This window comes from Carcharhinus amblyrhynchos, chromosome 4 (genome assembly GCF_965287045.1).
Source record: "Carcharhinus amblyrhynchos chromosome 4, sCarAmb.v2.hapA, whole genome shotgun sequence".
Classification (NCBI taxonomy): domain Eukaryota; kingdom Metazoa; phylum Chordata; class Chondrichthyes; order Carcharhiniformes; family Carcharhinidae; genus Carcharhinus; species Carcharhinus amblyrhynchos.
Window position 1 is genome coordinate 60,056,489 of NC_137327.1, and position 144,179 is coordinate 60,200,667.

A 144,179-nucleotide genomic window follows, 5' to 3' on the forward strand; every position below is an offset into this window, starting at 1 on the left:
GCCTACACTGGATCAGTGGAACAGGTTTTCTGGCCCTTCATGCCGACAGGATCTTTTGGTCCTGCCAAAGCTGAAACCCCACGACATGTTCCCCAGCTGCAGGACAGGCAGCCACACAAAATCCTGTAGACATCAGCAGTCCAGAAGATCCTGCTGCTGGCCAGTGGCTTGCCACTTCCGCCGGTAAATACCCTGCAGGGGCAAAGAATCCCACCCATAAAACCATCGGAAAGCTACGGCACAGAAAAAGAACATTCAGCCTTCCGCATCTGCGCCGGCCAAAAACTAAGAAAGTCATTCATTATGGCCAGCCTTGCCGTCAGCAGATTGGTCATTCAGACCTCGTCCCCGTCATTTAAAGTCAAATAAGGATGGATTTGAGGTGTGGTGGGTTCCCATTTAAGACTTTTGGCTTATTAATTTCCCACTCAATCTGCCAGTTTTGGGGGTTGAAATAATCTCTGTTAACAATGTTTCTCTCTCCATAGATGCTGCCATGCATTTTCTATCATAGACCATAGATGTTTACAGCATGGAAACAGGCCCTTTGGCCCAATTTGTCCATGCTGCCCTTTTTTTTAAAATCCCATAAGCTGATCCCAATTGCCCACATTTGGCCCATATCCCTCTATACCCATCTTAACCATGTAACTGTCTAAATGCTTTTTAAAAGACAAAATTGAACTCACCTCTACTACTACCTTTGCCAGCTTGTTCCCGACACTCACCACCCTCTGTGTGAAAAAATTGCTCCCCTGAACACTTCTGTATCTCTCCCCTCTCACCTTAAACCTATGCCCTCTAGTTTTCGACTCCCCTACCTTTGGGAAAAGATTTTGACTATCTAGCTGATCTGCCCCCTCATTATTTTAAAGACTTCTATAAGATCACCCCTCTGCCTTCTTCGTTCCAGCGAAAAAAGTCCCAGTCTATCCATCAAGTAGCATCCTAGTAAATCTTTTCTGCACTCTTTCCAGATCAACAATATCCTTTCTATAATAGGGTGACCAGAACTGTACACAGTATTCCAAGTGTGCCCTTACCAATGTCTTGTACAACATCAATAAGACATCCCAACTCCTGTATTCAATGTTCTGACTCATGAAACCTAGCATGCTGAATGCCTTCTTCACCATTCTGTCCACCTGTAACTCCGCTTTCAAGGAGCTATGAACATGTACTGATAGATCTCTTTGTTCTGTAATTCTCCCCATTGCCCTACCACTAACTGAGTAAGTCCTGCCCTGGTTCAATCTACCAAAATGCATCACTTTGCATTTATCTAAATTAAACTCCATCTGCTATTCATCAGCCCACTGGCCCAATTGATCGAGATCCCATTGCAATCCACTATCCCACCAATCTTGGTGTCATCTGCAACTTACTAACCATCCCCCTATATGTATCATTATAGGAGGGGGAAATGATGGCATAATGGTAATGTCACTGAATTAGAAATCCAGGGATCCAGTTGAATACTTTGGGGACAAGGGTTCAAATCCCACCACAGCTGCTGGTGGAATTAAATTCAATGAATAAATCTGGACTTAAAAACTCATCTCTGTCATGATGACCATGACAACAATTATGGGGAGTCCAGTTAAATGGCAAGACAGGAGTGACCAAGTGGACCAGTTGGTAAGAACTTTTCAAACAGACTACGGGGAAATAATTAACATTTGTCTCACACAAGTGCCAGGCAATGCCCATCTCCAACAACAAGAGAGAATCTAACCATCAGCCCTTGACATACAATGGCATTACCATCATTGAGTCCCCCACGATCAACATCCTGAGGGTTACCATTGATCAGAAGCTGAACTGGACCAGCAATATAAATACAGTGGCTACCAGAGCAGGTCAGAGGCTGGAAATCCTGCAGTGAGTAACTCACCTCCTAACTCCCCAAAACAGTCCAACCAGCTACACGACACAAGTCAGCAGTGTGATGGAAAACTCTCCACTTGCCTGGATGAGCACAGCTCCAACAACACTCATTAAGCTTAACACAATCTGAGAAAGCAGCCTGCTTGATTGGCATCTCATCCACCAGATTAAACCTTCACCCCCTCCACCACCATCATTCATTGGCAGCAGCTTGTATCATCTGCAAGACCTACCACAGTAACTCACCAAGATTCCTCCAACAGCACTTTCCAAATCTACCACCTAGAACAAGGGCAGCAAACAAAGGGAACACCAGAACCTGCAATTCCCCTCCAAGTCACAAATAACCCTGACTCGAAAATATATCGGCCGTTCCTTCACTGTCGCTGAGTCAAAATCCTGAAACTTCCTCCCTAACAGCACTGGAATTGTACCTACAGGGGATGGGACATAGAATCTCAAGATGGAGGTTCACTGCTGCCTTCTCAAGGGCAATTAATTAGATGCTGGCTTAGCCAGCAATACCCACATCTCTAAATGAAAAGAGAAAAATTGTACGATAATGATGCCTGTAGTTACACAGATTTACTTCCATTCCCCAGGAGTAGACAGACAGTACCGTGAGTTGTATCTTCATGGCCTATGTGGTTTTCCACACTGAATAACGCTGCACAGTTCCTCCAGGTATCAAGCTGCAGCACTGTCTGAGCTCCAGAATTAAAGTAAGTTTGCGTAGCCTAGTGCATCTCCATTTTTACAAGCTTGTGTTTTTCACTCATTTAGGTGCGTTCCCTAGGGACTGGAAAACCTGAAGAAACAGGAATAGAGATGGGCCATGTGGGTAAGATAAATGGACTTATAGCACAGCTTGTGGTCAGGAAAGGCACTTCCACAATGATCACCTGGCATTCTGCCCTTCCCAGACCGTGATTCCCACGATCAAGATCCCACAGAACTGACCCTCCACTGTCTACAATCCCCCTGAGCAAATACAATCCTATCCCTGACTGCCATCTCTCCCTCACCAATCACAATCAGCCTCATTCAGACCAACATCTCTCAAGACCCCCTTGCTCTCTCACTCTCCCTCCCTCTTTCTCCCAGTGGCGAAAATATCCTTCCGACTTAGAGTGCAGCTATGGAACCAAGACTGATACTTGAGGAGTTTATTATGATGGAGCAGTAAGGTTCTAGCTTCATCAGAAAGCAAGTGGCTACCAACTAAATCACGGTTGTCACAATATGAGTGATGTGATTTGGCAATCACACCCCTTGGTTAATGACTCCCATATGGAAGTTCCTTTCAGATTATTATTACTGGAAGGCTTTCCTGATACATGATTCCATGTGTTCATTTCTATATTTCACTTTTGATCTGGTCTCATAGGCTTGTGTGCTGTGCTCCCATTAAAGAGGTGCCCTTCTCAGAGGTCAGCACAGGATGTGACAAACACCTTCAAAATCATTTGGTCAGAGCCAGTCCTGCTTCCCCAGTACAGAGGGAGAGAGTGGGAGAGAGAGAGAGGGAGAATGTGGTGAGTGGAACCATTAGGACTTGCACGCGTGGCTTGGAACTACAGATGCCAAACACAAGAGGAAATGATTAACACACAGGAGAGAAGTCCAGGAAGCATTAACTGAGTCAGAGTTCGTGTGTTCAAGATCCACTCAAGAGACAGGAATACAAAACCTTGACTAGCGTATCAGTGAAGGACAGCCGCATTGTCAGAGTGCTGTTTGTCAGATGAGGCCTTAAATTGAGGCCCTGTTGGCCTTCTAAGGTGAATGCAAAGATCCCATGGCGCTATTTCAAAAAGAGAGGGGCCCTAGACAATATTTATCCCTCAACCAATATCACTGAAACATAATGTGATCATGATCCCATTGCTATTTGTTACTGTGCCTAAATTAGCTCAGAAAGAAGTCTCACGACACCAGGTTAAAGTCCAACAGGTTTATTTGGTAGCAAAAGCCACTAGCTTTCAGAGTGCTGCCCCTTCATCAGATAATTAGGAGTTCTGATCATAATCAGGGCACATAAAGACACAAACTCAATTTACAAACTAATGGTTGGAATGCAAGTCTTTACAGGTAATCAAGTCTTAAAGGTACAGACAATGTGATTGGAGAGAGGGTTAATTATCTCCAGGCAGGACAGTTTGTGAGATTTTGCAAGCCCAGACAAGTCGTGGGAGTTACAGATTGTGTGACATGAACCCAAGAGCCCGGTTGAGGCCGTCCTCATACGTGCGGAACTTGGCTATCAGTTTCTGCTTAGCGACTTTGCGCTATCGTGTGTCATAAAGACCGCCTTGGAGAACGCTTACCCGAATATCAGAAGCCGAATGCCCATGACTGCCGAAGTGTTCCCCAACAGGAAGAGAACACTCCTGCTTACTGATTATCAAGTAGTGTCCATTCATCCATTGTCATAGCGTCTGCATGGTGTCCCCAATGTACCATACCTCAGGACACCCTTTCCTGCAGCATATCAGGACCTTAACCTGATGTTATGAGACTTCTCACTGTGTTTACCCCAGTCCAACGCTGGCATCTCCGAATCCTAAATTAGTTGCCATTTGTTCTACATTAGACCAGTGACAGTACTTCAACAGCATTTCATTGGCTGTAAAGTGCTTGGGGACACCCTGAGATTGTGACCAAGACTTGCTCTTTGGTATGGAAAGGGGTTGATCTCTAGTATTTAGACAGCTTGTATAAACTGGTCCCCATTGCTAACACTAAAGGATCACATTGTCTGCTGTGATTTTCCAGATTGACTCAGTCCAGTTGGATGGATTATTACACATTGATATTACTCAATAAACCTGAAGAGAGAAAAACTGAGAGAAACACAGATAAGAGTAATTTCTCAGTGCAGTGGGTCAGGAGATTGTCACATCAGCAGATTCACAGGGTTCATGTAAGTGTTCACGGCCTGTTTGCATCTCCCAGCGCCAGATTTCCAGTAGTGTCTGTTCCATGTCGGAAATTGGCGGAGAAGCGCAAACACCATTTAAGTGGTTATTTGAATATAATTTCAATATGACTAGCAGGTTCAAGACTGAAGTCTCCAAGCCCGTTAGCATCTCCCACCCCGCCAGAGTATTTCACTCCAGCAGGGATTATAGTAGCTCCCCACTTTTCGGGGGCTAGCAGCCCGGGGGTAACCCCTGAGCATTGGCACCTGGCACTGCCAGCCTGTGCCCCATGGCACTGCCCAAGTAGCAAAATGCCAGTGCCCAGAGGGGCACCTGGGCACTGCCCATCACTGCTGTATGGGGCAGAGTCAAGGGGGGGTGGAGCCTAATAGAGGGCATGGCATGACAGGGGCAGGGCCACTAGGGGTGAATTGTGCAGGTGGTGGGGGGGGGGGGGGTCCTGCTGCAACTCTGCATATGGATCAGTGAGGAAAGCAGGGAGGCCAATGATTGGGCAGGCTGGGGATGGGGGAGGAGCTAATAGGAGCCTGCCCCAATCACTGGCCTCCATATGGAAGGGGGGGGGAAACAGCCAGTCTGCTGGAGAGTAGGCACTGCATGGGATTGAGGCTGGGACCATGGGGGGGTTGCTGTCAGGGGGGAATCAGGGGTGGCAGAGAACTTGGTGGGCCATGGGGGGGAGGGGCTGGGGCCCGGGAATGGTCAGGGAAGCCAGCCATCGGGCCATGGGGGAGAGGCGGGGTGAAGAGCCTGCATTGCAAGCGACACAGGGCTGGCCAGTGACTGGGAGACCATCAGTACGGGGTCATAACGCTTGCACCAGTCTCGGCACTGACAGATCAGTGCATGTGCAGTCACCCACTCAGCACACTGATTTCAGCCTCTCCAGCAGGGATAGGCCCAGCCCCCTGAAATTTAATGATATTCATGTTGGTGGTCTCTGCAGTGCACAGAGTGGGAGATTCTTCTCATGAACGCCCAGTGAAAAAAACAATGTGAATTACTCCAGTTCTCTTGTGAATTTGACACTTCAAACTTTTTTGGGAGAATTCCATCCCACATGCCTAATGCATCAATGTGATTTGATTTGATTTATTATTGTCACATATATTAGTATACAGTGAAAAATATTATTTCTTGCACACTATACAGACAAAACACACTGTTCATAAAGAAGGAAGCTAAAGAGTGCAGAATGTAGTGTTACAGTCATAGCTAGGGTGTAGAGAAAGATCAACTTAACGCAAGGTCCATTTAAAAGACTGACAGCAGCAGGGAAGAAGCTGTTCTTGAGTTGCTTGGCATGTGACCTCAGACTTTTGTATCTTTTTCTCGAAGGAAGAAGGTGAAGAGAGAATGTCTGGGGTGTGTAGGGTCCTTAATTATGTTGGTTGCTTTGCTGAGGCAGCGGGATGTGTAGACAGAGTCAATGGATGGGAGGCTGGTTTGCGTGATGGATTGGGCTACATTCACAACCTTTTGTAGTTCCTTGCAGTCTTGGGTAGAGCAGGAGCCATATATTGAAAGGATTTCAATCTATGCTCAATGCTCTAACCCACTGTTCAGGTAGCCACAACCCTATTCTATTTTGCAGTCCTGTCAATTTTCATTTAATAGCAACTTTGATCCAGGCATAGAATTCCAAAATCTTTCCATTCACTGGCATTATTCCAAGCTTACAGTTCAAGCACGGAATGTTTACAGATATGCAGTTAGCATTCCTCTGCTCTTAGCTGCTGTTACTGTAGACAGGACCCCATCACTGAGAACTTTCTCACAGGCGGAAAGGATTTGATGTGTTCAGCATTGGAACCTGGTCCTGATTTCAGATGGTATTTTGGTTTCTGTGACCCATACCACCCAGGATAGTCTCAGCTCTCATCATCAGGCTACACTGACTTAACATAACTACATTCCAGTATGGACAATCCCATCAAGTGACCCCATGTTACTGAGGAAAAGCTGGGCAGATTCCAACACTCCAAAATTATCTAGTGACTCTTGCTGAGTCATTAGATGTCAGATAAAGACAGACTTGTATTTACATATAACACTCTTTATGACCATTAGGCATCTTAAATAGCTTTAGAGCCAATGAAATACTTTTGAAGTGCAATCACTGTTTCTACACAGGAAACGTGGCAGCTAAATTTGTGCACAGCAAGCTCCCATAAACAGCAACGTGAGAATGACGAGGAGAGCTTTTTTTTGTGATGTAAATTAAGATATGGCTGGGCTCAACTGCTTGGTCTTCCCTGATTGGATAGCTGGTTGGCTAACATGCGAACAATGACCACTTAGGCCTATAGAATTGAATTGGGGGTGGGGGTGGGGGTGGAGGGGGGAGGTGGCAGAGTCACCACATGCAGGAGAGGAACAGTAGAAGCAAATTGGCTTGAAAAGTAAGGGCCAATGAGGAATAGTGTAGCATTCTCCATTCCCAGCTCAACCAGCCCTTCAGAGAATGGACACTCATACAGGGAAGGTCAAAGGGTGAATTAACCCTTTCCCTCCGGTCAACATGGTAGCACAATGGTTAGCGCTGTTGCCTCACAGCACCAGGGATCTGGTTTAGGTGACAATGTAGAGTCTGCACATTCTCCCTGTGTCTGCCTGGGTTTCTTCTGGGTGTTCTGGTTTCCTCCCACATTCTGAAAGTTGTGCTAGTTAGGTGCATTGACTATGCTAAATTCTCCCTCAGTGTACCTGAACAGGCACCAGAGTGTGGTGACTAGGGCACTTTCACAATAACTTCATTGTGTTGTTAATGTAAGCCGAATTGTGACATTAATAAATAAATAAACAACCCATAAGGCAATACTGACTGATCCCTGTGGCAGTTTCTCAATTCACTATGGAAGGAAACAACAAAAATAGTGAAGGACATAATTTGAGTTGCTATGACAATGCGACAAATGCTTTGTTTTCATGGGCCGCATGTGCTGTGTTATGAGCCGCACATCCCTTAATCACCTCACACCACACAACCAGCTAAAAGGATTGCCCTCTTTTTCCACTGGGTGGGGAGAGGGGAACAGATGAGAATGATTCCAAGCTTCTACCCAGCCTCCAAAAGCCTTGGCTGTGTGTTAATAGTGAGCTTGCTGTGGCTCCTGAACATCTGATACTCAAAAAATGGATCACACAGTGGCAATAGTTTTAAAACTCCTTCCCTCAGGTTGAAATCAGTCCGTTTCTCCCCATCTCTGTAACCTCATGTAGCCTCCAGGATTCTTCCGACTTATGCACCCCCCATTCTCTTCCCCTTCACCATTGGTAACCTTGTTATCGGTCTCCTAACCTCCCAAGTTCCCTCATTGCGTGGGTTTGAAGGAGGCAAGAAAAACAATCTAAAGCCCCCTTGTCACTTGTTTGATTACAATTTGCAGGATTTGGAAAAAGATACTTTATTGATGTAAGTTGTTGCTGAGTTAACCAGAATCACTGACTTGGAAGCAAATGAGAAAGGGATAGCATGTCCCACTGCCAAAAGGATTGAAGAGCAGGCTTCACTTTGCAGATTGCATGTTCAAGATGATTGCGTTCAGCCTGAAGTAACAACTGAAAGACATTAATCAGCACTGTTGTGTGAATCTACACATCAGGAACTTATCATCAAAAAAGTTAATGCATTTGGCTTCAGTAACTTTACACATTGGAAGATGTTGCAAGGGCAATTAAAGAGTCTTTCCCTCTAGGCCAGTGTTCTTGGCTCTTTGAGATGGCAGAATGCAAGCGAGAGAGAGATGGCCGCAAGTGTGCGCATGGCGACAGCATGCGTGTGTGCATAGTAGTGGCTGCTTGTGCAGCAGCAGTGAGTGTGCGTATGTGTGTGCGCGTGCACACACCGGCGGCGTCAGTATGCATGTGCGTGGCTGCAGCAAGTGTGTGCGCACGTGCACGCAGTGGCTGTGTGCGTGTGTGCACCAGCAACAAGTGTGTATCTGTGCATGCGATGGCAGCAAATGTGTGTCTGTGCGCGCACGGCAACAGCAGTGAGTGTGTGTGGGCATCCACCTGTGTGCATGTGCATGCAATGGCAGTGTGTGTGCGAGCGCCTACGCGGCGACAGTGAGTGTGAATGCGTGCGCATGCGGTGGCCATGAGCGCGTGTGTTCATGTGGCGGCAGTGAGTGTGTGTGTGCACGTGCATGCATGCGCACGCACATACGGTGACACCGAGTGCGAATGCAAACATGGTGGCCGTGCGCGCGCACGTGGACGTGCAGTGAGCGCTTGTGTGCACGGTGGCAGCGAATACATGTGTGTGTGTTGGCAGCAAGTGCATGTGTGCGCAGCAAGTTCTTGCGCACACGGTGGCAGCGAGTGCGTGTGCATGTGCGTGCGTTGGCAGCGAGTGCGTGTGCGCGCGAGTGCGTGCGCGCATGTGCATGCAGTGGCAAGTGCATGTGTGTGTGTGCAAGCATGGTGGGAACTAGTGCGCATGCAGCAGCGTTTACGTGCACACGCGGTGACAGCGAGTGCATGTGTGCATGGCAGCACTGAGTGTACATACAGCCATGATGTGGGTATGCCGGCGTTGGACTGGCGTAAACACAGTAAAAAGTCTGACAACACCAGGTTTTAGTCCAACCTATTTATTTGATAATATTCTCACAAGCTTTCGAGGGACACCCTCTTCGTCCGGTGAATGGAGAGTTCTGGCCTCAGACAGAGCATATAAAGCACAGACAGTTTAGAGATTACTGATTAGAATGCGAATCCTTACACTTAACCTGCTGTTCAAGACCTGAAGTGGCTGATAATGTGAGTGGAAGGAGCACTGATCACAGTTTAAAGAGATGCGTATTGTCTCCAGACAGTACAGTAAGTGAGGTTTTGCAAACTCAGGCAAGTCACGGGGGTTACAGATAGTGCGACATGAACCCAAGATCCCTGTTGAGACCGTCCTCATGTGTGCGGAACTTGGCTATCAGTCTCTGTTCAGCGACTCTGCGCTGTCGTGTGTCATGAAGGCCGCCTTGGAGAATGCTTACCCGAAGGTCAGAGGCTGAATGCCCGTGACCACTGAAGTGTTCGCCAACAGGAAGGGAACAGTCTTGCCTGGTGACTGTCGAGCGATGTTCATTCATCCCTTGTCGTAGCGTCTGCATTGGGGAGACCATGCAGACGCTACGACAACGGATGAATGAACATCGCTCGACAGTCACCAGGCAAGACTGTTCCCTTCCTGTTGGCGAACACTTCAGTGGTCACGGGCATTCAGCCTCTGACCTTCGGGTAAGCATTCTCCAAGGCGGCCTTCATGACACACGACAGCGCAGAGTCGCTGAACAGAGACTGATAGCCAAGTTCCGCACACATGAGGACGGTCTCAACAGGGATCTTGGGTTCATGTCGCACTATCTGTAACCCCCGTGACTTGCCTGAGTTTGCAAAACCTCACTTACTGTACTGTCTGGAGACAATACACATCTCTTTAAACTGTGATCAGTGCTCCTTCCACTCACATTATCAGCCACTTCAGGTCTTGAACAGCAGGTTAGGTGTAAAGATTCGCATTCTAATCAGTAATCTCTAAACTGTCTGTGCTTTATATGCTCTGTCTGAGGCCAGAACTCTCCATTCACCTGACGAAGAGGGTGTCCCTCGAAAGCTTGTGAGTATATTATCAAATAAATAGGTTGGACTAAAACCTGGTGTTGTCAGACTTTTTACTGTGTACATACAGCAGCAGCATGCATGTGTGCATGGCAGCACTGAGTGTGCATACAGCAGCAGCATGCATGTGTGCATGGCAGCACTGAGTGTGAATGCACATGCATGCGATGGCACTTAGTGTGTGCGCGCGTGCACCAATGCGCTCGCGGTGGCAGCGAGTGCGAGCGCGGCGGCAGTGTGCGCGCACACACAGACATGCGTGCGGTGAGCGCTTGCGCGCGCACGGTGGCAGCGAGTGCGTGTGCGCGCGGCAGCTGCATGAATGTGTGCACGGCGAGATGGACAGTGCGGACCTCTTGGTCCCGGAAGCAATACAAGAGCCAACTGTGCTGCCCAGTATCTGCCTCGGCTTCACCTATTACATTTTCCCCTAAAAGGAAGTAATGATCTCTCTATTGCACACACACCTGTGGCAAAACATTCTACAGAGTTTTGAACAATTTGCACAACAGTCAAGTCAGGGATTCTCTGGGTAGTGTAAAACCGGGACTAGATTCACTGTTAAAAGTGAAGCAGAAACTTTGTTCAAAAAAGTCATTTGAAAAACCTGGACTCTATTTCGGAATGCAAGCTGCTAATAGATAGCATTATTGTGAATGAAGTTTAAAGTGTGTGTTTTGGGAGGGAAGTTTGTTGTTATTTGTTGTTAAATCTCATTAGCAATCCTGACTCTGTTCCTCCCCGTTTTAAAGAAAAGGTAAAGTTATGGTCTTTTGAGCCAGGGTTCCTGTCCAATTATATCAACGAGGATCAAAATACAGATATTATTTAAAAAGGCACAAATCAGTAAAATTGAGCTCATGTGTGGACATTAATGGTCAACTGCTGCTTCCCTAATGATATAGTGAGAAAGGTTCACAGTGGGTACCATAGCAACTGGTTGAATTACACTGTAAATTGCAGCTGAGTGTCGGCCTACGTCAGAGGTCAAGAGCCACTGGCCACAGGGCGGGGAGTAGATGTTATCCTCTTCAAGGTCTACGTTATAGGTCAGCTATTGACTGAATGACCCAATGGGCAAGGGACTATCAATTGATGCTTTAGGCAAATACCCATTCAATTATCTTGTGAATAAATGCCCATCAAGTGACCCCAAGGGCCAGTAACAATGCAGGCAAGTCCCCATCCTGTGACCCTACAGACAAGTTTCAGTGGTGGATGCAGTGAGCAAATGTCAATCCAGCAGTTCCACATGTTGAAACAGTAGTCCATCAGAAGGTATCTATCCAAGGACTCTATGGATAAGAGTCTGGATAAGTTGGCACCTAGCCATAATTTCTCCTTGATGTACACTGTACATTGATGCTTTGGTCTATGGTGCACAGGAGCACTGTTCAGCATAGAATAGAACAGACAAAGTATTTCAACATTTATTATTCAAATATCGCCTGATCACCCTCAACAAGCCAGAAGAAGAAATGAATGAACGAACATTTTCAGGACAGTTTAACATGTACACAATATCTCCTGGTCTCTGATACCAAAGACCAATCCATTCCAGTGGAAGTAAAAATGAGGCAGGAGTGATAAACATTTGATACTCTGACACTGAAGAATCAAAGTTTCCATGGAAACCCTAAGTTGAGAATTTTAACTTTTTGATTCAGTGCTGGGGATGAATAAATAAAAAGAACTTCAATGCACTGTCTCAGGTGCTTTTATACCAATTCATTAAGGGGAGTTGCTTCAAAGAGGTTGACCGCTTCCTGATTTCTCTCCCAATACCTGATTGGGCAGACAGGTCTTTTTACTAAGCAGCACAGGTTGTCATGCATTTGGCTGATCCAAGTTTCCAATATTATTCCCTCCTTGGAGACCTCATGTCTCTCTTCCTTACAGTGTGCTCTGCAAAGACTCCAGCAGCTAGAGTCAGTTTTTTCTGATGCAATTTTTTTGGTTGCGGTAGATAAGCATCGATGGGTGTAGGGAGTGAAGGCACGAGTTTTCTGTTTCAGTTTCTGGATGAAAAATCACATGGGCCTTGCCTAGGGTTGAAAACTCGGCAAAAAGAAAGCAACAAAAGGCTGAGGGGTGGTAGCAAGAGCAAATAGGCCTCACTGGAGCCAATCACAACACCCAAAATGATGTTCAGAGAGAAAAGTGAATAAATAGCAAGCCAGTGGCCGTTGTCTGCAGGTTGCTTCAGCAAAGACCATTCTGATGCTTCAGCCAATAGTAAGTCCATTCTGCATCTCTGCACACAAGGAGCCAGGTGAGAGTGGGTGATGCTGTTCCAGATGTTTCCGATTGCAGTGAGGGAGGCACATGGAGAAGCAAGTCTTGTTTTCCCAGCAGCAGCAGCAGCCAGCAATGATCAAAGTCATTTACCTGCTCATGCTGGTGGTCAAGAACTCCAGTTACCTGTAACAAAGACAACCTGATCACTAGCCAACAATAACACTGCCCAAACTATAGACAATATCAAGGTCCCACTGCTCTCAAATAAAAACATCTACTAAACCTTTGACTTCACAGTATAGGCAGAAGGCTGCCTCTCCTCTCTGTTTGCTCAGTGTGAGCCATGGTTCAGTTAGTTGCACTCACCTGAGACAGAAGGTGGTTTGTCTCAGTACCACTCCGGAGGCTTTGAATAATCTAGGCCGACCATCGTACTGAGGGCTTGCTAGAAATTTACTCTTGGTTTGAAAGTGCAATAACATTACACAAAGCATTATGAATGTGCTGGAAATAATCAAGTGGACAGGCAGTGGGAAACGGGATTAACTTTCAGGTCTCTGTTTCAGAAATGGAAATGGTTATCAATTCAACAACTTTTAATAAGTGAGAGGGTTGAAGGGCAGAGGATTGGTGTGTTGAGGCCTGGAGGAAACAATGGTTGCATTGGTTACCAAATTGTTGAGCACTTAAAAACTAAGTTCAGCAAACCTGGTACATGCAAACCGATTGCAATAAAGTACCTGCAGTGAATCACAATTGCTTTAATTTCCTCTGTTTAAAAAAGCATGCCAAGAAGCAGTGGCATAGTGGTATTGTCAATGGACCAGTATTCAGAGACCCAGAGTAATGCTCTGGGGACCTGTGTTCAAATCCCACTATGGCAGATGGTGGAATTGGAGTTCAATAAAAATCTTAAAAGTTTACTGATGACCATGAAACCATTGTTGATTGTTGTAAAAACACATCTGGTTTTCTTATTCAGTCTGGTGTACATGTGACTCCAGATCCACAGCTATGTGGTTGACTCCTAAATGCCCTAAGGGATGGTGGATAAATACTGGCCTAGCCAGGAACACACACATCCCAAGCAAGAATAGGAACAAATGTGATGTGATGACCAGTGGGCTACAGAAGATGAGGCTGTCTGTCCATTCAGGGGATGTAAAAGATTCCATGGGATCTTTTGGAAGAACAGAGGAGTTCTCCCTGGCATCCTGCTCAATAATTATTTCTCAATCAGTAAAATGGATTGTCTGTCCATTCTCATTGTGCTGTTTGTGGGAGATTGCTGTATTAAGGTTACAGTTAACACAACTAGGCTGCCATAATTCCTACATTAAATCAGAGACTTCATGAAAAGACTTCAAAGCACATTGGAACATACTGAGGTAATGAAATTTGCTATATAAATTTTCCTTTTTAATGATGCGCTAAACCTCAGTTCTGATCCCCAGTCACCATCACCTCAGTAGGAAAGACACTGGTCCCAATAGATAGGATTTTCCATTCCCTGCTGGCTGAAACAAGACAATCGACATGCAGCTCACAGGCGGGACATCTGGCTTTTCTCTCCAGATAATCCAGTACTATGAGCAGAAAATATCTGGAGACACGGCCCTTATCTTGTGAGGCAGACCAGAAAAAGCTGACAACCGGAATCCTTTTTTGTTTAAAAAGAGGATGCCCCAATCTGATAAAACTTAGGAATGCCCCCAATGAACATGAGGGACCTCTCCCCCAACAGCATAGTGGTTAACGCTACTCCCTCACAGCACCAGGGGCCCAGGTTCAATTTCAGCCTCCACTGTGTGGAGTTTATCTCTGTGTGGGTTTCTTTCGGGTGCTGTGGTTTCTTCCCATAGTCCAAAGATGTGCCGGTAAGGTGGATTGGCCATGTCAAATTACCCTTTAATGTCCTAGAATGTGTAGGTTTGGAAGATTAGCAGAGTAAATGCGTAGGGTTACGGGGATGGGAGATGGGGTGGTAGGCCTGGGTGAGGTACTCTGTCAGAGAGGTGGTGCAGATTCAATAGGCTGAATGGCCTCTTCTGCAGTGTAGTGATTCTATTCTAGGATTCTAAGTGGAGCTTCCCAGCGGGCTCCCTGGCACGGCCCCCAGCCAGGGAGCAATCCCAATGTACTACCTGGCCATGTCCCTCTCCCGCTAGGGGCTATGCTTTCCTGTCCATCTCTGGTGGGTTCCCTTCACCTGGGTGACATTTTTAAAAATCAGTCACACCAGTGAGGAGAGAATTCCAAAGTTGGGAGATGATATGGTGACTAAGTTAATTATATTAAAATGAAGCTCCCAACTGAGGCGGGGAGGGGAGGGGGGGGTGCGGTGGTGGTGGGAGGGGGAAAGAGGTGGAGAGAACCAGAAAATTACATTTCGCTGGCAAAATTCCTGTTTTGAATGTGGTAAGAATTTTGTACTCATATCTCCATTTGCACTCATGGTGAACACAGGCGCAAAATCATGGCAACTGTCCCAGATTCAGGTGTTGGGGCCACAATAGGAAGGGGGAGCAGGGTAAAAAATTAGCTAACGTTCTCACTGCTGGTTCCTATGGGTGACACCACTGATCATAACTTGTGGACATCAGTTACATAAATAGCATCTCCAGATTATTTGGCAATTTGGACAGTGGATGCATTGGTAGCAATCTTTCCAAGAATCCTTAATTTTTGGAAAGTCCCAGAGGGTTGGGAAACTGCCAATCTAACACCTATAATCAAAAAAGGAATAAGCGAGACAAAAAGCTAGTAACTACAGGCCAGTTAGCTTGACTTCTAACATCTTCACTGGGAAGGTGTTAGAGTCCATCATAAAAGATGTAATTGTACAGCATTTAGAAATGCGAAATATAATCAAGCAGAGTCAACATGGCTTCATGAAGGGGAAATCATGCCTGACAAATGTATTAGAATTCTTTGAGATGGTAATGAACAGGATAGATAAAGGGGAAACCAGTAGATGTAATATATTTTGATTTCCAAAAAGTGTTTCATAATGTTCTATATAAAAAGCTGCTTAAGATACGAGCCCATGGTGCTGGGGGTAGTATATTAGCAGGGTAGAGGATTGGCTAACTGGTAAAAGACAAAGTTGGAACAAGAGGTGCATTTTCAGGGCGGTGACCTATAAATAGTGGAGTTCCACAGGGATCCGTCTTGAAGTCACAATTATTTACAATATATATATTAATGATTTGGATGATGGAAGTGAATGTACTACTGCCAAGTTTGTGAATGACAAAAATAGATGGGAAGACAAGTGGTGAGGATGACACAGACAGGTTAGGTGAATGGGCAAAACTGTATAATGTAGGAAAATATGAAGATAATCACATTGATAGGAAAAATAAAGAAGCTAACATTATTTAAATAGAGAAAGACTGCAGAAAGCTGCAGCACAGAGGGATTTGGGGGTCCTCATGCATGCTAGCTTTTTGCAATTTTAGCAGGAAATAAGGAAATCAAATAGAATGTTGGCCTTTATTTCAAAGGGAATGAAGTATAAAAATAGTGAATTGCTAAAACAATACAAGGCACCTGTTAGACCACAGTTGGAATACTGTGAATAATTTTGGTCCTCTTATCCAAGGAAAGATACACTGACATTGGAGGCAGTCCACCGATGGTTCACTAGATTGATCCAGGGTATGGAGGGATTTTTTGAGGACAGGCTGAGTAGGTTGGGCCTGTGCTCATTAGAGTTTAGAAGAATGAGAGATGACTTATTGTAAATGTAGGATTCTCAGGGGCTTTGAAATGTTGAGAGGTTATTTCCCCTTGTGAGAGTGTCTAGGACCAAAGGGAAGAATCTTAGAGTAAGGGATCATTCATTCAAGAAAGAGATGAGGAGGAATTTCTTCTCAGAGCAGTGAATCTGTGGAACTCTTTGCTGCTGAGGGCTGTAGAGACTGGATCATTATGTTCAAGGCTGAGAATGGACAGATTTTTAAATCAGCAAGGGAATCAAAGGTTATGGGGATAATGCAGGAAAAAGGTTTCTGTATCAGTTGGTTGTGAGGGGGGGGGGGGGGTGTCCCTTATCTTGGGAGAAGGTGGGGTTCATTTTTTGAAGAGAAGATTGGGACACATTTTAAAATTAGCATTCTGATCTCTGTGGAGCCAGTATTGCCAGCCGTATCAAGCCCTGCTCTGCCAGAGCGACAGCATGAGCCTCACCTCCAGATTCCCTGTGCACAGAGCACCAGATTATCTGGAGAGAAAAGTCAGCTGTGCAGCTGAAGAGCTGCACATCGGTTTCTTCACTTCGGCCAGCAATCCAAGTGAAAAATCCTGCCCCGTGTCTTATTTTTCAGCAGTATTTCACAGCTACCATCCCTTAGTTCCATCCTAACTCACAAGAGAGCAAGTTCTTTGATGTTTCTCCTATCAAACCCCTTCATAATTTTAAAGACGTCAATCAGGTCACCCCCAGCTTCCTTCTTTCCGGAGAAAGGAGCACCAGCCTGTTTAATCTTTCCTGGTCAGTCTTATCTCTCAGTTCTGGTATCATCCCAAACTCATTCCCATCAGGAAAAAGATACAGAAGTCGGAGGACATGTGCCAACCAACTCAAGAACAGCTTCTTCCTTGCTGCTGTCAGAGTTTTGAATGGACCTATCTTGCATTAAGTTGATCTTTCTCTACACCCTAGTTATGGCTGTTAACACTATGTTCTACATTCTCATTTCCTTCTCTATGCTTTCTGTATAACGTGCAAGAAACAATACTTTTCACTGTATGCTAATACATGTGATAATAAATCGAATCAAATCATCCTTATGAATCTATTCACTCCTACTCTAGTGCTATTTGCTAATATGGAGACCAGAGCTGTATACAGAACTCCAAATGTAGTCCAATCCAAATTCTGAACAACCTTAACACCATTTTGCTTTCATTCAATTCGGCACACATGACCCTTCTTTTTGGTCCTTTGAAGAACCTGTTTAGTAAACAAATGACAGAATGGACAGATCTGCCACTACACTTACACTGGAAGAGCTGTTTCATGACCTGGTAGCAATTATCAAATAAAGCCTTTGGCCTAATGGACTTCCTCTTGCTTTGTTCATCCATGTCGCTGACACGATATAGGATTTTCTCCACTCGATCATCTTCAATAACATGAACCTAAACATTCAATCGACAAAAGAAAGATTCATTAACAAGAGAATTAATCTGGACACAGTCAAGGCACAGGTTTTGAATTTCTTTCTTGGTAGAAGTACCAGTTAGTTATAGCTAACTGGTGAGATTTCCAACCAAATAGCCTCATCCAAATGTTGCAGTTGGACTTTGCACAGGCACCAGAGATCCCCTAAAATTAGGCCCTGATGTGATCAGGACCAGTGCTGTCCAACAGGCATTGTTAACAACACTCGGTATGTTTATAACCAAATATTTTGGTCCAATGGAAAGAATCTTGGACACAACACAGATACACATACTTCACACGTATATTTACTTAACACACACCAACATTCAACAAGCAAGGATATAAAATACTCAATGTCCCTAAAATACTCACCTGTTCTTACTGCTTTAACAACAAAGTAAACACCATGTGTATTTTAGCATTAAGTTTACGTGCTTAATTTACTTATCAGAAATGCAGTTAATCACAACCAAATTCCCACATGTGGTCTGTGGCCAATGTACTGAATAAAACTAATCTTGAGGCCTCAGCTCTATCACCATCAATGTGTTACACACAATCTACATCCCGGGAATCACCGCTGACCAGAACTGGACTTGTAAATGCCGAAGCTACTAGGGCAGGTCAGAGGCTGGATATTCTTCAGTGAGAGTGTTCACTGCCTCATTCAAGCCCCTGTCCCACAGATAAGCTGTGATGGAATACTCTTCACTTGCTCCCTGCACTCAACAGGCTCGAGACCATGCAGGCCAAAGCAGTCTGCTTGTATTTTTTAAAAAATATATTCTTTCCCAGATATCAGCATCACTAGCTAGGCCAGAATTTATTGCTTATTCTTAATTCCCTCAAGGTGCTGATGCAAGTTGCCTCTTGAACCATTGTAGTCAATGTGGTGCAGGTGCATCCAAAGTGGAGGAGCAGTGGACCAGTGATATTGTCACTTGACTAGTAATCCAGAGACCCAGGATAATGCTCTGGGGACCTTGGTTCAAATCCCACCATTGAATCCAATAAAGAAATACGGAATTATAATAACAATGAAACCACTCAATTGTTGTAAAACCCACCAGGTTCACTATGTCCTTTAGAGAAGGAAATCTGCCGTCCTTACCTGGCCTGACTCACATGTGACTCGAGACCCACAACAATGTGGCTGACTCTTAACTGAAATGGCCCCAGGAAACCTCTGTTGTATCCAAATGCGACAAAACTTACAACAAGGAATGAAACCAGATAGACCACCTAGCATCAACCTTGGCACTGGAAGTGATAAGTGCAAACTCAATCCTATCAGCTCTGCCCCATCGGCAGAAATGACCCAACAGGGAATACCTATGCCTCAGACTGCAGCAGTTCAAGAAAGCAGTTCACCATCACCTTCTCAAGAACAATTAAGGATGGGCAATGAATGCTAGTCTAGCCAATGATGCCCACATCCCTTGAATGAATAAAAAAATTGTTAGGATGGGTGTTCCAGGAGTTTGTTGGTCATGTACCAGTGATAGGCATTATAGATCGAAGTCAAAATGGCATGTGGCTTGGAACTTGCAGTTAATACAGTTCCCTTGCATCTGCTACCCTTGTCCTTCCAAGTGGTAGAGGTCACAGGTTTGAAGGTGCTATCAAAGGAGCTTTGTTGAGTTGCTGCTGTGCGTAGATGATGCTATGCATCAGCGGTGGAGGGAGTGAATGTTGAAGATGGTGGACAGGATGCCAAACAGGCTACTTTGTCCTGGATGGTGACCAGCTTCTCGAGTTGGAGCTGCACCCATCCAGGCTAGTGAAGAGTATTCCATCACACTTCTGATTTGTGCCTTGTAGATGGTGAACAGGCTTTGAGGAGTCAGGGAATGAGTTATACACCACAGGATTTCCAGCCTCTGACCTGAGCTTGTAGCCACAGTATTTATTTGGCTAGTCCAACTCAGTTTCTGGTTAATAGTAACCTACAGTGGGGGGGCTCAGCGATGATATTGCCAAAGGGAGGTTTTGTGGAAAATCTTCCAGCACTACTCATTTAGTTTGGTTGCTCATTTTATCAAAACAATACACTTTCCAACTGAAAATCATCCATTAGTCAGGATTTGTCACCTGGAGGAAGGCCAGAAAAGGTTTGCCCTCAAATCCATGTTATTGTCTGCCCCCTAGTTTACTCCCTCATCTATCAAAAATCTTGCCTAACTTGGCTTTGAATAAATTCACTGACCCAGTCTGCATTGCTCTCTGGGGAAGGGAATTCCACAGACTAACCAGGCTCAGGAGAGAAAAATTCTCCTGATCTTTGTCTTACACTGTGGACCTCTCAATCTTAAACAGTGTCTCATCTCTTCACCACCATCCCCATTGGCAATGGAGAAGACAATGTCCAGTCATTATCAGGATTACCATACCCAGCTAACCTGTTAACATTCACATTCTTTTCCTTTTCAAAAACACGTTTCCACCTGCCCCGGCCAGCATTCTTAAACCTCACCCATGGCTGTGATTTCCTGATCCTGCTGCTGGGAACAGGGACGGCACAATAGTATACTGGTTAGTACTGCTGCCTCAGTGCCAGGGACCAGGATTTGATTCTGGCCTTCAGTGACTGACTGTGTGGAGTTTGCACATTCTCCCCGTGTCTGTGTGGGTTTCCTGTGTTCCAGTTTCCTCCTATAGTCCAAAGACGTGTAGGTTAGGTGGATTGGCCAGGCTAATATGACCCTTTATGTCAAGGGAATTAACAGGGTAAATATGGGGATGGGGCCTAAGTGGGATTGTTGCTGGTGCAGGCTCCATGGGCCAAATGGCCTCCTTCTGCACTGTAAGGATTCTATGATTCTAACAGAAGGTGATCAAGGTGCTTGGGCCACAGAAATATTATCCTCCCCCCCCCCCCGCCACCCCACCATACCCCCACACCCTGTGAGACAGAAACTCCAGGTTCAAATCCCACTTGGACTTGCTGGCCACAGGAGTACACATGGTTTGGTTCAAATGGGTGGATAACCAGTCTAATAATGGTGGAGTGATTAAAATCAGAGATACGAGTGACCAGAACTGATGATCATAGATATTTTGGAGGAGATGACAGAATGGCTGTGGAAAGACTGAAAAAACCAGGAATAAAAATGTGAAATCTGAGGCGTTGCCAGACCAGGAGCAACCAATGTAGGTCAGTGAGTATGAAGGTCAACTGGTGCAAGTTAGGACACCAGCAGCAGAGTTTTGGACAGGTTCAGGTGTAGAGAGGTACAAGATATATCTGTCACTCAAGACCATTTGCTGTTTCTGTTCACAAATCACAGGACACCATTTAATGTTCTGAGCAAAACTTACCATTTCTTCCAGCTTCATCCTCAAATAACTGAAAAGTGTGGAAATATCCTCCACGTAAGTTCTGGACGGGTGTTTTTTCGGGAGCACATCGAGGACTGTCTCCAGGACTTGAGAATTGATATAAACCCATAACACTTTCAGGTTTATTTCACTAAAATTTCTGTTTTGCTATGAAAAATAAAGACAGACATGATATACTGGAGGTAAATTGAGCGATGAACATCCAGACCTGTTGTTAATTCACTCGAATTTCTCAACTACCTCACACATGCACATCTGATTGCTTAGTTCCTAGGGACATTGGGATAGCCCGGGGGAGAAAAGCCCAAAGTTTTCTTGCACAGATAAGTGGGAAGAATGACCTCCTTCAGTCCTGCAATGATTCAATGGGTAGAATCTTCCACTCAGTTCAGTGGCAGATGAGGAAGTGGCAGTGATTCCCATTGGAAGAAGAGCTGACCACTCGAGATCTTATGCTGTGCAGCTCATTAAATGTGCATCAACCTGGAGCTTGCTAATTCTCGCAGCGGGGTCAGGCAGGAAATCGCTGTTCCTGCTGTTACCTCCTGGAGGCTGAAGGTCTGAATGCCCCATTTACAGGGCACCCAGTGGATAGCCTATGCTACCCCTTCCACTTTTGCCCACAAGCCCTTCCTTGGTCATCCTCCACACAATTTGCACTGCCGCTGCCTGCCTTCAATCCTAGACTGGGATTTACAGATACTCGCCAAACAGGATAAAGCAGTGACAACTCACCATTAATCATGGAAGATCTATCTCCCCTGGGTACATTACTTATATACAGTCATAAATGCAAACTCTCTCATTTCTCGCCAGTCAGCTATTTAATTTGGTGAGGGAACGTACTTCCAGTGAGATGACCTTTTAATGAGCCTGCAAGAGATGCTCATGCATTGCTAAAGGGCTCGCCTTGTAGTGATCATGGTGTCTGTCTCTTTAAAGATAGTACAGCAGAGGAGGGTCACCTGGCTTGAGACACCAATAAGAACTGAGAGTGAGTGATCACCCCAGAGAGTGGAGTCCTCTCTTGGGCAGAATACATCTGGAAGCCATGTCGGAAGGATGTAAGGCCTAATACAGTTGGGGAGGCTACTCCAGGGCACGGTGACTAACCCCTGTGTATAGTTTTCTTATTAAATTTAAAGCCTGAAGTGTTTTGACAACGCCTAAAAGGCACTACATAACACCCTGACATTGTTCTTTTCAGGAAGTTCAACCTGCCTTTAAAAGTCCCGAGAATGAAATTCCAACAATTCATCCCAATGTCAGGAAACTGATTTTTGGCTTCAAATCCAATTAGGTTTCCTCCAACCACAGCACTTGCAGAGCTGGAGGATTCCCCCCTATGTTTTTATAGACGTCTAAAGCAGCAAAACTGGCTCTCTTCCTGCCCCGAGGGGTCAAATATCCTCCACATAAAACACATTATGAGGCAGGAAGGAAGGCCCAGATAGACTTGTTTATAATCATGTATTGGAAAATGGAGTCCATTTAGTATTTTGTATCCCAAACACTAAACTGTGGGATTAACACCTTTGCCATCCCTCACCTCTACAATACAAATCCAGGATCAGGAGCAAAGGGGATATGGCGCAATAGCCACTGTCCTCTATCTGATCCAGAAGCTTCAGGTTCAAGTCTCACCTCAGAAAGAGCTCCCAATGTGGTCCAAACAGGTTGATAATCAGTCTGATAGTCCCTCCAAATATTCCCCAAGGAGGGGAGGTGGGGAGAAGTGTTTATGAGGATGACAAGCAGCAAGAGGAGAGGATTCCCCCACTTTAATTTAAGATATAATTCAGCAGAGTGGCCAGTTTAAAGAGATAAATAACAGTGATTTGAGAAGGGATCCGTGGGCTGAGCTCACAGTGAGAGGAAGCTGTTCTTCCTCTCTAGTCAGACTGTGATTCAGGGATGAGACATTTTTCAGGGCCTAACTGGAGGGGTTGCAACAGATTTGACCATGACAGCTTCTCCCTAGAAACACAGCACATTACATGTGTGTTTCCCAAGGATGCAGTGATCCAACAGTCTGCAGAGTGTGTGAATTAATTCCCAATAGGTTATTGCCTTAAACATCGAGACTCTGGCAATGCGAGTTTGACTTCTAATGCTTGTATTTATAATCGCACTGTATTATGTTAAACCCTTCAAGTGCACTCAGGACATTAATTATTGAATTAATTTAGTGAATTCAATTAATTCTAGTGATTATTGCTTTGACAATAACAGTGTGGAAGCCCCCTTCACAAAGATGGTCAATCATTTGTAGAGGAGCACAGGTCACAGGCAATGATTATCCCAGCTAAGGAACACAGGGATAGGGAGATGGCAGCCAGTGGCACAGGTGTGAGCTGGCACTTCACAAACTCTCTCACCATCTTGCCTGCCCTTGGGTGATGAGGGCAGGGATATCGGCTCCACAGTGGGCAACTCCAGGTAGTTCTGCTGTTTGAAGCTGAGGGTGATTAGTCGAAAAGTGTCCTTTGACCCTTCTGTTCTAAAGTCAATTGCTCCCTCTCTCTCACTCTCCCCCAGGTAGCAACAGGAGGCGTATTATTCTGCAGGGTGTGGAGGAGCAGAGACTATAGAGGACAAAGCCCTGATTAAAATTTCAGAAGCAGGGCTAGAAAGGGTTCAAGTTGCTAAAGTAGATCAAATCCTATGGTTGGTTAAGGGCAGATCCATTCATTCTCCCCCACCCCCCTCCACTAGCCAAACATACAGCAACTGCAATGAAATTGGACACCCAAAAGACAACAATTTGAAGTGCGCTTAGAATTTGGGAAGTAGTGGTAATGGACTTGTAATCCAGAGGACAATGCTCTGGAGACATGGATTGATACCCCATTATAGTAGCTCAGACTCCGTAATGGTCACCATGACAACTATCAAAAAATGTTGCAAAACCCCATCTGGTTCACTAATATCCTTTTGGGAAAGAGACCTGCCATCCTTACTTGGTCTGGCCTATATGTGATTCCAGACTCTCAACATTGCAGTGGATTCTAAACTTCCTCTAAAATGGCCTAACAAGTCCCTTAGTTCAAGGGTAATTCAGGGTGAACAGTGAATGCCATGAAAGTTTTTTTTTTAAATTAGATATGTTCATTTTCATATGGGTATCTTTGGCAAGGCCAACATTTATTATCAATCCTCAATTGCCCTTGAATTCAGCAGCATTTCAGATGGCTGTCAAGAGTTAACCATATTGATGCTGGTCTGAGGTCACACATAGGATGGCAGATTTCCTTCCCTGGTAAGCATTAGGGAACCATATGGTTTTTGTTTTAACAACAAACTGTTCATTTCAGACTGGTTATTAATGAGTCTCCCATTTGATTCCAGATGTGATGTGTAACTGATGTTCGATTACGACTCATGAATATGGGCCTCGGGATTACTACCCCAGTAACAATACCATTCATTATGCTACTCATTTACAATGTCACTATATACACGTCAGCAGCTGAATTTGTTCTCCAGACTTTATTTCAAAAAGAAACAGTTCTCTTCTTGAAAAGGAAGAGAAAGTATATAAAAACTAAGTCTGTGATCTAGCTCTGTGCACTTCACTATCTCCAGTATAGAATGTCACTCCATTCCTGCTATTTGAAGTCCTGAGCACCAGCTATATTCTTTTAATTAAAGAATACAAATTCAAAGTCAACTTTCTTCTAAACAAATTCAGTCTTTGATTTTGAGACACTTGCCTATCTTAGCTTGCTGGACACTCACCCAGTTCCCTCAGTGTAAGAAGGTTAGTGTGAAAAGGTTGTCCAAAGCTTTAGTACAAGGTTCTGGAGAGGGTGCTGGATGAGAGAAAATAAAGCTGAGAGGACAAGAGTGAAAGACAGACAAACTGGGAGAAAGCCAGAGGCACAGAGAGAGAGAGAGAGAGAGAGAGAGAGAGGGGGAGAGAGAAACATAGAGAGAGAGAGATAGACATACACACACACACACCAACTGGGAAAGAGAGACAGAAACAAGAACTGGGAGAGAGAGAGACACACAGAAAGAAACTAAGAGAGAGAAATAAATTGGGGAAAGAGAGAGAAACAAACTGAGAAAGACAGACACACAAACTGGGATAGAGGGACAGAAACAACTGGGAGAGAGGGAGAGACAAAGAAACAAGCTGGGAGAAAGATAGACAAACTGGGGAGAGAGAGGCAGAAACAAGCAAACATACATATAGGGAGAGAGAAACAAACTGGGGAAAAGAGAGGAAGACAAACTGGGGGAAGTGTTCATGTTGGCCTCTGTTGAATGCAGTCGTACAATTTGTTTTACTGCAAGATTCAAGAGATTTAGTGTTTCTGTTTGAGGACTGTGTTTCTACAAAGAACAAAGAACAACCCAGCATGGGAAACAGGCCCTTCGGCCCAACGAGCCCGCACCACCGCATCATCCTACACCTATTCTACCCTGCGTGTCTACGAATGGAACCCCTAACTTAGCCAGATTCAGGGGAGAATAGTGTCAATGTGGTGAGAGGGAAGGTGTGAACTAAATTTGCCTTGATTATGGTCTGATTTATTGTTTTATCATTTGCCATGTACTTCAGGTCCTCACTAAGTCACCCTATTTGAAGTTGTTTTGCTTTAACATCGTGTATTTAAAAGGGACTGTTTAGTGTTTTGGATTTGTAGCTACGTTTTTGCAACAGGTGTAACTTGGATCACAAGACCAGTGCCTCTCCTGAGCTCTGAACCTTTGCTGACCAACGCCCCCTCCCAGTCTCCCATATGACCACTTACTGACTCTGCCTGTCCCCAGTTCTCCTACCTACTAACCTTTCTGCCCACCAATCCTCCTGCTCTCCACTCCCATCACCTAAGTCATCACTTACAGTGAAGACTCAGGTGATGAGCAGTTAGATGCAGGAAACAACCTATGGAGTGAGAATTGGGAGGGTTGTGGAGGTAAGGTTTGAGCAGCAAGGGGGCAGGAGGTAGTGAGGGGGTGGGTGGTGAGCCAAGCCAGAGTTAGCATAGTTTTGCTACTTCTTAAATTTATTCTATCATAGATGCCATTTGATTTACTAATCCAGGGATTTAGCAATGTATGGTATTTATGCAGGATACAGTATTTTCTTTCCTGATAGAAAAGTCCTATGCAACCTAACATAAGCATTTCCATTGGCTGTCAAATAGGAAAATCTAATTTGCTTAAAATTGTTTCCCTTGAAGATTTCAGGAACACAACAACTGTATATAACAACAGGAATTACTGTATTGTTAAGAAGTCCAAGTTATACATAGGAACAGGAGTGCCAGATGTTGATCAGGGATAGGTGTGTGAATGCTCTAGAGAATGTCAGTATATCATAGGAGGAAGTGTTGAGCATCCTAAATTGTACTAAGATAGACAAGTCCCCAGGGCCGAATGGGTACTATCCCAGGTTACTGCAGGAGACAAAGGAAGAAATAATTGGGGCCTTAACAGATATCTTCATATCCTCTTTAACCACAGGCGAAGTTCCAGAAAACTGAATAATAGCTAATGTTGTTCCTTTAAGAAAGGAAGCAGGGATAATCCAGGAATTTATATTCTGTGAGCCTGACATCAATGTTAGGGAAGCTTTTGGAGAAGATACTGAGGGACAAGATATATGCACAGTGGAAGAAAATGTTAGTCAGTAACATGCAGCATGGTTTTCTATGGAAAGAAAGTCATGTCTCACCAACTTGATTGAGTTGTTTGAAGAGATGGCAAAGATAAGTGATGAGGGAAGGGCTGTGGATGTAGTTTATATGGGCTTTAAGGCATTTAACAAGATTCCATATGGCAGACTGGTACAAAAACCAAAGTCTATGGGATTCAAGGTGGACTGGCTAGATGGATACAGAACTGGCTTAGTTATAGAAAACAGAGTAGCAATGGAAGGGTGTTTTTCAGAGTGGAGATTTGTAGCTAGTGGTGTTCCACAGGGTTAAGTGCTGGGATCACTGTTGTTCGTAGCGTACATAAATGATCTGGAGGAAAGGCATGAGGTCTGATTAGTGAGTTTGTGGATGACATGAAAATTGGAGGAGTTGCTGATAGTGCCTGGGATTGGGCATGGAAACGGCAGACAAATGCAAAGTGGTGCATTTTGGAGGATCAAATTGAGGTGTGAATTATATTGTAAATGGCGGAACCCTTAGGAGCATTAACAGAGGTACCTGGACGTGCAGCTCCACAGTTCCCTAAAAGTGACAACACAGGTGGCCAAGATGATCAAGAAGGCACATGGCATGCTTGCCTTCATCAGCTGGGGCATTGAGTACAAGAGTTGGCAAATCATGTTGCAGCTATATAAAACATTGGTTAGGCCACATTTGGAGTATTGTGAGCAATTTTGGTCACCACACTATCAGAAGGACTTGAAAGCATTGGAGCAGTTCACCAGGATATTGCATGGTCTTGAGGACGTTAGCTAAGAGAAGAGGTTGAATAAACTAGGGACGAAATGTCAATTACAAATGAGCATAGGTTCAAGGTAAGAGGGGGAAAGTTTGAGGGAGAAAGTTTGAGGGAGATATATGGGAAAAGTTTTTCACGCAGTGATGGATGCCTGGAGCGCACTGCCAGAGGTAGTGGTGGAAGCAGGCACATTAGCAACATTTAAGAGGCATTTGGATGGATAAATGAGTAGGGAGGGAATAGAGGAATATGGACTGAGTAAGGCGCAGAAAATTTTTCATTAGTTTTATTAGGGTATCATGATTGGCACAGGCTCGGAGGGCCGAAGGGCCTGTTCCTGTGCTGTACTTTTCTATGTTCTTTGAGCCTGCTCCATCATTTAATGAGATCACAGCTGATCTGTGGCCTCACTCTGTATACCTGCCTTTGGCCCTTAGTAACTTTGCTTAACAAAAATTTAAACAAAACCTTTGTTCAAAGGTTATTTTGTGGCAATTGTCCCTTTAAGGACCCCAGCCATTGAATTTAAAGAGTACCACAGCAAAGTTAACATTTTGCACAAGAGAAGCCATAAAAATAATGGGCATGACAACAGTAACTGTAAGCTGTGGGCAACAGTTTGCCCACCTCCCAGTAATAATAGTGTCAGGTGAAGGCATTCTGGGTCACAATTAGCTCAAGGAAATCAAATTAAATTGGACCAAGATTTTCCAAGTGTGAGGAGGAGGACTGTTCTAACTGAAGCAATATGACAGCGTCTTCAATGACTAGTCAGGAAAGATGAAAAAACCTGCAGGGGAAGATCTATGTGAATCCAGAGGCAGCCCCTCAATTTCTTTTTAAAGAGTAAGACTTATAAGAAAAGACGGATACTGAATTAAAGAGATTGGAAGAACCGGGCATTAGCCAGCCAATTCAGTTACAGAATGGGCAGCACCGGTAGTCCCTATGTTGAAGCCAGACAAGACCATCTGCATTTGTGGAGACTGCAAGTTAATAGTTAACCAGGTTGCCAATTTGGATAAATATCCAATCTTGAATATTGAAGACCTGTCTGTGAAGCTGGCCGGAAGTCAATCTCATAGAAAAGTGGATACCTTCAGTGACTGATATACAAGGACACACACATCCCACTACACACTCCCATCTCTGAATTTACAGCCATTCAGGTAGTAACCTGCCTTCTTGTTTTTGCTTCCAAAGTGAATAACCTCACATTTATCCAAATTATACTGCATCCACCACTGATTTGCCCACTCATCCAACCTGTCCAGATCGTGCTGAAGGATCTCTGCACCCTTGTCACAGTTCACTCTCCCACCCAACTTGGTAACATCTGCAGACTCAGATGTTACATTTTGTTCCTCATCCAAATCATTGATATATATTGTGAATAGCTGGGGTCCTAGCACCGATCCCTGTGGCACCCCACTAGTTACTGCCTGCCAATTTGAAAAGGACCCATTAATTCCTACACTTTGTTTCCTCTCTGCTAACCAGTTTTCTATCCATTTCAACACACTTCCCCCAATCCCACGCACTTTAATCTTGCATGATGATCTATGACGCGGACTTTGTCAAATGCTTTCTGAAAGTTCAAATATACCATGTCTACTGGTTCCCTCTTGTCAATTCTACCAGTTACATCTTCAAAGAATTCCAACAGATTTGTCAAACATGATTTTCCCTTCATAAATCCTTGCTGACTCTGTCTGATCCTGCCACTGCTTCCTAAATGTTCCACTATAAAGTCCTTGATAATGGATTTGAGAATTTCCCCACAACCGATATTAAGCTTACTGGTCTATAATTCGGTTTTCTCTCTACCTCACTTTTTGAATGTTGGAGTGGCATTTGCTACGATCCAATCTGCAAGGACTGGTCCAGAGTCTATAGAATCCTGGAAGATGACCATCAATGCATCCACTATTTCTAGAGCCAATTCCTTAAGTACTCTGGGATGTAAATTATCAGGCTCTGGGAATTTATCCAACTTCAATCCCATCAACTTTCCCAGCATCATTTCTCTACTAATTTTGATCTTCAGTGCTTCCCTCTCACTAAATCTTGCATTCTCAAGATTTGTGGTATCTGGTGTCTTCTTTTGTGAAGACAGAACCAAAGTATGTATTCAGTTGCTCAGCCATTCTTTATCCTATATTGTACATTCCTTCATTCTGTCTGTAGGGGACCTACATTTGTCTTTACGTATCTATAGTGTCAGTCTTTATGTTCCCAGCAAATTTACTTTTGTACTGCATTTTCCCCTCCTTAATAAATCCCTTGGTCCTTTGTTACTGAATTCTAAACTGCTCCCAATCCTCAGACCTATTATTTTTCTTGGTCAATCTGTATGCTTCTTCCTTGGATCGGATACTCTCTCTAATTTGCTCTGTAAGCCACAGATTGGCCCTCTTATCCATTTTGCTTTTGTGCCAGACAGGAATAAACAGTTATTGCAGTTCCCCCATACATTCTGAATGTTTGCCATTGCCTGTCCAAAGTCATCCTTTTAATAACTTTCTCCAATCTATCAAGGCCAACTCACATCTCAGATGCCCCAGAGAGAAGCTTTTAACAGAGTAAAGTGATTGTTGCATTCTTTAAACTTGTTAGTACATTACTGCCTAAGAAATTCTTGTTAACCTGTGATGCCTCTCCATGTGGCGTTGGTGTAGCATGAAATGGACAATGGATCTGAAAAGCCAACATGATGTGTCTCAAGAATCCTCTCGGAAGCCGAAAAACCTATTCCCAAATTGAGAAAGGTTTATCGATAGGTTTTGATGTAAAGAAATTCCACTAGTATTTGTAGGTTAAGTAGGCACTTTACCATTGTTTCTGATCACTGACTGCTGATCTTGGTGAAACAGTCAGGATCTACTGCTGTCCAAATGAGGCATTGGACAGTAATGGATTAGGCTAGTGAGGCAGCTTCTGAAAAGATGAAACCATGAGTGGAATTTTCTTCTCTTGCCTGCCACAGGAATTGTAGGTGGTCAGACGTGGACCATGCAAAGCTTAGTTGACCTTGGGTGGGATTTTCTCTTCTTGGCGGTGAGAAAATCCCACCCTATATTTTGTACAAAAAGTTGAGTTGAGTTACCAAGATGGCTTCATACTTGAGAGCAAGAATAGTCACCCATGTACCAGAAAGAGTGGCTTCTAACTGAATTACACAGTGCTCATCTGGACATATTGAAGATGAAGATGCTGCCAGGATTTATGTCTGGTGGCCTGGCATTGATAATAACATTGAGTGGCATTATGAACAGTGCCAGTTGCGACAAAGTTTGCCTGCTGCAGCCCCACTGTACGCTTAAAAGTGGCCTGGCCGGCCATGGGTACATGTCCATATTGATTATATCGGTCCATTCATGGGCACAATGTTTTTGCTCCTTATTGATGCACATTAAGGTGGATGGAAGTATGTGAGGTGTCACACACAACAGTTGAAAAATTACACTAATGCTTTTTCCATCTATAGAATATCTGAAGTCACAGGGGGCATTTTTGAGCCTGCACTCTGACTGCATTAATGGCGGCACACAAAATCTGGAAAATGCCATTCGCATCAGTGCCGAGCTCTCTTCATTCCACACATAATCCACAAACTGTCAGCTCCCCATTCTTACAACAATAGCCTTCAGAAGAGGACAGAGAGATCCAATCTTTTCCACTTTCATGAGATGTGGGTATTGATGGCGAGGCCAGAATTGGTTACCCATCCCTAATTGCCCTCGAATTCAGTGGCTTACTCAGCCATTTCAGAGCGTATTTAACAGTTAACCACATTGTTGTGAATCTGGAGTCACACGGAGACCAGACCAGGTAAGGATGGCAGATTTCCTTCCCTAACATTAAACAAACAGATGGTTATTTTGCAACAATGATAGTTGATTACCGAGACTCTTTTTTCATTAATTGAATGTAAATTTCACCAGCAGCCAGAGTGGAATTTGAACGTTTCCCTATAGCCTGGGAATCCAATGATATCACCACTACACCACACATTCTATGCCATAGGATAAGATGTGGTAATTCTTCACAGGAATAACAGGGGTGTTGAGTATATGTGCGTGGAATTTGATGAAGGAAAAAATTGGAATCTCCCCAATTTAACTTATGTATCCTTCAGGAACAGCATAAGGTCTAGGTAGCCTCCTCTTCTCCAGTAAAGGACTCTTGCGCTGAGCTCTCTTCATTCTACACATAATGAGACCCTCGGCTAAGCAGCATATGGGATAGAGAGAAAAAATTAACTTGTTGCATTCAAACTTACCATGCAAGTAACATTTATTGTTCTATAAATATCTTCATAGTGGACCTTCACTGCATAGTTAACTGGAAAGTAATCCTTCTATTCAAAACAAACACAGTGAAAAGCAAAACGCTTAAAAGTTAGTTTATTTACTAGTCACAAGCAGTCTTACATTAACACTGCAATGAAGTTATTGTGAAAATCTCAGCTGCCACCCTCCGGGTCCCTGGTGCTGTAAGGCAACAGTGCCAACCATTGTGCCACCATGAATGAACCATTAAACCTGCATGCAAGCCTCTGGTTTATTTTCCAATTCTTCTCAGGACATTACTGTTGCTATCCCGAGCCAGAGATCTTTTTACCTCAGAGCAACCTCCATCCCGCAGCTAGGAACCTGACTTCCCAGTTGTTTCACATCCATTTCTGCTTAGCTAACACGGAACACATTTGCTCTGGGCACTGTCTCCTTGTCATAGGCCGTTTGTGGGAATGCCACATGATTACCTGGGACCCAATCCACACATTCCATCCCAAAGCTGTGGGATCTCAAAACACCCAGCTTACATCTACATAAAACCTGCCTTCAGCTAAACAGCAAATGAGCTGGATCCCTGAACTTCCTGCCTCACAATGAGGAGCACAATTTTTAGAATTCATTTGTTGGACATGAATGTCACTGGTTGAGCCAGCATTTATTACTCATTCCTAGTGCCCCTTGAACTGAGTGGTTTGCTAGGCCACTTCAAAAGGGTAGTTGAGAGTCAACCACATTTTTATGGCTCTGGAGTCACAAGTAGGCCAGAGCAGGCAAAGATGGCAGATTTCTTTCCCTAAAAGATATTGGTGAGCCAGATGTGTTTTTCCAACAATCAACAATGGTTTCATGGTCACCATTAGATTCTTAATTCCAGATATTTTATTGAGTTCAAATTCCACTGTCTGCCATGGTGGGATTTGATCCCAGGTCCCCGGAATATTAACTGAGTTTCTGGATTAATAGTCTAGCAATAATACCCCCCACCTCCCAAGGTTCAAATGACCTGCCAACATTGAGAGAAAGACAGACTCCAACAGTAGGTAAGGAGAAAAGGAGTTGGAAACCAGAGAACTGCACCCCAGCAAGAGTCAGGGTCATCAGGGGATGAGAGAAAAAGATTAGAAAGGGGTTAATGCAAATGGAATGTATTTCCATGGGAGGCTAATGGGTTTGACTGTCTCCTCAGCTGGAGAATTTGGGGGCTAGAAGGTTTATGGAAGCAGTGTGCATGCAAGGATATGCAAAAAATCATTTACCATATATTTGACCCGCTGTCTGTACTGCAATTTACTATGTAGCTCCTCCAAATGAATACACAGAGAATCCACAATGGCAAGAACTCCAAGAAGGCTGAAACCTGTGGGGAAAGAGACAGGAAACAATGTGAAGTTGCACAAAATCTGTGGAAACCTGGCATCAAACACTGGTAATCAAACTGACAACTGCTCAAACCCAATTAATTGTCATCCAGGACAAAGCAGCCCATTTGATTTCTAGCCCTTCCAAAAACATTCAATTCCTCCACTACCGACAAGCAGTGGCAGCCATGTGCATCATCTAGAAGATGCACTGCAGGAACTCACCAAGATTCCTTCAGGTGCACCCATGACCACTGTCATTTAGAAAGAGAAGGGCAGCAGATACCTGCTAACACCACCAGCTGGAGATTCCTCTCCAAGTCATTGACCAACCTGACTTGGAAACATATGACCTCACTCTCACTGGGTCAAAATTCTGGAATTCCCTCCCTAACCGCAGTGTAGGTATACCCAACACCTAAGGGACTGCAGTGGTTCAGGGAGGCAGCACACCACCACCTTCTGAAGGGCAGCTAAGGATGGGGAATAAATGCTGGTTTAGCTAGTGATGCTAAAATGTATTGTAAAATGTATCTGTAAAATGAATTAAAGAATCATCACATTCTGCTTTAAGTTGACTTAACCCAACTTATTCTTGGACTCTCTCATTGTGATACCCATTTGTAGTTTGAACTACTAGTGTTCGAGTTTGGTTGATTATTCCAGATGTTCATCGCTGGGTGTGGAATGTGATATTCACCGACTTCCATTTATTCTTCTGATCCTGATCAACTTTCAAATAATATTCAGAATTTATTTTGACTAACATAACATTTTAAGTAGTCAGTGAGGTTAACCTCTCAACCTCTGCCTTTCCACAATGTAAATCCAAAGGCTGAAGGCAGCTCTCAAAATCTGTTGAATGACCATAAGACCAGACATAGGAGCAGAATTAGGTCACTTGGCCCACTGAGTCTGCTCCACCATTCAATCATAGTTGATATTTTTCTCATCCCCATAACCTCTGACCCCCTTATTAATCAAGAACCTATCTAACTCTGTCTTAAAGACAGTGACCTGGCCTCCACAGCCTTCTGCAGCAAAGAGTTCCACAGATTCACCACTCTCTGGCTGAAGGGATTCTTCCTCATCTGTGTTTTAAAAGGATTGTCCCTTTTGCCTGAGGTTGTGCCCTCTGATTCTAGTTTCCCCTATTAGTGGAAGCATCCTCTCCATGTCCACTCTTTCCAGGCCTCACAATATCCTGTAAGTTTCAATTAAATCCCCCCTCATCCTTCTAAACTCCAAGTACAGACCCAGATTCCTCAACTGTTCCTCATACAGCAAGCTCTTCATTCCAGGGATCATCCTTGTGAAGCTCTTGGAAAGTTGCCTCATGTTCTCTCCTTTTTCACACTCTCAGCTGAAACCTCAATTTATTTGACTAAGATTGCCAGTTTTCTCCTGCAGACCCACACAAATAATTGAATGTCTACGTTGCAAGTGACAGGAACTGTCCTGGAGGCAGCAAGAATTTAAGCTTCATTTCCTGGACACTGCAGCAAGGAAAAACGTCAAAAGTGTGTTAAAAGAAATGATATATTTTTATCCTCCATTTCTGCAAAATATTTAGTTGCTATAATACTGGAGATATTTGTTTGAACAAGGCAGATCATGCAAAGAAATCTTCAGGAATACATCCAGTTGGCAATCAAGGTAGGGTGGGAGGTCACAACTTCAGGCCAGTCTGACAGTTCCAGACCCAGAAAGTCAGCAGTCCAGATACACAGCATTCCTCAATCACTGTTGTTGCTGCAGCCAACCAGCCTAAGGAAGGCCCCAGCTGTTTCCTATGGAGCTGCTCTGGGGCACAGCAGGGGTCTTTCCCCAAGAGGAGCCTAAGCAGAACAAGACATTCATCACAGCTTTCTGGTGATATTGATGTTTTTCCAGTCTAAATTGAAGTATAACCCACAAGACTTTCCAAACCTCTTGAAGATTCTTTGATATTTCTTGTTCACTTGTTTCCTCTGAAAAGCCTGTGAAGTGGTTTTATTATATAGATAATTAAGTTTCTTGATTTAAATGTGCCCTTTAAGTGTGTTTGAAATGTGGGCACTGTCGCTTTGTGCTGGTTTTAGCCTGATTACTCAGCAAACATTTGAGAGAAACACATTTCGCTAGAAATAATGGTGGAAATGATGGTTGATTTTTTTGACTATTCAAAAATTGGCCATGTGATTGATGGTGGAAGAGGCAAGATAAAGGGCAGGATTTTACAGCTGGTGGGTTTTATGGTCCTGCCAAATTTTGCAAAGCCTGATGCATTTTACAGCCGCATCCCCACCATGGCAGGTTGGCAATTCCACCCATTGACTGATGGCAATGCTTGGTCAAATGGGCAGAATGGTGGCAAATGGAGTTCAATCCAGAGAAGTGGGAGGTAATGCAACTGAGGAAGGCATGCAAGCCAAGGGTATACACAATGAATCCTTGGATTCTGGGAAGAGTAAAAACAGAAGATGGAGTACATATCCCACAGATTTCCAAAGAAATTCTGGTGTTGGGAGACTTCTTACTGCAGTTCCCAGAAAGCCAGCAGTCTGGGATATGCACATCTTCAACAAGCCCAAAGGCTGGTTGGCCATTGTAACAACAATGACTGAGGAATGCAATGTATCCAGACTGCTGGATTTCTGGGAACTGCAGTAAGAAGTCTCACAACATCAGGTTAAAGTCCAACAGGTTATTTGGCAGAACTAGCATTCTGAGTCTTAAGCTCCTTCATCAGGTGAGTTCTTTTCTGGGAAACTGTCAGACTGATCTAAGTTGCGACCTCCCAACTCGATTGTTAACACTGATTGCATCTCCCTAAAACAAAGAGGTAAGCAAGATACTTGTCCTTGTTAGCCAAGTTGCTTGATTGATATCCCTTCCACAAAAAGTATTCAATTCCCCCACCAATGTATAGCAAGATGCGCTGCAGCTACTCACCAAGACTCCTTCTACAGCACCTTCCAAACCCACTACCGTTATCACCTAGAAGGACAAGGGCAGCAGACACGTAGAAACACCACCTGGATCTCCCTCTCTAAGCCACTTACCATCCCAACTTGGAAACATATCACCATTCCTTCTCTGTCACTGGTCAAAATCCTGGAATTTCCTCACTAATAACACTGTGGATGTATCTACACCACATGAACTGCAGCAGTTCAACAGGCAGCTCCCTATCACCTTCTGAAGAACAATTAGGGAAGGGCAATAAATGCTGACCTAACTAGCGATATACATCCCAGGAAAAAACATAATTTGGAACTGTATAAAACATAGCTTTGGCCACAGCCGGAATACTGTGTACAGTTCTCGTTACCACACTACAGGAAACATGTGATCACACTCAGCAGGGTATAGAGGAGACCTACAAGGATGTTGCCAGGACTTGAAAATTTTAAGTATGAGACAAGATCGAAAGGTTAGCGTTATTTTCCTTAGAATAGTGGAGACTGAGCGGAGAATGAATTGAAACGTATAAGATTGAGAGAAAGTTAGAGAGAGTGAAGACTGTATTCCCTTGGGCCATAATCAGTCAGCAGAGATTTACGATAGAGGTTGAAAAGGGATTCAAAGGGAAATATTTTCACCCAGTGAGTGGTGGGGATCCAAAACTGAAAGGGTGGTAGAGGTCAGCACTCTCATCTCATTTAAAAAAGCATTTGGCTCTGCACTTGAAGTTCTGTAACCCACAAAGTGGTGGAGTAGGAGCTGGGAAGTGGGATTATGCTGATGACTATATTTAGGATGAGTTGATCCTCTCACAGTGCTGTATCTTCCTATAATACTATGAAATCTAGGCAGCACATGATGAGATTCAGCTGCACCTAGAAAATATTGCCAGGATTCTCTCATCCCACTGCACTAAAAATTAGTGTAGTGGGCCAGATTCTCATGTCAGCTGATTCATGGGGTTCACAAGAATGTTTGTGCCCCACTTGTGCCTCCCAGCGCTGGATTTCTGGCAGCATTCACTCCATGCCGTAACTCGATGGGGAGGCGCAAAGAGCATTCGGAATAAAGTGGATGAGCTGGTGGCGCAGATCAGCACAAATGGACGTGGCTGCAAGGTGACAGGGACTGGGAGCTGAATGTCCAGGGGTATCAAGTGTTTAGGAAGGATAGGCGGGAGGAAAAAGTAGGGGGGGGGGGGTGTAGCTCTGCTGATTAAGGATAGCATCAGGGTGGTAGCAAGGGAGGATACTGGAGCCAAGGAGCAGAACATGGAATCGTTGTGGGTGGAGATTAGGAACAGCAAAGGGAGGAAGATGCTGGTGGGTGTCATCTATAGGCCCCCGAATAATGATCTGGAGGTGGGGCGGGCTGTTAATGCGCAAATAAATGCGGCGTGCAGGAACGGGACGGCCGTAATCATGGGGGATTTCAATCTACATATTGATTGGTCGACCCATGTTGGACACGGTGGGCTCAAGGAGGAGTTCTTGGAATGCTGCCGGGATAGTTTCCTTGAACAGTGTGTGTTGGAGCCGACGAGGGAGCGAGCTATCTTGGATCTGGTGTTATGTAATGAGGCAGGTAGAATTAGGGACCTTGAGGTGAAGGATCCTCTTGGGGAGAGTGATCATTGTATGGAGGAGTTTCTGGTGCAGATGGAGGAGGAGAAAGTGGGTTCCCGGACACGCGTCCTTTGTTTGAACAGAGGGGAGTACGGTAGGATGAGAGAAGAATTGGCAAATGTTGACTGGGGGAGCACGTTGGAAGGTAGGTCTGCTGAGGAGCAGTGGAGGATCTTTAAGGAGATCTTTCTTGGTGCTCAGCAGAAATTTATTCCGATGGTTAAAAAGGACCGTAGGAGGAGAGGTAATAAGCCGTAGATAATGAAGGAGGTGAAGGAAAGTGTTAAATTAAAAGCGGAGGCGTTTACAGTAGCTAAGAGTAGTGGGCGAGAAGAGGATTGGGAGAGGTTTAAATGTCAACAAAGATTGACAAAGAAGTTGATAAAGAAGGGTAGGAGAAACTATGAAGCTGGGCTAGCACTTAATATAAAAAAGGATAGCAAGAGTTTTTATAAATATATAAAAAGGAAGAGGCTGGCTAGGGTGAACGTTGGTCCTTTAGAGGATGAGAAAGGGGACCTAGTGGTAGGGGATGGGGATATGGCTGAGGTCTCGAATAACTTTGTTTCGGTCTTCACGGAGGAAGACGTGAATAATTTGCCGGGTGTTAGCGATGGAAAGGTGGTAGGACTGGAGGATCTCAATGACATTATTGTTACTAGAGAGGCGGTGCTCGACAGACTGGTGGGACTGATTGTGGACAAGTCCCCAGGACCAGATGGAATGCATCCGAGGGTTCTGAAAGAAATGGCGGAGGTGATAGTGGATGCCTTGGTGGTTATTTTCCAAACGTCGCTGGATTCCGGGGAAGTACTGGAAGATTGGAAAGCGGCTAATGTTACGCCGTTGTTTAAGAAGGGTGCCAGGCAAAAGGCAGGGAATTATTCCAGTTAGTTTAACATCTGTTGTAGGTAAAATGTTAGAATCCATCGTCAAGGAGGAAATAGCGAGGCATCTTGAGGGGAATTGCTTGATAGAGCAGACGCAGCACGGTTTCGTTAAGGGGAAGTCGTGTCTGACAAATTTATTGGAGTTCTATGAGGACGTGTCTAGGGTGGTGGATAGAGGAGAGCCGGTGGATGTGGTCTTTCTTGATTTTCAGAAGGCGTTTGACAAGGTACCTCACAAGAGGTTATTGCAGAAGGTAAGGGGTAGGGTTTTAGCGTGGATAGAGGATTGGTTGTCAAATAGGAGGCAGAGAGTGGGGGTTAATGGGTGCTATTCGGATTGGCGGTTGGTGACTAGTGGAGTTCCCCAGGTGTCGGTGCTGGGGCCTCAGCTATTTACCATTTATATAGATGATCTGGAGGAGGGAACCGAGTGTATGGTGTCGAAATTTGCTGATGACACCAAGATTGGTGGAACAGCAAATTGCACGGAGGGTGTGGAGAGTCTGCAGAAGGATCTAGGTAGGCTGGGCGAATGGGCCAGGAAATGGCAAATGGAATTTAATGTTGGCAAGTGCGAGGTGGTCCACTTTGGTAGGAATAATGGTAGGAAGGACTATTACTTACGGGGCGAAAAACTGCAGCAGGCGATGGTGCAGAGGGACCTCGGGGTCCTTGTGCATGAGTCGCAAAAACCCAGCCTGCAGGTGCAGGTGGTCAGGAAGGCGAATGGGATGCTGGCCTTCATAGCGAGGGGGATTGAATATAAAAGTAGGGAGGTCTTGCTGCGGCTATATAGGGCATTGGTGAGGCCGCAGCTGGAGTACTGTGTGCCGTTTTGGTCGCCGTACTTACGCAAGGATATTTTGGCCTTGGAGAGAGTGCAGAGGAGGTTTACTAGGCTGATACCGGAGTTGAGGGGCTTGAGCTATGAGGAGATGCTGAATAAACTAGGCTTGTACTCGTTAGAGTTTAGAAGAATGAGGGGAGATCTCATTGAGACGTATAAGATGATGAATGGGATGGATAGGATAGAGGTGGAGAGACTCTTCCCGCTCAGAAAGGACAGTAGGACTAGGGGGCACAGCCTCAAGATAAAGGGGGGGGGGCGGTTTAGAACGGAGTTGAGGAGGAACTTCTTCACTCAAAGGGTGGTGAATCCCTGGAATTCTCTGCCTGTTGAAGTGGTGGAGGCTGCCTCGCTAAATATTTTTAAGGCGCGGGTTGATAGGTTTTTGATAGGAGAGGGGATTAAGGGTTATGGGGAGAGGGCGGGAATGTGAAACTGAGCCACGACAGATCAGCCATGATCTTATTGAATGGCGGGGCAGGCTCGAAGGGCTAGATGGCCTACTCCTGCTCCTATTTCTTATGTTCTTATGTTCTTATTTAAATACAATTAAAATAAGATTAGCAGACCTGAGACTGAAATCTCCAGGCCCGCTAGCATTTCCCACCCCAGCAGAGGATTTCACTCCACAAGCCCCTGACCCTGCTGGAGTGAAGTGGGAGCAATCAGGGCCCCCTAGAGGGTCAGGCAGCAGGGAGGGGTGTCCCTTAGGCATTGGCACTGCCAGCCTGTGCCCCTGGTACTGCCCAAGAGGCAAAGTGCCAATGCCCAGGAGGCACCTTGGCACTGCCTATTGGGCATTGGGCAGTGCCAAGCAGATGATCAGTGGGGTTGGGAAGTCCCACTGCCACTCTGCATAGCATTAGCACAGGGCAACTGCACTTGCACCAATCTGGGTACTGACTGATCAGCACATACGTAATATCCCACTGTGCACGCTGATTTTGGTCTCCCGAAAAGAATTTGCTCTGCCCCCAGAATTTAACGGTATTCATGCTGGTGGCCTCTGCAGTGCAGAATTCTTTTTTTAAAAGAAGAGAATTCCACCAATGGGTTTCCACAAATACATTCACAAAGGAACAAAAAAAATGTTATCATGTCGTCTCTATCCTCCTCCCCCCTCCTTTACTTTATTATTTCATGGGATGTGGGCTTCACTGACTGGGCAACAAATGTTGGCCCATTGCTAATTGTTTGAAAGGAATGGTTTCGCTCGGCCATTTCAACAGGCATTGGAGAGTCCTCATTGCTGTGGATTTGGAGTCACATATAGGCCAGGCAAGGATGGTGGAGTAGGAGCTGGGAAGTGGGATTAGGCTGATGACTATGTTTAGGATGGGTTGATCCTCTCTCAGTGCTGTACCTTCCTGTGATACAATGAAATCTAGGCAGCATATGATAGCACATGACTTCCTTCCCTAAAGGAAGGGTGAACCAGATGGGGTTTTTTTTTAAATAATAATCAACAATCGCTTCATGGTCATCATTAGACTTTTAATTCCAGATTTTTAATCAAATTCAAATTTCGTCATCTGTTGCGGTTGGATTCGAACCCAGATCCCCAGAGATTTACCCTGGGTCTCTGGATTATTAGCCCAGTGACAATACCACTGTGCCAGTGTCTCCCCTGCTCCTCCCAAACAATGTACTGAAGTAAATTCAAAATTTGCTGAGTGTTCTCTAAATGCCTTTTCTATTATAAACAGAATCATGTGCTGGCACACATACTCACACATTATACCTGGCCATGAAAAAACTGTTATGATAGCCATTTTTGCATGGCTGCTTGTGGGATCTTGCTGTGTGCAAATTGGCTGCCATGGCCTCTACAATGCAAAAAAGTGACTAGACTTGGAAAAAAGTACTTCAATGGCTGTATAGTTCTGAGACCATGAAGAACAATATAAACGTTTGGTTTTTTTGCCTTTTTTGATGTCAGCTCAATGCACAGACTCTTTTAAACTTTATATCACTGAGGCTTCATGTTGGGCCTGGCGCTTTCCTCATGCAACAGTTGAAATAGCACCAAACCGCTAACCTTCACTAATTTCTGTGAATTATAACATACTTTCCAAATATAGTCACTGTAGCAGAGGAGTCCAACACACAAATCCCAAGACCCCACGGGAGAATTTGGACCCAGCTCCAGGGCTCAGCCAGCAGTACAATAGTGAAGGCCTAAATTATGTATAAGTTGCATTTTTAGTTGCTCGGTTGATTAGACAGTGTTGATATCTTTGCTTCTACACAGCAGTACTTGTCATGGAAATTAGTCAGCTCCCAAACAGTGCCTCGCTAGACAATAAAGATGAAGCAATTGAGATTTACTTGGCTCTGGAAGGCACTGGTGTCCAAATGTAATCAAAACCAATGAGTGCCTCAACACTTTTAGACCCAATGACAGAGTTACAGCAAACAAGGGGAGCCCTTTTTCTGGCACTGTACCCAAATGCATCATTTCAGGTCAAGACACTGCCTTCTGAACGTGGTCAAGTTCTAGTTACATTCAACCATTTTGGCCTCTCACCATTTCCTCTAGAAACAGGGCTGTCTTTGTATAATTTATTGGGGGAGGGTCGCAAGTTATCTTATTGACTTCTGGATTACATCAGAAAAGAAACATTAATAATTTATATCAAAAGCTTAATTTACAAAAGTGAGGAAATTTTTTTTGTTTTTATTCCAATTCAAAGTCCAATTGAGAGTCTCAACAATTTGAGACATTCCCAATCCAAGCTGACAAGACAGGACTCTCACCTCCTGTCTTAGGCTTGATCTACATGATTCAAGCTGATTGGAGTAGGCATAGCACCTCCAAGGCTTAATCTCATTTGCATCTGAGCCAAAAGGCCGAGATGCCGCTTTTAAAAATTGCGGCAAATGAAGCTGAAATGTAACCTAATGACTTCAACCAAGCACAGCATGTCGATACTACACTCGATCTTAGCCAAAAGGCCGAGAAGCGATTTGGACTCCATGGAATTGATGTTTCATTCACTTTGCTTGTATGAACAGAACAAGATGGAAGTACAAAGCTTTCAGAGGCAGGCCTGGTAGACACCATAGGAATGATTGTGATGTGGCCCTGGTGAGATTGGTTCCGCTTTGGGCCGGGGGGCATGTAAAATAGGGCGAGTGCCCATTGCTCTGCCTTCCTGCCCACCCAAGCTCAACCCCATACTAATCAGCAGCCCGTCCACCATATTTAAACAAAATGATTTCATGTCAATTAGGCTCATTATCAAGGCAATGATGGGTTTGAATAGCCCCTTCCTTTCCATCTATCTCATGCACTCGAAATCCCCACTGCTCCTCTCCATAATCTTCCCAATTCCTTCCAGCGCAATACCTTGGACTTACCAGCTCACAGGCCTTGGGATCTTTACCAGCAGTTTGAGCAGTGGCCAGTGATGCCTTCCCAAGGAGGGGCTTTATGGCTGTGGGGTGTTGGTGTAGAGTGTATCACGGGCAGGGGGGGTGGTGGCTGGAGGGAATGCCATCTGCAACCTGTTGTTCAGCCCATGGTAGCTGGCTTTTATCAATGTTCTCATGCTTGCCAAAGATTTTATCATATAGGTATCTCTCTCACTCATGTTTTCCTCTTATCAGCTCATCCCATATCCTGTACCCATTATACTCCTGATGGCCAGTTGAAGGAAGAAACCAGAGGCAGTCTTTACCTGGAACAGATTTATTCATAGTGAAAAGTGTACATCTCTCCTGGCTTCATTCTGCTGCATCAGGAAGCATCTCAATATTTGCTCAAGTAATCATCCAATCAATACCTTCTACCTGTACATACATAACCTCCATTAATACAACAGGATCTGTGGAGCAATGCTCACCTCTGTGATCTTCCTCTACCCAAACCCTGTAACTAATCAGAATCCTACTCCACACTCAAATACTCTCTTCATCATCTCCTCCTGCATCACTTCTCAGTTAATCCAGAATTTTGGAGTCAAGTCCTCTCTTGCACAGAGCCCTAGAGCACTTATCACAGTATCTTTAATCACCTTCTCCAAACCCATCCCAGCTTCTTGACCTCCAAGATCCTCAGATGCCCTCCAGAGTCATGCACTGACTATTGATCAGCTCCATTCACACATCAAACCTTTCAGTCTCCCTCCCAACCACCCCCTTATCGAAAACATGTGGCGCTACAGAACCAAATTTTGTGGTTGTACAATCATAAAATAGCAGAGTATGGAAGGAAGCTATTGAGTCTGCGCTGAAGAGCAATCTAGTTAGTCTCACTGCCCTCTATTTCTTCCCCATATTCCTGTAATGTTTCTTATACAAATCCTTATTGGATTTTACTGTCTTCCCCACCCATCCCAACCTGCCATTTCTACAACTCAACCAATTGCCTTCATCACTTGGCCTGCAGTTTCAATGGAGAGTTTTCTGTACTGTTATAGATGCTGGGAGAGCCTCATATTGCCCCTTTTACTTGCTCTTAGTCTCTAATCACATACCAAATCACTTGCAAACTATATCAAATGTTGCAAAAGGGAGGCACCCAGAGTACGAGGACTAAGAGAGGATCAGCCAAGACTAATTCCAGAGGAAAGCCATCCCTATCTGATATGGAGGATGGTCACTGCATAGAGTTCTCTTGGGACCAGGCCTGCAATAGCAGTCATGCACAGTGACTGGGGAGATTGGGGTAGAGGGGAGGAGGTCAGAGAGCAATGGACTCAGCCTGTGAGTAGGGATCCCAACCCTCCAGGTTTCAATGAGAGTCTATCAAAAGTGAGTGACTCATCTCCTGAGCTCCACTGCTGACAACTCGGAAGAAACGTCTGCTTTGCCCCAGTCAGCATTTTGCATGTCCCCACTTCCTCAGGGGAAGGGAGTCAGTAATTTGAGTGGGAAGAGGGACGGTTGTGAAAATGGCTTCATATAGGGTAAGAAGAAAATTGGGAGGTGGGCGAGGAGGGAGATCAGGCACAGCTAGACATGGAGACAAGGATAGATGTCATGTGGTCAGAACATCATGTGAGCAAAGTTCTAGACATACCATGGAATCCCTACAGTGCAGAAAGAGACTATTCAGTCCATTGAGTTTACACCAACTCAGAATCTTACTCAGGATCTCTCCCTTGCTCAATCTCTGTAACCCCACACATTTACCATGGCTAATCCCCCTAACTTACACATCTTGGGACACTAAGGGGCAATTTAGCATGGCCAATTCACCTAACCTGAATATCGTTGGAGTGTGGGAGGAAACCCACGCAGACGGGGAGAATATGCAAACTTCACACAGACCGTGACCCGAGGCCAGAATTGAACCTGGGTCCCTGGCTGTGAGGCAGCAGTGCTACTGTGCCATCCATCCATGCTGCACCTCCAAGCACTGTTGCAAAGTTTGCATAACAGAGAAGCTACTACTTTCTTCGACCAACCCCTTTCCCTGCAGGCAATGGAGTGGCTTTTATAAATTTGCCCTCCCAGCAGCATTAGACATTGAGACCAGGCCCCTTTAAGACAGGCCTACTGTGATAAGTATCCCATGAGTAACATTTCTATGGCCAAACAAGTGTCCTTTTCAAACTATTTGCTGACATCTGTTTCTTTCCTGGTTCTGTTTTAAAATTACATTGTGGCTGGTTTGCTCATAAATCAAGTTGCATTCTAGAAGAGTTCTGTAATCCAACACTGGGACCTGTGCTCCATCCATAACACTGTATCCTTCGACAACGTGCAGTGAGAGGAAGGAGACAACTCACTGTGTGCCTGTTAGTAGCTGGTTAAGGAATAGCTTGCACTAAAATGTCTGTATGTGCATTGCTCGTAAATACTCCACAATGACTTACATACAGTGAATTATACCAAGTGAATGTGGTTTGTGGGCAAAAGCAGGAGCCATTTGGCATCCACAGTATCTCGCTGAATGATCAGCTAGACACAGCTTTTTGATTCTTAATCTGCCATCACCAGCAGCCCGTAACCACAGTGAGCAGTTCAGGCAGCCACCTCACCATTGCCTTTGCATCAACAAGGGCCTGAGTTTTAAGATAAGACATAGGAGTAGAAGTAGGTCATTTGGCCCATCTATTCTGCTCTATCATTCAACGAGATCATGACTGATCTGATGTGATAACTTTCAACTCCATTTTCCTATCTTATCTTCATAACCCTTGATTCCCTGACTGAAAAAAAATCTCAGCCCTGAACATACTTAACAACCCAGCCTTTACCGCCCTCTGTAAATAATTTCAGATTCACTACCCTCTGAGAAGAAATTCCTCCTCATTTCTGTCTTAACTAGGTGACCTCTTACTCAGATCATGTCCGCTGGTCCTAGACTCTCCCACAAGAAGAAAACACCTCAACATCTACCCCGTCAAGACCCCTAAGATTCCCATGTATTTCAATAGGGTCATCTCTCAAACTTCTAAAAGAATACAGGCCCAAACTACTCAACCTCTCCTCATAAGAAAATCCCTCCATACCCGAGATCAGCCAATGGCAGTCTACCTTTCCTTAGATAAGGGGACCAACGCTGGTCATAGTATTCCAGCTGTGGTCTAACTATTTTATGGCATGCTTCAAGAACCTAACAACTGGGCCAAAAGTAGGCCCCAAGTCTACATTTGCCGGCAACAAGGTGAAGGTGTTATAAGAAATCTGAACAGCAAGCAGGACAGAGAGGGTGGGACTAACCACCAGTAGTCACATGCTACAATGATTGGGCAATGCAATATCAGCGGTGATTGGATAGTATGTACTCACTTGGAGTGTCATAAACAAAATCTGGTCTTAAAGATATAATTGGGCTGAGATAGCACAGTACACCAATTGAAAATTAAAAACGTCACTATCGGAATAAAACTGGCGGTTTCTCAGGGAACCTGTGCTCTATTTTGGATGGATATCAGTTCCCTACACTAGTTCAAACAAAGGAATGCTAAGTCTTATCTGGTCGTACAGAACTGGAGAAGATGTTTATCTCCCCACCACAGTTATAAGAAATAGAAGACGACCACTCAGCTCCTTGAACCTGCTCTGCCATTCAATACAATCACAGCTGACCTCCTTGCTTAACTCCACTTGCCCACCCACTCTTATACTATTTTTAGAAAGCTGGGATCTACTTATGAGAATGTACATCTGGGGTGCCAAGTTTTCCTGCTCCACTGGAATCATGAGCCAAGCAACAATGCTTCCATCTGGCAGTCCCATGGACAGCTGACAGAATACACAAAGAAGCTCCAACATTTAAAATGAGATTATTTCTGTTTATAAGAGCCAGCAGACATAACAACCCTTATTCCTTGGTTTCCCAAGAAGCCAAAAATCTCTGGTGTAGGTTTTCAGTCAGATGGACTCAGGGGCTCGATTCCAGGATTCCCATTCCCGGCATCCTCAATTTTCATCAGCATGGGGTAAGGTTGCAGGTAATGAGCCTGTACCCTGCACTCCTTACCTCACTGGATCTAAAGGTAGGCACCCCCTACATCTGGATTCACGCCCATTTCTCCATGGCTCACGGTCCCTCAGAGGAGCTGTTTACCATAGCCTGGATTCGGAAGCCTTTGAAAGACAAATACAAAAGTTGCCATCTCCAAGCCCATTCACCCTGTAAACACTACGTACAGGACCAACAAACCTGACTGTAACAACAGCATCTGTGAAATGTCTTAGAAACAAAATAACAATGTATAATTAATTTTAGAAATTACTTGTTTCAACAATTCTAAGTGTGCCAATCATGCAAACTATTAAAATATAAACACTGCACACCTATTAATCTTATACAAATGAACATTGAAGCATCAACAAAAGGGATAAACAGAGAAAAAGAAAAATCAAATAATGATGTCAATCAAGCATGCATGCCCAAGAGCCCAAAGTCACAAAAGGATTAAAACTGTGTGATCTTGTTTCCATGATGTGGAGATGCTGGCATTGGACTGGGGCAAACACAGTAAGAAGTCTCAACACCAGGTTAAAGTCTAACAGGTTTATTTGGTAGCAAAAGCCACTAGCTTTCACTGCTCTGAACTTGACAAAGGAGCAGCAAGCACTCCAAAAGCTAGTGGCTTTTGCTACCAAATAAGCCTGTTGGACTTTAATCTTACTGTGATCTTGTTTCCACAGCTGCAGAGAACTGTTGAATTTGCTCTTTTGCCATCACTGATGAAGCTCTCCGCAAACACCCTTCCAATAAAGGGTGGTGGCCGTGCTCCCAATATTGGAGAGCCAATGAGATGCCCTCCAGCAGTCAGTGATCAAAGGCCCTGCTGGTTGAGGGGGGAGCTGCCAAAGTGAACTTGGAGACTGTGAGGGACAGGCAAAGGTGAGTTCATTTTTACTTTTGAAGCTACAATTGCCTGGTCAATAGGGTAAACTCTGAAAGGGCAGCCAGCTGCCAAAACTGTAGCCTTATGTTTTCTGGCTTAGGGTACACAGAGGTCCCTTGTGATACATTGCTGCCCCCCTCCCAATCCTGCCCTCAGCAAAACCATACTGGCATGGAAGTAATCCATACCAACAGTGGGCTGCACACATTAAACGCCTAGTTGGCAGTGCTGGAACTGGGACCTTAATAATTGAAAAGAAATTGCCCTCAGTTGGCTGTCCATTGGCATGCAATAGGCAGCTGAGCTGACCCTGAGCCATCCTATTGAAAATGGCTCACGGTCAGGATTGTAGCAGTAAACTGGCACAACTTTACACCCACCTGTATCCAATCCAGATGTTGATCCTTTTAAAACTCCAAGTCAAGAAAACTGAATATTTCAGAAGGATTAGCAAAATACACCAATCAACCTTTTTAATCTCACCCTTTCAAGATACCAGTCCTGCCAATTTGTTTTGTGTTGGCAACTGGCATCAAACTTTCCAAGCAGCTTGTTCAATCTGCTCATGGCCCTCTGGAGAAACGTTCCAATGGAAACGTTCCAAATGTCCATCCTGCATTCCCCTTTCACAGGCCTCAACCAGGGCCCCTCTTAATCTATTCCAATTTATACTTTATATAACTCTTGATAATGTCTCTCAGACAAAGCTGAAGTGTCCTAGCTCGGTTAATCATCTCATGTTTAGCATGATCACACAAATAGAAATATTCTACTATTGGACAAAGCGAGGAGAAAACTGACGAGTGAATCACTGTGGAAAAATTGTGGAATCAAATGCAGAAGGAGGCCATTCCTCCTGTCTTGTCTTTGAAAGAGCTTTCCAATTGGTTCCATTCCCCTGCTCTTTCCCTGTAGTCCTGCAAACATTTCCCTTTCAAATATTTACAGTGTTCTCTTTTTTAAGTTAATATTAATACACTTAGCTAAAAAAGCTCAGCCATCACTATTTTTGCTGGCAGCTTTTTTTTTATTTGAAAATGAGACCATCTCTCTCTCTCTCTCCCCCCCCCCCCACACACACACACACACACACACACACACACACACACACACACACACACACACACACACACACACACACACACACACACAGGCACAACTGCTTGCCTCCACGTCTGCAGACTGACAATGTGGCATATATTTTCAGTGAGTGCAGCCCAGATTTGGATGTGCTGCTGTTTCCTGGAAACTCTCCAACGACATCAGCCATTTGGTTTTCAAACACAGATTTAAAACTAAAGCCGTGACCTCATGTTTGGTTGCTGCAGTTACCTTTCTTAAGGATTGGACTGAAGATCACCGGGTTCCCTCTGCAATTAAAAGAGACAGTATGATTTTTACCTCAAAGAAGTTCTGCCTCATCGGAATGGAAATTCCGGATAGTTTAGGAGATCCCAGACAGAATCCAAAAACTCTCACTGAATTCCGAATTTACATCTTCAGTCTTGTGCTGGGACTCCCAAAGTTACAGCACAGATCATGTGCTTGTTTCTTTTAAAGCCCCGATTGATGGGCAACATTCATTCTGATGGCAGTCAGGTATTGATCGGATTGAGAAACTTCCAGTTTTCTCCGAGTTACCTCGTTGTAAGCTTCAAAACCATTACCAAATAATTACACAATTGCAGAGGGCTATAAAATTAGTTTGTTCTCGTTTGCAGCAGAGGAGGGGTAACATTTTGTAATAAGCCTACACAGGGAAACTGCAGTGGCTGACTTCTCCTTTGAATGTTTGTAGCATTTCAGCCAAAAGTGACCATCATTACTGGCTGACTACCATCCTCCCAGCAAAGGGCCCAGCAGCGTACATGGATAGCATGTGTTCTGGCTAGTAGCCAGTTGAGGCAAACTGTCCTCTTACAGGGGAGTTACACAGATAGGAAGGAGGCTGCTGCTGATGTTTCCGCAGTTATTGACCACAAGTAGTAGTATCCAAGTGGAGCAGCAGGGAATAGAGGAGGCTCCAAGATTCGCAGATGTGACATTGGTGGCCTTTGGAACAGGGAAATTAAGTAGTGGAATCCATGGATAGGATTGGGACACTGATGCCAGGATCAAATGCAAGTCCTAATCCTGTACTAGGTCAAAAGCAGCTATTGGACACAATTTTCCAATTGAGGGCAGCAGGCAGCCTCCTGACATTGAATAGCCAGAGGTTTCAGGTCCGAAGGAGAATTCCAGTCGACGCAGGAGAGGAATTTTAATATGCCCCTTTGTTGCTTTTAATTGACCATCCATTATGGGCAATAAGCATTGATCCTCTGACCCCAGTCTTCTTGAAAATGGCCCAGCCTGACACTCACCCATCCAAAAATCCATATTTCCACCAGGAGGCCCTCAAGGAATATCCTGAGAAGGAAAATGGGAGAAACTCAAGAGGTCAATTTCCAGATTCTGGCACCAGTGCAAGAAGAAATTCAATCACCTCACATGGGTGTTCGAGGTTAATGAATATATCTTCATAGAACATCTCCCATCCAGCGAATTTCAAACATCTCACCCTACACAATACTCCCGATCACTCAAGCAGTCAGGGCTCAGATTCTTCATTTCATCCTCACATATCTTCCAATGCTGCCAGCCTCAAACCCACCTCTCACTGTCCCCACTTGTTTCCAGTTATCCAGCTGTGACAGACATCACCCAAACAGTGCTATACAACCAGTGAGTGATCTTCTTCCCTCTCTCCAGCAAGATGAACAGAGAACTAGACAGGAACAGGCAGACCCGCATCACCTGAACTCTCTGGATGAGATGGCTCTTCACATCATGGAACCAGCTATAACTGAGACATCACAGACCTTTCTGGTCTCTTCACCATATTTAATACACTTAGCCCACATTAATTGAACATTTCAAGATTTAAGGGAATTTAAGTCCTTTAAAATCTCTTTCAGTCCTGCCCCCTCCACTACCTAACACAATTATACCAAATTGTTGCACCAGTCAATCATGACACAGAACTCAGACTAGGGACCAATTTACATCAATTCACTGCTCTGCCCACTGTTCTCAAGTCTCTCTTTTGGTATCTTGATGATTAGAACTGGATGTCATTCTCAAGATTCAATCAGCCTCAATGATTCGCAATTGGATCCCAACTTCCTCTGTTTTGTCAACATGTGGATCAAAATTCATTCTCCTCTACCATGTAAATTTAAGCAGCAAGGTATGTGACATGTTGCAGATGTTCATTATTTTCAATACATTTCTTCTGCGGATACCAAAGTGTCCGAATCAGAATTCTTGTGTGGCGCTTTTAAAAGACAGGCAACAGGTCTCAAAGGTTCAAACAAATGAATGGCTTTATTGAAAGGATGTTAACATTACAGACTGCTAACATAGATTGTCCATCTGCCTGCACAAATGACCAATGACATTAGTGACTTGTAGTCCTCTCAAATGTGAACACTCTTATCTGGCTTCAACATGGGGACTATGGATGTTGCCCATTCGGTGAACTGAACTAGTTGGATAACACCCAGTTTTTCCAATCTCTTTAATTCAGTATCCACCTTTTCTTATAAAGCATATGGGACAGGTCTTGCTCTAAAAAAAAATTAAGGGATCACCTCTGAATTCACATAGATCTTGACCTGCAGGCCTTTTATCTTGCCTAACTCATCACTGAAGACACTGTCATATTTCTTCTTAGAACAGTCCTCCTTCCCACACTTGGAAAATCTTGGTCCAATGTAATTTGTTTTCCTTAAGCCAATCACAGCCCAGAAGGCCTTTGCTTGATACTATTATTACAGGGAGCTGGGCAGGCTGTTGCCTACAGTTTATAGTTATTGTTGTCATGCTCATTATTTTTATAGCTTCTTCGTGTAGGTTGTTAAGTTTGCTGCAGCACTCTTTAAATTCTCTCAAGTGCTGGAACATATGTTAACAGTTGGCAGATCATAGAAATCATAGAATCCTACAGAGCAGAAAGAGGCCATTCGGCCCATAGGGTCTGCACCAACCACAATCCCACCCAGGCCCAATCCCCATATCCCTACATATTTACCCACTAATCCCTCTAACATATGCATCCTGGGACACTCCGGGGCAATTTAGAATGGCCAATCAACTTAGCCCATACATCTTTGGACTGTGGGATGAAACTGGAGCACATGGAGGAAATGTGCAAACTCCACACAGACAGTGACCCCAAGCCAGGAAATGAACCCAGATCCCTGGAACTGTGAAGCAGCAGTGCTAACCACTGTGCTATCGCGCCACTCAGTGTCTACTTCCATCTTAAGAGGCCTTCCATTTACCAGGAAGGTTACAATAAGGGGCCATCTTGCCCACTTTCATATTAAGCAGGGAGTGAACATCTAAGTAGTTGGTGCTAGTTTCTTCCACATTAGAGACTTATGATTCTCTACTTAATTGCTGCTGTGTGAGCTTGACTGGCTTTTGCATCGATGCCTTAAATGGCTTTCCTGGTGACAGAAAAACAACATTCCTTCACTTTATTCCTGCAGGTTCAGGGGAGTGATTACAACAACAGGAATATTCTGCTTCAACTTTGGCCGATTGATTTCCTCTTCCATCTTCTTGTTTTCTTTGTGGTTAAATTTGCTTCCCATTTTACTATTACATTTTCATTTTTGACACCATTACTGAGTGCAGGTTCCTAACCTAACTGGTGAGTTCTGCATGCTTTGCAACTCATGGACCATTTTCAGTGCTCCCCATTGCCAATGCTCGTTTAAAATTTATATCTGCTTCTGCTGGCAACCTTCATTAAATAGCCTCATTATTTACCCTGCAGATTAATCTGTCCCGCAGCATACCATTCAAAGTAGCTCCAAATTCACAGTACTCCAAGATTTGCTTCAACTTAGTGAATTCCACTTCAGATCAGCCATGATCTTATTGAATGGCGGGGCAGGCTCGAAGGGCTAGATGGCCTACTCCTGCTCCTTGTTCTTATGTTCTTGTGATACAAGTTGTAGCTTCCCCACTGTTCCCTCTCTCGAAATAAGCTTGAATTTCTGCAATATGACTGATGGTTTTGGATGAAAATGTGACTTTACCAGTTCAACAATCTCATTGAATGATTTGGAATCAGGCAATCAGGCATGCTTGAGGTTGAGAGACTGCAAATCAAATTGTAAGCCTGAGTCAAGCCAACGGAATATAGGGGGAGAAAGTGTAATAGCCCAAACACCATGTATTGTGTCCAGTCCTCTCCAGAGGCATCAAAAGGATCTCTGTCCAAATAGGGGCATTTTTATAATTACTCTTTGTCTCAACTTCCATGGAAAGTATATACTCATAGTTTGAGACTCACTTTCACCCTTATTGCCAATTTAGTAATTATTTTTCACCAGTTAAGCGGAAAAGAGCATCACATATTTACAGGTAAAGGCCATACAGAGACTTGCAGCCTGCTCCCAAGGTAGTTCTGGAACAGAAACATCTGCTGACTCTTTTAACCCCCAAGCTGGTCTCTGAACGGTTTCCTGTTCCTGTGACTCTTAAAGGGACAATCACCATAAAATGGATTACAACCTCTTGAATACATTACCATCCCAAAAGGGTCAGTGGGCAGAGTCCATGCTGTTGACAGAAAGGACAATTTCCTGGACTAAAGTAAACATGTCCTTTGCTGGTGTTAAAACTTCAAGTTTTCTAATTTCCAGTTCTCCTACATGCTAATCTCAACTAAATAACATTTTTTTAAAAAATCCAAAACCAAAATGAGCAACAGCCAATGACATCAAGTGAAACCATCTACACGTCCTCCAAGAGTCGGATAATAAAATTGGCCCCATTTCATAGACTGTCAATGTCTCAACATTACCAATGGCAGACTCATTACCATTCATTGCAATATTTAATTTGATGAGGGAAATGAAAAAGACAAACAATAACAAAATGAGAAAAAAAACAGCAATTCTTTAACAGTGTGAGTTTAAAGGCTGTGCTGCCAAGATTGAGTTCTTCAGAGTTAACTTTAATTTTGGCTTGATTCAGATTGATTAACTAGCTGGAAAGTAATTCCTCAGTTTCTCCTAGCAGTAAAGTAGTTACACTATTTGTCTTGAAGGTAAATTTATTCAGAAAAGCCAAACAATCCCATTATTTCCCTATTCTTGGACTAGAATTCTCTGGTCACTTCTCAGTTACAGTCTTAAGTAACTCCTCCCCTCCACCCCCAAACCTCTGATCTGAAACCATAACATCTGAATTTAATCTGACACGTGGCCAAAGCAATGCATGAAATATCTAACCCCAGTGGGATGATTTACATCTGTTATACAATAGAATAGTTAGGGTGATAGAAGTTCCTCCCATAAGAATGTGGGAAGCTGTAATCCTTGAGTATATTTAACTGTCAGTTTCTTTTACTATTATTACTTTGTATGAATCGAGGTAAATTTTGACCCCAGGTACTTCATTTTCAATATTTTTCTTTACTAAGTTATTTTTTAAAAATATAAATCAATAGCATATAATGCTGCACAGTTTTAAAGGAGGAGGTTAGGTACGTGGCTATAAACAAAGACCCGGAGTTTCTGGCTGACTCTCCCTCCAGCAATCTCAAACAGCTTATCCAGTTTATCCTATGCGTATGAAATTTCTTCCATCACCCCAAGCTCCTCTTGGTTAAGAGTATGAAGTGTTGTCACACACAGGCTGCAAGTCACAAATATCCAATGTACCTATGGTAAAATAGTGCATTTCTTCTCTTTGGAAATGAAAGATCCAGTTCTGCTGAAAACTGAAGTCGACATATTGGAAGTTCAATCACAGAAAAGGAGGGGCTTATTTTGTGAGCTGAAATTGACTTAACAGAAGACCATTTTTGCTTTCGGGGTGTCCCAAGTTTAGAAAGGGCATGCAGTGTTTCAGGTTGTGAATGAGTCCTTTCCTTACTGGCATTGGAAGCTGCAGCCGCAGGTTCTGCTCAACCCAGCCTTTGACATACATGCCCACATAGAGCTCAGGAAGCCCATGTCTGGGCAGCTTTAGCTTCAACACACTTATTATCCCAGTATTAGAGCAAGCCGTGAAAAATGAGTGTTACATAAAATCACGGCCGTTGAAATCACGTTTGTTCACTATTTAGTGTGCAGAACTGGGGCCAAGCATCAGCGTTTACTGTTAAATATCGAGGTACGATGGTTATTGTGGGAGAAGGTTCTCTCGCATGTTCAAGAGCTTTGGCAAGAACATGAACTACCCTATAAAGAGTTACTATCTGATAATTACTGATGGGTCAAGCTTGTATATTTTGCAGACATTTTCAGCAGTCTGAATGAGCCGAATACTGAAGTGCCGGGAACAACGAGATGATCCTGATCACCATACATGAACTTCAAGTGTCAGGTCAAAACTGGACCTTTTTTTGGCAGGAGACAGTGCTGGGGGCTCATTACAGGCGTTTCCATGAACGTTGTCAGTGGCAGACACAGCTATCAAGACGCATAGTTTCCCATTCCAACTTCTCAAAACACTACAAGAAAAGTTCAAATGCTTCTTCCCCTTTACAGATATGGAAGGCTACTGACTACATGTGGTTCATCACAAAAGCTGACATTGAAACAAAAAGAGGAATACTCAGAGCTATGGATGAATCACACAGTGTGTGTGTGTGTTTTGGCTAACTGCGACACATGATTGATTATCTGACCATCTCTGACTATGCTTTTGCTGTACTCTTGCCATATACAACACACATCTACAAACTAACATTTTCAACACTAACATACGTAAAGAAATGAGAAGGGAGCATTTCTCAGTGGAGCAAGGATTTGCAGGTGGCCATCTCATGAATTCCTCCCCAAATTAAGGCTCTGTGCATGTCCACAGCAAGAAGTCTCAACGGCAGGTTAAAGTCCAACAGGTTTATTTGTTAACACAAGCTACAAGCTTTCGGAGTGCTGCTCCAACACCCACAGCCCCAAGTTTCCCACGAACATAGTAAACTCAACTTTGCGTTTTGCTCTGATCCACTGTACTTCAACCATATGCTACAAACCTCTGGAGTAAGACCCTAGCCATAGTGAAGGTAAATAAATGTGACATCTATGAGCAATCGATTCAGCTGAAGAAAAGTGAGTGTGCTGTGGGATTGTGTGCCACGTTACTGAAAAGGTTGGGAACCACAGGTTCAAACAATGAACCTTCCTCACTCCAGTGCTGAACATTTCTAGACATCCAGGGTTTTCTGGACTGTGGCTTCTACATTTCACTCTCCATTTTGTTTCTGAACACCCCAGCCCCCAACCCTCCCATCGCTCTGCTGTAAACTTCCCACAAGAAGCTGTTCCCAAGTCCACTTAGCCAGATCCTGTCTTAATAAAATCTACCTTCCCTCAATCCAAAATCAATTTTTGCAGACCGTCTTTTTCCTTTTCCACAACAAACTTAAATTGTACTGTGTTGTGGCCACTATTGCTAAAATGCTCCCTCTCTGCCACCTCAAATGCCTGTCCAGCTTTGTTCCTCAGAATTAGATCGAGCAGTGCACTGTCCCTTGTTGGACCATCTACACACTGACATAAAAAGCTCTCCTGAATACATTTCAAGAAATCCACTCCCTTAAAACCCTTTACAATATTCCAATTAATGTTGGAGGAAATTGAAATCCTCTAGAAAAAAATATCCTATTGTTATTGTTACACACGTCAGTGAATTGTTTTACATATCTTTCTCTCTTGCGTGCAGACTGTTTTGGGCCTAGCAATGTGAATGCCCCTTTTGTTCCTTAGCTCTACAAAAAAGCTTTTACTTTTGCGTCAGTTTTCTCAGGAGACTATGGAAATTTGGCATGTCCACTACAACTCTAACTTCTGCAGATGCACCACAGAAAGCATTTCTTCTACTTGTATCACAACTCTGCCCAAGACTGCAAGAAATTACAGAGGGTCATGAACAAAGCCCTGTCCATCAATCAAACCAGTCTCCCATCCATTGACTCTGTCTACACTTCCTGCTGCCTTGCCAAAGCAGTCAGCATAATTAAGGACCCCACCCACCTCAGACATGCTCTCTTCCACTTTCTTCCATCGGAAAAAAGATACAAAAGTCTGAGATCATGTCCCAACCAATTCAAGAACAGCTTCTTCCCTGCTGCCATTGGGCTTTTGAATGGACCTACCTTGCATTAAGTTGATCGTTTGCTACATCCTAGCTATGACTGTAACATTACATTCTGCACTCTTTTCCATCTCTATGAACAGTATGCTTTTTCTGCATAGCATGCAAGAAACAATACTTTTCACTGTATATTAATATATGTGACAATAATAAATCAAATCAAAGCTTCATCTGGAGATCGTTCCAAGATATCATCCCTCCTTATAGCAGTAACTGACTCCTTTATGACAGCACCTTCTAACACCCTCCCTTCTCTCACCTGAAGATCCTATACTCTGGAATGTTGAGTTGCCAGTCCTTCCCCTCCCTTAACCACGTATCACAATTTCACGTGTCAATCCATACCCTTAACTGATTAGTCCTATCCACAAAGTTCCTACATTAAAGTCAAGGCCATCCAACACCACCTTACTCGCTTGGAACTCAACATTGCTGAACTCCCTCTGTCTTGATTCCATATTATACAGTGCTGAGTCCCTATTGTACTAATGCTCTATGTCCCCTCCCCCTGCTGAACTAGTTTAAACTCCTCCCAACAGACTAGCAGACCAACCCACAAGGGTCTATTGTGGTTTGGATGCAGACTGTCCTGTTTGTACATGTCCCACCATGATGCAGGAATCTAAAACCCCTCCTCCTTCAACATCTCCTGAGCCACACATTCATCTGTAATATTCTCCTATTTCTGTACTTGCTAGCATGTGACACTGGGAGTAATCCAGAGATTACAACCTTTGATGTCCTGCTTTTTAATCTGCTGCCTAACTCCAAATTCTTGATGCAAGACCTCATCTTTTATTCTAGCTAAAGTGTTGGTACCAACATGTACCATGGCCTCTGATTTATTACCCCCCCATCTTTACCCTGCAGCCATGACATCCCTGACTCTAGGCCAGGGAGGCAACACACCATCCTGGAGTCATGTCAGCAGCTGCAAAAACATCTACCTATTCCTACAACTAATGAATCCCCAATCACTCTCAATCCTCTTTCCTTCCTTCCCTCCCTCCTCTACAGTCAGGTGCCTATGGTGCCAGAAGCTTGGCTTTGATTGCACTCCCTTGGAGGAACCAGTGTTCTCACCAGCATCAAAAATGTTAAACCGATTTGGGAGTAGAACTTCAGGACAATCTTGCAATCCCTGGTGCTCACCCTTCTTTCCTCTAGGCTCTTGAGCCACAATGTGACCGAGTCACCAAAGTCCAGAGCTCAAGTTGCTGTAGGTGCTAGCACTTCCTGTATATGCAATCATGTGGGATGCCAGTGGGGTCCATGACTTCCCACATATGACAGATCACACATTCCACTCAGCTGACCTCACCTGCCATGTCTTAAGCTTAAATGTTCTTCGTCTTACATGTTACCTTTTCTAACAACTTAGTCTTAAAAGATACTCCTGTAAGCTTTTCCCGTGTCCTTGAATAAAAGGATCAGCTTCTCTTCACCTGTGGGCATTATGTACAAAACCATTGCCCCCAATCTTAAGGTGATGTATTGAAAGAGTAAATTCAGATCAAAGGGCAGAATTTTACCAGCACATCCACCTGAGGCCAACAAAGAATGCCATTCTCCAAGCCTTACCCGCCCTCAGAATTAGGACAGGCGTGCCAGTAAAATTCAGGGAAATGTTAGGACTTCTGCCTTTAGTAGTACTTTACAAAGGCTTTCTTGCACTGATCCAACCACTTCCATTTCCTGTTTTGTCACGAGAAGTTGTGTAAAGGTTTAAGAATAATAGCTGGATTATAGACAACCTCCTGTAATAATTTAATAAGCCCAAAAAAGATTGAATTTGATTGACATTTATGAGGTGCAGGTGCCTCAGTAATGACTGACTTTCGAAGGCGATTTGTGCAGCTCCTTTGCGTCTGTGCCTTGACCCAGATATTCAATCAAGGATCAGAAAAAGTCACTTTTGTCTTCCCAGATTCTCAATTCATAACCTTCTGGAGTGTGGCATCTGGATTGCAGAGATATTCTTAGATCATAGAATCCCTATAGTACAGAAGGAGGCCATTCAGTCCAGAGTCTGCACTGATCACAATCCCACCCAGGCCCTTCTCCCGTAACCCCATACGTTTACCCTGCTAATCCTCCCGAGAGCAGGGTCAATCAACCTAATCTACACATCTTTGGATTGTGGGAAGAAATTGGAACACCTGGAGGAAACCTATGCAGAAATGGGAATAACGTCAAATATTCATCAGGTATTACTGTAAATCTGGATCCACATTCATTTGAACGTATGCTTGACTGGAGTCAATTTTACTGAAGTGTTGGCCTCCAGCCAACCTAATGAATAAATCAAAGGCAGAAGACAACACAAGATGCGCACACAATACAAGATTAATAGTGACTTTAATATAGCCACAAATGCGGAACAATCATTTTTCTTCATCCAGTCATCTCAACTCAAAAGGTTAACTGTTTTCTCTCCATAGGTGCTGTCAGACCGGCTGAAACTTTCCAACATTTTCTGTTTTTCAATTCATTAATTGATTGATCTCAAATTCCATCATCTATGATGGAATTCAAACCTGTGTCCCCCTTGGCGTTAGCCCAATGACATTAGTACAATGGCACTACCTCCCCACTCATTTCCACTTTCTCCACGCTAATACCATTCCCACCCCTTCCATCCATGCAGTTTCCAAGACTCTTCTGCTCAAGTTACACTGCACAGTGAGTGCGATCTGCAATGTAAATGAGACTGATTCAGGTGCACTGCACATCACACATCTTAAAGGCCGTACTGTAAAAGGATTATCACACTTCCTGCACTTCACATGGCTCCTTGCCAGAGGGGATTGCTGTAAGTAGGCCACTCTCCTCACCTTCTCTGGAAGCTGTGACCCAATGATTATAGTCCACTCCCTTTACAGTCAAGAACCACTTCTGCGATTTGAGCACATAATCTAGGCAGACACAGCAGTGCAGTACTGATGAAGAGTGCTACACTGCCTGAGGTGCCAACTTTCTGGTAAAATGTTAAATCAAGTCCATGTCTGACATGATGGATGTGCAATCATAGTGGAATCTAAGAAGTACTTGGATGTCTTTTGATCACTTTGGAATAGCCTACAGTTGGGAAACAGTGTATATAAATAAATACAATCTCCCCCAAGAGACCCCTATCAGCGCCCACCTCACAATCAACTAAATTCAGATAATCTGATTGCAGAATTCTTACAGCACAGAAAAAGGCAATTCGGCCCATTGTCTCTCCAAATGAGCAATTCCCCTAATGCTATTTTACCTCATTCTCCCCTGATTCCTGCCTTTACAGGTAAAAGTCTAACTCCTGAATGCTGCAGCTCACCCTGCCTCCACCACCAAGCTCACCAGCTGTTCATTCCAGACCTTAACCACTTGCTGCACAAAAACACATTGCTGTTTAGGGAACCTATACTTCAGATTCATAGAATGAATAAGAGGCCACTCAGCCCATTGTGCCTGTGCTAGCTTTTTGGTAGAGCAATCTGATTAGTTGCACTCCCTTGCATTTTCGCCACAGCTCTACGACATCAACACTTCAAGTATTTCTGCAATTCTATTTAGGGTGCTATATTATTGGAGCTACTTCCACTCTACTTTCAGACAGCGCATTACCTGAGCACAACAACTCACTGCTGTCTCAGCTTCTTTTGGTAAATTTATGCCCTTTGATTACCAATTTACTGCCACTGAAAATTCTCTCATTTATCGCAATGAGACAAACACTTGATGACAAATTCTGGTTACGTCAAAGTTGCCAATTATTCCTGCTAGCAGTTCAGCAAACCTTATAGAACAATGGTTTTGATAGACAAGTTTGGGTAGTCCAATCAGTTGAAAATTTTGGCCTAAGTTGAAATGTATTTATTAGTTACAAGTAAACTTACATTAACACTGCAATGAAATTACTGTGAAAATCCCCTGGTTGCCACACTCCAGCGCCTGTTCAGGTACACTGAGGGAGAATTTAGCATGGCCAATGCCAACCAGCATATTTTGCTGACTGTGGGAGAAAACTGGAGCACCCAGAAGAAACCAATATTAACATGGGGAGAAAGTGCAGATTCCATAGACAATGATCCAAGCTGGGAATTGAATCTGAATCCCTGAAGCTGTGAGGTAGCAGTACTGACCACTGTGCAACCATATTGCTCCATTCCTATAGTTTTTCACTATTTTAACAATATTCAGATCCGGTTTCCCACTTACCTGCTTTGAAATTCATCTAACATCACTTAGGCCATTAATTAATTTGTGGATGTGGAAAGCCTTGTGAGAAAGTTGACTGTTGTTGATCAGCAAGAAGGTGAGGTTGATACAGAGTGTGAAAAACCTGGGGTGAAGTGAACATCTCAAGGGAATGGGAGATGTTACTATCAAGATTGTTCGCCATCGTGAAGCACAGGGTAAACATCTTACAACAATTCCACAAGCAGACATTTTCTGCAACACAAGGATGAGAACGTCTGCCTACCCCAATGTTGAAGAAACTCCGCTAACAAGTTTCAAAGCAGCCCAAGCTCTCATTGTTCTCATTCGACATGTGAATCTGTTGCTTTTAACACAGACCATGTTTGTAAGTATTTCAGGTTACATTGCAACGCATTCCTGGAAATGGGGCCTCATCAACTATCACGAAGCTCCGCTTAACTTGAATAAGTGGGTGATCTACTGAGATTTGACTCACTGAAACTTTCCTGAACTCTTACGAAAGATGATTTTGAACCTCTATCAAAGACCGGTATCAAACCAGCATTTCCTGTGTAATGAGAGATTCCTTTTCAAAAAGTCCTTTACTGGTTGCTTTGGGACATGCTGAGATTATGAATGGTGCTATATAAATGCAAGTCTTTCTTTGCTTTCACGTTGCTAGGTTTCACTTGTCCCCCTGCCAGTGAAGCAGTGCCAGATATTGCCAAGTAAGTGGTAGTGTTGGCAGCCACCAAGGAGGACTCAGGATTTTGAACTTCTGCAGGGAAGTGGAACCACTCCACATTGCGTTCGAGCTGGCACTGAGACCAGGACAGACACCATGGAGCCATGTTGTCTTGTCCTTTGCTGGATTTCCCCAACTGAACCCAAGAACCAAATCTCAAAACAGACGTAATATTCTCAAAAGCAGTCACCAACAATCTCTCTCAGCCCCTGGATGCTCTGGAGTGACTGTTCTCTGGTTATGGTCTGTGGGGGAGGTGGTGAGTGAGTGATTACTCCCTTGCATTTTGTAATACAAACTGAAATAGTCAGCAATTTACAGACAGTAAAGAGAACATATTCACACAAACTAATCGTACTCAAAGTCAAAAGCTCTATTTATAGCATGTCTAAAAATAAATGCAAATTAAAGGCAAGACATTCTTGTTCCATAATCAAATTCTAAAAAAAAACACCTTTAGTCTATTCAAAAGATGGGGTGAAAAGGTTGAAATTGAAATTGAAATTTCTATTTGATTCATCATAAAACAGCATCACTGGCTAGGCCAGCATTTATTTCCCATCCCCAACTGCCCTTGAGAAGGTGAAGGTGAGCCAACTTTTTGAACCGCTACATTCTCCATGTAGATAAATCCACAATACTGTTAGGGAGAGAGTACCAGGATTTTCACCCAACAACAGTGAAGGGAGCTGGGGTAACCCTACCAATCACAACCCCATGCCCCACCACTCACCCTGCCGGGGAGAGACAAGCCCCAATCTGCATTCCCAGTGATGCACATCCCTTCAGTGTTCAGCTCCATTGATGAATTCCACCACCAGTGCATGCTTTAAGTGCCAATCTTATTCCCCCATCCAGTGATGTGGTAATGCACAGAATACTGCCTGTTCCCCCTCACCTCTACCAGATTTCCAGTTCTTCCTGCCCCAAACTTGATACATGATTGGGATAAGGTGATCCCTCTCCAGTGAAGGTTGACCAAGCAGCAGGCTTCTGTACAGCAGCTGTGGAGGTCTTCTAATGCAATGGGTAGTGTCATTGCCTAAAAGTCAAAGTCTCTGGGCTCGAGTCCCACTGCAGGACTTGACGTTCAAGGAAAGTATATTCATAACATAACCAGACAGGTTGAGTATCAACCTGCAAAATCCTTCCACCACCCACCAATGGAAAATGGTACAACTGGGAAAGATTCCAGGCCAGGCATCACAACACTCTAAGTCAGGCCTGTCTTTCTGTAGATAACTGACAAAAATGGCATACAAATATATTTGATTTTATTTTGCTGTCCTTGGATACATAGCAAAATAGAACTGTACAATACCAACAACTTGCATTCATACAGCACCTTCAATGCAGCAAAATATAACAAAGTACCTCAAGGACAGTAATCAGACCCAATCAGGCAAAGGGTCAAACGAGAAGACATTAGGTCAGATAACCAAAGGTTTGGGCAGACAGATTCATTTTAAGGAACCGAGAAATAGAGGGTGTAAGGACTGAATTCCAGAGTTTGGGACCCAGAACCTGAAGGCAGGGATAACAGAAATTAAAATGGTGCATACTCAGGAGGCCAGACTCAAGTGCAGGAAATCTCAGAGGATTGCTGGGCTGATGAGGATGACAGCCATGGGCAGAGTGGCACCATGTAGGGATTTGAAAACGCGGATGAAATGTTGATGCTGGTTAAGATTTTGACCCTTCACAAACTACTACCAACACAGACCCAGGCTTCAAACCAAAACCACTTGTCAATGGGAATTAAACCATATCCACTCACAGATGGCTCCGGCGAAGTGCCTCAGCATTTTCGGTGTCATAAGTGCAGCTCCCAGTGGCAGGTTTTGTTACAACATTATCATTTCATTCAATCACTCATGCCAACTTTCTCCATCTGCAGGAAGGCAAAAATAGAACAGTGAGTTTAGATTCATTTAGGCTCATTAACACTGTGGGTTATTCAAGCTGTAGAATAGATAAACTAACCTATTTCTGAATCCCACAGCGTTAGATACGGACTAAAGCTCCCCTTCAAACACTCCCAGGACAAGTACCAAGTAATTGGCAGAAAGAGGTCACAGAACAGAGTCGACCAAAAGTAGAAAGGTTTGCAATTAATGGGAATTCAACGTACAGGGAAAGGGGCCTCCAATATTGACAGTACTTCGTGCTACAGGTCAATTTTTGATTCAAACTACTCTTATTTATTCATTTTTTAACAGGACATGGGTATCACAGGCTGAGCCCAACATTTGTTGCCCATCCTTAATTGCCCTCCATTGCAGAAAGCATTTGAGACTCAACCACATTGCTGTGGGTCTGAAGCCACATGTAGGCTAGGCCAGACCAGGGAAGGACGACACGATTCCTTCCCTAAAGGAAATTTAGATGGCTTTTTACAACAATCGACAATGGTTCCATGGTCGTCACTGGACTTTTAACTCCAGATTTTTACTAAATTCAAATTTCACTATCTGTAGTAGTTGGATTCAAACCCTGGGTTTCTGGATTCTAGTCTCGTGACAATACCACTATGCCCGCCTTCCCCTAAAGCCAGATAAAATAATTAGTTAAAAAGCTAAAAAACCATCAGTTCTGTTGATTAAATACATTAAGTAAACAAACAAACAGTATGTTAGACCCTGTCCTCAGGACTGAACTTATTCAGATTTGGGGATTTTCCGAATCTTGGTTCTTAACTTTGGCAGGAGAGAAGTTTTTAAAATTTATTTATTAGTGTCATAAGTAGGTTTACATTAACCCTGCAATGAAGTTGTGAAAATCCCCTAGTGCCACATTCCAAGCTTATTCGGGTACACGGAAGGAGAATTTAGCATGGCCAATGCATTTAATCCATACATCTTTCGGACTATGGGAGGAAACCAGAGCACCCGGAAGAAACCCACATGGGCACGCGGAGAACTTGCAAATTCCAAGCTGGGAATTGAGGCAGCAATGCTCACTAATATGCCATCATGCCACCGGGAGGGGAATTGAATATCCTATCATTTTTGCAGGAAATGTTGCAGTTTATCAGGATCCACCAGTTTAACAAAGTGTTCTGACGTCAATCTCAGATTCAAAAAGTAATGAGTACGTTCCAGGATGGGATCCAGTTTTTGGGTCAATCAGACATTGGGATACTGGATAAAGGGTCCATCACCTGCAGTGATCACAGCGTAGGTCCCATAACAAGCACAGCACATGCAAGTCTGTGCAGGGCATCTCAATCCTGGGCAGCCACATCTGTAATAAATTTCTGCATCTCAAGGAACCTCAATTGGAGTTATTGAACTCTTGAGTTAAGTGGTGGTACAGATCTGGTTATAATAAATAAAAACAAAGTGCTGGAGCAACTCAGCGAGTCTGGCAGCATCTACGGAGGGGAAAATAGAAATTGATGTTTCAGGTCCGTAGGACTCTTTAGTCATTAACTCTATCTCTCTCTACCGATGCTGCCAGACCCGAGTTGATCCAGCATTTTCTATTTTGGATTTCCAGCATCTGCAGTGTTTTGCCTTTTAGTACTGATCTGGTTGGTAGTCAGGGATGTTAATGTGCAATCCTGTCACAATGAAGTGCAGTGCTCTGGTTGAGAGAGTTGCAGGTTCCCCTCCAAGCTACACATCATCCTGATATGGAAATATATTACTGTCCCTTCACTGTTGCTGCGTCAAAATCCTGGCACTTCCTCATTACCAGCACAGGAACTGCAACAGTTCAAGAGATCAGCAATAAAAATGCTACCCTAGCCAGCGATACCCACATGCCATGAAAAAATTTATAAAAGACATTTGATACCAGGGAGAGGGCCAAGGCAGGAGGACAGGCCAAGAATTGAGCGATGATACCTTTGGAGCAGGAAGCCTTGGAGATTCCTGGAGAACAGGAAAGATAGTTTGTTATAGAGGGCGAGTGTGGACTAGCCAGCCAGCAGAGTTAGAATGCTCTGGGCAGAGTAATTGGAAGTGGTGCCACAGAGTGTTATGTAATAGAGAAGTATTGATAAAACTGAAAGAATCTACAAGACTGACAAGAGAGCAAGGCAGGAATATAGCAAGGTGAGTAATGGAGATGAGACTATCAGAAAAGAGTATAGTAAGGCCTAAGAGCCACACCATTGTGGCAACCCCAAGTAAAATAGGAGAAGCTGAAAGGAGAAGACAAGAAAAGAAAATGGACTGAGTAAACTAAGAAATAGAAAGGGATTGTAGGAGCCTCTACAAGCTTGTGAAAAGAAAGGGTTAACATAGGTGACTGTAGAGTCCATTAGACGAACAAGGAGGAGCAATTATAACAGGGAATTGGGAAATGGCAAGCTGGCTAGCACATGGTTCAGAATAACAGCAAGAGCACAACTGATTCCTGTCCCAACCGAGGTAGACTTCAGAGACAATATGAAAACCATCATTGCCACAAACACAGTTCTGGATGAAACATCAACAAAGGGCCAAGGATCTGCCTTCAGGCAAGGCGCACATAAATGTATTAATGACCCTTACATTTACAGTCATTAATTTTGTGGTCCCTCACAAGTGAATTGAAGGTCTGCATCGTCTGGCCCACGTGTGACTCCAGATCCACAGCAATATGGCTGATTTGTAAAAAAAATGCCCTCTGAAAGGCCAATTGAAAAGAAGGTAGGAATGAGCAATAAATGTGATGCCCACAGTTATATTATTAATGAATAATATAAAAAATCCTCATCATAGTTCCCCATCATCTGCAAATTTTGAAAATTGAGCCACGTGCAGAATTTCAATAACGAAAAGCAGGAACAGTTTTAGTACCAACTCCAGGAACCTTCCCTCAGTCAAAAAAATCCTTATTTCCTGTTATTAGACTAACTCCATATCCATGCTGCCAAGACATTTGCTTCATGGACTTCAACTTTTCTGACAAACCTGTTGTGTGGTCTTTCAAATGGCTTTTGAAAGTCCACGTATACCACAAAGACATTTCCCTCTAACCTTCTCTGTCACTCCATCAAAAAAAACCCACAATTCTCCCTTAATGAAATATGTTACTTTAAGAACATGCCTAACACCTTACATAGTTTCAGAGTGTCTCAGCCAATTTGGCAAAGATGTGCTGCCACTATTTACTGTTAGGAAACATGGCAGCCAATTTGCACACAACAAGGCCCCACAATCAGCAAAGGAATAAACAATCAGATAATCTTTTAATTACGTTGGTTGAAGGATAGTAATCGGAGCATATACCCTGTCTCTGGAAACCCACAACTCTGACCCAACTAGCAAATGCTGACCAAACCACATTAGGAAGAAAAGTCTTCTTAAGACAACATTAACTTTTCAGGGATATGATTACGAGACACAAATTATATTGCCTTATTGCATTAAAAATCAAAAAGGTGTTATATTTCAGAAATCTAGAAAATGCTCAAGTGTGTCTGTTGTGGTCTGACATTACATTAGTTGCAGACTCTATGCACCAAGCACTATCTCAGAATTGTTGCAGCGCAGAAGGAAACCATTTACCCATCGATTCAGTACTTGCTGCCCAAACGGGCATTTCACCTAGTGCCATTTCCTTACCTTCTCCCCAGAACGCTGTGCTTTATTTGAAAAATCATCCAATGCCCTCTTAGAAGACTTGATTGAATCTGCCTCAATCACACTCAGGTGGTGCATTTCGGACTCTAAACACTCACTGCATGAAAAATAGCTTTTCTTCATATTATTTTTCCCTCTCTAACTTTAAATCGGTATCCTCTGGTTCTCGATCCTTCCACCAATGGAAATCTGTCTCTACTCTCCAGTGGGGCACAGTGGTTAACAGTGCTGCTACAGAGACTTGTGTTCGATTTCCAGCTTGGGTCACTATCGGTGCGGAGTCTGCACCAGTTTCCTCCCAGTGTCTGAAAGACGTGCAGGTTAGGTGAATTGGCTATGCTAAGGTCTCCCTCAGTGTACCCAAACAGGTGCCAGAGTGTGGCGAATATAGGTTTTCACAGTAACTTCATTGCAGCGTTAATATAAGCCTACTTGTGAGACTGATAAACTAAAATGAAACAGTGAAGCAAAGCTCTGAACAGTACCCACCCCCCCCTCACCCAGGTTCAGCGGATCCTTTCACCCACCTCCAGTATCCTCCCTCCACCTGGACCCTTCCTGCTCTTGATCTTTTCATAGCAACAATGAAATTTCAATTTCTCTGCTCCTCTCGCCCATTCTAACCCGTCTCCTTCTGAACTTGCTGCACCTTGTTCAGTTCTGATGAAGGATCATCCTGACTCGAAGCGTTGGCTCTACTCTCTCCACAGATGCTATCAGACCTGAGTTTTTCCAGCATTTTCTGTTTTTATTTCAGATCCGCAGTATTTTTCCCTTCATCTCCGAAGAGTCATATTGGCCTTGTTAATTCTCTTACTCACTCTTTCTCCACAGATGTTGCCAGACTTTTCCCAGCACTACACGTTTTTATTTCAATTTATTCTATTGTTCCCAAAATATGGAGGTTAACTCGTCAGATTGATAGGACATCCCGTTATATGCTTCAACTTGGGAAACACAACAAGAGCATTCTGAAAGGTAAGTGATTTTGCCTAGCCTAACACCAACTGGAGAACAGCTTTCTAAATAAACGCCTTTTTGTCTCATTTTACGAATGTGGGTTAAGTGGCTCTACACCCTGGTACTCGGAGTAACGCCACCGCGTAGCAGCAACTTCTAACAGTGTTTGCCTGAAGGCACAACACTGCCACGCCGCGGCAGTTTTAATTCAGGTAAACTTCCTCAATTCTTTCTAAAGCGAGAATAAAGTTATCAGAAACATCATGCAAATTGTACACACACCTCAGAGCAGGTTGGGACTGTGAAACCCAGCGAAAATAACACTGAAGATAAATTGAGCATTCCAACACTGTTTCCTTTCATATTAACATTGCAGCTTTAATTATTTCGCTGCAACCCACTTGATAAAAACAAATTAACAACTCATGTAATTTTTTTTGCAACTTTAAGTAGAAATTTCTGAACTGATAATAAAAGCTAGCAGATCACAGTGACAGTTGGATTGTTAAATTAGAAAGTTACACTCGGGCAGCAGGCAAGAAATTCAACGCTCTTCACTACGCTATGTTCCAAAGACGATTGGGTACCGTCATCTTAAACAGCACACGATGACAGGCAATCCCAGCCCCGCTCCACCCCCCCCCCCCACACAGGCAGACCCCCAGCCTCCCACCCCACCCCCCCCGGCCACACAGGCAGACCCCCCAGCCTCCCAACCCCCCCCCCCACCCCCACACAGGCAGACCCCCCAGCCTCCCAACCCCCCCCCACACAGGCAGACCCCCCAGCCTCCCACCCTCCCCCCCCCCCACACAGGCAGACCCCCCAGCCTCCCACCCTCCCCCCCCCCAACACAGGCAGACCCCCCAGCCTCCCAACCCCCCCCCCCCCACACAGGCAGACCCCCCAGCCTCCCACCCTCCCCCCCCCCACACAGGCAGACCCCCCAGCCTCCCACCCTCCCACCCTCCCCCCCCCCACACAGGCAGACCCCCCAGCCTCCCAACCCCCCCCCCCCCACACAGGCAGACCCCCCCAGCCTCCCAGCCTCCCAACCCCCCCCCCCCCCCCCCCCCCCGCCACACAGGCAGACCACCCAGCCTCCCAACCCCCAGCCACACAGGCAGACCCCCAGCCTCCCACCCCCCACCCCCCCCACCCAGACCCCCAGCCTCCCACCCCCCCACCCCGGCAGACCTCGAGCCTCCCCCCCGCCCCCCCCCCGGCAGACCTCGAGCCTCCCCCCCCCCCCCCCACAGACAGACCCCCAGCTTCTCCCCCTCCCCTCTCCCCACACACATACCCCAGTTCCACACACTCAACAAGCAGTCTGGAGACAGAAGTAAATGAACTTTCAAAAGAAATCCTGAGTAACCCAAATGAAAACTCTCAGTTGGCTGTCTGGTTTGATATTCAGTATTTCTCTGGTGAACAACTTAAAAGTCCCGACTGCTTACATTGTAAAATCAGGCTTTTATCATAATGACACTACAAACGCCAATTCAAGAGGTGCTCCATCCCAAACATGCTGTCACTGCTCTTTTTTCTTTAAAGTGCTATTTGAAAGAAAGAGGAGGTGCATTCATTTGCAATTTTGCAGTTCTTGTGCATAGTGATTGTTTCACTTACTTTGGCTGTTGCTTTAAGCTGCAGATATTGCTGGACAGCGCTCTCTCTCCTGCTGCTCCCCCTCACTGTCCTCTCTGCTCCAGCTGCCAGCTCGCTACACACCTGGTCACGTGCAGCCGGACCACCTCCCCAGCACTGAGCATGCGCCGCCGCACGGCACGCCGGCAACTGTAGTCCTGCGCCTGTGCCGAAGGCTTCCCTCCGGCGCAGTCTCGCCGCACGAGGGGGAAGGAGGTTGTAATTTTGGTCCCGAGTTGTCAGCGCCGCCTAATTCTCAGTTATTTCTCTTTCGTTCCTAAAAAGTAAGCTGGGGTCTCGGGAAAAAGTAAACGTTCATGACCTCAAGACGTTCCAGAGCCAGACGTTTGGCTTTGCCGCCAAATGAAGTGCGTTTGAATCGCAGCCTGTATTGTCATGGACAAATCAATGTTCATACAGCAAGCAGCCACACACGGTGATGAGCACATCAGCTGCTAATTCTCATTTTCGGGGATAATTGTTGATTTATCAAGGAGAAGTCCCTTGCGTTTCTTCAAATTGAGCCAGGGGACCTTTTAACCTCAGGGACCTCAATTTTACGTCTCATCTAAAAAGTTAACGCCTCTGACAGTGTAGCACTTCTTCAGCACTGCACACTGGTCACAGCCCATTATATCCGTCCTGGCTCTCTACAAGAACAATTTAGCTAATTCCATTCTCCAGCTATTGTCCCTTCTGAAATACACAATTGAACTTGCTCCATCTTACTCTCAGACTGTGCATTCAAGATGCTAATCACTCAGTGTTTAATAAAGCTTTCCTAATGTCACCTTTGGCTCTTTTGCCAATCACGTTTTATCGATATTGTCTGATTCTTGATCCTTCCGTCAATGGGAACAGTTTATCTCTATCTGCTGTGTACATACCCACAGGATTTAGAATGTCTCAATCAGATTTCTTCTCAATCTCCCTTTATCTTAAAATAACACTCCCAGCTTCTTCGAGTACATAACTGAGTCAAAACCAAATTACTGCTGGAATCTAAAACTAAAAAAGAAAATGCTGGAAAATCTCAGCAGGTCTGGCAGCATCTGTAAGGAGAAAAAAGAGCCGACGTTTCAAGTCCAGATAACTTTGGACTTGAAATATCAGCACTTTTCCCTCCTTACGTATGATGATAGACCTACTGAGATTTTCCAACATTTTCTCTTTTGGTTACATAACTGAGTCCCTCATTCCTGGAATCATTCTCATAAATGTATTTTGTACCTCACCAGTAGGGTTACTCACTCTCACGGAAAAAAATAAGGGCCAGACTGCCATGCCACTAATGTATTGTCAATGTCTTCACCCAAAACAGGAGACTGATGGTGATAACTACTCTGCTTTCTACAATGACTGATTTGTTGGTTGTAGTGGTCTTTGTTGTCGAACACTTGCTCCTGAAGTTTGGGGAAAGTTGAATCAGTATAGTTGATCCGGTATTTTATCTCATCAATGGTGGCCTTCTGAGAGGTGGCTGCCAAGGTTTAGCACCACTCCTGAGTCTAAAAAGGATTGAAGGATTATGGTCAGTGGCTCTACAATTTCCATCTTTACTTCCTTCAGTATCCTTAGACATACAATTAATCTTGACAATTTGTCAACTTTAAGTACAGAAAACGTATCTAACACCTCTTTATCAATGTTTAACCCATCCAGTAACTCAACTACTTTCTCTTTCACTTTGACTTTGGCAGCATTTTCTTCCTTTGTAAAGACAGATGGCTTAATGAACCCTCAGCCTCCATGCATACACTGCCTCTCATTCCATATTCAGCCCCATTTCCTCCTTTCAATATTCTTTTATATATCTCCAGGAAATGTTTGGATTTCCTTTTACGTTGGCTGTCAGTCTCGTATAGATCCTCTTTGCCTCTCTTATTTGTTTTATCACTTTCTCCATGAACTTCTTATATTCAGCCTATTCCCATTTCTGTTACTGAGCTGACATCTGTCATTAGCTCCCTTTATATGCTTCATCTTTCCAGCTCTTTCACAGCCCAGGAAATTCTAACTTTAAGGGCTTCTTCCCACCTGAGATATTCTTTGTAGTGGGGAAGACCAGCACCAAGTGTCCAGCACACCATCAGTGGCTAGGAAATGGGGAGAATGTCCCTTTTCATGAGCCCATTGGAGCCTGTGTCCGAGATATTCTCCTCTGGCTCCATGCACTTTTATGATTGATGGGTGCCCTTTAATCACATCTATCTATTCAATTGGACAGATATTGTGGGTGCAACCCACTAATTGATTACCTCCTGCAGATGCTGCTGTATTGTGTACGCTGACTTACACCATGGCCAGGATCTGAAAATGGACCCAACATGGGCAAGATTGGGAAAATCCAGCCCTGTTTGTGTCTGTGTGTGCTTGTGCATGTGTGTCTTATGTATGTGGGTATGTATGTGCATTTGCATTTGTGTTTGTGGGTATGTGTGTGCATGTTTGTGTGCATTCGCATTTGTGTTCGTATGTGTAGGTATCCATTTCAGGTGGACACCTTTTCAAAGAGCAGAGAGTTAACACCAATACCCTGGCCAATAATTATCCTTCCATCAATATTACAGGAAACAGATTGGCCAGGATTTTCCTGACCCCACCACCGTATGTCTCCTCCATGGAGACAATGGCAAATTATTTCAATCTCAGTTTGGCGAGACAGTAATATCCAGCAGGGTAGGAGTGGCCATAAAATCCTGGCGAATATTAATTACATTGCTGTATGGGTGCAGGTTAGCTGCTGAATTTCCTATAGTATTACAACGGCTGCAAATGTACTTCATTGGCTGTAAAACACTTTGGGACATCTGATGGTTGTGAAAGGTACCATATAAATGTAAGTTGTTGTTGAGTGTAATCAGAAAACAAATTTTCACACAAAGGATAATGGAAATTTGGATTTCTCTCTCCCAAAGGCAATGAATACTGGGCGTCAGTTGGAACTTTCAGAGCTGAGACCAATAGAGGTTTGTGCAGGAAGGTGTCAGGGATAGAAAGCAAGGGGCACAGCAATAAAGCTGAGATACAGATCAATATCTAGTTGAATGACAGAGCGGACTGAGAGGCTGAATGATTTATTCCTCTAACATTTGCTTTGCTCTGTATTTAGCAGAATTGCACATGGATGGAATACACTCTTAAACTACACTGAAATTACATCTCTGTGTGTGCATGGATATGAGTAAAACAGATTTTCCAGGTAGTGGTTTCCAGGGGGAGTCCCCTGGCACATCTTTGAAACTGCTGAGGAATTCCTCAGTTTAATGAACTTCCAGCAAGTTGGATTGCTTCCATTCATGTCCTTCTGTCCAATTGGTGCAGTGATCCTGATACTCTGAAAACTGAATGTTTTTTCAGACGTCTGTATTCTGGAATTTAGATAAATGGCCTGAATCCAGCCTTATTAGAGACCCGGCTAATTTGGGTCTAGCAATCATGGAAGAAGTATGATTTCAGAGTCTCCTGGGAAAGGAGGTCAGCAGAAAGGAATCCAAACTTATACGGTCCTTCTTGAACCATCAAGCCTCAAACCCTACCTATACATTTTTCAATCATCTGTCACTTTCACAATCATATCCGCAGTCTCCTTTGCAACATGACGTCTCAAATTACTGTTTCTGCATTTGTAAGCTGGTTTCAATCTTTATGTTCCTACCTTTCAGCATCTAAATGTCAGTTTTCCACTTGTTCAAAATAATAGATGGTAAATCTCCCAAAAGCCACTTTGTCCAGCAGCTAAAAGGATTGGACAGCAAGGTCACAGACCTCCATATTTCTCTCCATTTTACCCACCTTCCTGACACATATCACCATTCCTTCCTTGACACTGGGTCAAAATACTGGAAACCCCTATCTAACAGCACCAGGTGAACCCACACCACAGGGATTGCAGTTGTTCAAAGAGGTGGCTCACCACCTTCTCAAAGACAATTAGTGTTGGGTAATAAATGTTGCCTTTATCAGTGACATCCACATCCCATACACTTTCAGGTAGAGATGATGGCTTAGCAGTAATATCCTTGGCTCAGGCAAATTCTGTGGAAATTAAGGTTCAAATCATAGAATCCATGCAGTGCAGAAGGAGGGCATTCAGCCCATTGAGGCTGCACTGACAACAATCCCACCCAGGTCCTATCCCTTGTAACCCCATATATTTATCCTGCTAATCCCCCGATGTTAAGGGACAATTTGACAAGGCCATTCAACCTAACCTGCACGTCTTTGAAGTATGGGAGGAAACCAGAGCACATGGAGGAAACCCATGCAGACAGTGACCCGAGGCCGGAATTGAACCTGGGTCCCTGGTGCTGTAAGGCAACAGCGCTAACCACTGTGCCACTGTGCTACACCCAAAAAATGTCATGCTCCTTCCACCTCCAAAAATCTCCCACTACGCAGCTGGTAAAATTTATCTTTGATTAATAAACCTGGAATATAAAATAGTCACAGTAATGGTGATCATGACAGCCATTGATGTAAAATTGTTGTAAAAATCCATCTGGTTCATTAATGTCCTTCAGCAAAGGAAATCTGTTATCTTTATCTGGACTGGTCTACATGTAACTCCAGAGATACAGCAATATGGTTGATTCTTAATTGCCCTCTGAAATGGTCTACCAAGCCACTCAGTTCAAGGGCAATTTGGAATGGACAACAAATGCTGTCCCACATTTCGTAAAAGAATAAAAAAAGATTCAATGTGTTAGCCGTACTTAAGCACTATAGTGAACTAACTGATTTTACTAGTGTACAGTCTTGAAAAAATGTAAATTCCATTAACAGACAAAACTGACTTCATGAAATTCCGAAAAGTCGGTATGTTTACAAGCTTTCATGTATATATAAACACAATTCTTTAACCTCCAAAATAAGGTTAAAAAGGGATTGGACAGCAAGGTCATAAGAACAAAAGGCGGGGAATTATAGGCCGGTTAGTTTAACGTCTGTGGTAGGTAAAATGTTAGAATCCGTCATTAAGGAGGAAATTGCGAGGCATCTTGAAGGGAATTGCTTGATAGGGCAGACGCAACACGGTTTCATTAAAGGGAAGTCGTGTCTGACAAATTTACTGGAGTTCTATGAGGATGTGTCTAGGGCAGTGGATAGAGGAGAGCCGGTGGATGTGGTCTTTCTGGATTTTCAGAAGGCGTTTGACAAGGTACCTCACAAGAGGTTATTGCAGAAGGTAAGGGGACATGGAGTTGGGGGTTGGGTGTTAGCGTGGATAGAGGATTGGTTGTCAAATAGGAGACAGAGAGTGGGGGTCAATGGGTGCTATTCGGATTGGCGGTTGGTGACTAGTGGGGTGCCCCAGGGGTCGGTGCTGGGGCCTCAGCTATTTACCATTTATATAGATGATCTGGAGGAGGGAACCGAGTGCAGGGTGTCGAAATTTGCTGATGACACCAAGATTGGGGGAAAGGCAAATTGTGCGGAGGGTGTGGAGAGTCTGCAGAAGGATCTAGATAGGCTGGGCGAATGGGCCAGGAAATGGCAAATGGAATTTAATGTTGGCAAGTGTGAGGTGGTCCACTTTGGTAGGAAGAATGGTAGGAAGGACTATTACTTACGTGGCGAAAAACTGCAGCAGGCGACAGTGCAGAGGGACCTCGGGGTCCTTGTGCATGAGTCGCAAAAACCCAGCTTGCAGGTGCAGCAGGTGGTCAGGAAGGCGAATGGGATGCTGGCCTTCATAGCGAGGGGGATTGAATATAAAAGTAGGGAGGTCTTGCTGCAGCTGTATAGGGCATTGGTGAGGCCGCAGCTGGAGTACTGTGTGCAGTTTTGGGCTCCGCACCTGCGCAAGGATATTTTGGCCTTGGAGGGAGTGCAGAGGAGGTTTACTAGGCTGATACCGGAGTTGAGGGGGTTGAGCTATGAGGAGAGGCTGAATAAACTAGGCTTGTACTCGTTAGAGTTTAGAAGAATGAGGGGAGATCTCATTGAGACGTATAAGATGATGAATGGGATGGATAGGATAGAGGTGGAGAGACTCTTCCCGCTCAAAAAAGACAGTAGGACTAGGGGGCACAGCCTCAAGATAAAGGGGAGGCGGTTTAGAACGGAGTTGAGGAGGAATTTCTTCACTCAAAGGGTGGTGAATCTCTGGAATTCTCTGCCCGTTGAAGTGGTGGAGGCTGCCTCGCTAAATATTTTTAACAAGCTGGTTGATGGGTTCTTGATAAGAGAGGGGATTAAGGGTTATGGGGAGAGGGCGGGAAAGTGGAACTGAGCCACAACAGATCAGCCATGATCTTATTGAATGGCGGGGCAGGCTCGAAGGGCTAGATGGCCTACTCCTGCTCCTATTTCTTATGTTCTTATGTTCTAACACTGACCTCCACATTTGTCTCCATTTTCAACAGTGTATACATTTTGTGGGATATAACTAATCTCTGGCATTAACATCATGGGACCTCCAAGAAATCGCAACTTGTGGATGATAGCCCAATGCTTCACGATTTCTCTGGGAGTTTATGACAGTCTCACACGCATGTCACAGCCAGAAATGGATAATCCTTGCAGAATGTTAGGACCAATTTACTGCCCTCAACAGAAGAAAACACAATAACAAGGTGTTGCAGTTGGCAGAGATGCTTGCTTATCTGTGAGGGAAGCACAGTTGTTAAAACATTTATAGAAATGTCATTACTAGTTTGAATTAAAAGCTTTAAGCGTTCAATCTATGGTTAATTTAAAGTTTATTTATTAGTCACAAGTAAGGCTTACGTTAACACTGCAATGAAGTTACTGCAAAATTCCCCTAGTCGCCACACTCCGGCATCTGTTTGCATCAATGCACCTAACCAGTACGTCTTTCAGACTGTAGGTGGAGTCTGGAGGAAACCCATGCAGACACAGGGAGAACATGCAAACTCCAGACAGACAATGACCCAAGCCAGGAATTGATCCCAGGTCCCTGGTGCTGTGAGGCAGCAGTGCTAACCACTGTTTCACTGTGCGGTGCCAACATCTTCTAGACAAAAAAAACTAAAAGAAATGTAAACACTGAAAGATTCCCCTTGGGAGATTCAACTCCCATCAATAATAGGAAATTCTGAAAAAAGCACAGACTCAGGGTGCACAGATGTGAGGTAATAAAAAAGGAAAGCACTTTGATGTATATTGCAATTTTTACAGTCTCAGTCAGAACGTCTGAACTGCTCCACAGTTAATGGACATTTGTTGCAGTGTAATCATGGCTTATAACAGGAAAATGCCTAGTCAGATATTTCAAAGGGACTCAAATCAATATCACTGGGTCAAAATTGTGGAACTCCTTACCTAACAGGTAACTCTTTGGGCAGTACTAAACTTAATCCCCCAAATTAATCCTATAAGTTCCAGACAATTATACTCCGACTACCACATATACTGAGCTGATGCAGCCCAAAGCAGGGTGCACAACATGGACTGTAGAGTTCAAGAAAGCAACTCATCATCACCAACTCGTGCAATAAAATGTTGTCTTGCCAGTGACGCCCACATCCTTGAACAAAAATAATTTATAAAAAATTGGAAGCAAAATCTTTACTGAAAGTATCAAAATACATTGGAATAGACAAATTGCCTCTGAATTGGTATTCCCATGATATCACTCAGCCCTACCAACTGACTTGGCACTATGTGTGCTAAAGTGAAGGCCCATTTGATGTGTTCATTTATAATTCACTAAAGAACTTGCATTAAGCTGCAAATGGAACCCAGCACTGTTGTTATTTTAAAAAAGAGACCAGATTGCTGCTAATTTCCCGATCCTACAATGTGTGGAAATTATGTGTACAATGAAAACCACACAAAACTTATTCAAACATTGCTGATATGATGGTGCCATTAAGTTGACCGCTCAAGTAAGCCCAACACTTCATTATGCACCAGAATGGGTCTTGAAGTTTGTGGCTGTCTGTGTTCTATATTGAAGGTATGGCCATTGAAGCGGAAGAAGAAGGTCTCTGCTCGCACTGGATGAGAGAGAGAGAGGGAGCACATTCTCAGATCTGTTTTCAATAAAACTCTTTCCCCTGATTACCCTGGACTCATCATTCCCCATTTTCACATCCATCTGAGAGGCACCTTCACAGCACCCCCAGGCTACCATCTGACAATAAAACCCACCAGCAAAAGCCTTCTCATCAATATCTTTATTGGACTACACATCCAAACATACAAACAAGTATTAACTATTCAGCCTTGTGCTATCTGTTAATGCCTGCCATGTGCTGACATATGCACAGAGATAGTTTCTAACTTGTACCCCTTACTGTATATTTATAAATAAGCTTGCAAGAGTGAGTTACATTCTTCTAATATTCCAGGCTCAGAAATCCTGAGAAATTTTAAAATCAGTTCAGTCAGAAATACAGCTTGAAAGAAACCCATCATTAAAACCTAATCCATGAGTTGGAGCTTGTCAGAAACAAAAGAAAAGAGAAAGAGTTTGTTTAATATTTTGGACACAGTAAGAAGTCTGACAACACCAGGTTAAAATCTAACAGGTTTATTTGGTAGCACAAGCTTTCGGAGCGCTGCCCCTTCATCAGGTGAGACTCACCTGATGAAGGGACAGCATTCCAAAAGCTCGTGCTACCAAATAGACTCACCTGATGAAGGGGCAGTTCTCCAAAAGCTCATGCTACCAAATAAACCTGTTGGACTTTGACCTGGTATTGTGAGACTTTTTACTGTGCCTACCCCAGTCCAACACCAGCACCTCCACATCATAATATTTTGGGAATGTTGCAGCTGCTCAATTTGGTAAAAGACAAACAGAAGCAAGTCAAAAAAGTGAAATGCTGAACAAGAGAAGTCGGCAGCCAGCTGACCAGCAGTCATTGTTAAAAAAAATTCAAGCAGAGTGTCATCACCATTGTTGCAGGGCCCACCAGAACCAGCAAGTGTGGGAAGTTCCTTCGTCCCTGACCAAACAGGGATACTATCTTGAAATCCATATAGTTCTGAAAGCAGAATATACACTTCTAAAGTTTTGGACATGGATCACAATTTCACACTTCCAAGTGAATTCAAACTAATCCAAAGCCCACACTAACCACAAATTGGGGGAATTAGAGGAAAAGATTCTTAAGATACACTGTCGCTTTAGGCTTAAATAAAAAGGTCAGAAAAAGAGCAGGTGAACACATTACTCTGTAGGCTCAAATGTGGACATCATTATTGCAAGATAAGGAATTAATCTGGAAAAGTTGAGGAGGTAATAAAACTGTTCAACATTTATTTTAATATAAGAAGCAACTTGAAAAAGCTAAATTCAAAAAGTCCAAAAGCCTGGAGAATCTGTTAATCCATTTCTCAATCAACTGAACAGGATGGCAGAGGGTTGTGAATATAGAGATTTAAAATCAGAATTCATCAGAGGTAGAATAGCGGCGAAAGTAGCTTATGGTGCACTCTTTGACCTCCTCCAAGTAAAGGAAGACCTGACTCTGGTAATGGCAATCCAGATAGTTAGATAGTCAAAATTCTGTGAACAGCACAGGACCATTTTAATGGAGGGAAGTAAATTGGGACGCGGTGGCTAACACACAGTCCACCTTATTAAGCAACAAAGACACGCGGCACTCTAAGTCAGGGAAAGCAGTAAACTGGCTAACAGAATGACCATGCCAATGCTGTGGAGCAACACAACCCTACAGACAAGATCAATATCCTGTAATTTTAGCCCAATGCTTTGAATGCAACAGGATTTAACACTACACCAAATTGTATAGGGCAAACACTCTGAAATGTGCATACGCCCGAAGATTATGCACAAGCTTGAGACTTTAAGCCCGGAAGACACACAGCATTCTTCTTGGGTGAAGTCAAAGATCTTGGTTTCTCATTTTGGAATGTGGACTCTTTAGACAATGGCCATTTAACCAATTTTAAAATAAACACTGGAATTGTGTAACAGTCCTGTCAGACAAAAAACCATGACTAAAATACCCCTGGCTTTGAAGAACAGACTCACTACTGTATAGGGCCAGAGGAATCCAGCTTCCAGCCATAGGCATGATTCCAGAACAACAAAGATATGGCAGCAAGTAAATCTTTGAGCTGATATAGATTGAGGCACAGTGGATATACAGACAAAAGGGTACCACTCTGGAAGTCCTCAATATTGATTCTGAACCAATCATGGGTTGAATGGACAGCAATGAGAATTTATTTTTTTCAAGGTTGGTTGAGAGAGAGAAGTTGACCAGGATATCAGGAGAGTTCTGCCCGCTCTTCCTTGAGCAACATTTTGGGATGTTTAACATCCATTCAATCAGGTGGATATCATTCCCATCATCAATCCTTCCTTTCAACGATGATTCTTTCTTGGGTTTAAGTGTGGTGTCAGTGATGGCTGTGGGTCCACTGATGGTTTATGTTCCCTATCTTAACCTTAAGATTGGCTGTCAGCTGGTACAGGTGGTGATAGATTACTGACTCAAGCAGCTGCTTTCTCTTTCCACCTCATTATTATCTCACATTGGCTGCTTTTGTTGATTAGAAAATGTTGATACCATTTTTGATGACATTGATATTTTGTTCACAATTGGCATTTGCTTCCCAAGCAAGGACTCAAGAAATGGAAGCTGGAGTGGCCACCAGGCCCTTCAAGCCTGCCTCACCATTCAGTACGATCATGGCTGATCTATGCCAGCCTCAGCTCCTTTGCTGTGCCATTTTCCCATAACCCTCTATTCCTTGATCTATTAAATATTTATCCACTTTAAATACTCCTAATGATCCAGCCTCCACTACCTTTTGGGGCAGAGAATTCCAAAGATTCACCACCCTCTGCCAGAAGAAATTTCTATGCGCCTCAGTTTAAATGGCCTGCCCTTTATCTTGTAGCTATGTCCCCTTGTTTGAAACTCTCGCACTAATGAAAACATCTCACCATCCACCCTGTCAAGCCCCCGAGGGATCATATATATATTTGAATAAGGTCAACTGTCACTCTACTGAATTCCAAGGAATTTAAACCTAGACTATTTACTCTCTCGATAGGATAACTCTCTCATCTCAAATTAGTCTATTGAACCTCCTTTGGATGATCTCCAATGTTAACACATCATTTTTAAGCTAAGGAGATCAAAACTGTATTCAGTAATTCAGCCCTGTACAATTGCAAAAAGTCTCCCTATTAAATTCCAATCCTTTCACAATAAAGGCCAAACTATTGTTTGCCTTCTTAACTACTTCTTGGACCTGCCTGCTAACTTTTTGTGATTCATGCACTACAATATCTAGGTTCCTCTGTACTTCATTCACTTAAAATCTCACTCCATTGAGATAATATTCTGCCTTTTGACTCCTCCTACCAAAGTGCACAATATCAAAATTTCCCCACATTAAACTCCATTTGCCAAGTTTCCACAGTCACCCAATCTATCTCTATGACTTTAATAGTGCAGACCTTCATAGGAGCTTTGAAAGTGTCTTTGAAATATTTTGTTGGCCCCCATGTGAATGGGCTCCCTGTTGTTTCTCTGAGGAGGACACCTGCTTGGGTTGTCTTACCTTGGACATTCTGATGAAGTGGCCTGTTGATCTCAGCTAGTATGAGAATATGACCTCTGTAGTTGGCTTGAGTGGCTCCAGTGGTGCTGTCAGTATATATGTGTGCTTATACAACAGTGCAGGAGTGGGCAGTGCCAAAATTAAGAAGCTACAGTACTCAATGATGCTGTAGCCCATTTCTCAGGAGTAGTCTGGATGGTGCTCTTTCTGTATAAAGTTTTGAATCTCTTTTATATGCCATTCCTCTGCTTTTCATGAAAAGAGAAAGAACGCTGAGCTTGCATTTGATTGATGGATCAATATTTCTATATCGTTGTGAAACAGGTTGTCCTCCCAGTTATTATTTTTAACAAAGGTTGGAAGTAAAATTCTGCTAATTATGAATCATGCCCAAAGTCTGCAGGGCATCTAGACCCAGTAAAAAGTCTGACAACACCAGGTTTTAGTCCAACCTATTTATTTGATAATATACTCACAAGCTTTCGAGGGGACTGCCTCTCCGTCAGGTGAATGGAGAGAACTCTCCATTCACCTGACGAAGAGGCAGTCCCCTCGAAAGCTTGTGAGTATATTATCAAATAAATAGGTTGGACTAAAACCTGGTGTTGTCAGACTTTTTACTGTGTTTACGCCAGTCCAACGCCGGCATACCCACATCAGGGCATCTAGACCAACAGACAAAGTGCAATCAGTTACAAAGCAAACCACTGAAAGGCACTTAAGGAAAGTAGAGAAAATAAATCTTCCCAGTGAGTTTATAAAAGCCAGGTCATGCCAAGTGTAATAATCTTGTGGAGGAAGTAAAGAAATCAGACTCACCTCCACCCTTTTTAGTACCCTATCCCCTCAAAGAAGGTTTATTTGGTATTCACAAGAAACAAAACCTGATCGAAAGAAAGTTAGAAAAGGTGAATGAAAGCATTTTGAAAAAGAAGGGACCTGAGGAAGTGCAGAGAAAGGCAGAAAAGTTAAGGGATCTAGGAAAAGAGCGCCAGAGGGTGCACTAAAACATCAGGCGAGGTTTGCTCAGATATTGGCAAAGGCCGATTTTAGGCAGGAAAATCAGCATTGAGCCTACTGACAGCATATGGCTATTTTTCATACCATATAGTGTGGCACTTAGTGCCAAAGATTTTAATTCACAGGTTCCACATGGTATTGCTGACAGGGCAGCTTCTAATTTGCGTGCCCCCCCATTATTTCCTCGCTGTAATCATCAGGGTGCCACATGTAAAGGCTGCCTCAGTGTGCAGCACTTTGCAGGTCACCAGGAAGTGCTGGTTGCCAAGAAATCTAACTCCTTGTTTTCAGATGCTTCCCCAGCGAGACTTCATGATGATGTAGATGCCCGTCATGATTTGCTGTACCAATGTTCAGGAAGAAATCCAGCCAGCATGGTAACAAACCCAGCAAGGGATGCAATGGCAGTGGTGTCAGTCCCCATGCCCTGCAGAAGAGGACAACCATCCCATACAGGAAGAAGATGAATGATCTCCATTCTGCTCTTCTCAGCACACTCAACTCACACACTCACAGACCCATTGCACATCTCAAGTGCTGCCAGCTCAACAGGAACCACTATTTGCTCTCCCACACATCTTCATTTCCTCTGGGGATCACGTCCTCCTCACCTCGCTGGTCCTTCTCATCATCTGCATATGGTAGATACCTTTATTATCTGCAGGGTGGCATGGAGGCACAGTGGTTAGCACTGCTGCCTCACAACGTCAAGGAGCTGGGTCACTGCATGGAGTCTGCACATTCTCTCTGTCTCTGCATGGATTTCCTCCGTGTGCTCCGGTTTCCTCCCACAGTCCAGAGATGTGCAGGATAGGTGGACTGACCATGCTAAATTGCTCCTTATTGTCAGTGGGACTAGTAGGGTGAATACATGAGGTTATGGGAATATGGGTTGGGTGGGATTATGGTCATTGACTGCTTCTGTGCTGACGGTGAGGTCAGCAACAGTAAACCATGTGAGGATCCAGCACTGTATCATCCATCAGACAGCAATGGTGGAGATCAAGTCTTCTGTTTCTCAGGCACCTGCTATGCATTAATGAGCTCTATTTTAATTCACAGTTACACTTGTGAGGCAGGAGAGGGAGTCCAATAGCCAGGTCCTCAACTCCAGCCCAGAGAACACTGCAGAGGAGGAATACGCAGAGCTTGATGTGGAAGAACCATCACAGCGCTCACCCAGCACCAGTGCAGAAGCACACACCTCAGTAGGATCTAGTTTTAGAGCAGCGTTGCTGCACGTCATACTTTCAAATCCACAACAAGCAAAGGCCAGTATGTCCCAGGGTGACGGCACTCAAGAGGACTGCCAGGAGTCTGCTGAGTCCCACTCACATGATGAACCTTTGGATTCAGTCATACCTCAGTTACTGGAACTCCAAAGGCAAGGGAGGGAAATCAGGAAGGGATGTCTGGTACTCTCCTCAGATTGAAGGGCTGCATGGAGAAATCCACCCACCTTAGGTTTGAGCTGATTTGCCAACACTCCCATGCAATGAGGTCAAAATAGCTAGAGCAATGGTGACCGGGGAGACCTTTGTGCCAAAGACTTCAGCTCTACACTGCTGCAGGACATGCACTCCATGATGCAGGCACTTGCTCGTAGCCATCAGTTCCAATACCAGAGGATAACGGGACTTATCAACCTCACTCCATTTGTTCCTCTATCCTGAGGTGGAAGCCTGTGGCCCTCAGGTAGCCATAGGAAGGAGAATCAGCTGGGCCCCCCCAGCCAGGTGATTCCAGGAGTGTCCCAGTCATCTGAATTCCATCTTCTTGGTAACATTTCAGGTCCACAGGTCAAGGAATGTGGCATTGCCACATATCAAGACCCCAAAAGTGGGCTGGGATCCTCCAAGTCTTGGCCCTCTAGTGGACACCAGCTACGTTCATCACAGACAACAGGGTGTGGCGGATAGCAGGCTGCCTCCACTTCTGCTGTGGATGATAGGGATGCACCAAGACATAGAGGCAGGGTGAGAAGGTTAAGACGCACTAGTTGCACAGTGTGGGCACAGGCATAAAGACTTCTACATAATATTCACCTCTGTTAATTAACTTCCACTAATTGCAGCCTTTCTTTGTTCTGCTAAGTTGTGATCTAGTAATTCTGAAGTAAAAACCTGATTCCTGCACTAGATAAAGGAAGGGTACACAGCCCAGGCCTTCCTTCATGTGCTTCAAGCAAGATTCCCAGCACATTGGTGGTGTCTCTTCATTCTGACTGAACACATTAGTCATGCCTGTGTCTGGTAGGGAATGAGAATGTCTTCCACAATATTTAGGAATCATAGCATTTATTCCAGTCATTGTCAATGTGTGATCTCTGCACCTTTGAATTGCAGCAGCCCCACCCCTTCCATCCCAACTGCTTTAACCTCCAGTGACACTGTACCTCAAGAGTGCTGCTCACAAGGGATGTCATAGGATCAGGAGAGGTAAAACCTCCCCTGTTGCATCACCTTGCATCACTGGTCATTGAGAGCAAGTGAGCTGTCATCAGCCAGATAGGAATTAGACATTCACAGAAGCTTTACGAGGGGCAATGCACTGTTCCCACTGCAAATCATCACATTCTCCTGGATTATGGAAGGACTATGGGCAGCTGCTGCATTGACAGGAGCCTTACGCAGAGAATGTGTGCTGCCATCAACCAGATGGGAGAGCAATACTCACAGAAACCACGTCGTCACTGGATGTCTTCATCACCCTCCATGCTGCAATGAGCATACCTGGACTTTGCCATTGCCTCATGCTGACATCCTCTTCCTTGAGGACCTCCTCAGTTTCATCCCTTTAACGTCCTCCTCATCAGAGGAGACATGTCGCTCTCCATCTCCTCCTCAGGCAGTTCTTGCCCAAATTGTGAAGGGCACAGCAGATGACCACGATGAGTGGCACCCTCTATGGATTGTATTGCAGGGCTCCAGCGGACCAGTCCAGGCACTAGAACCTCATCTTCAGCATCCCTATGGTCTGCACCATTAAAGTGTGAGCTGCAGCAAGAACCTCTTCGTATCTTATCTCAGCTGAACTCTATAGTCTCTGTGTAGACATCATCAACCACCTCTTCAGTGTAAGCCCTTGTCAACCCTGCAACAACTTGTCAACCCTGAAACATGTCATGGATCTGAGAACAGCTCAGAATGTAGGAATCACACATACCCTCTGGGAATTGTGCACGTTATCTGCATCCCTGTTAATTAACTTCCACTAACTGCAGTCTTTCTGTGGCTCCTTGTTCTGCTAAGTTGTGATCCGGTAATTCTGAAGTAAAAACCTGATTCTTACACTAGATAAAGGAAGGGTACGCAGCCTAAGATTTCCTTCATGTGCTTCAAGCAAGATTCCCAGCACAGTGGTGGTGTCTCTTCATTCTGACTGAACACATCAGTCATGAACATTCAGCGATTGAAAGCCCTTACAATTTACGTAACTCGGAGTTTGATCCCATGGGTCCCTGAGTGCCATGTGAGTGCAGTCCATGTCAGCAGGCACCTGTGGAAAACCAGAGATCTGTGCAAAGCTCATTGCTGTTGCATCCTGGCTCGCCCGATCCCGGTCAAAATGAACAAAATTGTATGCCATCATGAAGGTTGCATCCATCACCTCCTGGATGCACTTCTGTGTGGCGGCTTGCAAAATCCTATAGAGGTCGCCTGTGCAGCCCTGGAAGGAGGCAGTGGTGTAAAAAATTGAGCGCCATAATAACTTCCAGCGACACTGGCAGTGGATGCCCCCCAAGTCCTCGTAGTGCCAAATCCTGCAGGAGGTATCAGATATGACCAACCAGTTCTCTGAACATGCATAGCCTTCAACAACAGCCCAGAGATGTATAGGTTAGGTGGATTAGCCATGTTAAATAACTCCTAGTGTCCAAAGATATATAAATTAGGTTGATTAGCCATGGTAATTCCGCAGAGTTATGGGGATAGGGTGGAGGGGAGGTCATGGGTGAAATGCTCTTTTGGAAATTGGTGCAGACTCAATGGACTGAATGGCCACCTTTGCACTGTAGGAATTCTGTGGTTTTACAACATTGGTTCTTGGATATCTGCAGATTTGTTAAGTGTCATCTGTAGACCCTGGGTCTAGCAAGGTTCTGAGTGATGGCTCTCTGGGTTCATCCTCTGCAATAGGAGCAGGACTTGCCAGCCTCTCCTCTTCATGGTTCTGCTACTGTCTTTAATGTTTCTTATGTTCTTATGAGCCAGGAATCTCTGTCGATGTCATCTTCTTCTCCCCCACTTATAAGCAAGAAGAATGACAGTGAGGTTACCAGGCTCATGGGACCTGGTGACATTCTCCTCACTGCAATATCAAAGAGAGAGACTTGATGGTTAGTATTTGTCTCCTACGGACCACCCTTTGTCCACTAATCACCTGGAGCTGTCTCACATAATCCACTGACTCATGTCCTGGCCACAATATTGATGCCCAGTCCTTACTTCACATTCTGCTCCTTATTTCACACGCCACTGCCCTTGCTTCACAGCACATGACCGACTGGCCACAGCTTTGCCACTCTACTGAATCCTGAGTTCTCGTCCCAGGTCCAGGTATTGTCCAAAGCTTCAGTCCAATGCCTTGCGCTCAACCTGGTGTATGGGGAGCACTTGAGAATTTGCATTTCAGCTCATAGTTTTAGGAGTGCTCTCCTCGGGCAGTGTGCCACTGGCAACTTTCTAACAGGGTAGTTGTTTGCCCAGTCAGCTGGGGTTAATCCACACTAAGGCAGTCATCGATTTTGAAAGTCAATGTGCCAGGGATTAAATCCTGAGCAGCAATCAGTGGCACTCACACACAAACGTGTTGCTTGATTGGCCTTAATTGCATGACTATTTTGACTCTGAGCATGTCAATTGAGTTACACTGAATGATCTCAGCCGCAGTGGGGTACTGATGATTAACATGTTTTTCATTTAGCCTTGCCCTTGTTAACATTCTACCTCCAGAACACCTCCTCCACCCAGATTCAGTGGAACCGTATAACCCAAGGCTTCACTTTCTTTTACAAGGCCCTTCTAAGAAACCATACCCCAGGCTTCCCTTTCTTCTGCAAGACCCTCTATGAATCTATGGCCCCAGAGCAGAAGGCACTCTCAAGAATTGTGCCTTTCACACTTGAGTCAACCCTGGTTCCCTGGAGTCAATCCTTGTTTTCCCTGTGTCAGACACCCCGTAGCCTGGAGTCAAACCCTGGTACTTTAGATCCAACCCTTCAGTCCCTTCCGACTAGGCCCCTGGTGTCCCTTGACCCCAGGTCTCCTTCAACGCAAACCCTGATCTTCCCCACCTTGGACTTCAGACTCCTGGGAGCCTTATCCTAGTACCCTCAAGATTTTACCCCAGTATGCTTGGAGACTTACCCTGGTACCTCTGAGTCAACCCTTGTGCCCCAAGCCAATCCTTGTACCCTCCAAGTCAAGCCTGTTAACCCCTGAGTCAATCCCAGTACCCGCTATCCCTCCTGAAGACATGGAGCTGCTCCGCGATTGCTGACATCTGAGCTCCCATCGGAGGTTTGCTTGCTAAGCGTACACCTTTTGAAGCCAGTCATGCTTTGTGCTGTTCTTACATCACACCACTGTGGGTGAACTTTTTGATGGAGTGGGATATGATTCCAGAACATAGGCCCGAGAATAAGATGCGAATGCATTCCAATGAGCTTCTCGACATTGAATGGTGGGAAATGTGACCCACCAGTGACAGGGGGAAGGGGTGATTGTGTCATGCTTTAAAATCAATGTAAAATGCAACTTTACACTTTCTGCCGCTGTTAATGAGCCCACTCAGTGGGAGCTGAAAAATCCCAGCCATCCTCATTGCTTCTACCAATAATGGAGTGGGAGGGTGGGACAGAAGGAAAGAGTTTATGCAGATTTAAAAGATCTGAAAGATAGTGGATTAGAATATATTGGAAGATGTTACAAAGGCAGAATGAGATTAGACTATGAAGGGACTTATAAATAAGCATGCTCTTGGAACAGGGAAACAGAGCCAATGGTGGTTAACAAGGCCAGAGCATTGGTGAGCGAGGCTAGTGCAATGTGAATGGTGCTGTTTCAACAAGTATTGCCCTGTTATGATAATCCTAACTCCCTCTCTCCAGAAACAAGTCAAATTATCTCTTGAATCCATTTGTACTGTCTAGGTCCAAACACTTCCCCACTAACCTATTCTAAATCTCAGTTGCCTTTTACTTCAATAATTTCTGCATTACTGAAGAATATTTTCCACTTTGGTGGTCCCTGCAGGAACTGTCCGACTGCAGCTGGGAATTGTTGATTCACTATGACTAATGGAGTTTACAGTTTCTCGAGAAGTTCGCACAAAGTGTTTTCCTCATCCTCCTCACTGCCTAGTTGTTAAATTATCAATGGCTGGTGTTTCAACCCATCACGTCAATTTTAAAATTCAATTTGTCTTCAGATTTCTGCGGGCCTCACTCTTCGCTACCTCGATAATCTCTTCCAGTACCACAACCCTTCAATATATCTGGCCGCCTGTACATCCCCAATTTTAATCACTCCACTGCAAAATACTCCTGAAGCTGGAAATCTGTAATAAAAACAGAAAATTCTAGAAACGCTCAGTAGGTCTAACAGTTTTTGTGAGAGGAGAAACTGTTAATGTTGATGACCCTTCATCAGAACTGGGAAAAGTTAGAAATATAACGTGTTTTAAGCAGGGAGGGTGGAATAAGAACAAAAGGAAAATTTGTGACAGGATGGCAAGTAGAAGAGATTAAAAGATAAAAGGATTGGTGGTGCAGGGCCAAAAGGAGTGTAATTGGAGGTGTGAATGGCAAAATTAATGCACAGCTGCTGCCTGGAAGCAGAAACAGAGGAAATACAAGCTAAAATCAAAACCTTCAAACAAAAGGAAAGAAAATGGGAGCACAGATTACAGCCCGAAAATGTTGATATTAAGATTGAGTCCAGATAGCTTTAAAGTGCCTAATTGAAATATGGGGTGCTGTACCTCAAGCTTACATTGAGCTTCAGGGGCCAAGGATAGAGCTTTGAGCATGAAAATTAAAATGACAGGTGACTGCTGGCAAACTGAATGGAGGTGTTCTGCCAACTGATCACTCAGTCTGCGTTTGGTCTCCCCAGTGTAGAAGTAAATTAAATTGAAAGAAGTAGAGGTAAATCACTGCTTCACCTGGAAAAAGTATTTGGGGCCCTGGATGGTAAAGAAAGTTGAGGTAAAAGGAACGTATTTCCTGTACTCACATGAAAAGATCACGTAGGAAGGGCAGGGTTTGGTGGGGGTGATTGAAGAATGAAACACGGTGGAATGCTGAAAAGGGAGGGGAAGATGTGTTTGATAGTGACATTACACTGGAGCTAGCAGAATTGGAACAGGGTAATCCATTACATCCGGAGGGCAATCTGAGGGAAGATGAAGACAAATTGGAGCTCTGGGAATGAGTGAAAGCAGAGGTGAGGGAAATGGGAGGGTCAAGAGCTCTGTCAGCCACTGGAAGAATTGTGGGATGAAGAGAAAAAAGACACGTTAGATCACCAGTAGGAAGGGTTGTACCAATGGAATAGATGCACAGAAGATGCAGCAACTGAGAGAATGGAATCTAGTCCTTATAAGAAGCTAGATGTGAGGAGGTGAAGCTGAGGTAACTGTCAATGGACATTTGTTGAGGTGAATATTTGTTGAAGATTATCTCCAGAAATGGAGAAAGAGAAGGAAAAAATTAGAGATGGAAAAAGTGAAGATGAGAGATGGATGGAAATGGGAGGCAAAGTTTCCAGTTCAGAACGAGAGCAAGAAACAGCACCAATGCAGTCATCAATATACTTGAAAAAGACCTGAGGAAGGGGTCCCAAGTAGGACTGGAATAAAGAATATTCCATACACCTCAAAAAAGGCAGGAAAAGCAAGGCCCAATGTGGGTTCCCATGAAAACACCTTTTATTAAGGAGTTAAGGAGAGGTTGTTGTATTATTGGAGTGTTCAAGGCTAAAAAGGTTAGTGTGTGGGATTGGAGAAACAGTATCACCCACATGATGATGTAAGACAGTCACATGACTAGGGGTTTTGAAGGAGAAAGCTTATGGCTTAGATGAGTTACCTTTAGTCATGTACATTTGTCAATACTTGTATTCATACAATACACTGCTTATTATTCAAACCAATGGCTCTCCAACTACTCTTTAGCCAATTGCAACTAATATGACATGGCAGCAGCAGTGACGGACAACAAATTTTCCAAAAATCAACTTTAAAAATTTTTGCAAGTGTGATCTAAAAAAAAGGTGCCCAAACTGAAGACTTTGGTGAGACAGTTGAAAATCGCCAAAATACCTTCACAGAAGATGTGGAGGCTGAGAGACAGAGAAGAAATCAACTGTTCAGCTTACTAAGGCCAACAGTAAAGCATATAAAATGTTGGGATAATTTAGAAAGATGTGTAGATCTAAAACCTCTAGATCAGTGATGGGCAACCTAGCAAAGTCAGTGGGTCACATCATTGGCCGTCCTTCACCTCAAAGGGCCGCGAGATTGTTTGCTCAGCATAAGCTTATGCGGAGCATATGCTGACAATTGAATACATGCTGAATATTTCAGAAAAAGTTTAGAAAATGCTTAATCATTCATATATTAATAGAATTGTTATCAACTTCAAGTGGTAAAAATAAAAGAAACATTTAGGCTTGATTGGATGCAGAGGGAATTCACAGCTCCCACAGTCACTGTTGAGTGCAATCATAAGACCATAGGATATAGGAGCAGAATTAGGCCATTTGGCCCATTGAGTCTGCTCTGCCATTCAATCATGGTTGACAAATTTCTCAACCCCATTCTCCTACCTTTTCCCCATAAGGAGGGTAAGTCCATGTCTGGTATGTGGGAGTCTTTTAAGGGACATCTGATAAGGCTGCAGGCTTTTAGGCTGATTGGTGTTAATAAATTGTCCCTAAATTGGATCTCCCTTAATCTGGCACACATATAATTCCCGAAATTTGCACCCCTTTATTGTGGAGTCCACTAGATGTAGACAAAAGTCATAGGTTGAAGAAGGATTGGAATGAGGCACTCACTGAGTGTTAAAATGGGCGGTGCGGGCTTATGGGGCCAAAGGGCCTGTTTCCTGTGCTGTGTTGTTCTTTGTTCTTTTTAACCTTTGATCCCCTTACCAACCCAGAACCTATCTATCTCGTAAATTTACTCAGTGACCTGGCCTCTGCAGCTTTCTGTGGTAATGAATTCCCTTTGTGCTTCAGATTTCTAAATTCTCTCCCCAGTTAAAAAAATAGTCTACACCTCTATTCTTCCTACTAAAGTCCATAACCTCACACTTTCCCTCATTCTATTCCATCTGCCATTTGTTTGCCCACTCTCCCAACCTGTTCAAATCTGTCTGCAGCCTTTTCAATACTACCTGTCCCTCTGCCTATCTTTGTATCATCTGCAAACTTAGCCATAAAACCCTCAGTTCCTTCATCTAGATAATTTATTTATAGAGTGAAAAGTTGTGGTTCCAACACAATCCCCTGCAGAACTTTACTAGTCACAGGCTGCTACCCTGAAAAGGACCCTTTACCTCCACTCTTTGCCTTCTACCAGTCAGCCAATCTCCTATCCATGCTAGTATCTTGCCTCCAACACCTTGGGCTCTGATCTTACTCAGCATTCTCCTATGCAGCACCTTGTCAAAGGCTTTCTGGCAATCCAAGTAGATAATATCCACTGGCTTTCCTTTGTCTAACCTGCTCATTAACTCCTCAATAAGTTCTAACAGATTTGTCAGGCATGACCTCCCCTTGATGAAACCATGCTGATTTTGCCCTATTTTACCATGGACTTCCAAGTATTCCAAAATCTCATCCTTAATAATGGACTTTAAAATCTTCCCAATGCTGAGATCAGATTAAGCTGCTTCTAATTTCCCATCTTGCCTCCCTCCCTTCTTAAACAGGGGTGTTACATTAGCGATTTTCAGGTCCTCTGGGACATTCCCTGACTCCAGTGATTCTTGAATGATCACCACTAATGAGAACATAAGAACATAAGAAATAGGAGCAGGAGTCGGCCATCTAGCCCTTCGAGCCTGCCCCGCCATTCAGTAAGATCATGGCTGATCTGAAGTGGCTCAGTTCCACTTTCCTGCTTTCTCCCCATAACCCTTAATTCCCTTGCCTACCAAAAACCTATCTACCCATGACTTAAATATATTTAGTGAGGTAGCCTCCACCACTTCAATGGGCAGAAAATTCCAGAGATTCACCACCCTTTGAGTGAAGAAGTTCCTCCTCAACTCCGTTCTAAACCGCCCCCCTTTATCTTGAGGCTGTGCCCTCTAGCCCTGCTGTCCTTTCTGAGTGGGAAGAATCTCTCTACCTCACTATCTCTTCTATGCCTCCACTATCTCTTCAACTATTTCCTTCAGAACGCTGGGGCACAGTCCATTTGGTCCAGGTGATTTATCCACCTTCAGACCTTTCAGCTTCCCTCGCACCTTTTCCTTTGTAATGGCCACCATACTCATCTCTGCCCCTAATTCTGTTGAGTGTTTTGTATGTCTTCCATCGTGAAGATTGAGGTGAAGCACCTATTCAGTTCCTCCGCCATTTCTTTGTTCCCCATTATTACTTCTTCAGTGGCATTTTCCAGCAGTCCAATGTCCACTCTTTATATATCTAAAGAAAACTCTTGCAATCTCCATTTATATTCCTGGCTAGCTTACCCTCGTTTTTCAACTTCTCCTGCCATTTTCCTTTTTTATTTGTCCTCTGTTGGTCTTTAAAGGCTTCCCAATCCCCTGGCTTCCCACTAATCTTTGCTACATTTTATGCTTTCTCTTTTGCTTTTATGCTGATATGACTTCCTTGACATCCCTTGTCAGCCTTGTTTGCCATATCCTCCCTTTAGTATGCTTCTTGTTCCTTGGGATGAAATTTTGTTGTCTCTCGAATTATTCCTAGAAACTCCTGCCATTGCACCATCTTTCCTGCTAGGCTCCACTTCCAATCAACTTTGGCCAGGTCCTCCGTTATGCCTCTGCAATTGCCTTTACTCAGTTGTAACACTGTTACATCTGATTCCAACTTCTTCCTCTTGAACTGCAATTTGAATTCTATCATTTTATGGTCACTGTCTCCCAAGGGTTCCCTTTCAAGTCTGCCTCATAACACATCACCAAATCCAGAATTGCTTGTTCCCTAGTAGGCTCCACCACAAGCTGCTCCAAAACAAATCTCGTAGATATCCCATGAATTCCATTTCTACCAAACTGATCTCCCCAGTCCACCTGCATATTGAAGTCCCTCATGATCACTGTAACCTTGCCTTTCTTACACACCTTTTTATCTCCTGGTGCATATCTTGTGCCCCACATCCTGACTACTGCTCGAGGCCTGTATATAACTCCCATTATGGTCTTTTTATCTTTGCAGTTCCTCGACTCTATCCACAATGATTCTGCATCTTCTGACCCTACATCATTGTTTCTTGCTTTCAGTTTCATTTCTTACTAACAAGGTCACCTTGCGCACCTGCCAGTCTTTTCTTGGATATTTAACTGTCTGCCTGGTCCCCTTGCAGCCACATCTCTGTGTTGCGGACAACATCATGCCCGCCAACATCCATCTGTGCTACCAGCTCATTTACCTGATTTTCTATACTGCGCACATTCAAATACAACACTCTCAATCCTACATTAACTGTCCCCCTTCTCATTGTCATCCCTTATCTGCTGTTAGATTCCTAACCCTTTCCAAACTCTCTGACCTATTATTTGTTCTGGAAACTTTAATAACATGTACTGAGCTCTCCTTCCTTTTAACTTTTTTTCATAGTTTTCCATGTAGTTGGACGCACACCCCCACATGCTAACCTGCTGCTTTGCTTTCCATTAACCATTACACTTTCATAGTTTTACCTTTTCCTTCTCCCCCACTTGCTAGTTTAAAGTCCTCGTGACCACCTTATTTATCCTTTCCGCTATAATACTGGTCCCAGATTGATTCAGGCGAAGCCCATCCCAATGGTACAGATCCCTCCTGTTCCAATACTGATGCCAATGCCCCATGAAATGGAACCCCTCTTTCCAGCACCACTCCTTTAGCCATGTGTTTACTTCCCTAATTTTCTCACCCCATGCCAATTTGCACGTGGTTTGGGTAGTATCCACAGATTATAACCCTTGAGGGCCTGTTCTTTAATTTAGTCCCTAGGTGAAGGAGCTGCAAAAATGAGAAACTTTGAAAGGGTATCATTGGCTGTGAAATGCTTTAGAACACCCTGAAGTCTTGAAAGGCACAATATAAAGGCAAGACTTTCTTTTTATTCCACAAGCTTAACAATCAGAACTGTGATACTTGAACTTTGCACATTTTCTAAGCTGCACACAGGCGGTGAAGAATGGAAAATGATGTCTAGTGTCAACACACAGAGGAAACCAATGTTTTCCAATGTCTCGCTAAATACAATTATAAAAGTTTGTTGAAAAGCCAAAAATTCTCTCAACTGGCAACAGCTGCTGGCATATTGAGAGAAATTTCCAATTTGAATTGCTCAGTGAAATTCCAGCCCCCAGCCATGATTATTCATGTATCAGACTGGAATATCAGCATTTTCTCAACCGCTCTCCTGGCTTACTCCAAGAGCAATAGAGTCATGTTCCTAAAGTTAGGAACATGATAACTTTTAACAACATCTTCACATGTACTTGTGAAGCCTGGGAATGCTTCTTAGTAAGAAGTCTCACAACACCAGGTTAAAGTCAGGTGAGCCACTCACCTGATGAAGAGGCAGCGCTCCGAAATCTAGTGGCTTTTCCTACCAAATAAATCTGTTGGACTTTAACCTGGCGTTGTGAAACTTCTTACTGTATTTATCCCAGTCCAACACCGGCTTCTCCACACATAATGCTTTACAGGCCAGAATAGAGAGAATAGACAACAGAGGGAAAAGAAAGAAGGCCTGGGATGGAGGTAACACAAAGATAAGAGTCTTAAGGATGCCCTTTGAGCAGAGGGAGGTGGATTAATCATCAAAAACTGAAGGGTTAGGGTGTGAGAAACAGGGCAGTGATAGAGGCTGGACATCCGAGGGCTGAAGGAGGCTACGAAGAGATTGGAAGACAAAGGATCAAATCTTAAAGGTGAAACAATGATCCAGAGCAGTTCATTGAGATCAGAGGGAATGGAGACGCCGACCTTAGTTCAAAGGGTTTGAACTCTGGATAATGTGTAGGTGTTTGAAGCAGGGAGAAGTTTGCTAAGCAAAACATAGATAAGATTTTGGAGACTGGATAGGTAGAGGCAAAGTATGGTCACATAACAGAAACAGTCTTGATGATGGACTAAGTACTAAGAACAAACAACCCAAGGTCTAACAGCATACTAAGATTTCCCCTTAAGTTTACATGGCAAGAAGAGAGAGATGCTGGGGGTGGAGGGAGGGGGGAGGGGTGGCGTGTTCAGGGAGCCAACATTCATGGAACTGTTTGTTGCAGCTTCAATTTGCCAAACCAAAGGCTGAAGGAAGTTTTTGTTTCTGTGGGCCTGCGTATCACATAGGCAATCAGAGGGAGTAAAGGAATAGACTTACATTTATCTTGCATCTCAGGACAACCCCAAGAATTTTTTAAAAAAATGAAGTATTTTTCAAGTGCAGTCATTTTAGAGAAATGTACAGCGAATTCACGCTCAGTAAACTTCCATAACAAGCAATGAAATGGACCAATGTTTCCATGTGTTATTTGTTTGAGCGATAAATATTACCCAGAACACAAACAAGAGCTCCCCTGTTCTTCCAATATTGTCTTGGGATCTTTTATTATATCAAAGATGGTGGTGTAGTGATAATGTCCACGGAGTAGTAATCTAGAGGCTGGGGTAATGAATGCTCTGTTGACACAGGTTCAAATCCCACCATGATAGCTGATGAAATTTGAATTCAATTCATAAATATCTTTGATATAAAGCTACTCTCAGTAATAGTGACCATCTATCGTCATCATCAATAGTCATAAAAAAAATCCATCAGTTTCACTAATGTCCATTAGGGATGCAAATCTGCCATCCTTCCATGGTTCGGGCTATAACCTGTCCTGGTCCCCCATGCCAACACTATAGTTAAGAAAGCTCAGCAAAGCCTTACTTTCTCAGAAGGCTATGTAAAGTTGGTATGTCCACTACGACTCTCACCAACTTTTACAGATGCACCATAGAAAGCATTCTTTCTGGTTGTATTACAACTTGGTATGGCTCATGCTCTGCCCAAGACTGCAAGAAAGTACAAAGGGTCATGAACGAAGCTCAGTTCATCATTCAAACCAGCCTCCCACCCACTGACACTGTCTACACTTCCTGCTGCCTTGGAAAAGCAGACAGCATCCAACATAATTATGGATGCCACACACCCCAAACATCCTCTCTTCCACCTTCTCCCGTCAGGAAAAAGATACAAAAGTCTGAGAGCATGTACCAACCGACTCAAGAACAGCTTCTTCCTTGCTGCTGTCAGACTTTTGAAAGGATCTAGCTTGCATGAAGTTAATCTTTCTCTACACCTAGTTATGAGTGTAATACTACATTCTGCACTCTTTCCTTTCCTTCTCTATGAACAGTATGCTTTGTCTGTATAGTGTGCAAGAACAATACATTTTACTGTATACCAAGACATGTGACAATAATAAATCAAATCACATGTGACTCCAGACCCACAATTATGTGGTTGATTCTTAATTGCCCCCTGAAATGGCCTAGCAAGCCATTCAATTCAAGGACTGTTAGGGATGGACAACAAATGCTGGCCTTGCCAGTGACATCCACATCCCATTAAATCAGAATTGGCACTGATTGACTTCTCAAATTTTGTTTTAATGGGGTATGGATGTCACTGGCAAGGACAGAATTTTACCCTCCCCTTGTTCTGAGGCAGAAAGATTGAATGGATGAAATTCCCCCGTGAACTAACCTGCCCAAACCCAGATGCAATTTCATACAGGTGGGCAGGGCCTCAGGCCAGAAACCTGTCCATACGCCTACTAAGGCCTTTAAGTGGCTACTAATGGCTCTTATCCCACCTAGTTTTAATTTTTAGGTTGGCGGGAGCAGGCAGTGTGGGAAAATGACATTTGTACTTTTCCTCATCTCAAATGGAGGCTAGAGGGTACTTTACTTTGAAGGCCCCTGAGAGTTTGGGCATACTCCCCAAGGGGACATTGGAGTTCCTTGACTCCCTGCCTATCCACTGACACCATAATTTCCCCGCTCCTGATGCCCCTGTCCCATCGGCATCCTGCCCTCCTACCCTGGGGATCCCTGAGACTTTTCCTTTCAAAGGTCCCCAGACTTTGTCTCAGGCATAGTGCTGCAGTACCACTTCTGGCCACTGCAGTGCTCTGCCTGGCTGGGTTGAAGAGCCTTTGGCCATTCTGATTGGCTGACAGCTCTCAGAGCCAGGACTTCCTTCCAAAGATGGCTAGAAGTTCCTCCCGCTGCAGTCAATACTTAACTGATTATTAAATGGCAGTGGGAGCTCAAGAGTCAGAGGCTGCTGCACATTAGGCACCGACTCACAGGATGACAAGCACCAACTGCCTACCATCCTTAAAATTCTACCCTTGCCTTCATGTCACATTAAAAAGACAACACTTCTAACTAAATAAAACCATAAGTCAAGCCCTAACCTCACCATTATAAACAAGGTGAGCAGCAGGCATTCTACCTTACATTGCATCCGTTGACTAAACAATTTCGTTAGTGGGTGATGCCTCTGATACATGAACAATATTGTATGACAAACCAATGAAAAGTTGCTAGTTATAACCACATAGTTAGAGCTCAAGTACATTCGAACAAATGAACACGCTCCTAATTTTGAGTTTATTATGTGGCCAGCGCATGCAATCAGATACATGATATCCAAAACCTATCAACCTCTAGGCTAGTTCAGTAATTAAACTAGACAATGCCTGATTTTTCGTTTTGAACCAGGGTAGGCAAATACTTTAACCATAACTGAAACAATCAACCAAGATCATCATGTGGGAACAGGGATACACATCATTTTAAATTGCCGTGAAAAAAATAACCCACAGAAGCCTGATGCTGTCATCCCCATAACTAGAGTGCAGACCGAGACAAGAGACTGTTGATCCACATTCAGTAAGACCACCTTTAGTGACCCTGAACGTAAATGACTATGACTAGTATTGAAACAGTTGTTACTGCCATCAAGTCAACCGAGACATCAAATAATAAGTGTGACAGCGTGACCCCTTTACGGGGAGGCATTCCATGAGGGCCACCTAATTGGGCCCCTTATGGAGAGTCAGTGTAAGAAGCCAAGCCAATCGGAAGCAAGGGTGCACATCCGGAGCTCAGGCGAAACCTCAATTAGAGTCAGGGTTCAGAGAGTGTAGCCATGTGTTTAGCTCTATCTGACCATTGCTTGTATATACATATTTATATTGTTGGTAATAAACCCTTAACTTGAAGTTAGAACAAGTCACCATCAACATATTAGACTGGTGACAAGAATTTTTTTATTAATAGTCGTCAGGAGTTTGCAGTGTGTGACTAGAGGGGAAAGAGACTGAGTGTCGAATCTTTGAAGAAGAAAGGTATACAAACTGCACAGAATACCTTTAATTGAAAAAATTGAATCATTTGACTCAGCATTGGAAAACTAGAAGCAGTATATTGAAAGGCTGCATTACTTCTTTTTAGCAATTAGCAAGATACCAACAGAAGAAAAACGGAAGGAGATTCTCCTCACAGTCTGTAGCCCACAAACTTACAGCCTAGTGAGAAATTTAACATTACCCAATGCTCCAGACAGAAAGTTTTGACCAGATAATCAAATTGGTCAAAAATAATCTTAACCCCCTAAATGGAAGCATTCACACAAACAGGCTTTACCATTGTCAGCCCTGCTTGTACACTATAATCCAACCAAACCATTGACAGTTACATATAATGCCTCATCTTATGGAGTAGGAGCAGTTTTGTCCCACAAAGTGTGATGGCCAAGTGGTACTATCACTAGACTAATAATCCATGAAACTCAGCAAATGTTCTGGAGACCCAGGCTGGAATCTACCACAGCAGATTCAATAAAAAATATCCAGAATTAAGAATCTACTGATAACCATGAAACCATTAGTGAACCCATCTGGTTCACTAACTTCCTTTAGAGAAGGAAATCTGCTGTCCCCATCTGATCTGGCCTACGTGACTCCAGAGCCACAGCAATGTGCTTGTCTCTGCCCTCTGAAAAAGAGCAACTGGAGATGGGCAATAAACGCTGGCCAGCCAGCGACACCTATGTTCCACGAATGAATTTTTTAAAAAATGGTGGAGGGGCCGGAAAGGCTGATTGCCTTAGCTTCTAGGACAGATGCAGATAAAAGTTATTCTCAGATAGGCAAGGGAAGTCTTGCAGTAATTTATTCAGTGAAGATGTTTCATCATTATATGTATGGTTGATATTTCACCATAGTGTCAGATCACAAACCTTTGTTGGGATTATTCTGGTGCCACTAATTGCCTCTGTGAAGGTACACAGATGGGCTTCTATTGTTAGCTACATGAAGCTGCTCTTTTCAGCATCATCCAGGTAGACAAATATCAAATGTGAATGCACTGACCTAGTTGCCTTCTCCTGAAACACTCTCCACATCATCGGTACCACAAGAAATTGTTGATGCTATACTTGATAGAAACTTTGCCAGTTTCAGCAAATGATACAAAGATTTGGACCAAAAGAGACCCAGTACTGTTAAAGGTTGAGGATGATAATGAAAGGATGGTAATATAAGTAGAGCAACTTAAACCATACCAGCAATGTAAAATGGAGATAATGTGAAGATGGCATGTTATTGTGGGGTTCATGAGAAAGCATCAGGCCAAAGGTGAAGGCTTTTAATACAAGAATTGCAAGAAGCACACCCAGGACAAAGTAAGATGAAAGCACTCACCTGAAATAATGTTTGGTGGCCAGGCATTGTTAAAGAAATCAAAAGAATGGTCAACCAGTGCCCAAATTGTGAAGCCTAATAGACATTGATGCCACAGATGAATATGCAACCATGGGAATGACCAGGATGGCCACAGGTAAGATACACATTGATTTTGTAGGTCTGCTCATGGGACATATGTTTCTCAAATAAGTCAATTCACATTCCAAGTCATTGTATATCCAATTAATGAAGACCACAACAGCCACAGCCACCAGTGATAAGTTGCGCCATCCATGGCATCCCAGAGGTTTTAGTGTCAGACAACAGCACAGCATTTACAGCCTGTGAATTTTGGAAATTTGTCAAGTCAAGTGTATTTGTTCACTTGAAACCTTAACACCCAGCTTTGCATAAACAATTAGTGGTACAAACATTCAAATCATCAATGAAGATGCAAGTTCATAGGCCATAGCCTGTATGTTTAGCAAGTTTCTTACTGTCATACAATACCATACCAAATGCAACCACAGGGATCACGCCAGCTGAATTACTAATGGGACGTTGTCTGTGGACATGGTTGGATTTAGTATTTCTGGATTTGTCAAGGAGAGTGGAGGCTGGCAAGCTTTCCAGAAGCAAAACCATGATTCGAAGAAGGATAGAGCTTTCAAAGTTGATGATCAATAGGCACCATCGACAGTTACAGATACAGGGAACCCTGTGGTAAGAATGCAGCTGAGGCACTCAGTGTTTGCTGAAAATGAGGACACAGCAGCTACTCAAGAGGGTCTCAACCCCAGACTGATATGTTTACCGTTTGCAACAGCTTCCCCAGCAGCTTTACTGAAAATTGGAGTACTGATTTAAGATGTTCCTACTGACTCAGGAAAACTCCATGAAGATTGAATTTGTGATTTTGTTTTCCTAATGGTTCCCTTCTTGTTTTGTTGAATTGTGCTTGCTTGTTTTTAAGGATGTTGCTTTTGGTTTGTTAATAAGTAAATTTTAAAATTAGGGGGAAGGAGTGTGGTAGCATGGGCTTTTTAAGGGGGTGATCCCTTAGGGCCACAAGATTGGGCCGGCCCTATAGAGAATCAGCACTTGAAGCTGAGCCAATCAGGAGCAAAGGTGTGCATCAGAGGCCAGGGAGCAGAGAGTGTAGCCATGTCTCTTATTCTTGTCTGACCATTGCATGTATACACATATTTATATTGTAGGGAATAAATCCTTAACTTGATGTCACAGCAAGTCACCCTCAAGTTATTACTGTGACAATAATGCGCTTTTCAGAAATGTATTTGAGTCATATTCTTGTTCTAGGAAGTGTTGGAGCAGTTCTATGCCCTTGGAACGATTCTGTCTCTAACCGGCATCCTGAATTGTTGCTGCAGCAGCATAATTGCTTAATCTGAACTCGAGGGCAGCATGGTGGCACAGTGGTTAACACTACTGCCTCATAGCACCTGGGACCAGGGTTTGATTCCTGGCTTGGGTCACTGTCTGTGCGATGTCTGCATGTTCTCCCCATTTCTGCATGGCTTGTCTCCAGGTGGTCTGGTTTCATCCCACAATCTGAAAGATATGTTGGTTAGGCGCATTGGCCATGGTAAATTCTCTTCAGTGTACCCGAACAGGCACCAGAGTGTGGCAACTAGGTAATTTTCATAGTTGCTTCATTGCAGTGCTATTCTAAGCCTACTTATGACACTAATAAATAAATAAATTCTGCTGTTCTTGTGTTCCCCTGGGACTTTGCAGAGTAGGCTTCATTGGGATGATTGACAGGTATGGTCATATGACTACAGCTTGGCTTACACAGAGAACTCAAGCTCAGTCTGCTTTCTTGGAGAAGAAAAAATGCTTCTCTTTTCTGTCTCTGAAGTCTGGAGACTGGGAGCTGCTAGAGACTAGGGGCCGAATTTTATGAGAATTAGATTCTAAGTGTCCAGCTTAAGAAGTTTGAATGCACTTTTTGGGTGAATTTTCACTCCCAATCTTACAGATTCATACATTGAAAAAAATGGTCTGGACTTTTCTAGCTGATGCAAGCAGTGGGCTGAGCTTAATTCACCAGCCAGCCTACAGAGGGAGCTATTGCAGACCTCTGAGTCTGCAATTGTGCAATTCCAACAGTAGGGGTCTGACAGACAGACAAAGAGCTGTCAGGCTCCTTCTGCTGTAACCTGAACTATTTCCACCCCCACCCACCCCCCCCAGCCTTGGGGAGCCTGCGGTTGTCCGCGAGCACCACACCATACAGATATCTAGCCCCCACAGCCCAGACAGATTGTGCCCCCTTCACCTTCCCCCCCCTGCCCCGATCCAATCACGATGCAAAGAGGCAGCAGAAACACTGCCCCTGATCCAATCACAGACAGAGTGCACAATGACCTGCCCTCCACCCACCGCCTCAATCTGATATAGGCGGAGAACACAGCAGCCCCCTCCCCCATGATCCAATTGCAATGCAGAGTGGTAGTGGCCCTCCTTCCACCTCAATCAGACTGCCCCTTTAGACCCCTCCCCTTTCAGGCTGTGCCCCTACAACCCCAATCCCCATAGCCTCCACAGACATTGACTCAGGTGGGCAGTGCCAAGTGCCCAGTTGACATTACTTAGGCATCAGGCTGGCAGTGCCAAGATGCCAGAGTGGCACTGCCAGGCTAGCACTGCCCAATGGGCACCCTCCCTCGTCCTCGGCATCCATCAGGGGTCTCAATGGCCTCCAGCTCCATCGGCAAGACCAACACAACTGTTTCCCGCTCGTGGAGAGCAGGTGGAGAGAACCTCTAAGCAAATGAACCCGAACGGTTCAGTGCCCATCTCACTAAGCAGATGGTATAGAAGATTATCATAAATTTAAATAGTTTATTCAACCTCTGGCCATTTCTGGCAGAGGCTGAGCTCACTGGAAATACGGCTCCCATAAGATCATGGGAGCTGAGAAACCAGGCGTGATCTTGATTTCTTGGCTCTTGCACAATTTTACTGGCTCGCTCCACCCATTGTCGGGCAAGGTGAGCTGGTAAAGTCCCAGCCTAGGTTTACTTTTCTGAAGTTTTGCTGTTTTCAGAATACATTCTTCTCTAGAAACTACTGTCTGGATTTCTGTCCAGAAGTGTTAAAAAGCTAGAAATCCCTCATCACGTGAGCATCTTTGGTTTCTGTGCTTTTGGTCCTACAGAAGAGATTTATGGCTATGGAGGATACTGTTAAACTGAAACAACAGATAGCTAGCTGTTACTAATCATACTTTGTCATATTTAAGGATTTTAATTGGTAACTATTATGCTAATTATTTTGTTAAAAATTCTACCTCTGTCCTTAAATAAAGTTTATTTAAATAAAAGCTTCCTTATGGGCCATTTGACTCATACCTGGAGTGAAACACCTTATGCTCACCTTAATACCAAAATCAAATGTAAAAGTTAGTGTCTAAGCAAACTCATAATATACCTTCGAGTTTCTGATCTGGTCCTTAACATTACAGTAAGCAGTCAAGAATTATGTGTGCACCCCTGAAGGAATGAGTCTATCTCATCTGGTGTGTCAAAGAAGCGATTTTCTCAGTTAAATGTGATTTGGAGATGGCCAGAGTGATTCAATTCAAAGCCTCTTTGAATTGATTCACTCTGAATAATTTGAATTATAAGACCTCTTTCTTATGCAGTGTAGATTTGATCTTGTTAAATGCTGCTTGCCTCCAAATTCTTCTCTTTGTAACGATAGAACTGTATTACAATGGCTTGTGGGGGAGTGACCAGTATGAGGTTTTGGTCGAAGGATATGATGGACTTTGTCTAAAATCATAGAATTCCTACAGTGTAGAAGAAGCCATCTGGCCCATCAAGACTGCACCAACTCCCTGACTGACTATCTTACCCAGACCATTCCCCTGTCTTATCCCCATAGCTCCACATATTTATTGCAGTTAATCCATCTAACATGCACACCTTGGGACACTAAGCAGCAATTTAGCATGAACAATCCTCTTGACCTTCACATCTCTGGACCATGGGAGGAAACCTGAGCACGAGGAGGGAATTCCACACAGGCAGCCTGGCTTGGGGAAAGTTTCCTCACCTACCACCTTTCTGAACAAAAACAGAAAAACGCTGGAAAATCTCAGCAGGTCTGACAGCATCTGTGGAGACAGAGTACAGCCAACGTTTTGAGTCTAGATGACCATTCATCAGTGGAAGAAGGATCATCTAGACTCAAAATGTTGGCTCTGCTGACTCTCCACAGATACTGTCAGACCTGCTGAGATTTTCCAGTATTTTTCTCTATATTTTCAGATTCCAGCATCCGCAGTATTTTGCATTTACCTTTCTGAACAATTCTAATATAAATTGAGCTGGGACTGGGCCCTTGTTCCCTCTGGAAGTACAATAAAGCATAAGTATTATCGTCTTGACCAGTTTTCTAGGTAGGCTTTGGTTCACAACGACACTCTTTCCTTATTCGCCACAGTGAGCCTGGACTCCAGCATGCAGACTCTGTCGCTGTGGTCTGAGAGGGCTGATTCGGTGTCGGGAATGATGTTGGCATGAGAATTGACAGCTGAACAGGTGGTGTCAAGGGAAATCCGAATATGACCCAATGACTCTTCCAGTAAATTTTTCAGCTCCAGGACCAAACTTCATCGAGATTTGTCAAGCTGTTTCAAAACGTTTGCTCAAAGTTTCAGTTGTCAAAAGCATGGAGGAACCAGTCTTAACTATAGTTGTCTTGGCAAGCGTGTTTTCATTATTCGCAGCTGAATGTTTCAAGATCTTGGGCACATTAGAATAACCTTGTAACCTGAGGGTTAAAGTTGGTTTTATGCGGTAGCAAATAGGAATACATCAGTGTGGTGAAAAGAAGTCCATAAAACACCCGTCGGAAGAAAGACCACATGTGTTTCTCCTACATTGCTCAACTTGAAGTCCTTATTTCCTACATTTTAACAAAAAGGTAATTAATTGTGTGCAAAATGCTCCAGAGCATGGTGAAGTTGTGAAAGGTGCTATATAAGTGCAAATGTTTCTTTCTTTGCATGTGATGGATCATTGAGAGGGAAAGCTAGATAACACAGATGGTTAAAAGGAAAGAAAAGAGGTGAATCAGAAGGAAGTGATTGCAAGATTTGATAACAGAGAAGGACAATGCGATGGTAAAGATGACTCAGCCCTTGGCTAAGAATAGCCTGGTGACTGTGCCAAGAATATTGATTAGTTCCTGTAGTGTGTTCATCTGCTGTAGTTTGTTGAATTTATAATCATAGAATCAGAAAATTTTACAGCACAGGAGGAGCCCACTTTTAATTTATTTATTAGTATCATCAGTAGGCTTACATTAATACAACAGTGAAGTTACTGTGAAAATTCCCTAGTTGCCATACTCCGGCGCCTGTTTGGGTACACTGAGGGAGAATTTAGCGTGGCCAATGCGCCTCACCAGCACACCTTTCGGACTGTGGGAGGAAACCAGAACACCCGGAGGAAACCCACACAGGCATGAAGAGAACATGTAGACTCCGCATAGACAGGGACCCAAGCCAGAAATTGAACCTGGATCCCTGGCGCTGTGAGGCAGCAGTGCTAATCGCTGTGCCACCATGCTGCCCCATTTGGCCCTTTGTGTCTGCACCAGTTCCTAAAAGAGCTACTTAGCTAGTCCCATCCTCCAGCCTATCTCCTCTAGAGCCTTTAGTCCTCTAAATTCATCACTTTCAGATATGAATCCAGCTCTCTTTTGAACCTTCCTATGGAATCTGCCTCCACTTCTCTCCCAGGCAGCACATTCCAAATCCAAACAACACTGAGTAAAGAAATTTCTCCTTCACACTCCTAGCTCTCTTGCTATCTTGAAATTGTGGCCCCTAGTCACTTAATGTACCAACCAGTGTAAACAGAATATCCTCTTTTCCTCTTCAAAATCATTCAGAATTTTGAATACCTTAAGATCACCTTAATAAGATCACCTCTTAATCTTCTCCACTCCGAGAATAATCCCAAATAATCTGATCTTTTCTTGTAACTAAAATTTCTCATTACTGATAACATTCTAGTACATCTCCTTTGCACTTTCTCTAGGGCTTTAACATTCTTACATAAGGCACATAGAACTGAACACAATACTCCAAATGTAGTCTGAGCAATGATTTGTAGAGCTGTAGCATCACTTCATTGCTTCTATATTCTATGCCTCTATATATAAACCCAAAAACTCGATAAGCCTTCTTAACAACTATTTCAGCTTGTCTGGCCACTTTCAGAGAATTATACACTTGAATCTGCTCTTGCACTGCCCTCAAAGTTGTACCATTGAGCCTGTATTGTCTCCCAATGTTTCTTCCACCAAAATACATTACCTTACATTTTGCTGCATTGAAATGGTATCAGCCCTTTTGACCATCTTATCAATGCCCTTCTGAAGTCACTGGTATGATTCTCACAATTTGCTATTCTTCCTAGCAAATCTTCGTAGCTTGGTATCAAAATTTAGAGATTTTGTCCTCAGCACCCATTTCTAAATCATTTATATAAATCAGAAAAAGCAAAGGCCCTAACCCTGGGGAGCACCACTTTCAACTCATCCCCAGTCTGAGAAATGCCCATCTATCTCTTAGCCACTTCAAATCCATGCTGCCAAGGGCCCATCAATCCCAAACATTTCTGATTTGCTAACCAACCTGCAATGTGGCACCTATTAATGGAAATGTGGAAAATTATGTGTCTGTCAGTAACTCACACTTGCCTTGCTAGATCTGATGCCATTGCAGTATTGCAGAGCCACAATAATGCTTTGATGGTTTCACCTGAGGATAAGAGAGTTAGATGGAAGGAGATATTGCTTCCCCAGCCCGGCATATAATTATGTTACAACACTGTACAAGAGATCCTTGTGGAAACATCTCCCATTTTTTGTGGAGAAGGTGCAGCCCCTCCCATGATAGGTACAGGAATGATCCCACCTCATAGTCACTGCGCAGCATGTTACACTTCAGATCAGGTGCAATTATATCTCCCCAGCCATGATTTTCTGGCCATTAATATTCATTGTCTAAAGATGCCCTGTCATAAAGCCCTTGATGCTAGCCAAAATGACTAGACAAGATTTGAATTTAAAAAGAACCTTTGACTTAGAATGGGTTTTAAAGCCATTTATCCTTGGAATGCAGTGATACTGGCATCTGGGTTTCATTGAAAATGTGGTGATGTGCCTTATCTTTGATCTGTTGCAATCTTCCTGCTAATGAAATTCCAATGATGGTATTATGTGGAGAATTCCAGGTTACTACTCTGGAAGAAACATGCATCTGAGGCCGGATGGTTCTCTGACTATAGCTAACTATCCCATTGAAACATAGAAAGAAAGAAAATAGGAGGCATAGACCGTTTGGCCCTTCAAGCCTGCTCCACCATTCACTTTAATCATGGCTGAACATCAGATTCAATATCCTGATCCCGCCTTTCCCCTATATCCCTTGATTCCTCTAATCCCAAGAGCTGTATCTAATTTATCCTTGAAATCACATAATGTTTTGGCCTCAATTGCTGTCTGTGGTAGTAAATTCCACAAATTCACCACTCTCTGAGTGAAGAAATTTCTCCTCAATTCAGCCCTAAAAGGTTTACCCCTTATCCTCAAACTATCACCCACAAGTTTTGGACTCCCCCACCACTGGAACATTCTTTCTGAATCTACCCTGTCTAATCCTATTAGAATTTTGTGAGTTTCTATGAGATCCCCTCTCACTCTTCTAAACTCCAATGAATACAATCCTAACTGATTTATTGTCTCCTCATATGACAGACCTGCCATCCCAGGAATCAGCCAGGTAACCTGCGCTGCACTCCTTCGAAAGCAAGGACATCCTTCCTCAAAACTGCACACAGTAGTCCAGGTGTGGCCTCACCAATGGCCTGTAAAATTGCAGTAAAACATCCCTATTCTTCTACTCAAATCCTCTTGTTATGAAGGCCAACATACCATTTTTCTTCTTTCCCTGTGCAATGGTGTCAAATGTAATCCTATAGTCCTCCTAAGAAACAACCTGGGTGTTTTCACTCTGTTAAAGGCACTAAATATGATTTGTTGTCAGATTCAAACTTCCTGGTTTCTCCATGACAATGCTCCTCTTGTCCCTCAGTGCTTCACAGACAGATGTAAAGGACCGGCAATGCAATCCAGAATGCAATTTACAATGCAAACACATCGCTCCCTGGATGAAAAAGGACGTAGATATTAAGATAAAGAAAAAGTGTGCTTATGACAGGTGTCAAGTAGAAAATACAGTTGAAAACTAAGCTGAATTCAGAGGTTTCAGTGGAGAAGTGAAAAAGCAAAGGGAAGTATGAAAAGAGACTAACAGCCAGCATAAATGGGAATCCTAAAACCTTCTACAGGCATATAAATATGACATACTCGTGCAGCAAAGAACATGGCTGAGATACTAGATAAATACTTTCAATCTGTCTTTACCGAGGAAGAAGATGGTACCCAGGCCACGATAAAAGATGAAGTAATTCAGACACTAGGGACTGAATTCTCCCAAAAAAATTCACATGAAAATTGGTATAATTCACACCTCTTTTCAGTGAGAGCTCCGAGAAGAATCTCCCACACTTTGTGCAGAGGCCACCATTGTGAATATCATTAAATTTATGAGGGCGGGGCCTATCACCACTTTAGCACGCTGCGTGGGCAATTGCGCATGTGCCGATCTGTCAATGCTGAGATCACTACATGTGCAGTGGCGCTGTACTGATGGCCTCCTAATTGCTGGCCAGACACACGATACCTGCAACACCAGATCTCTGCACCTCCACGGCCCAATCGCTGGTCTCCCGACGATTCCTGGCCCAGCCATGACCCCCGACTCCTCCCGGCCTGCTGCGATCTCCAGCACCCCTCCAACCAATTCCCCATGCCGACTCCTCCCCCAGCGGGCTGACCACTCCATCACCTGACCCCTCCCACCCTCCAGCCTGCCCCAATCGCTGGCCTCCCTGCTTCCTTCCCCAATCTCTATGCAGAGTGGCAGCGAGACCCCCACATCCACGATTCACCCTCTAGGCCCATCAGCTTCTGCCCCTCGTATCTCCCACCTCCTTGGCATTGCCCGATGCCCAATGGGTATTGCCATGGGCAGTACCAGGCACAGACTGGCACTATCAGGGTGCCAATGCCCAGGGGCACCCCTTGCCTCTTGACCCTTTGGGAGAAACTCCGCACATACAGAAGCTCCATCTCACACTCAATTCCTGCTGCTTCCATATACTTCAACCATTGCAGCCACATCACCTAAACACAATGCAACACATTCACTGACATTGCTCGCTCACGCTTGGAAAATGAAGTAGCCCATAAATGCAAAGAGAAGGCCAGATGCAGAGGGAGACTGGCTCACCTGAGTCCTCTGGAGGGACAGCATTTATGCTTTCTGATACCTAAGAATTGCCACCTTGGCAATCTCCAGATCAGGAGGAAAGATGAGGGCTTCACCAAACCTCTGATCTGTCACTTGATCCGACAGCTGCAGCCACCAGCTCAAATACTGGCATTGCACATGGATCAGATCCGTGTCTACATTTGGTGTGTCATTGGGCCCAAGTGAACTGTAAACAGGACAGGAGAAAAGGATAGTTGGTTTGCCAGTTCCCTGGTAGGTGAAATCTCAGATTAGTTCTGCTATGGTGATTTCAGATGGGGACAGTGTACTGATGATGATAAACAGTGAGATGTCAAGAGCCGGAAGAAGCCTGGATCCAACTTGCACAGAGCTCGGAGTCTATCATTTCCAGAAGAAGTGTTTGTGGATCCAAACACCTAAACACTACAGTGGAAGCTTGGAATGAGAGATCCATGTTGCTATGCAGGCCTAGGCTGCTGTTGACCATGGATTGTGTGGAAACGGGCTTTCAGATTCTCAATAGGCTTGCCAACTATGGCTGAACATATTCTGTGAGACATTGACAGAAGTAACGCCATAAAAAGCCAGCACTGTGGTGTGAATGGGTGAATTTCTTCATTGGCCCAATTTCTCATCCACTCCATCGTTTCATCCCACTTCTCTTGGCCACTTTCCCAGGCTTCATTTTTTTGACGTTTATTTCTGTTTTCGGTTTCTCCTTTCTCTCCCCTACAACATCACCTCAGGATCTTTAAAGTCTGGGTTCCCAACTGGAGTCCACAGGGTCCATGGGAGCCTCCCAGGGAGTCCGTTGCAAGACAAACACATTTGAAAAATTTGAAAAATGGAGAAGCCCCTAATTGGACCAGCGTGGACATCAGAGTGATGGAAAGAGAAGGCCTCAGGACAGAACATGGAGTAGGCACCAGAGCATGAGGGGAAGTCCAGAGTGACCCTCAAAGTGGGGAACATCCAATGTGGGTCTCAGACAAAGGTGTGGAAATCCAAACAAGCCTCGGATTAAGAGAAAGAGGGGTTAGTGTCTATGAGAGAGGGAATTAATATGTATAAGTGTGAGTGTGTGTGAGGGTGATTAGTGTGTGTGGGAGAAGAGATGAGTGCATGTGAGAGAGCGAGTTAGTATGTGAGGGGGGGAACATATGCATGTGAGAGAGTATGGAACGTGTGTGAAGGAGGATCAGTGTGTGGGGGGGCCATTAGTATGTGTGGAAGAGATGGGTCTAGTGCGAATGAGAGGGGTACATGTGCATGTAGATAGGGAGACGCATGTGTATGAGGTGTGTGAGTGTGAGAGAAGGGGTCTATGTGACTGAGAGAGAAGTGCGTGTGTTCAATATAAGTATCAACTTCCCAGCATCACTACTCCCATTAAAAATGACAAAAGAAAACTTTCTAATTATTGTCAGATTACCCACTTAAAAAGTGGGCACTGCTTCTAAGGATTAATGTTTAGGAACCTTGGGACTAATGTGAGGCAGCCATGTGGCTAGTGAATGCCTCTTCCTAATTTCTTATTTCTAGATATAACTGGTAAAGACTTGTTTATATTTGATTTCTGCATTCGCATCTATTTTGTGGCAAAATAAGGGGCATCAATATGAGAATGCCTGGAGTTCCCTGAATCATTTGGGAGGTCATTAGGGGGTGCGTGGCTTGAAAGGTTTGGAAAATCCTGTTTTAGACATTAAATTCTGGCTACACAATGTGTTCAATGTCCCACGGTTAGAAGAAAATAAATAAATTAACACCATGTTAAAAGTTAACATTCCTGCTCACTGTCACATTGGGGTTTAAATTATGAGCTTGAACCTTAATGACTGATACAGGCACAGATAAAGATCAGACTTTAAGCAGGATCTAGGTTGTCTTATCCTGCTCGGTCACTGCCATTTGATTTGATTTATTATCGTCGCATGTATTAGCATACAGTGAAAAGTATTGTTTCTTGTGCACTATATAGGCTAAGCATACCATTCATAGATAAGGAAAGGAGAGGGTGCAGAATGTAGTGTTACAGTCATAGCTAGGGTGTAGAGAAAGATCAACTTAATGCAAGGTAGATGCCAAATCTGTATGAGATCGAATTAGAATATTGTTAGAGAGTTTTAAAAAGTTAGAATGAAGTCTTAGAAGTGTAGAACAAGAGTATAAGGTAGAATTAGAAGTATGCTGGGCATAGCTTGCAAGAAGTTGCCTCACTCTGGTGCCAAGTTGAGAAAAGAAACAGTCCTGGCGTCCAACAAGTTACCGAGTCAAACAATTCTTCAACAAAATAAATGCAACTTAACAAACAACAAATAGCTGAATCAGCAGTTTCAGGATAGGTGCCCAGTATCATCACATGCAATTTTAGGCTCTTCTGGGTTGGGCACACATGTGGCCAGGACACTTAAAATCCTCCCTTGGAGTCTTTGAGACTGAGAGGAGAAAGCAAACAAAATTTGTATTCCTTGATTGCTGTGCAATTGTTCTGTAGCTACCTGTTGAAATTTGGCCTCAAGTGTGATGTCCCTCTGCTCAAATAGTCTGCTGACATTCATTATCTGGTCTCAGGGATAAATAATAGCTAATTTGGGGAGATACATAGGGTACAGACCCCACTTGGAACTGAATTCCAAATTTCTATCTTAAACAAGAAATATCATTTAGAATTCTGCCCTTCCTAATCAGTTTCCAGAGCAAGAATCAATGTTAAACAAATAATTAGCTCTAACTGCCTTTCAAACGAAACTGAGTGTGAAACAAATTAATGAAAAATGTGAATCTGTAACGTGGAAACAGACAAGCAACTCAGGAATGGGGAAGGGTGTTCCCAGTGTGGCATACAGTTCAAAGGAAATGCTTCAATTTCACTTCCAAAGAACTATATCTAACTATGCGCCAATACTTTACATTCCAAGATTCGCACAATGGAATGTGTTATTATTCTGGCAAATGTCTGCTGATTGTATTTCACTATTGTTGCTATCAGGAACAAATGGTTTGGATATTTGAGATATCCCATGTATTTACCTCAACTCTTGCAGCCTGAATTGAACAACATATTCCGCAATTAATATGTGAGATTTCAAGCATTGAGACTGCCGGTAATTCAGCCATTTCCTGCCTGCAGGATTGATTGGAGTTGACTGGGAGAATGGTGAGCGTTTTGCGAATGATCATGTGGTGCAATAATACAGCAGCATAACCAAGCCAGATTCTCAGTTCAGCTAATTCCACTGCACGGTAATTGTCTGTAAAATTGTGTTCACCCAAAACCTTGCTGCCCATGTCCCAATTCATACCAATTTCTGTTCACCTGTCAGCTTTGTGCTCACTAATTAATGTTGATTTCTGGGTAAGTGATGCTTTCATTTTAAATTCTCATAATTGTTTTCTACTCCCTCCAAGGCTCTTCCCTCGCTATCTCTGTGATCTCCTCCAGCCCCACAACTGTCAAGGTATCTGCTCTCCTCCAAGTTTGGCCTCTTTTGTTTCCTTAATTTTAGTAATTCAACCATTGATATCTGTACCTTCCATTGCCTGGGCCCTAAGTACTGAAATTCGTTCTCTGCCTCTCTACCTCACCCTCTTCCTTTAAGACACCGTTTGACTAAAATTCTAGTCATCTGAACTAATATATCCTAATTTGACTTAGAGTCAATCTTTGTTTAATAATCCAAGGTGAAGTACCTTGGAATGGTTTACTATGTTGAAATGTACTATACAAATGCAAGTTGTTGTTGATGCCACAAAATGCTTTCCACCTTTTGAGGTTTTCTTGTTTGCAACTATAATACCTCCAGGAGTCCACTGTAAGTGAACAGTGCTTTAAGTAAAGTAAAGCAAAACCACAAGACTATGGTAAACTGAAAAGATAGGTAGATAGGTTGATAGGTTGAGGGAGCTAGGTCTCTTCTCCCTGGAGAGATGGAGGTTGAGAGGTGACCTGATAGAGGTTTATAAAATGTTGAGAGGTATAGATAGTTTGGATTCTCAGAGGCTATTTCCCAGGGCTGAAATGGTCTCTACGAGAGGACACAGGTTTAAGGTGCTGGGAAGCAAGTACAGAGGAGATGTCAGGGGTAAGTTTTTCACTCAGAGGGTGGTGAGTGAGTGGAATCGGCTGCCGTCAGTGGCGGTGGAGGCGAACTTGCTGGGGTCTTTTAAAAGACTTCTGGATGAGTACATGGGATTTAATGGGATTGGGAGTTATAGATAGTTCTATGGCCTGGTAGGTATGGATATGATCGGCTCAACTTGTGGGCCGAAGGGCCTGTTTGTGCTGTAGTGTTCTATGTTCTATGTTCAAACAGGTTCCAACTGGGACAATACAATAATGGACCCACTCAGGGGTCTGCTTTATAAAGGACTCAGTATACAAGTTCCTGTTGGCAACGTAATAACCAATTACCAGGGAGCTTGTATTCTACAAATCTACAGGGAAGTCATTGGGAATTTCCCATGTAAGTCCTGGGGGTTATCATAGCAATGAATGATGTAAAACACTAAACATGGAGCTTACACTTGCACGCTGAGTCATTGGTGTAAGTAGGGGCAGATCACCCTGTGATGCATATTGGTCAGTGAACAGCATACTTGTTTCTTAGGCAGAAGGTTGTGGGGGTTCAATTTCCACTCCAAAAAACAATGCACAAAGCCTAGGCTGATACACCAGTGAAGTACTGAGGCAAAGTTGCACTCCATCTTTTTTATTGCTTGGTTTTTATTGCAAAACCAAGACATTGTCCTCCTTTTCAGTAGGGTATAATGTGTTGCATGGAATGTTCGGAACAAAGAGTAAGTGAGTTCTTCCTAATACGCTAGACAATATTCAACTCCAACCATCATCACCAGAATTTAATATCATTATCTTTTGTTATTTGAGGGAGCTTGCTGTGCATAACTTGACTTGGCAGCTATGCTTCGTACATTGCAAAAGTGACTACACTTCAAAAGTACTTCATTGGCTACAGGTAAGTCTTCTCTTTTTTACTTGTTCCTATTGGGCACATTGAGTCATTGATTGTGTGACTCACAGAACATGGGATAATCTTTCCCCTCTGCCACACACCCTGGCGAGATAACATGCACAATGCAAGCCCAAAGTGGAGATGGGAGAACACCACCATCCATGAGAGCCATCACAAGAAAAGAACATATGGGATGGGTAGGGAAGGGTTGGATGGTGGTCAGAGAGGAAAACCACACTTGGGAGTCTTAATGCAGGCAGGATTGCCTGAATATTACCTTGTTCTCTGCCTAATTTTCATAAATAGGTCTTTGATGTGTCGTCCTGGAGATACTGGCCCGAATTCTCCAACCTTGCTCGCCCCGCCACTGCTGCCACCGAGAACGGAGAATTTGGTGCTCAGTCACAACTCCATTCACTGCAGAAGGACTGGAGAATCCCAGTCGAGGATCAGAGAATTTTAGCCAGAGCGTAAGAATAATGTATAGCTTGGAAGCCAGTATAACGCTCTGCAATTACAACCACCAGTAACAACAGCTTATTTTTATATAGTGCCTTCAAAATAAAGAAATACCCGACACAAGAGCATTATAGAACAAAGTATGACACTGAACCATGTAAGGAGATAATAAGTCAGATAACCAAATGTTTGATCAAAAGCATTGGTTTTAGGGACTGTCTTAAAGGAGGAAAGAAAGATGGAGAAAGGAAGAGGTGGAAATTTCAGAGCTTGGGTCTAAGCAACTGAAGACCTAGCCACCAATATTGGAGTAATTATAGTTGGACAGGAGGTTGGCATTGGAGGAGTACAGGTATCTCAGAGGGTTATATGAGTTATGAGATAGGAAAGGACATGGAGGGTTAAAGATGAGAATTTTAACCTTCACGTTGGTTGTTTCATTCAATTGGGATCTGTGCTTGTTGTCTTCCCTGATAATTTTACCATGTGCCCCTCTCCCACATCAACATTTGAAACATCTTGCCCAGAACCAACAAAACTGTTGATCACTCATTCAGAAAATAAATTTGTTTTAGCCTGACAAAGCAAATATCAGATTGGTAATTATTTTTGATTGTTTGAACATTTGGCTTGGCGTTTCATCCATTGGAGGCAAATACATTGAAAATCATGGGCTGTCCACTTGTGATCTCCCAAAAGGTGCTCACATCAGGGGACACTGTGGTGGGGACTGTCCAATGCAAAAGTTTACCAATTTTGTAAATTAACTTTTGAGACCAGAATTTCCCTTAGTTCAACCTCCATTCAGATAGTTAGTCTTGTCTCGGGTACCAAGGAGGACAAGATACTGGCTGCCCATGAATGGAGAAAAGAAGGGAACCAACAATAAAAGTAAAGACGTAGGCAGGCTTGAAATAACATTAGAACTGAAGTAAGCATTGCATTCCTACTCACAAATGCATCAATGTGATATAGGGTTATACACATAACTTGTTTGAGGCTGTTGAATACAGGGGATTTTGTTCCAAATACTCCTGCACTCTTCCAAAGATTCACCATAATCTGTAAATGGAATGCAGAATTTCAATAGTTGTTGTCTATCTGTAAAATCCATCTTAGTATTGGCTGCTGACAATCCACTCTCACTAAACTTCTTTGCAGCTTTCACATCCATGGGCATGATTTTCTGGTCCCACCCACCCCGGAACTGAGAAAGTCCTGCTCAAGGGCAATAGACTTTTAGTTTGTCATATTTACCATCCCATCCACAACGATTCCTGTGGCAGGCAGGGTCAGAAGATTTCAGCCTATTTGTCTCCTACGGTTTAATATCTGGAGACATAAGAATTCTGCCCTTTTTTTGCTTGAAGTGTTTCCTCATTCTCCTTAAGCCTTTCGTGCCACACAATGGGCAGGATTTTCTGGCTGCTTCCATAGGTGAGATCTTCCAGTCCTATCAATGGTGAACTGCTGCTGCAGATTGCCTGGCAGAAGAGGGTGCAAACAATGGGAAACCTTGTTGACAGCAGCAAGGACCAGGAGTTCCCATCACCAGCCAATTCCCGGCTTGGTGTTCTCCCCATGTCTGTCTGGGTTTCCTTTGTTTACAATTTACATAGATGATTTGGAGTTGAGGACCAAGTGGACTGTGTCAAAATTCACAGATGATACTAAGATGAGTGGTAGAGCAAAGTGTGCAGAGGATACTGAAAGTCTGCAAAGGAATATAGATAGACTAAGTTAGTGGGCAAATGTCTGCCAGATGGAGTACAATGTTGGTAAATGTGAGGCCATCCATTTTGGTGGAAATAACAACAAAATGGAGAATTATTTAAATGGTAAAAAACTGTAATATGCTGCTGCACAGAGGGATCTGGGTGTCCTTGCGCATGAATCACAAAAAGTTGGCTTTCAGGTGCAGCAGGTAATTAAGAAGGCAAATGGAATTTTGTCCTTCATTGCTGGAGGGTTGGAGTTTAAGAACAGCGAGGTTACGTTGCAGCTGTATAAGGTGCTGGGGAGGCCACACCTGGAGTACTGCGTACAGTTTTGGTCTCCTTACTTGAGAAAGGATATACTGGCACTGGAGGGGGAGCAGAGTAGAATCACTTGGTTGATTCTGGAGTTGAGAGGAGAGACTGAGTAGACTAGGACTATACTCATTGGAATTCAGAAGAATGAGGGGAGATCTTATAGGAACATATAAGATAATGAAGGGAATAGATAAGATAGAAGCAGAGAGTTTGTTTCCACTGGCAGGTGAAACTAGAATTAAGGGACATAGCCTCAAAATAAGGGTAGCAGATTTAGGACTGAGTTGAGGAGGAACTTCTTCACACAAAGGGTTGTGAATCTATGGAATTCTCTGCCCAGTGAAGCAGTTGAGGCTACCTCATTGAATGTTTTTAAGGCAAGGATAGATACATTTTTGAACAGGGAAGGAATCAAGGGTTATGGTGAGCGGAGTGGAGCTGAGTCCACGAAAAGCTCAGTCATGATTTTATTGAATGGCAGAGCAGGCTCGAGGGGCCAGATGGCCTACTCCTGCTCCTAATTCTTATGTTCTCATGTTCCTTTGGCAGCTCTGGTTTCCTCCCACAGACCAAAAGACAAGCAGGTTTGTGCATTGGCCATGCTAAGTTCTCCCTCAGTGTACCCGAGTAGGCGCCAGAGTATGGCGACTAGGGGATTTTCACAGTAACTTCATTGCAGTGTTAATGAAAACTTATTGGTGACACTAACAAATAAATAAACTAAATAAAATTGTGGGCTGCCTCCATAAATCACAGTGCATGAGGGGCAGAAAATCCCACCCATCATCTCATTAAGGAAAATGCTTTACGTTTAAACAATACCTCAACAGATGTTTCAGAAATCTCTCAAAAATGACACACAATTAATTACTTTCACGTTCATTAAATTGTCATCAAACTTACAATGATGATACTTGATTTGATTTTATTATTGTTACATGTATTAGTATACAGTAAAAAGTATTGTCCCTTGCGCACCATATAGACAAAGCATACCATTCATACAGAGGGAAAGGAGAGAGTGCAGAATGTAGTGTTACAGTCATAGCTAGGGTGTAGAGAAAGATCAACTTAATGCATGCTAGGTCCATTCAAAAGTCAGATGGCAGCAAGGAAGAAACTGTTCTTGAGTCAGTTGGTACATGTCCTCAGACTTTTGTATCTTTTCCTCAATGGAAAAAGATGGAAGTGAGTATGTTCAGGGTGTGTGGGGTCTTTAATTATGCTGGCTGCTTTTCTGAGGCAGCGGGAAGTTTAGACAGTGTCAATGGATGGGAGGCTGGTTTGTGTGATGGACTGGCTTCGTTCACGAACTTTTATAGTTTCTTGTGGTCTTGGATAGAGCAGGAGCCATACCAAGCTGTGATAGAACCAGAAAGAATGCTTTCTATGGTGCATCTGTAAAAGTTGGTGACAGATGTGGTGGACATATCAAATTTCTTTAATGTAGGTGAAAGTAATATACCAAGTTTGTTGGTGATACAAAGCTGGTTGGGAATGTAAGTTGCAAAGAGGATACAAGAGGCTGCAAAAAGATATAGACAGGTTAAATGAATGAGCAATAAGCTGAGTTATGAAATAAAATGTGAGGAAGTATTTACCATTGCTCAGTTGGGTTCCTAGGGTCATTAGGATCCTGCCTTCATTACAGCCTTGGTTCAAACATAGACAAAAGAGCTAAATCCAAGAGATGAGGTGAGCTTGACTGCCATTGACATCAAGACAGCATGTGATTGAGTGTGGTATCAAAAGCCCTAGCAAAATTGGAGTGGAAATCGGGGAGAAAGCTCTTCACTGGTTGGAACCACACATACTATAACCCACAATGTGTAGTTCAGGGGCACTTGCCATAGCTAACACAAAGAAAGATGGTTGTGGTTGTTAGAAACCAATCATCTCCGCTCCTGGTTGTCATCGCAGGAGTTCTTTGGGGTAGTTTCCTAGGACAAATCATCTTCAGCTGTTTTGTCAATGCCCTTCTCCTCCCTCATAAGATCAAAAGTGGGGTTGTTCATTGATGATTGTACAGTGTTCATTTCTATTAGATATTGAAGCCATCCATACCCTTATGAAGCAGGACATGGACATCGCTCAGGCCTGGATTGATTCGTGGAAAGTAACATTCACACCAGACAAGTTAAAGACCCCAAACAGGAGAGAATCTAACCATCTCCCCAATATCCAAGAGCATTACCTTCACCAAGCCCCTGCTGTCAACATCCTGGGGTTTTTTCCATTGACCAGAAACTGACCTGGATCAGCAATATAAATATTGAAGCTAGGAATTCTGTAATCAATAATTCACCTCCTGACTACCACATCAGCAAGACACAAGTCAGAACTGTGATGGAATACTTCTCACTTGCTGAGTGCAGCTCCAACAACACTCAAAAAGCTAGACACTGTTCAGGACAAAACATCCTGTTTTGTCGGCACCACATCCACCAAGTACTTCCTCCACCACTCTCACACAGTGGTAGCAGTAAGCATCACGTACAAGATCTACTGCAACAATTCATGAACGCTCCTTTGACAGCACCTTCCAAACCTGTGAGCTCCACCACCTGGAAGGGCATGGACAGCAGAAGTTTGGAAGCACCACCACATGCAAGTTCTCCTCCAAGCCAAACGCCTTTCTGACTTGGAACTATATCAACTTCATTGTCACTGGGTCAAAATACTGGAGTTCCCTGGTAACAATAGGCCTGGAAGTACCTAAACCACGGGACTGCAGCTGTTAAGAAGGTAAATCAGCATCACTATCTTCTCAAGAGTAATTAGGAATTGGCCATAAATGACAATCTTGCCAGTGACCCTCACATCTCATGAAAAAATGAAAATTAAATTTTGTGCCCTCATCAATGCCTGACACTGAACCCAACAATTGGTGTCCCACCAGACCCTGAGTTAAGCTTCTGACCACGCATCATGTCTTTCATCACACCACATACCTCAGCCTCTGTAAGATCATCCATCTCCTTGCTGCCTTATGTTCTGCAGGAACCCTGGATAACTTCCTCACAGCTCTGAGGAGCCATTTTGGATTCACAAGCTGGGAACATTGCCAAAAGAGTAATATTGCTTTCTGTAAAGTGAAACCACACTTCCACTCCAATTCCCTAAGGCTCGAAGCAAGCTTCTCAATTCCAAAAAATGAATCATGAGAGTTAATGGTACCATGAAACATCAGTTTTAATTGTGGAATGTATTGTTCAATGCAAAATGCTTTTTCTCCTCTGCGAGCATCAAGTTGTTCCAACAGTAAGTACAATTAATGGCAACCAAATGCTTGTTGATTGAATTAATTCACTGTGGCCATTCCCTTTGATGCCCCAGTGGGCTAATTCACCGCCTGTGTTGCACAGAGGCAAAATGTCACTTCTTCGGGGGTTCCAATATTGTATTATCTAATCTCAGGTGATGTGCATTGGTTGGAATGTCAGAGGAGGTCTGAATACTTCAAATCTGCTGATCAGATAGATGAGCAAAATTTCCAAGTTCTAATGGGAACTCACTGCCTCCTGCTGGAGAGTCCATGTTGAGGGAGAACTCAATGATGTGGCCTGGGCAAATAGCCAGAAAAGAGCCACTTTCAGGACTGGAGAAAAACAAGAATTTGAACAGCATTCCATGAGCCCTCTGCCAGGAATTACAACAAGACCTGAGGTCACACAGGCAAGATAGGAGTGGAGATTTTTACTGATCGGTGCCATCAGGACCAACAGAAACAAATTAAGGAAGCAGCCTGCCTCTCTGAACTTCCAGACCACACAGACGACCAGCAGCCTCGACAGTTCCACCCTTAGAAATGGTCATTACTGAGACTGAGGGAGAAGGAGAGCGCCCTCAATATGAACCCTCGCAAGTAAACAGAGTTTCTTTTCTGTCAGGGCAAAGCAGACAAATCTCAACAATGGGGAGCTTATATTGATGTAGCTGGCAGGAGACCAACTTGATGGAAGTAAAAACCTGACATCTTAGTGATATTGCTGCCAAAAGGCCAATTAATCACCTGAATTGGTCACCCATCTTTGGTTCATTGACAAGCGAAATGCTGCTGTTTCTGCCTTTGATAATATCCCATATTGGCAGGAACAGATCAGGATCCTCTCCCAATGACCTACGCCACCATTTTACCATCCTTCCTGTCTTGCAGCCCATCATCATAGTGTTGGTAAAATCCTGGGCAGAGTAACACTTATGTGAGGAAACAGACAATCGGTGTTGTAGAGGTGTAATATAGTAAAGGAACACCAAAGAGAAAACTGAGAGAAAGGAGTAGTGGATGCTGAGCTTTAATAGTTCAGTGCCAATATTGGCTATCTGGTTTAGATTTTTAGAACAAGGCCGACAAGAAACCACTTCCTGAGGGAGGGCGGGGGTTGGAAGCACACAAGATCCATTCAGACTGACCCTAGCTTCTCCCCTTACCTGCTTTTGTGTCTTAAATGATTCCAGGATTTTTCATCTCCATCAGTCTGCCCAAATGTTGATACTATCCATGTGAAAAACCTCCTGATATCAGTCCAAAAAGTGTCTCTGCCACTTTTGAACCTGCGTCTCCTTGCCCTATCCCTATTGTTTAACTTAGTGTAACACTCTGTAGCAATCATTAGATTATCCCCAATTCTAAACATAACTTCTCAGCTTCTCCATTCCAGGCTGAAAAGCTTACTCTGTCACTGGTTATCAAAGCTAGTGGCTCTCTTTTTTACAAAGATCAATGCCAGAGAGTGTCCCTAGATTCTCAGTAAAGACAGATGGACACAGCATTCCAAGTGCAGACTGATTACAGCTAGATGCAGCACTCTAGGTGCAGTCTGACAACAGATGGACACAACACTCGAGGTGTAGTCGGACCAGAGTGGGTAGATGGAATTAAGAAATGTATCACCCATAATGTAATTGTGGTGGAATAGGCTTATGAGGGAAAATGATCTCCTGCTATATATTTAAGCGGGTTGCAAAGTTGCTTTAAGAACTGATCACATGATTTGATGGTGTTATCATTAGGGTGTGTGTTCAGGCTGCAGCTTTACTTTAATTTTCTACTTAACACTGTGCAGAGAGCAGCTCGTCAATAAAACCTGATGTGTGTTTGTTGGAATCTATGTGTACAAGGCAACTCTTTCCTTTTTCTGTTAAAACCCACAACCCCTAACATAATTAGGACACATGCTCCCTTTTTTAGTTCATTCATGGGATATGGGTGGCTCTGGCTTGGCCAGCATTTACTGCCAATCCATAGTTGCCCTTGAGAAGGTGGTGATGAGCTGTCTTCTTGAACCGCTGCAGTTCCCTGAGGTGTAGGTATACACATGGTGCTGTTAAGGAGGGAGTTCCAGGATTTGAATCAGCAATAGTGAAAGAACAGTGATGTATTTCCAAGTCAGGGTGGTGAGTGACTCCAGGGGGTGGTGTTCACAGGTATATGCTGCCCTTGTCCTTCTAAAACGGTCATAGATTTGGTGAGTTCCTGCAGTGCATCTTTTAGATGGTACAGATGGCTGCCACTGTTCATTGGTGGAGAGGGATTGTGGAAGGCGTAGTAATCAAGTGGGCTGCTTTGTCCTGGATGGTGTCAAGCTTCTTGAGCATTGTTGGAGCTGCACTTTGTGCCTGGTATGACTCCAACTAGCAGAGAGTTTTCCCCCAATTCCCATTGACTCCAGTTTTGCTAGGCCTCCTTGGTGTCCACTTTGGCAGAAATAATAGGAGGGATTACTATTTAAAGGGCGAAAAGCTGCAGCATGCTACGGTGCAGAGGGACCTGGGGGTCCTTGTGCATGAGTCGCAAAAACCCAGTCTGCAGGTACAGCAGGTGATCAAGAAGGTGAATGGGATGCTGACCTTTATAGCGAGGGGGATAGAATATAAAAGCAGGGAGGTCTTGCTGCAACTGTACAGGGCACTGGTGAGGCCGCAGCTGGAGTACTGTGTGCAGTTTTGGTCGCCGCACTGGCGCAAGGACATTTTGGCCTTGGAGGGAGTGCAGAGGAGGTTCACTAGGCTGATACCGGAGATGAGAGGGTTAGACTATGAAGAGAGACTAAATAGATTGGGTCTGTACTCGTTGGAGTTTAGAAGGATGAGGGGGAATCTTATAGAGACGTATAAGATAATGAAAGGGATGGATAGGGTAGAGGTAGAGAGATTCTTCCCGCTCAGAAAGGATAGCAGGACTAGAGGGCACAGCCTCAAGATAAGGGGGGGTGCAGTTTAGGACGGAGTTGAGGAGGAACTTCTTCACTCAAAGGGTGGTGAATCTCTGGAATTCTCTGCCTGTTGAAGTGGTGGAGGCTGCCTCACTAAATATATTTAAGACACGGGTAGATAGGTTTTTGATAGGCAAGGGAATTAAGGGTTATGGGGAGAAAGCGGGAAAGTGGAACTGATCCACTTCAGATCAGCCATGATCTTATTGAATGGCGGGGCAGGCTCGAAGGGCTAGATGGCCTACTCCTGCTCCTATTTCTTATGTTCTTATGTGCCATGCTTGGTTAAATGCTGCCTTGATGCCAAGGGCTGTCACTCTCACCTCACCCCTGACATTCAGCACTTTTGTTGATGCTTGAACCAAGGCTGTAATGGAATCAAACTGAACATCAGTGAGCAGGTTATTGGTGAGTAAATGCCACTTGATAGCAGTGTTGATGACCCCTTCCATCACTTTACTGATGGTCAAGAATAGACTAATGGGGCAATAATTGGCTGGGTTGGATTTGCCCTCTTTCTTATGCACAAGTCATACTTGGGCAATTTTCCATATTGCCAGATAGATGCCAGCATTGTAGCTGTACTGAAGCAACTTGGCCAGGAGTGTGGCAAGTTCTATTGCTGAAATATTGTCAGGGCCCATAGCCTTTGCAGTATCCAGTACCTTCAGTACCTTGTTATCATGTGGGGTGAATTCAACTGGCTGGAGACTGACATTTGTAATGCTGGAAATCACCGGAGGAAGCCAAGGTGGATTATCCACTCGACATTAGTGGCTGAAGATTGTTACGAATGCTTAACACAAAAACATAAGAAATAGGAGCAGGAGTAGGCCATCTAGCCCCTTGAGCCTGCCCCGCCATTCAATAAGATCATGGCTGATCTGAATGTGGTTCAGTTCCACTTACCCGCCTGCTCCCCATAACCCTTAATTCCCTTATCGATCAGAAATCTATCTACCTGTGACTTAAACATATTCAACGAGGTAGCTTCCACTACTTCAATGGGCAGAGAATTCCAGAGATTCACTACCCTCTGGGAGAAGTTCCTCCTCAACTCTGTTCTAAACTGACTCCCCCTTATTTTGAGGCTGTGTCCTCTAGTTCTTGTTTCCTTTCTAAGTGAAAAGAATCTCTCTGCCTCTACCCTATCTAGCCCCTTCATTATCTTATATGTCTCTATAAGATCACCCCTCAGCCTTCTAAACTCCAACTCCAAAGATAACCTTACCTTTTGCACTGATGTGCTGGGCTCCTCCATCATTAAGGATGGGAATATTTGTGGAGCCTCCTCCTCCAGTGAGTTGTTTAATTGTCCAGCGTATGGGTATGGCAGTACTGCAGAGCTGAGATCTGACCTGTTGGCTGTAGAATCACTTGGCTTTGTCTATTACTTGCTTCTTATGCTGTCAGGCATGCAAGTCATCCTTTTTTGTCGTTTCACCAGATTGACACCTCATTTTTAGATATGTCTGGTGTTGCGCCTGGCATGCCCTCATGTACTCTTCATTGAATCGGGGTTGATTTTCCAGCTTGGTGGTAATCATAGAGTGGGGGATATGCCAGCCATGAGGTTACAGATTGTGGTTGAGTACAATTCTGCTGCAGCTGATGGCCCACAACGCCTCATGGATGCCCTGTCTTGCACTGCTAGATCTGTCCAAAGTCTATCCCACTTAGCATGATGGTAGAGCTACACAACATGATGGAGGGTATCCTCAGTGTGAAGGCAAGACTTTGTGTCTATAAAGACTGTGTTGTGGTTATTCACTGATTCTGTCATGGACAGATGAGCTGTAGCAGGCGGATTAGTGAGGAAGAGGTCAAGTATGTTTAGAGTTATAGAGGTTTACAGCATGGAAACAGACCCTTTGGCCAACTTGTCCATGCCACCCTTTCTTTTTTAAAATCCCTAAGCTAGTCCCAATTGCCCGCATTTGGCCCACCGTACACATGTAACTATCTAAATGCTTTTTAAAAGACAATATTGTACCCATCTCTATTATTACCTCTGGCAACTTGTTCCAGATACTCACCACCCTTTGTATGAAAATATTGCCCCATTGGCCATTTTTGTATCTCTCCCCTCTCACCTTAAACCTGTGCCCTCTAGTTTTAGACTCCCACCCCTTTGGGAAAAGATGTTGACTATCTAGCTAATCTGTGTCCCTCATTATTTTATAGACCTCTTTAAGATCACCCCTCAGCCTCCTAAGCTCCTGAAAAAAAAGCCCCAGTCTATCCAGCCCCTCTCCTTATAACTCAATCCATCAAGTCCCAGTAGCATCCTAGTAAATCTTTTCTGTACTCTTTCTACTTTAATAATATACTTTCTATAATAGGGTGACCAGAATTGCACACAGTATTCCAAGCGTAGTCTTACCAATGTCTTGTACAACTTCAACAAGACATTCCAACTCCTGTATTCAATGTTCTGACCGATGAAACCACTCTGTCCACCTGTGACTCCACTTTCAAGGAGCTATGAACATGTATCCCAAGATCTCTTTGTTCTGTAACTCTCCCCAATGCCCTACACTCATGTTGGCTTCCTCACCATCTGCCGCAGTCCCAGTATATCAGCTATGCCCTTTAGGATCACCAGGCCACTTTTGTTGATGGGCATTGAAGTCATCCACCAGAGCACATTCTGTGCCCTTGCCACCTTCAGTGGAATTTAATATGGAAGTGTACTGATTTATCAGTTGAGGGGGGACAGTATATTGTGATCAGCAACAGGTTTCCTTGCCCATGTTTGACCTGGTGCCATGAAACTTCATGGGTCCAGAGTCAATAATGAGAACTCCCAGGGCAACTCTCTTCTGAATGTATTCCTCTGTGTTGTGCCACTTGTTTGCACCATTTTCCACCTTCCACTCTCATTCAGTCACATATTTGGCTCAATCTGGATTGCCTTCTTCAATTCCCCTAATTGTCACTCTGCCTTTGATATAATCTGCAAAATGAAGCAATTTATACTGAGTTTCAAAATCCAGGTTGACAATGTACTTTACCCACCACTGAGTCCTAGGAACTTAACTCTGCATTCTACACCCCACCCTGATAGCACCACAAATTGGTACAAATAATTTTTAACCCTACCACAGCCTTCTCATCAGACTAGGTAGAGATAAAATATTTCCTCTGGTGGAGGACATCCATGGGCATAATCTTAAAAGTAGAGTTAAGCCATTAAGTCAGGAAATTCTTCTTCACACAAAATGTAGTGAAAAACTAGAGTCCTCTCTCATAAAAGTCTGTTGCAGCTGAGGGATCTATTGAAAATTTCAAAACTGAGATCTTCGTCACATAAGGCAGACTGAAGGTACAGCTCATCCATGATCTAATTGAATTGCAGAACAGACTTGAGGGGCTGAATGGACTCTTCCTGTCTCTATTATCCATTTCCAAGTTTCGTCATGAATCCCACAGCTTTGCGCTCAATTATTATTTGTTTCCAGAGGAGCTGAGAGAGTTAATAAACCATAAACTGCTTGTGGATGGCCTATCCATCAAGGATGTATAAACATGTCAATGAGTTGAAAGTAAAGGAAATTCCATTAGAATTGAGTTATTTTAGAATCAACAGTCAAAAATCTTGTTGGTCCAGCTCAGCCAGTAAAACCAGCACATAATCTCAATTTTACCTCAACAATGGCTCTGGGTGAAGGAGTGGGTGGGAACCTGTGTGTAATGCAAATCACAGTCAGAGTTAATTGTGTCATATGTATTCATGTACATTTCGTGTTCATAAGATAGCTATCCAAACAAATTACATGGAATTTACAGGGAAACAGGCCAATCAGTCCACCAGTTCTATGCCAATGTTTATGCTTCACACAAGCCACTCCCACCTAGTTAGCTTCTGTTCATTCCTCCCTCAATCGTTTATCAAATTGCTCCTTAAATGAGCCTGCTCTTCTTTGTGGAAGGAGTTCCCCATTGTTACCATTCTCTGAATTAAGAGATTTCTCCTCAATTCTCAATTAGATTCACTATTGTCACAGACTTTGGTATTGGCGGCACACACAAGTGGAAACGTTCAGTACCCCCTCAAGTCCTATTAATATTCTAAAGACCTCTATCAGATCACCCTGTGGCCTTTGCTTCTCCAAAGAGTAGAAAGAAATTAAGTTGTGATAGTCATTATAAAGCCTTAGCTTTTGGGCTGAATTTTCCCGTTATTTGTCAGAGGCCAGAATTTTCCTGCCATTCACACCAGCACTGCAAGCGAGGACGGAGCATTTAAAGTTTTTAAAGTTTTCAAGTTTATTTATTAGTGTCACAAGCGGGCTTTCTTTAACACTGCAATGAAGCCACTGTGAAAATCCACACTCCATGCCTGTTCGGATACAACAAGGGAGAATTTAGCATGGTCAATAACCAGCACATCCTTTCGGATTGTGGGAGGAAATCAGAGAACCTGGAGGAAACCCATGCAGACACAGGGAGAATGTGCAGATTCCACACAGACAGTGACCCAAGGCCAGATTCGAACTCAGGTCCCTGGTGCTGTGAGAGAGCTAACCATTGTGCCACCGTGTTGAATTTGACATCTAGCCAAAACTCCGTTCACTGCCGCAGGACCAGAAAATCCCACTACTTATAATGGCTGTAAAATTCCATGCAGAGAGTCTCATTCTGATTGAAATATGGTATCTATCGCTTCAAGTTTCCAGACACGATCTGGAGCTACTCTAACAAAAAACAGCCAGACGGCATGATTTACACGGGCAGTTTGGTGGGGCGGAGGGGCTTGATAGAGCTGGCCAGGGAAGCTCCACACAGATCAGGATGCCATCTTTAAAGATCACCCAGAAGTGAAACTACCCCAGAATGCTCCCAAAAAGGAAGGTATATTTCCCCACCCCCACCATTGCACAATTATCAGAAGCTCTCCACCTTCCCCCAACAAACACCACAGCAATATCATGGGCACTCCCCCTCCCATCAGCTATCCCCCCCCCTCCTCCCCACTGCCACACAGAACGGGATCCCCCAAATTGTCTTCCCGTAGGACGTGCTCGTTGCAATGCCCCCTGGCACAGTTAGCACTGCCAGGTTCTGCCAGCCTAGAATTGTCAATATGATAGTGCCAGTCTTTGCCAGGGCATTACCCAGGTGTTTCCCTCCCTCTCCCTGGGTCTATAATTCCCTTGGCAGTTCTGCCCGGATCCCCTTGACCACATCCTTTATTCACAAACCTGTTGTGAACCTGGCTAAGTGAATGTCACTTCAGCGAGGTTTCAATATTCTATGAGGGAGGATCATGTGGCAGGGAGGCCCTTTAAACATACTTAAGTCCATTAAATGTATTTAAATGAAGTTTGAGCCTTTTCTTACCATTTCATCGGCAAGGACCAAAGAAAATTAGGAAATGAGAGTTCGTTGACGAGATCTTACCAGCATGAATCCCCCACTGTGGCACTCTGAAGCACGGAATCTCAAAAATCCATCCGACTAAGTACGCCCAAAAAAGGATGGGAAAATCTTCTGTTTTAGAACAAAGAACAAAGAACAACACAGCCCGGGAAACAGGCCCTTCGGCCCAGCGAGCCCACACCGCCATTTTAACATTACCAGTCCCCCCTCCACCCATGACCCTTATCTATGCTTACGGCATTCCACATTGAGGGAAAACTAATTTAGGGACAATTTATTACACCAATCAGCCTAATAGCACATCTTTGGGGTGTGGGAGGAAACCAGAGCACCCGGAGAAAACCCACGCAAGCACAGGGAGAATGCACAAACTTCCACAGATACTGGCCCAAATCCATGTATCTGCACAGCAATCAGTGATAGTCACTGAGCTGTCGTGTTGCCCAACATCTGGTCTAGTTTAAGCACGCACTAACAACGTGAAGCACTAGGCCAATCTCGAACATCCAAGAGCAGCCCAAGTACGACCCATCGCGTGTATGCCCCTCATTGGGCAACAAGGCGGACCAAAGCACCTGTGAATTAAAAGAGAAAAACATTAGTACCATCCACATCCTTATATGTTACCAGGGACGTCCCAAGGCTACTGAACCTTATTTAAAACAATCTCCTATATCCCTCCATCTCCAACCCACTCATGTGCCTGTCTAAGTAACTCTTAAACAACTCCAGCGTGCCTGCCTCCACCACCTTACTTGGCAGAGCATTCCATACCCCCACCACCCTCTGTGTGAAAAACCTCCCTCTAATATCCGTGTTATACCTCTCCCCCCTCACCCTAAGCCCGTGGCCCCTCGTAATGTGCGTTTCTAACAAAGGAAATAGCTCACCACTGTTTACTCTATCTATACCCTTCATAATCTTATACCCCTCTATTAGATCTCCCCTCAGTCGCCTTCTTTCAAGGGAAAACAGCCCCAATTTGCTCAATCTTTCCTCATAACCCAGTCCTTCCATACCAGGCAGCATCCTGGTAAACCTCCTCTGCCCTCTCTCCAGGGTCTCCACGTCCTTCCGGTAGTAAGGCGACCAGAACTGGACGCAGTACTCCAAATGCGGCCTAACCAACGTTCTATACAACTGCAATATTAGACTCCAGCTCTTATACTCTATACCCCTTCCTATAAAGGCTAACATACCATAGGCTTCTTCACAACCTTCTCCACTTGTACTGCCACTTTCAAAGACTTGTGCACTTGCACCCCCAGGTCCCGCTGCGTTTCTATACTCTTTATCATATAACTCCCCCCTACATTATTCCGGCCAAAATGCATCACCTCACATTTATCAGGGTTAAACTCCATTTTCCGTGTATCTGCCCAATATACCAGCCTAGCAATATCCCGTTGTATTGCCAGACACTGCTCCTCACTGCCCACCAAATTTGCTGATCACACCACTTACTCCCTCTTCCAAGTCATTTATGTATATTACAAAAAGAAGAGGTCCCAGTACTGAGCCCTGTGGCACACCACTGGTGACAGACCTCCAGCTAGAAAAGGACCCTTCCACTACTACTCTCTGTCTCCTCTTACCAGTAAAAAGTCAGACTTTTTACTGTGTTTACCCCAGTCCAACGCCAGCACATCCACATCCTGTTACCAAGCCAGTTATCAATCCATCTAGATACCTGGCCTTGTATTCCATGAGCCTTAATCTTTTCAACCAACCTACCATGAGGGACTTTGTCAAACGCCTTACTGAAATCCATATAGACGACATCAACGGCTTATCCTTCATCGACTGTTTTTGTCACCTCCTCAAAAAATTCTACCAGATTGGTAAGGCAAGACTTCCCCTTAACAAAGCCATGCTGCGCATCCGTAATCAGATCGCAACGCTCTAAATGCTCATACATCCTATCCCTAAGAATCCTCTCCATCAACTTGCCTACCACTGACGTCAAACTCACCGGCCTATAGTTACTAGGGTTATCCCTCCTACCCTTTTTAAACAACGGTACCATGTTCGCTATCCTCCAGTCCTCTGGGACCTCACCTGTGTCCAAAGAAGAGACAAAGATTTGCGTCAGACGCCCAGCAATTTCATCTCTCGCTTCCCTAAGCAGCCTAGGATATATGCCATCAGGCCCCGGAGATTTATCAGTTTTAATGCTACATAAAAGCCCAACACTTCTTCCCTCGTAATGGATAGTTCCTTCAATTGGTCTATAGCTCCCTCGAAGACAGTATCAGACATCAAGCCCCTCTCCTTCGTGAATACCGACGCAAAGTATTCATTCAGGATCTCCCCCATTCCCTCGGACTCTAAGCACAATTGTCCCTGAGGGGACCGATTTTTCCTCTAACCACCCTTTTGTTCCTGACATAGGAGTAAAATGCCTTTGGATTTTCCTTAATCCTGTCTGCCAAAGCCATTTCATGCCCCCTTTTTGCCCTTCTAATTCCCCTTTTGAGATCCCTCCTACTCTCTCTCTATTCCTCCAACGCTCTCTCCATTCCCAGTTGCTTAGACCTAACATATGCCTCTCGTTTCTTCCTGACCAAGTCCTCAATATCTCTAGTGATCCACGGCTCTCTAATCCGACCTTTCCCATCCTTCCTCCTAACCGGCACATGCCTCTCCTGCACCCATTTCAGTTTTCCCTTGAAAGACTCCCACATGCCGAACGTGGACTTGCCCTCCAACAGCCTATCCCAGTCTGTATCCCTAAGCTCCTGCCTAATCCGGCTGTATCTAACCTTCCCCCAATTTAGCACCCTCCCCTTAGGACAGCACTTATCTCTTTCCATTATTATCCTGAAGTAGACAGAGTTGTGGTCACTATTAGCCACATGTTCACCTACTGCAACCTCAACCACCTGACCCGGCTCGTTGCCCAGAACCAAATCTAGTATAGCCCCCTCTCTAGTCGGGCTATCTATATACTGCTCCAAGGACCCTTCCAATACACATCTTACGAATTCCTCCCCGTCCGAACCCCCTGCTCTAGGCACCTTCCAATCCACCCCAAGGAGATTAAAATCTCCCACAACAACCCTGTTCTTCCTACACTTATCCAAAATGTCTCTACATATACCCTCTTCCACTGCCCGCAGGCTGTCGGGTGGTCTGAAGTACACCCCTAGCATAGTATTTTCCCGCCAGTTAGGCACTTAGATTTTTTTTTAGGAAAAATCACCCCTCTTATTTTCACTGGGCTGTTGACAGCTTTTCTGTTTTTCCCTTGCTTTTGAAGTCTTGGTGGAAACTTGACCTTTTCTCCTTTGAATCTTATTTTTAACTTTTAAACCTTGATTTTTACAGGTAGGAAGTCCTTCTGGTGATTTCTACAGCTTGTATTTTCTTCTGGTGGTTTGGAGAGTTTGTTTCCCCCTGCTCCTTATATGTCATTCTTTCTTTTGTCAATTTCTTTGGCAAGTCCAGCTCACTCATAGTCCAAGGGATTGGTTTTTAAAACTTCTACATTTAAACAGGCTGAGAACTTTAAAAAGCTTTAGAACTTTGCTGCCTGCAGTCCTGCAGTTCAGGGATAGCTACTTGGAGCCCCCATAGATTCTGCTTGGATCAGGAGCCTGGCAATTTCAGCTTCTTCATTTTCCTGTGTTTTTGGAGGTCAGGCTGCAGCCCCCTGAAGCATTTTTCCCCTTCCACTTAGAACACTTTTCTGTGCTGTCCTCTCTTTTCTCTCTTTTTGTTTTGAAAGAATTTATTTTTCTCTCAACTTACATTCCATTGTTTTTTCAAACTCAGGTCACAGCTCTTGTTTCTAAGAGTTATTCTCCTTTTTTCCCCTGTACATTTCTAAACTTTTGACTATACCAGCCAATCCAGGCTCCTTCCACATCCATCCCTAGGGTCTGGCAATATCTCACAGACCTATTTGCTCATGGCAGGCATTCTTTCTTCAAACTTTGATGAAAACAGGATATTCACATCTGTCGGGTCAGCTGTGATAAAGGTGAGGGAGGGAGAGGAAGGATTATGGGAAAGTAATCTATCCCATCCTTGTTGCCAAATGTAACTTCATTAGAAACATGACAGGTGTTTATCAATAAGAAAAACTACAGAGGCCAGCGTGGCTGGCTTAGAACAACCCAATGGCTACTCAAGAAGAAGAAGAAGAAGAAGAACAACAACAACAACAACAACAGCACAGCACGGGAAACAGGCCCTTCGGCCTAACAAGCCTGAGCCGCCATTTTAACATTATAAGTGCCCTCCTCTACCAATGGCCTTTGTCTAGGCCTATTGGGGAAGTCTCTACATATCTCCTAGGTGTCTTCTGCTTAAGGGAGGACCTCACCCCGGAAGTGATTACTTGCTTTCAGTCCCAATTAGTCCCTCAAGCCAGGTGACCCTCTTCTGCTGTGTTGCCCTTAAAGGGAAAATCATCACAAACACCTCAGTGAATGCTTCAGTTTGATAAATTGGAGAAGTTGGAACTGTTCTCCTTAGAGAAGAATAGATTGAGGAGAGATGTGATGGTGGATTTCCTCTTGATAGAGTAGACAAATAGAATCTGTTCCCACTGGTGGAAGGGTTGTGACAATATTAATTGAAGGCAATTATTAAAGGAACCAAGGGTGGCATGAGGAAAAACGTTTTTACGTAGTGAATGGTTAAGTTCTGGAATGTACTACCCGAGAATGTGTGGAGGCAGATTTAATCATGGCATTCAAAAGAGAATCGGATACTTATTGGAAGAGAAAATAATTGCGGGGTTATGGGGTAAAGGAAAGAGAGTAGTACTGGCTGAGTTGCTCTTGCAGAGAGGTGGCATTGACACAATGGACCACAATGGCCTCCTTCTGTTCTGTAACTATTCAATTATTCTAAATCAGGAGCTGAATCTTTGAAATTTACATGGCAGACTGTCTTGATCTGTTTTGGCCGTGTATTTGCAACAAAAGTGGAGACCAGCAACAATCTAGCCACTCTACCACCAGGAACATGATTAAGCAGTGCAAAGGCTCCTGAAGATGCAGCTCTGCTGTCTGGACCACTTTGGCAAGGGTCTCCCGTACAGCTCTGAGATGGTCACGTGAATAGCCGTCTCATGCTGTGTCCTCATGTGGTGCGAGGGCTCAGTGGCCCCCGCGTCACTCCATGGGACAGAGGGCTAGCTGGAATGAGCTCCAGAAAACTCAATATCATCTGACAGTTCCTAAGGCCCACCAGTCATGTGGCGAAGCTATCAGCCTTGGTCCTCTGTGACTAAGATGTGCCCCTGAGTGAGTTGGCAAAGCTCTTGATGCCCTCAACCATGGTCACATGTGACTGGGCCAAACTCTAGAGCGTCTCAGTAATGTCCACCTGCTCCTACAACATCTCTGTAATGACTGGGCTAAGCTATGCCAGGAATCCAGTGTCCTCCCTGGAGCTGAGCTCCAGGATCTTCTGGGGTTTTGGATTGGGGCAATGATTTTGTGCTAGTCCATTTGAATAGGTTGAATTGGGGCCTATTCAGCACTGTCAACACCAGAGGGGACAATGAGGCGTACCACATCAGGAGTGTAGAGTGCAGCCCCATGACCCAATCCAGCCTGCATCCTTAAAAGGAACCCCGAAAAATCAGAAATCCTGGAAATGGGATCACAAATCCCAGAATTGGAACCCACCTGCCATTTTAAATGTCCCTGAGTCGCCCTAAGTCAGCAAAATTCCAGCTTACCTAGTCTAAAGTGGCCAAGACCTGTTTATGTATTTTGTTATAGTGATTTCTGGCCATTTGCTACATTGATGATGAATAACAAGAAAAAAACGATGATGCCAGGAGCTACTTACACTTCTCCAAAACATCACCAAGTAATTGAACAATTGAACACTACACTGACTGCAGATTATGACATTGTTGACCTGACTGGTAGGTTAGTGGGAGTTCAATTTTAACCCTATCCTCTGGGAAACTGAGATTGCATCCATTGACAGATGATTTTACTCTCCATTGGAATCAGTTAAAGAGTAACATCAACTCCATCTTTCTGCTTTAAAAAGTGGAATACTGAAAATATAATCAGGTGAGCAGGAAATAGCATTCAATGAGGTGGCTCATATGGAAGAAAATGCCAGCACAGACCAATGGTCTGAATGGCCTGATTTTGCCCTGAAACATCCAATCATTTCATGAACAGTTTCGGCATATCCAATGTTGGGAATAAGTATTCAGTAAGGAGCACAGTTCAACAGTGAATAATGCAAGATGTTTCTTGAACCTTGGAACAGGTTTGGCAGAACAGGATTAGCCTGTTTTAATCATGTAATTGCAACATTTGTTTGGTAAATTCAGCTACTCTTTAGCAACGTTAGTTATGATTCATTTAATGAAATGCAGGAAATATATTTACAACATATTCTTTTGATAATTTGCACTATTATTAAAATAACAAAACCAAAACCTCAGCATAATAATAGTGCATTCTTTGACATTGTGTTAATGATTTCAGTCATAAACATGTTCATCCTACTTCCTCAAGTACTATTTGAGTGAGTGTGAGTTTAACCTGGTGAGCACCAAATAGGACACTATTATAGTCACAACTGACGTGACAATATTCTGCCCTTACAGCTTAGGATCTTGTGGCCTGCAAAAAATACTTTATGACTTCAAAAAGAGTTTCATGTCTATGAACAAAGGTCCAAGAAGCACCTAGGAGGCTCAGTCTTAATGAATGAAGAACTCAGGATGGCTATGAGCTCCTGAGGTTAAGTCAGTAGGTGACAAAGATATGGAGGAAGTAATTGCATAGTAATATATTAATAAAGAGATCATCTGTTTGTGCAGCTAGTTGAGGGATAAATAAACATGGGGAGAACTGTCTTGTTCTTCTAGCTAGAATGGCCCAGCTGTATCCACAGTTGTAATACCAATTCTGATCAGCCTAACAGTGGTAGGTTGCACCACAGATTGCCATTTTACTAAATACATAGCTTTCAACATACATAGAGGCAAGATATTGGCATCGCTCCCCATGTTGATTTTAATCTTAATGCTTACCACATTGTTGGCTGCCAGCCATGCCAATTTCCTTCCATTGTTAAGTAATGCCTCAATGTTGTATCCTTTCTTCTTCACTAATGGATCTTTGTGAAAGGCTTCGATTTGGGTAAACAGGATGACCAGTTCCAAAATCCATTCTGACAATTCAGTGGCTGCAATTTTTCGGCCTTATCGCATCTGACATAGAGCACATCAGTTTAAAGTTTATTTATTAGTGTCATCTTTCAGGTTGGTGAATCCCCTTCAGACACTGCCAATGCCAGCAGGAAACACTCCTGTTTTCCCAACAGTGTTGGCACTTAGCTTCAAAATGGAAGAATCGGGCTCTTGGTCATTTTTTAGTAAAATTCTGTCCAGTAATTTTAAAAAATCATCCTCCTCTGCTTTGTTTCGGCACCTAGTTTTGAATTGGTATATAGGCTTATTTAGTCATTGCCAGTCTGTCATCAGATATAACTGTGGATCTAGAAGTTAATCCTTATTTTGTGTTGATCTTTCAGGAGTATCCATTTCTTGCTAGGATCCTTCTGATCCTCAACAATCAATCCTGACAGGTTAATCCATTGCAATACTACTTTGTCCAGTGCTATGTGGATTTTTGCAGCCTGTTTCACTTTTTCACTCACCTCTTGATCCAGGAAACACAGTTCCATCTGTTTGTGAAATAATTTGAAATCATGCAGAAAGTTGTCCCTAAATTAGTCTCCCTTCAATCTGGTTTCCAAGGTGGAGTGCCATAAGCATAGACTAGGGTCATGGGTGGAGAGGGGACCCACAATGTTTGAAATGGCGGCGCGGGCTCATTGGGCTGAAGGGCCTGTTTCCTGTCTCCTTTCACAGACATAATGTTTTTATACACTTGCCTTTTCTAACAGACTTCCTTCTTCACAGACTGCAGTTTGTTTTTGGACGCATCATTTTTTAGGTGCTAGAGTCCTGATTTTTTTTTACATAGACTGCATCAGCCACAATGAGGTTGGTCTGGGTATTAGAAGGAGAACTTCAAGGAAAGAAGCTGGAAGCCTGTGGTTGATGTTGAAATGTTAAAGCAGATATTCATGTCATGAGGCTATATCCAACACCTTAATTTCAGCAATTAATCCATTGGGTGGAGATAAGAAGACTTCTGAGAAGTAATGGGAATGTTGTCCTTTGTTATCTATCACATGCCAGTGAGTCTGTCAAACAGCTTGATGTGGTTAGTTAACCATACTTCCCTTTGATAAGAACATACTGAGCCTTGTTTTCCGCTTGTACCTTTCCAAGATCCTACTAACTGGCAACTAACTTTCTCTTTTTCATAATAAATGTTTAACTTCTGTTACCACCTGTTCCGCCAGCATTGTACCTAAATCCAGCAGGTGCTAAAGAAATTATATGAACATATTGTCTCATTTTCATAAGAGCATAAGATAAACGAGCAGAATTAGGCCATTTGGTCCATCATCTGCTCCTGTATCTGCTAACATTCATTTGCTTTCCTAACTACTAAACCAATCTACAGGTTAATCTTGAGAGAATCCTGAACTAGGATGCCCAAGTCCCTTTCCACTTCCGATTTCTGAATTCTCTCCACATTTAGAAAATAGTCTACACCTCTAGATGTTGTCTACATGGACTACATTAAGGCCTTTGACAAGGTCTCTCATGGCTGACTGTGCAGAAGGTGAAGTCGCGTGGGATCAGAGGTGAGCTGGCAAGGTGGATACAGAACTGGCTTGGTCAAAGAAAAAGTCTGACAACACCAGGTTGTCTACCAGACTTTTTACTGTGTTTACGCCAGTCCAACGCCGGCATACCCACATCTTGGTCAAAGAAGACAGAGGGTAGCAGTGGAAGGATGCTTTTCTGAAAGGAGGGCCGTGACAAGTGGTGTTCCTCAGGGATCAGTGCTGGGACCTTTGCTGTTTGTAATATATATAAATGATTTGGAGGAAAATGTAATTGGATTGATTAGTAAGTTTGCGGATGACACAAAGGTTGGTGGATTTGCAGATAGTAATGAGGACCATCAGAGATACAACAGGATGTTGATCAGTTGGAGACTTGGGCAGGAAGATGGCAGATGGAGTTTAATCCAGATAAATGTGAGGTAATGTGGATGTGGTCTTTCTAGATTTTCAGAAGGCGTTTGACAAAGTACCTCACAAGAGGTTATTGCAGAAGGTAAGGGGACATGGAGTTGGGGGTAGGGTGTTAGCGTGGATAGAGGAATGGTTGTCAAATAGGAGGCAGAGAGTGGGGGTCAACGGGTGCTATTCGGATTGGCAGATGGTGACTAGTGGAGTGCCCCAGGGGTCGGTGCTGGGGCCTCAGCTTTTTACCATTTATATAGATGATCTGGAGGAGGGAACCGAGTGTAGGGTGTCGAAATTTGCTGCTGACACCAAGATTGGGGGAACGGCAAATTGTGCGGAGGGTGTGGAGAGCCTGCAGAAGGATCTAGATAGGCTGGGCGAATGGGCCAGGAAATGGCAAATGGAATTTAATGTTGGCAAGTGTGTGGTGGTCCACTTTGGTAGGAAGAATGGTAGGAAGGACTATTACTTACGGGGCGAAAAACTGCAGCAGGCGATGGTGCAGAGGGACCTCGGGGTCCTTGTGCATGAGTCGCAAAAACCCAGCTTGCAGGTGCAGCAGGTGGTCAGGAAGGCGAATGGGATGCTGGCCTTCATAGCGAGGGGGATTGAATATAAAAGTAGGGAGGTCTTGCTGCAGCTGTATAGGGCATTGGTGAGGCCGCAGCTGGAGTACTGTGTGCAGATTTGGGCGCCGCACCTGCGCAAAGATATTTTGGCCTTGGAGGGAGTGCAGAGGAGGTTTACTAGGCTGATACCGGAGTTGAGGGGGTTGAGCTATGAGGAGAGGCTGAATAAACTAGGCTTGTACTCGTTAGCGTTTAGAAGAATGAGGGGAGATCTCATTGAGACGTATAAGATGATGAATGGGATGGATAGGATAGAGGTGGAGAAACTCTTCCCGCTCAAAAAAGACAGTAGGACTAGGGGGCACAGCCTCAAGATAAAAGGGGGGCGGTTTAGAACGGAGTTGAGGAGGAACTTCTTCACTCAAAGGGTGGTGAATCTCTGGAATTCTCTGCCCGTTGAAGTGGTGGAGGCTGCCTCGCTAAATATTTTTAAGACGCGGGTTGATGGGTTTTTGATAAGAGAGGGGATTAAGGGTTATGGGGAGAGGGAATGTGGAACTGAGCCGCGAGAGATCAGCCATGATCTTATTGAATGGCGGGGCAGGCTCGAAGGGCTAGATGGCCTACTCCTGCTCCTATTTCTTATGTTCTTATGTAATGCATTTTGGAATGTCTAATACAGATAGGAAATATACAGTAAATGGCAGAACCCTTAAGAGTATTGATAGGCAAAGGGATCTGAGTGTAGAGGCACACAGGACACTGGAAGTGGCAAAGCAGGTGGAGAAGGTAGCCAAGAAGGCACATGGTATGCTTGCCTTCATCGGCTGGGGTATTGAGTTTAAAAATTGGCAAGTCATGTTGCAGCTTTATAGAACCATAGTTAGGCCATACTTGGAATATAGTGTTCAATTCTGGTCGCCACACTATCAGAAGAATGTGACACGGGTACAGAAAAGAACTGATAGGTGGAGGGTACGGAAAATACAGGATGTTGCCAGGTATGGAGGGCATTAGGTATGAGGAGAGGTTGGAAACACTTGGTTTGCTTTCACTGGAGGTTGAGGGGAGACCTGAGAGAAGTCTATAAGATTATGAGAGGCATGGACAGAGTGGATAGTCAGAAGCTTTTTCCCAGGGTGGAAGAGTCAATTACTAGGGAGCATAGGTTTAAGATGCGATGGGCAAGGTTTGAAAGAGATGTACAGGGCAGATCTTTTTTACAGTAGTGGATGTCTGGAACTTGTTGCAGGGAGAGGTAGTGGAAGCGGATACATTAGCGACTCTTAAGGGACGTTTTGGTAAGTAACATGAATGAGATGGGAATAGAGGGATATGGTCCCTGGAAAGGTAGGTGGTTTTAGTTAAATCGGGCAGCATGATCAGGGCAGGGTTGGAGGGTCAAAGGGCCTGTTCCTGTGCTATAATTTTCTTTGTTCTTTATTCTTTATTCTATTGTTCCTACCAAAGTGCATAACCTCACATCTTTCCACATTGCATTCTATCTGTCATTTCCTTGCCCACTCTCCAAACCTATCCAAGTCCTTCTGAAACCTCCGTGCCTTTTCAATACTACCCATCCCTCCACCTATCTTTATATTATCCGCAAATTTTGCCACAATGCCCTCAGTTCCTTCATCTAGGTCATTGATGAATAGAGTGAAAAGTTACAGTCCCAACAGGAATCCCTGCGGAATTCCACTAGTCACCAGCTGCTGTCCTGAAAAGGACCCACTTATCCCCACTCACTGCCTTCTACCAGTCAGCCAATCTTTTATCCATGTTGGTATGTTATCTCTAACATCATGACTACACCCTTACAAACATCCGGGCTCCACCCTCACCCACTCACCCATGTCATCTCCTGTCATACCCTAGGCATAAAAGCCTAGGGTGAAAACAAAAAAAAACTCCAACTACTTTAGATGAGCAAAAACTCCAGGAAATCATATTATAGCTAATTATATGATGAACTGTAAAAATTGTGAAGTGGCCTACTCACTTTAGTTACCACGGTACAATGATTTTCAAATCATTACTGCAGCAGGGATTTTCCTTTCTCTCTGCAATTCTGCTGTAGGTGTGAACAGACCCCTTTGAAGTCCTCAGACAGAAAGGAGATGTCAGTTTCACCCGGGGCAGGGAGAGGGTGATTAAGACTATACAGCTGTTCACTCAGCCCCAAAGTATGCACACAGCTTTAATTTGACATTTCTGAGGCTTCCTGGCAAGTTGAATTCTTTAAAATCATCTGCGTTCCAATAGAACCTTTTATCTCTAACAAATTCAACGTGCATTGCTTTGGAAAAGACTTCCATTGACAGCTCAATGTATTTTTATCTTACTCCAGTATCTGTGTTTATTTTCATTTCTGTCATGGTACAAATTCCACAAAGACCAGGTGACCCAGACATCACGTAGTCTGGCAACCCTGATCTATACAAAAAATGATGTGGTGTTGGACTGGGATAGGAACAGTAAGAAGCCTAAAAACACCAGGTTATATCCAACAGATTTATTTGGTGGCACAAGCCACAAGCTTTCGGAGTGCTACTCAGGTGAATGGGAGTATATATATTATTTGGTAGCACTAGCTTGTAGCTTGTGCTGCCAAATAAACCTGTTGGACTTTAACCTGGTGTGAGACTTCTTACCGTGCTATACGAGAAATCCAGATGTGCTAAGGAGATCCATCAAAGATGCTAAAAGACAATACCAAACCAAGCTAGAATCTTAGGCTAGCTATACGGATCCCCGCTGACTATGGCAAGGTCTGCAAGACATAAGAGGCTATAGATGGAAATTGCCAGCACCAACACACCCCTCCCTGATGAGCTCAATGCATTCTATGCCTGTTTTGAGCAAGAGGTCAACGTGCATATTTTGGAGCTGAGAGCACGCCGTCCACTCATGAAGCCTCATATGTATCCAAGGTCACCATCGCAGATGTCAGAACAGCCATCTTGAATCCCACACAAAGTGACTGGCCCAGATGGGATCCCCAGATGTGCACTCAGATCCTACGTGGATCAGCTGGTGGAGGTATTCACAGACATCTTCAACCTCTCCTTTCAACAATCTGAGGTCCCTATCTGCTTCAAGAAGACCACCAGCATCGCGGTACCGAAGAAAAGCCAGACAGTGTGCCTTAAAGACATCATTTGGTGGCTCTGACATCCATCGTTATGAAGTGCTTCGAAAGGTTAGTCTTGGCATAAATCAATTCCAGCCTCTCAGATTGCCTGGATCCACTCCAGTTCACCGACCACAGCAGACATCATCTCCCTGGCCCTACACTCAACCCTGGAACACCTAGATAACAAAGACACCTATGTCAGACTCCTATTTATCAATTACAGCTCAGCCTTCAACACCGTTATTCCTACAAAACTCATCTCCAAACTCCGTGGCCTGAGCCTGGGCCTCGCCACCTAACCCACAGACTGCAATCAGTAAGGATAGGCAACAACACCTCCTCCACAATCATCCTCAACACTGGTGTCCCACAAGGCTGTGTCCTCAGCCTCTTGCTATACTCCTTATACACCTATGACTGTGCAGCCAAATTCTCCACAAACTCGATTTTCAAATTTGCTGATGACACCACCATGGTGAGTCAGATCTCAAACAATGATGAAAAAGAGTGCAGGAAAGAGATAGAGAATCTGGTAAATTGGTGCGATGACAATAAACTCTCCCTCAATGTCAACAAAACAAAAGGAGATAGTCATTGACTTCAGGACATGCCCCTGTCTACGTCAATGGGAACAAAATAGAAATGGTCAAGAGCTTCAAGATTTTATGTGTCCAGATCACCAACAACCTGTCCTGGTCCCTCCATGCCGAAGCTATAGTTAAGAAAGCCCACCAACACTATTACTTTCTTGGAAGATTAAGGAAATTTGGCATGTCCGCTACAACTCTCCCCAACTTTTACAGGTGCATCATTGAAAACACTCTTTCTAGTTGTATCACAGCTTAATACGGCTCCTGCTCTGTCCAAGACCACAAGAAATTACAAAGGGTCGTGAACGAAGCCCAGTTCAACATTCAAAGCAGCCTCCCATCCATTGACTCTGTCTACACTTCCCGCTGCTTCGGCAATGCAGCCAGCATAATTAAGGACCCCACACACCGTGGACATATTCTCTTCCACCTTCTTCCATCGGGAAAGAGATACAAAAATCTGAGGACACGTACCAACTGACTCAAGAATAGCTCCTTCCATGCTGCCATCAGACTTTTGAATGGACTTACCTCGCATTAAGTTGATCTTTCTCTACAGCCAAGCTATGACTGTAACACTACATTCTGCACTTGCTCCTTTCCTTCTCTATGTATGGCATGCTGTGTCTGTATAGCAAGCAAGAAACAATACTTTTCATATATACTAATATATGTGACAATAATAAATCAAATCAGACAGTCACCAAAGGCTAGAATCAAACCCGAGTCCCTGGTGCTATGAGGCAGCAGTGCTAACAAATGTGCCACCGTGCCATCTCTTTGGTGAAGGGTGGCTTTGGTGGTACTCCCATCATCAGTGGTAGGAGGAGCGAGCATGTTTCATTTTTTGCAGGGGAGGTGGGCCTGTTTCTGAGGGCAGAGACCAGACAGCCATTTAAAAATGGCAGCCCAATCTTGGAACAGCAGTTTTGGTACAGACTGATGGTCCAAATGGCCTGTTTCTGCCCAAAAGATTCAAACACTTCATGAACAATGTTGGGATACCAAAGGGGGAGCTAAGTATTTGGTAAGGAACACAGCTCAATTGCACGAGAACAGGTTTAGCAGAATGAAATTGATCTGTTTTGAATACGTAATTGCTACATTGATGAAATGCAATTTTATTTTCAACACACTGTTGGAAATATTTTCTGTTGGCAATTCAATGCTATTATTAAATTAATAAAAACTAAACCTCCTTATCATAATAGTGCATCCTTTCACATTCTGTCAACAATTCCAGTCATAATTATGTACATCTTACTTCCTCAAGTAGTTTGTGAGTGGCAGTGAGTTTAATCTGTTATGTCCAGATAAACAGGGCAGTTACAATCACAGCTAGTGCAACAAAACGCTATGCTCACAGTTTAGATCCTGCACCCATAAGTCTCTTTATTGGCTGCTCGCTAATTTTGAGTGGCTTGCTGAAATCACACTGTCCTCAAATGGGTAACAAACAAATACTGATCAAAAATCCGTGATACAGCCAAGAAACAACAAAGCTTCTTGAGTGTTGCAGGCGCTGCACCCATCCAGGCATGGGAAAAATATTTCAACACACTCCTAATTTGTGCCTTATGGACAGGTTTTGGGGAGTCAGGAGATAAATTAACCACTGCAGGATTTCTAGCCTCTGACCTGTTCTTGCAGGTACAGTATTTATACAACTTACTAGTTCTTATCTGTGCACCCTTTGTGGG

At 43.9% G+C, this 144,179-nt stretch overlaps 1 protein-coding gene and 1 non-coding gene across 2 annotated transcripts; both read right to left on the reverse strand.

Moving 5' to 3' along the window:
- Positions 1–11,822: 11,822 nt before the first annotated feature.
- On the reverse strand, positions 11,823–70,225 carry il34 (interleukin 34). Its single transcript, XM_080188149.1, has 7 exons — positions 70,137–70,225; positions 63,752–63,865; positions 33,161–33,261; positions 31,889–31,966; positions 21,178–21,345; positions 17,696–17,834; positions 11,823–12,872 (listed from the first exon to the last, which is right to left on the reverse strand). Exons 2-7 carry the CDS (start codon positions 63,789–63,791, stop codon positions 12,856–12,858), a joined length of 543 nt encoding a protein of 180 aa, XP_080044275.1. The 5' UTR covers positions 63,792–63,865; positions 70,137–70,225; the 3' UTR covers positions 11,823–12,855.
- On the reverse strand, positions 42,349–42,537 carry LOC145342803 (U2 spliceosomal RNA). The gene has a single exon (XR_013886647.1). It is a non-coding gene; the product is annotated as a U2 spliceosomal RNA (small nuclear RNA).
- Positions 70,226–144,179: the final 73,954 nt, after the last annotated feature.

What these genes read in the sequence shown, in the direction of transcription:
- il34 (XM_080188149.1), bottom strand. Translation starts at nt 63,791, where the DNA reads ATGACACCGAAAATGCTGAGGCACTTCGCCGGAGCCATCT. An exon ending in GACAGCGGGTCAAATATATG is followed by an intron (nt 31,967 to 33,160) that starts GTAAATGATTTT and finishes TGTTTTGAATAG; the next exon opens with AAGGATTACTTTCCAGTTAA. An exon ending in GGATGAAGCTGGAAGAAATG is followed by an intron (nt 17,835 to 21,177) that starts GTAAGTTTTGCT and finishes TTGAATGTTTAG; the next exon opens with GTTCATGTTATTGAAGATGA.